This window comes from Schistocerca gregaria, chromosome 6 (assembly GCF_023897955.1).
Source record: "Schistocerca gregaria isolate iqSchGreg1 chromosome 6, iqSchGreg1.2, whole genome shotgun sequence".
NCBI classification, from domain to species: Eukaryota; Metazoa; Arthropoda; class Insecta; order Orthoptera; family Acrididae; genus Schistocerca; species Schistocerca gregaria.
The window spans coordinates 245,402,260-245,539,154 of NC_064925.1; the positions used below are offsets into that span (position 1 = coordinate 245,402,260).

Here is a 136,895-nt window from a genome sequence, read left to right on the forward strand (position 1 = left end):
CCGGGTGATCAAAAAGTCAATATAAATTTGAAAACTGAATAAATCAGAGAATAATGTAGATAGGGTGGTAGAAATTGACACACGAGCTTGGAATGGCATGGGGTTTTATTAGAAAAAGAGTATTGCTAGAAGCGTGAAAGATCTCTTGTGCGCATCGTTTGGTGATGATCGTGTGCTCAGCCGCCACTTTCATCATGCTTGGCCTCCCAGGTCCATGCGATTATTGGCTTTGGGGTTTACCTGAAGTCGCAAGTGTGTCATGATCCATCGACATCTCTAGGGATGTTGAAGGACAACATCCGACGCCAATGCCTCACCATAACTCCGGACATGCTTTAAAGTGCTGTCCACAACATTTGATAGACATGTAATTGATAACAGTAAGATGCTCTCAACAGTTCAAGTTCTTGCGGAGGTAGTTAGAACCCCATAGCACATTGTGAACATTAAAATCTACCAACAGGAGGGATGGCTCGGAGAGAGAAACAATGGTATTTTGTGTTGAGGCTGAAAGTATGAAGCACAGGGCTGTCAGAAGCTTTAAAATGTCTCTTTGGAGAGACATACACGTTTGCCTTTCCTCGGCTAGAAGAGTAGTTCCCACTTGCGTGTCCTGAACCCATTGCTGTTGCACTCCAGTATGGGAGTCATCTAAGGAACGAGGTTGCCCTCTGTCTTATCCCCATCATTCCTCGAAGCTGTGTAATTTGTTGCAACAGTGGGAGGGTTCCTTGAGGGAATTGCTGGTCCCCTACGACAGACACCGTTGTCTGAATAGTCATCATCTGATATGTTAGAACGACCAATATTGCTTGGTCTGATGATTTTGGACCAGATCTTTGGGATCTGAGAATCTAGGTACCTTGTTTGGATTTTAGGGATGTTATTGTGACTGTTTATCTAGACCAGGTTTTTCTTTCTCTGTCATGTGATTTTCCTCAGCAATGTACTTCTGCCACTATTGTTTCTGATACATGTGAACTTGGTTTAGTCTATGAAACAGATATGAAGCTACATTAACTGTTGCAGTCTGTTCAACTTTCTTCAGCTGTCATTGACTGGGCACCAGTACCAGTCTGCTTCACTGTTGAAGCACATGTCTTTGTGAATGTAGGTGACTGGATGGCCTTAAATGCCTTTTCACATTGCGTAGGATGTGTTTGGTGAAATGATTTCCTGTATCTTTCCCTCATCTAAGAAGACCAGGCATTCTGTGGTCCATGCAGGATGTTGCTGCAAGCAACTCACATACACAGGAGGATTTTTACAGTGAGTATTACTTTTGTAAGCTGCTCAACCACATCTGATATATGTTCCCTGCAAATTGATTCCCATGATGGTGTGCCCAAAATGGGGCACAGCACAGGGTTAGGTACATAATGCCCAACCTTCCGGTGGTTGAAACATACTGCAACATACTCTGGTAGCTCTGGATAATTAAACAGCAGGATAAAGGCTACAGTATTTTGTAGCTCACCGTTTACTCCGCTCAGAATGTTTATGATTTCAGCCACACCTTTATTCCCCCATTTTTGTTCAGTTCTTCGTTGTCCAAATACATTATATCCCTGCAGCTGAATATCCCTTTACCGTTTAGGATTATACATAACACTTTAATTATGTCATACTGTATGAGCAATTTAGCATCTAACAACTCGCTTAATTTGACAGTTCTTGCTGTTCAATGTAGGGGAGTATCATTTAGCAACTTCTTAATTGATTTTAGTGATTCTGGAAGTCCCTCTTATGCTTTATTCATGCAGAAATGCAACAGTTTTACAGACGTTCGTTCCTCCCTCTTAACAACAATAAATACATTGTCTGCTACTGGACTGGTGACTTCTCTGGTGAACTAACTACACTACTTGTTGGCAGTTTTCTGCTTTTTCTGCCCCTACTACCCCTTTCTACCCTTGTCTTTCTTTCCCCCATTCGCCCCCATCCCTCCTCCCACTGGGTCAATTCTGCATTTTATGTCTTTTAAATGTAGTCTTCTCTTACACTTTCACTTTCTCCACCTTTTCAGAACTTCTACTTCCATTCACTGCTTAACATTCCTTTCTTATCAAACTGCAACACAAGGAACATTCACTTTCCCCCTACAATGAAGGAACATTCCAAGGCCAGACAAGCTGCAAGAAATACTTAACCAACTTCTTGTAACGTGTTACCTAAAATGTCTTAAAGTTATATATAAAGCAAAACAGGAACATGCAGAAAAGTCTGGAGTTTCTCATATTTCATGGGCACTATGCACATGTTGACAAATTTAAAGGTTGTAATAACACATGAGACTCGATGTACAGAAATACTATAATCAGTATCACAAAATATGATTTGTATTTTTATACAAAAGTTGTTAAACAGGAACAATATGATTTGCCTTTAGTGTGTATTTCCAAGGTAACGAATTATGACAAATTTATCTGCATGCTGCAAGTATGACTGATTTGCTTTCTAACTCAAGACAAGCACTAATTTTTTACTAAATTTTGTACAAATCATTTAATTGCATTTACAGGTACATACATACACTTGAGCAAAGAAATAATGTTATTTTACACATCTGCACATCAGAGAGGACTACCTTAAAAGAGTTCTCACTTATGTATGAGAGTAATGTTGACTGCCTGTCATACAGAGTTAAAAGTATCAGACCACAGACTTTGCACTCAAAAACTGGATATTTTTTTATCTTCGGTCCCAAAAAATATTTTACAGATATATACAAGTACATGAACACAACAATTTTTGTATGTTAGTGAAACATCTGTGAAAAGTAATGAACCCAATAGGCCCACAGTATAAAGGAGTGGCATAACACAATATTTTAAATGCATGAGGATTCAGTGGAAAAAAATATGGAATCATATGATAAATGTTGATTATCTGCGTTGTGAAAGAATAGTCGTATTCTATATTTCCCCAGCTCTATATCACAGAGTAGTATCAACTCAGTTTCATTATTTCTCTTCTTTACTACATTTTAAAGTATTGATTCTGCATTAACTCTCATGACCTGCCATATGATTTCTTAATTTGATCTGTGGTGCATTTTGTTGAGATTCATAAATGGTCTATATAAATTTTTAAATTAACAAGAACCAATCACAGAAAAACTGTATGGGTCAAATAATGCTTGCGGAAGCTATGAAACACAGCAAATCAAGAGAAACAGACAGATTTGTTGAATGTTCCAATTTTTTTATGGCATACCAAATTTTTCCAACTGGCACTAATATTTTACACTATAAATTTTCAGAATTGTGTGCAGGATGAAACCATTCCTTTAAGTGAAACAAGATATGTCCTGTCAGTTTTCTGCAAAGAACTATATGCCTTTGAACATGATCAGATTCTGAACAGTCTGGTTATTCTGATAACACACATTCAGTAAATCACCTTTGCAAGGCCATGGAAACGTCACTTCACTGTATTATTTTCCAGAGTGGCAGAATAATTACAAGATATCATTTGCAAGTACAAAACTGGCATATAACACATATTAATCCCTAATGGAATTGTGGCACTTTTCACTTAAACCCATATGTTACCTCCTGACAATTCATTTTTTGCTGTTTTACATTTTAAGATTTAGCACTTTCCTTATTAATAAACACAAAGTTTCAATATCTCCTGACATCTCAGAAGCTTGACACATAACAACATGCTTGACTCTCTTCAATGTTGAGCCAAAAAATAGTGAAGTTTCCTGAAGTGATGAATCTGCTGTGCTGTATTGAACAGTGCATTCCTGTGTTAACAGTGATCCAGGAGTGTGTATATCCAAGCAAAATGTTGCTGAATTTGTTTACAAACTTTTACCAGAGAAAGCTACAACATTACATTTGCTGTCATAGAAAATGTCCTACCATAGTAGAGGTAAGTTTTCTGAAACTTTCTTCTTTCACACACTGTCAAGAAATGGGTATTATAAATTTTATAACTCCTTTCACAAACTGTCATTCAAAAAACTGGCCTTCACAATCTAATTTATATGTGTCATCAAATTAATACTAGAAACATGCACTTAAGGAGTTATCATAAATAGATACTATTTCAATACTTAAAAATAAGTAGCAGCAATATGTCAAGTATAGACAAACTGAAATTAATGCGACATTGGAAGCATAAGTAGAGGGGGAAAAATCAGCTCTGCTGTGTAAAATACTTAGTTACAATTTTTTGTCAGTTTTGTCTCATGAGAGAACATAAAATCCAGATAACAGTGCATATGTATTACTGCATAAAAATAAATAGTGACAAATCATCTTACCTAGAATTTACATTCTAAAGTGCAGTTTGCTAGTTAATCATCACTAAAAATATGTATACAGGTCAGAAACTACTTAATCACACAAATATTTATAATTAAACGATATTCACATAAAACAAAGCACAAACAGTTTACAAAAGGACAATCAAACAACAAAAATTACAAAATAGGTAACCTGCATACATTTCAGGACCACTCAACAGATTTTCCGAGGGACAACACGTGTTATGAAACCGAGAGAACTTATTAGTCAATTCTCAAAAAATAATAAAATGCCACTTGGGCAGCATTTGGCTCTTTTTTTGTACTTAGATCCCAACTATCTGTCAGAAACTCACAGTTGCAAAATGTGTGTTCTTTATTAAATGAAAGATCGGTGGGCATTTATGTATTCTAACTGATCAATAAACAGCCATGCATGACATGATTTACAGTAATCAATATAAGGGGATGACTAGATCACTCTTTTTAGGTTTCTATACATGCAAAATGCCACTCAAGGACGAGTGGAGAAAAATTGGTCATTTGATTTTACAATGAAGTTCAAACTTAGCAATAATTAATTGTTAGTAATCCTTTGCCAATTATATGTTACTTCATATGGGATAGAAATTGTCATTTACTTGCATTAAAGATTCCTGATAGGACTTAGGAATACCATTATCAAAAAGGTTATGAAGAAGTGAAAATATCACTGAGAAACTGCTGTTTTGGTTCCGTGAAGATTTATTTCTGAACTACTTGTGATTATAGGTGGAGAAGAACATTATAGTTGGTGATGCTATAGCCCTTTAATGTACAAAGTACTTTAATAACTGTGCATCAGACATTTAGGTGAGTGAGTGAAAGAGTGTGAAAAAGTGTGTGTGTGTGTGTGTGTGTGTGTGTGTGTGTGTGAGAGAGAGAGAGAGAGAGAGAGAGAGAGAGAGAGAGAAGCCAGGGAAGTCATTTACATGTGTCATGAAGGCAAAGTGATCTGAAATTTGTTTCCCTTTCGTTTATGTGAATTTTACCCACCACCTACAGTATAGAATTTTTATTTACTACCACTGGATGATTAAAATATGAGCCTGAATCATTACGACTTTTACAACCATGAGCAACAACTTCAATTTAAATGTAAAAAGCAATATGCACATGGAACAAAAGGACAGCACCGAAAATAAATTACAAATGCCCATAAATGCTCATCGTATAAATGACAACATGTAGTGTAATTACAACCTACAACTGAAATGCACTGTAAAATTGCTTTCTATAAATAATGTCTACACAACTATAAACCCAAACATCAATCACAGGCATATATCACGAGCTAAAAATTAGCAAGCTGTGTTCCTATCAACACTGAAAAAATACTATAGAAAGTAACACCCTGATATTCTGTTACAAATAAAGATAATACTTTTGATAAATTAATATGGCAGAATATTTTCTACCCCATTCACCTTCCCAACAAATGCATGGGCACAGAGGACTCCACTGTTTCATTCTTGCAGTCGGCTTTAGAAGTTTTTACTTGAGCTGATGATTATGTCCATTGCCTACCTGCTCAATTACAATATTACATTACAGGTTATTATTTAAGGTATTCCCAGCACTGAAAATGTGTATTAGCAGAAATATATAATCTAATAAAATATGAAAACCTTTTTCTGCAAAGATGAGACCAAAATCCAGCTTGATTTTTATTATTAAAAAAACAACTTTGAAACTGAAGACAAAAATGCCATAACTAACAGCATGCAAAACAACTGCTGGAGTCAAGTGAAAAATATAAAGAGGATATTCTTCTGTTAAAGGAAGTAATGACTTCCTGAATCACAGAAATATCTCTCTGCTCCCTTTTTCCTCCATCAAATTAATTTCACGACTGACTCGTGTGCACAGTGTATCAGATTTGTATGTTTCATTGAACCTACATTATAAATTATTCAAATCTACATTGCAAACCCTTAGCCCGAAAACGAGATCTGTAAGGATAAAATATGTTTTACAAAATGTGAGAGATCAAATTTACTCTCTCTTTCCAGAAGTTTCTATCAATCAATCTTGTACACACAATTGGGATAGTAATGAAAATCTAGACAGTAATGTGCACACACACAATAAACTTGGTCTTTCTGCACTTGCTCAGCCTCAGCCACCTCTCAATTATAATCCAGTAAATTAACAAAAATTTATGTTTCCAAGTAAGCAATGGAGAATAACATGATCCTACAAAAATGTAAGATTTTTTGGTTCAGTTGACTTGTTTTACCATTTCATACCTTTCTTTGGCTAGCAATAAATTCTTTTTAAAAATGTTACTGGGCACCACAGCTACCTTATACAAAGATTCAAAAGCAACAAGTGTTGCAAAGTCAGTGGGTTACTGATGTGCCATCTATTCTCCAGTGAGGCAGCAAAGAAAACTCTCCATGGTAAATATTCCAATTTGGCTTCACATAATTATAGCTGAGAACCTTAACTAAAATCAACAAAACAAAAAGGTAAATGAAGCATTAATACAACTGTTTATTAATAACCTAACTGCAGCAAACTAATGATTCTGTTCATAAATAAGGAATGTACAAAAACTTTGATCTGTGGGTTTGTCACTGCGCCTACCACTTTGTCTTTACACTCTACAGATCCCCTTAAAATGCAGAAAAATAAGACTGCCGTATAAGTGGCTATGTATCAATTAAGCTATCATCCAGTTTACATATTTTTTAGAATATATGTGCTGGCAAGGCTGACACATGGTAGTGTCACACTTTTTAACAAATAATGAATGCATTGCAATGAAATTACTTTTGTTGTATGTCTCATGGCACCAACAACTCTGGTCTTGGCTCATATCTTAATCATCCTCCTGCTGTCATTGTAACCCTATTTTCAAAACAGTGAATTGCTAATTGCTTCACTGTGAAAATCTTTTTAAGCAAGAATTTCCCCATTTTCATCTCGGTTTCAATATATTTAACACGTGTTGTCGGCTAATAGTCATTGACTGTGCTGCTTTATCTGGAAACAGTTGATCCTGAAGTGCCTGCACATCTGGCGAACCTATGGAGAGAAAAATGGTGCAAATGAAGAAAATGCAGATAATTCATCAAATATTTTAAAATAAGATGATTTTTTTTAAAAAATCAGCTGTCATAGGTTTCCAAGACAGAATTAGACCAGGTCAGAAACAACATGAACAGAAGGACACAGCACATTGCTAAGTATGAGAATGAAAGAATATTCGGCAACAAAACTGATGCAAATTAATGCAATTCTCATATGACCAGAAGGAGGAGGAGGAGGAGGAGGAGGAGGAACAGGAGGAGAAATAAGATAAAGAAGAAGCAAAATAAAACTGACTTATTAATGAAGGATTGGTGTTATGCAGTTTGTGATACTTATTGAAAAATGTTACAATGACATAAAGGAAAAATCAACCCCTCCCCATACAGAGCACTTGCTCATATGCTAGAGATGGGCACTCTGCTCCTAAACTGATTCAAAGAGTCAGAGCTTTCTAAAGAGTGGATAATGGATAGTTCATCTGATTTCAAAATGCGTTTCTGGGGGTCGTAATGAGCAGAAAGAAAATTCTGCGCTAGGCTGCTGCAATGGCACCCCATGTTACGTCCTTACGGAAACATTTCCCAAGCTACAAAAAAATTTGTTACAGACCAGGCGCACATGTGTACTTGCAAATCTTATTAGTACATGAAGCTTTTCTCATCCATGAAAACAAAAACATTACGAAAGCTCCATTTTTCCCAATTTATTTGCTGTGGGCAGTATCCATTCAGCCATTTCAATAGCAATGCTAATTATGATGACATGAAAGTAAGCACAACACAACACCCAGTTTGTGAGCGTTCCTTCCCCCCCCCCCCCCCCCCCCCTCCCCCGCCTCTCCTGCGAATTGAACCTGGAAACCTTTGCTTCCAAATCCTCTGCACTGACCATGCAGCTAATGAGGCAAACAAAAGCCGAGCTCTTTAGAATGATACATTAATCCAGAAAACACTTCCAGCATGTTTCTGTTCTTGATTTCAAAAGAATGTTTCAAATTTCAAAAGAACAATAAATGTTTACATGCTTTTGAGTGAGTTGTTACTTCTTCTCCTTTGTCTTAGCATCACACTCAATGTGTTGACAGCGATCGTAAAAGCTGTGGTCTCCGGCCACCACATGGTCAGAGCATGTCACAAAGCAATCCAGGCACCATGTCCCTTCCAATACCTCAGTGCTCCCTACCCCTCTCACTTGCCATAGCCTGCCTCACTAGCTCACTGCTCTCTGCCACTCTCAGGGATCAGATTACAAGGGAGATCACTAGCTCACTGGTCTCCACCATTCTCAAGGATCAGAATGCAAACTAGATCACTGCACCCCCCACCAAGGCAACTAGCTCTTACAGATGAAATCGCATTGAGCAGACCACACTGCAACTTGAGACTTCACTCTGTTCTCTATGCTCTTGGCACAGTGAAACAGCTTGCAACTCACTTTAATGCAGCAGGTCTCCATTTGAGTTTGGATATTAATTCTTTGTGTCCTTATATGATTTGTTTTAATTTTCATCTTCTTGTGTTGTTGCTCTTCTGTTTTCCTGTTGTGTGAGTGTTGTTCTATGTCTGTTGCACTTAAAGCTGCTTTTGTTGGCATGTCGGTAGCCTTTATGTACCTTTTAATTGCTTTGGGTGGACAGGCTACTAAATGTAAAGGTCATTCTAACATACATGATACTCCATTTAGACAGGTTGTCTCAAGAGGAATGGTCAATATTTAGAGATATGACAGGAACAATCATCCGAAGCAAAAAATTAAGTATGGACATATGCCCTATTCCAAATGGTTTCTGAGACAAAACATATTTAAAATTACTTTCATATGTTTTTCTCGAATAACACGAAATCCGCGGCCTCTAGTGAAAACTTGTCGCAGTAAAAAATTAAACTACATTAAATTCCCTTTAGAAGGGTCTTATTAATTTCTTCTCATAGACTGTTAGGATGCGTGAAGAGAGTGAAAACTATGGGAACTGAGGTGTAGATAAGCCAGTTTGAGGTAGTTTTTTGACTTGATAGATCAGTGTCCTACATCAAATTATTCATCTCGAATCTGATTACACAACTATAGTACAACGTAAACAATGACAATGTAATGTATAATACAAAAAATAAGTAACAATGTACATTAAATATGTTCTATCCTGGAAATTTTTCAGAAAAGTACGTATGTCGTATGTCCACATGAAGTTTTTTTGCTTCAAATGACCGTTCCTGTCATATTCCTGAATATTGACCATTCATCCTGGAACAACCTATATATTATGTTTAATTTTTTATTTATACATTTAACCTGAACAGATTAATGTCCTCAGGAGCCTTCTTACAGCACATCAGAGTTTTATATGTACTTACAAAACTTATTAAAACCACAGGTACTTAAAAAATCATAATATTTTTAATATGATCTCTCTCCTCCCCCTCTCTGCATGTAGTAGGCATTTGCCTGTTATCCCTTCTTGGCTGAAATTGTTGATTTTTCTTGGGCTTCCTACATATCTCCTGCCCTCTGGGTAATAATTATCACCAATTTTGTTAATTTGTCGTCTTCCATTTTTTTTTTGAGATACACCTTCCAGTTGCTTCTGTCTTTTTTAATCTGTTCATTTAAGTTATTCACTCTCAGTTCTTTTCTGATGTCTAAATTCACTCTCCCCTACAACAGAACGTACCCACCTTCTCTTCTTAGCAATCAATCTCTAGTGCTTGTATTCCAATGGGAACAAGTGTTTCTACTGTGTTGTCCAGGAAAGAGCTTCAAGGTCTAGTGAGAAGTAGTTATTATGAGCAGTAGTCGATCAACAATACGCTTGAGTATTTGGACTGCAACACCATCCTCTACAGTAAATGCTAAGCTGAAGGATTTTTTGACAATGTTGTCACCTCAAGAAAGAACTTTTCCCAACTACTGTCATTTACCTCTGTGAAATAATCAGTAAGTCTATGTTTTGTTTACGGTTCAATGAAGATTATCGCTAAAGTAAAGTATTGATTTACTTCCTTGGTTAGGGCAATGGGATCAGCTGCAGCTTCTACTTTGCCTGCTCTTCTCTAGATCACACAAACTTTTCCATAGAAAATCTGGTCTTTATGTTTTAGATTAATGTATTGGCATGTCTTAGTTATCGTTTCTCTCAGTTTGATTTCTGCATGGAACCAATTTTATTTTCAAAGGCAGGAGGTCATTTTTGAGTCTGGTGTGCAGTGTCTCCAACATTCATGGACTGTTTTGGCTCTTCCGTTATTGAGGTGCAGGTTTTCTCTTCAGGTTTCTAATCTTTGGGGAGCATATTATTATGTAACAGAGTTAATTTGTAATGATGTTGTGAGCTGATATTCCAGGTACGGATTTCTTTGTTTGTGGATTTCGTGGCAAATGTATGTTTGGGGACATGGGTATAGGTTGCATTATGAGTAGATGCAAGCTGAAATACATTTGCATTTGAAGAAGAAACTACACACTTGAATTTCACAGTGAAGAGGCAGAATATTTATGTTAGTGTTCCTAGCATCATTTGTATTATCCTAAGTCAAATTGAATTTTGAAAGGTCAGTTCTGAAATGGGCTATCCCGCCTACTTTTGGAGGTCTGCAGAGGACACACATTAGGCAATTTTTTTAAGGGATTTTATTTTTAAGAACATAATAGAAAAACAGGAATGCACATAAGCTACTACAAACAGCATAATGAATGCATTATTGTGGCCAAGGTGGAAGGAGTATATAGAGTGTTTATACAAGGGCGATTTTCTTGAGGACAACACTATGGAAATGGAAGAGGGTGTAGATGAAAATTAAATGGGAGATACAATACTGCATGAAGAGTTTGACAGAGCACTGAAAGACCTAAGTCGAAACAAGGCCCCGGGAGTAGACAACATTCTGTTAGAACTACTGATAGCCTTGGGAGAGCCAGCCCTGACAAAACTCAACCATCTGGTGAGCAAGATGTACGAGACAGGCAAAATACCCTCAGACTTCAAGAATAATATAATAATTCCAGTCCCAGCTTCGGAGAAGATCAGTTTAGATTCCGTAGAAATGTTGGAACACGTGAGGCAATACTGACCCTACGGCTTATCTTAGAAAATAGATTAAGGAAAGGCAAACCTACATTTCTAGCATTTGTAGACTTAGAGAAAGCTTTTGACAATGTTGACTGGAATACTCTCTTTCAAATTCTGAGGGTGGCAGGGGTAAAATACAGTGAGCGAAAGGCTATTTACAATTTGTACAGAAACCAGATGGCAGTTATAAGAGTTGAAGGGCATGAAAGGGAAGCAGTGGTTAGGAAGGAAGTGAGACAGGAATATGGACTATCCCCAGTGTTATTCCATGAGTATATTGAGCAAGCAGTAAAGGAAACAAAAGAAAAATTCGGAGAAGGAATTAAAATCAATGGAGAAGAAATAAAAACTTTGAGGTTTGCCAATGACATTGTAATTCTGTCAGAGACAGCAAAGAACCTGGAAGAGCAGCTGAATGAAATGGACTGTGTCTTGAAAGGAGGATATACAATGAACATCAAAAAAGGCAAAACGAGGATAATGGAATGTAGTCGAATTAAGTCGGGTGATGCTGAGGGAATTAGATTAGGAAATGAGACACTTAAAGTAGTAAATGAGTTTTGCTACTTGGGGAGCAAAATAACTGATGATGGTCGAAGTAGAGAGGATATAAAATGTAGACTGGCAAAGGTAAGGAAAGCATTTCTGAGCAAGAGAAATTTGTTAATATTGAGAATAGATTTAAGTGTCAGGAAGTCTTTTCTGAAAGTATTTGTTTTGAGTGTAGCCATGTATGGACTATAAATAGTTTAGACAAAAAGAGAATGGAAGCTTTCAAAATGTGGTGCTACAAAAGAATGCTTAAGATTAGATGGGTAGATAACATAACTAATTCGGGGGGGGGGGGGGGGGGGTACTGACTAGAATTGGGGAGAAGAGAAATTTATGGCACAACTTGACTAGAAGAAGGGGTCGGTTGGCAGGACATATTGTGAGGCATCAAGGGATCACCAATTTAATATTGGAGGGCAGTGCGGAGGGTAAAAATCCTAGATGGGGACCAAGAGATGAATACACTAAACAGATTCAGAAGGATGTAGGTTGCAGTAGGTACTGGGAGATGAAGAAGCTTGCACACGATATAGAAGCATGGAGAGCTGCATCAAACCAGTCTCTGGACTGAAGGCCACAACAACATCATGTCTTGTTTGTCTTCATTAGCACTGGATGTGAGTAGCATGGTCAGTAATAAGTCAGAGTGTTTGTATGCCACTACTCGATCTCCTCATCTGTTACTTCTGTGATGTCTTAGGACAGAGGAGTCTACATTTGGGGAAGTGGAGAGCACGCTTGGCTTGAGCCAGGTGTCCAAGTTTGTTAGAAGAAAGACATGGATGTCCATATTCTGAAATATGTGGCAGAGTTCAACGAAACAAGTTGAAAGTGATGGCTATCTATGTTCTACAGTAAAAATACATACACCCTGGTAGAAATAATGGCTTTTAAAGCACAGACTTTAGAGTTTTCCAGCTTTTTTCCAGCCTTTACCTGTACCATTAGCCTGTCATCTCTTGAGCACATACTATGTAGCCCAAATTCGGATATCACATTATTCAAAATTTTTATCTTTCAGCAGAGAAATTCTCGCATATTGTCAGGCTTGTCTTTGTGAGTTTCTTAATCACTATAACTATTTCAGACCTTTTCACATGATACAAATTTTACGATTGTGGCTTTAGTTTTCGCAGATCATAACTTCCTACATACTACTCTATAACTTCTGATTACACAATGTACTGCATGTATATTTGTTCTCACTTTAAGCTTTTACAACAAAAAATGGCTATGTCAACACTGTAATGTAATCGACTGACGGAAATAAGGTGAAGAAATAAAGCAAAGAGTATGATACCTATAGTAAATAGTTGAAGTAATTTCATGACTGTATTATTTTGCAGAAAACATGGTTAATTTATTAATTTAATTATGAATATGTTATTTTGTAGGACTTATTTAAGATGTTAAATGCTGTTAAGAAGTGCAAACTTACATTGCAAATAGTGTAGTTTGGAACAAAAAGTTTGAATAGATATAATCTTTAACAAAAAGTATTTTCAATCCAGTGGAGTTTATTTAAACAGAAGAACACCCAGGCCATGCTTGATGTTGGAATGATCATTTTGCAGACAAAGAAAACAATGAAACCCCCTAGACAAACGAGATCTGCAATTATTGAGTGTGTAATCTTTCAGCAACTACTAACAAATTCTTGCTGAAATTGTGCTGGGACTGGACTTATTATTTCCATTAAAATAGCCTATTGAATGGAAACCAATAACATGTGGTGAGAGTGCTGTCCTACCACACTATACCGCGTACGGTTATATAAACAATTCTTCAGTTATTTAAGAAACCAGTAAGACAACAACCAGTACAACAGCAAATGTTTTAATTCTACAAGTGTACTTTTAGTGCAGCAGAACAATATATTATCGACATTGCTTTCACCTAGAAGAATTACCAGCGATGTTCGGTTTTGCCTAGAAGAATTAAGAGTGATGTTTGATACCATTTAAAAAAAATGGAAGATGCTGCTACTGGTTTCCGGCTCATAATCAGACCTGAAGAGACATCTAAAATCGAAGCAGCCTATGGTTCCTGTGGAACAATGTGGGTCAGGTAGCCGATCAAGATCACCATCAATCAATGCAGAAATTTGAGAAATAATTTCTCGTGAATTGTCAACACCAATGTTTGCTTCCACCTTGGGTGAAGGTGTCCTCGCATCAAGGCAAACTGAGTCTGAAGCACTATCTAGCCCATCAGTGTCGTCAGGTTCTGGACCAAGTCCTGATTTATCTCCTTTGTGGTGCTCTCACCTTCAACTGCTTCTCAATTACAACAACCAACAAGCAATTTTTTTAATATTATGAAGTTGTTTACATTAAGTAAATTAGATGCACAGCTTTTAAAAATGATTTGCAGTAAAATTTAAAAAAAATTTCAGCGAGCGAAAAGGCAGTCTGTCATACGCCTGATGTGTGGGTGAGTATAAGTAAAATTAGTTGAAGAAGAGTAAACTAAAGTGCTTCTAGAGTGCTCACAATTTGAAGGCAGACAGATTGCATAAAACATAACAAACTGGGTAAAGTCTGTTATCCCAAATACAATATCAACTTTAAAAAAGGAAGGAGAGAAGGAGAGAAAGAGAGAGAGAGAGAGAGAGAGAGAGAGAGAGAGAGAGAGAGAGAGAGAGAGAGACCAGCTTCAATTAGAACGAGATGTCCCAACCAGATGGGACTACTTACGAAATGTTGAAAGGATTTACTTTAAATAAAGATCCCCTATTTCTTACCTCTCTATTTTAAGTGGAAAATTGACCACCTTAAACTTAAAAGATACAGACTGGGATATAATGCAACAGGCTTTACAGATTCTGAAAGTTTTTGATGAGGTAAACGAAGGGGTGGCTTCACAGAAAACAGTCTCACTTTCCATAATGAAAATCTTGCCAAGATTAAGGGAATGGCAACTAAAACGCTTTAAAGACAAATGTAAAGAATATCCTCAGGAAACAAAGTCACTAGTGGATAATTTGCTTAAAGGGTTATCAGAGTGGTTGGTGTTATTTCCATCAGTGAAATAATTAGTCACGCAACATTACTAAACCCCCAATTCAAAGGCAAGGATTTTCGGTTGACAAAACATTTTAGGACTGCTACGTATGAAGGCTGTTGCAGAAATGAAAGCATTAGTTGTTCAATAAGAAAAAAAAAAGCTCATGTCTCGACGTTACCTTCGTTAAACATGAGACTTCTTCAGTCTGGTATGAGTTCAATTAAACTATTAGTGAACTTCTAGCAAGTCACATTGGAGGGATATTTACCTAGAAACAGCGATCCCTTAAACTGGCGGGGAAAAAAAATTGCTGTGGCCAGCACCATCTATATCAATTGGTTCTAAAAGTACTATGTATCACCACAACATCAGTGGTATGTGAACGAATATTTTCAAAAGCAGGACAAAGTGACTCACTTCAACTAAAATGGGTCAAATTTTATTCATAAATGACAATATTTATTAATTTTTCTTTTATGGGAACATATATGAAATACTGACTGTAAATGATGACTGCAAATACACTTCAATCACAGTTTTTATAATTCTTATAGTGTGTTTTTTCCAATAGAAATATCAAAATATAGTAATAATGTCTTCGTTCCCAAAATTTTTCAACTTGATAAAAAATATTTAGGATATTGTTGTAATATTTATAATTTTTCAGTAGACGAAATTTAAAACTTTTGTATCTGAAAATTACTACGGACATAACACGAAACTATTGCTTTTCTTAATATTTTCTATCAAAATAAGGGCTACTCAGATAAATATACAGGTTTAGTGACCTGAATTAAAAAGGCAGTGCACCTTCGTTCTAATTTTTTTGTGAATGAATGGTGAGTGGTGAGTCATGAAAAAGAACTAGTTCATTCCAGTGGGTGACCAGTTCTGATTCAAAAAGAACTGTTTTGCCCATCTCTATCATATGCACATAGGTGCGACGCATGCATACTGTCACCCACACTCTTCCACGTGCGCGTCTCCCTGTGCATGTGGCCTTGTACTTTAAACATCTGATACATAATAATCCCACTGTATTAAGAATGTTGTACAGCACCTCACTGTGATATTCCAGGTCAAAGAGCAGCTCAATTGCTTCTATGCAAGTGTAACCATCAGCCAACAAGAGCCTCTGTGAATGTTCTTGGTTCTCAAATCCAGCATGTGCTTCTACTGCCGTCTGCACTGTAATTTCTCCTAATCTCTTTCTCTTGTATATCTTGAAGCCTCCAAAATCCCACTGTTTTCATCTAAAGCATCTTCATTTTTTGTCAGGTATCCTTTTCCTATTTTTTGGTTCTCCCATTTCATAATCACCCCCTTCCATCTCCCCCCCCCCCCTCCCCCTCTTGTTTAACAGAAGTTCTAATTCATTCATTCTCTTTTTTCCTTTGTTTAGATTTGTTATTCCTGCATTAGTATTTTATTAATTTATCAGTAATCCAAAAATTATTTGCTTGTCTATTTTGTTTCATCACTAATCATAAAAATACTTTGCTCCCCTGCCAAAGAAGGAAGTCAATAAAGGCTTTTGGTTTTCTTAATCATTGTTTCTTTCTCTAACTGGAGGGTGGGTATAAATGAAGAGCTATAAAATCTGATGTGGCAAATATTTTATGAAAGAAATTTAATAATTGTGAAAATATAATTATTAACTTCAAAAAGCAGTACCTAGGGTATAATTTATGGTTAATCCTGAGCTCTGTATACACTGATCAGTGAGAACATTATGGTCACCTACCTAATAGCTGGTATGTCCCCCTTAGGCATGGATAACAGCAGCAACACCTAGTGGGATCGAAGCAATAGGTCTTAGTAGGCCCATGGAGGGAGTTGGCACCGCTATCTGGACACACAAGTCACGTAATTGCCGTAAATTCCAGGAATGGTGGCCATGAGCTCTGATCCCATGTTCAATCACATCCCAAATGTGTTCAACCGAGTTCAGATCTGACGAGTTGGGGGACCAGCACATCACTTTGAACTCACCACTGTTTTCTTTGAACCACTCCATCTCACAGTGCAATATCTTGTTGAAAAACGCCACTACCTTCAGCAAACATGATCGTCATGAAGGGGTCTATGTAGTCTGCAACCAGTGTCGGTTATTCCTTGGCCATTGTGGTGCCTTGCACGAGCTCCACTGGACCTATGGATGCCCAGATGAGTGTTCCCTGGAGCATAATGAAGCCATCGCCAACTTGTCTCCAACCCACAGGACACTTGTCAAGGCGCTGTTCACCTGACAGATTCACGCGCTCACAGCAGCATAATGATGAATGTATTGGGATTCATTAGACTGTGCAATGCTCTGCCACTGCGCAAACATCCAGTGCTGATGGTCATGTGCCTATTTCAGTCATAGTCACTGATGTCAAGGTGTTAACACTAGCACATGCATGGATCGTCAGCTGCAGAGGCCCATCGTTCGGAATGTTTTGCGCAGTGAGTGTTCAGACAGACTTATACTCTACCCAGCATTGAAGTCTAATGTTAGTTCTGCCACAGTTTGCTGTCTGTCCTGTTTTACCCGTCTGCCCCGCCTACTACATCTGACACCTGTAATGGGGGTAGCTGCCCAATTCCCAAACGCCTGGACATGGTTTCACTTCAGTTTTGCCATGTATTGAAGACACTCACCATAGAACTCCTCGAAAACCCGAGACCTGCACATTCCGAAATGCTCTTGCCGAACTTCCGGGCCATCACAATCCGCCCCTGGTCACATTAGAAAGATTGCGCACCTTCCCAATTCTACACACAGAAAATACTCTCACTGATACTACAAGCACTGTGATTGTGTCTGACAGGCAGTCATTCCTCACCAGGTGATCCTGCTATCGCTTGGACAGGTTTATATCAATAGTAGGCATATTGTCATAATTTTTTGGCTAATCAATGTACTTCACGTCAGTAGCGATCTTGCAGATAAAACACAACTATTAACAAATTCCACACAGACATATAAGTTTTTCATTCTTCCCATATTCTATCTCTAAATAGGAAGAAACATTAATGTATGTCAAAATATCAATGTGGCACTGAGAACCACCAGGGCCCAAAGCACAAACAAGACGTTTGAACAAAAATAAATGTTTGTGAAAGCAAAGTTTACAGGCAAACTGCCAGTCTTTTAGGTTCGACTTAAGTGTTGACATCCTATATAAATATTTAAGGCTTTATTATTAAGGTTAATTTACAAAACTTTCACATATAGGGCAGTGATGATAGTGTATTTCTGGTAGCTGTACAGTTTGCTATTAAAGTGAAAACAGAATCAAAACATGAGGAACACATGCTGGATGTTGTACATTCATTACTATGACTTATTCCAAAAATTCATTGTCCTCATTATCATTTTCATAATGCACATTCCTTGGCCTGAGGTTTAGATAACACCATCTGTCCACTTCAGGCATCAAATCTAGTAGTACTGTTTAGTCTCTGTGTTTCACAGTTCATATTTGCCTTCCACCTTTGTATTTGGGCACTATATGTTACAAGGCATTTACAAACTGCGGGGAAATGACAAACTGTGTCTCCCTCAATGTCAAATGTAGAAAATGTTTGCCTCCAAAGACACCAGTGAAGAATGTTACTAAAAACAGCAACTTTTAGTTTGGTAGTGATGTCGGTAGTGATTATAAAGGTTCTGAAATCCGCAGTGTCCGTTTTACATACTATAATAGGTTTAGCTAGCCTTGGTTTCTGTATAACTTGACACCACTCTACCTCTGATTACAAAGTACTACTTCATAGGTGATGTAGATGCGTAACTTATGTTGATATCCCCAGATAACAACCGAGCAGCACACAGCAACAAAATTGTGTGTTGTGCCCATGTGGAAGTGAATATAACAGAAATCAGTGAGACAGCTCTTCATGAATGTTCACATATACAATGTGGGCCTACAGAACACACAAAGCTAGTCCACCATAAAATCAATATACAGGGGGTTATGGGTATAAGTGCACATATTTTCATTGATGACTGAGGACAGTGTACTGAACAACATTACATCAGTATTTATGGTATTTGCAAAATAATAGTTATACCTACTAGAAGTATTATGTTTTAAGGTTGGTTAGTACCTCGAAGAGCATGTGGCAAGAGAAAGCCATTAATGCTTATTTTCCCATGAGCAGCATGTCAGTTCTTGGTGTACGCTTGGCCGCATAACAGTTAGTCTATACTGACAGGTGTAGTGTACTCTGTGGTACAGTTACAACTGTGCAGAAAACATCAGGTATCAAACTATATGATGTGTCTGGGGGAAGACTGTTAAACACAGAGAAAATACAACTAACACACTGATGTTGGTACATATTAACGTACCAATAATCACAACATCAGCACTTACACCCCTAACACCTTCTACAACACGAGCATACAGTCATGCTATTCAATACTGACAACTGTGTGCTTTAGGCCCCTATGGTTCTCAACACCTGAAATACGTCCTGCCATACATTTTACAGAGAGTTGCAGAATATGAAGAATTTCCCTTGTTTGAAGACAGAATACACTGTTAATGTGAGTTGGTGCTAATACTCTGTGTCCCCATCTGTTAGATTACACTAAAACAAAAATGACACTGATTCAAAGGTCAGTTTTGACTGCGCAGCATTTCAGTATTGTGCTATGTGGTTTTCGCTTTGTTAGGAAAAGTGTAGTATTATTTTTCTTTGGGGTGGGGAAATTTGTGGTGAGAGAAAAGTGAAATTGGGTAAAATTTATAGGGTCCCTTTACCATTAACAGCAGTACTTTATTAATTCAATGAATTTAAATGTAGTCCAACATCTGTTTTTGAAGAAGATTGCCCATGATGCCTAGCAGATGTGGTTACTGAAGAAATCATTGACTGAGTCGATGACATGAGTAGCACTGATTGTTTAAGTATGAATTAGCAGAGACCACTGGCATGATGACAGAGAAGCAAAGGGTCTGTAGTCATAGACTTCTTCCAAAAAGGAAATAACAGTCACTGGGCAAAACTGCAGTGAGATACTGGACACTTAATAAGAAACTGAAGGCAACAATGAAAAAGAAAGTGCTTTGACACCTCAACAAAATATTCAACAGTTTCCCCACAAAAGTATCCAGCATTTTTTTCTAAGAGTTGTCATGGCAAGATTGCATGAATTGCTGCTGCATCCCCTGTATTCATCTGAAAGGGGTCTCTCATTTCTTCTTCTTCCAAAACACAAACAAATTGTTCACAGATAAAAATTCTGCACAAAAAAGAATGTGTGTGCAAGAGCTCAGATAATTTGAAAATTCCCATTCTTTGGAGTTGTTAAAAATGGTGGGGATGTTCAGAATCCTAAAGGGGAATTACATTAAAAATGAATAAATTGACCTTGGGAATAACAGAGGTATATTGATGATTACAATGGGTATTTATTGAACCTCTGTCATAGATGTATAAGTAGACATGTTATTCCATGAAGTACGGATGTTTTACTTGCTTTAATGTGACTAACTACTGATCTTAATCTTCCAGTTTCTATTATAACACTACAGAAGAAGTGTACCTAATGTCAAGCAGAAGCACTTCAGTTTTTTTCCTAGCCAAAAGGTAACGAATCAAAACATGTACAAGAACGGCAGGTTGTACTTGTTTACAGGACAAGTAATGAGTTAAGCTAAAGCCTAACAAAAACACTATTCACAAATTATAATGACAAACCACAATGTACATGGACAGAAGCTAATCTTACTACATGACTATTTGGAACTCCCTGCCAACTCCATAGTCTTCCAAAGTATTCTTCAAATTCTACTCACCACACAGGTTCCGTAATGGATATGTGCACATGTAGCAAGCACGGTGAGAGAGTACACCAAACCTAGTTCTACATTCAATGGAACAGGCAGCACCAAAGTCAGTGCTACGACTGCTGATGCCGGCAGCAATAGCCAGTTGAATATTTCACATCTTGTTGAGGACATCTGAGCTACAATCAGCCGACACTGAAAGAACATCAAATTATCTGTATTATGTATTACAAGAAAAAAAGCAATGTACCAATATACACATTTCAAATTTAAGCTAAGACCAAATTCTGAATAATGTCACAGAATAACTGCACATAAATCAGTATTTTCAAATTTGTAAGAAACAGCAATTAACAACAAGTCTTGTGGGAATTCCCATAATAAAGTTCAAGAATACAGTTAGAAACTGTCAATCAAATTTATTGTAAAATTTACACATTTCTCATTGCACATTGCAAAAATCTTTGAAACACTACTTTTACACACAGTAATATAATATCACAGTTGGTGTTGTGGTGTAAACCATGTGTAGCAACTGGAAGGTGAAGTTTGTTGTTAGCTGGTTTGACGGTTGCCATTTATGCTGATAGGCAGTTGGTCTGTTTTAAACGTACAGAACACAACACAGTACTTGCAACCCACTTGGTATGTATGATGTGGCTGCTTTCACTTTTAGCTACTGTATTGATCAGATACATGATGTGTTTGACATGACTGCTGAGGGGTGCTGTGTGCAAGTCTTACATGACAGGTGGAATATTCTACCTGGAACAGATTATGAGCAGAGCTGCATACAAGTAGACTAGGAGATTGGACGGATTGAATGCATAATGGAATAATTATTATTATTTCTTTCTTATCTCAGACGTTATGTCTGGTCAAAAGTAGAAAGTGACGCAGACCTTGATCAAGTGTGACTTCCTTTTTAACTGTAGGGTATATGTTATATTGCATTTAGGAACTTTCTGGTAATTGAACATATATCAATAATTACGGATTACGGATTTCTGTAGTTGTATATATAAGTTTGGATGTAACTGTATTGCATTGATGTACTGGTGGATATTGTGTGGTATGACTCCTGTAGCTGATAGTATAATTGGTATAATGTCAACTTTATCCAGATGCCACATATCCTTGATTTCCTCAGCCAGTTGGATGTATTTTTCAATTTTTTCTCCTGTTTTCTTTTGTATATTTGTTGTATTGAGTATGGATATTTCGATTAGTTGTGTTAATTTCTTCTTTTTATGGTGAGTATGATGTCAGGTTTGTTATGTGATGTTGTTTTATATGTTATAATGGTTCTGTTCCAGTATAATTTGTATTCATCATTCTCCAGTACATTTTGTGGTGCATACTTGTATGTGGGAACGTGTTGTTTTATAAGTTTATGTTGTAAAGCAAGCTGTTGATGTATTATTTTTGCTACATTGTCATGTCTTCTGGGGTATTCTGTATTTGCTAGTATTGTACATCCGCTTGTGAAATGATCTACGGTTTCTATTTGTTGTTTGCAAAGTCTGCATTTATCAGTTGTGGTATTGGGATCTTTCATAATATGCTTGCTGTAATATCTGGTGTTTATTGTTTGATCCTGTATTGCAATCATGAATCCTTCTGTCTCACTGTATATATTGCCTTTTCTTAGCCATGTGTTGGATGCGTCTTGATCGATGTGTGGCTGTGTTAGATGATACGGGTGCTTGCCATGTAGTGTTTTCTTCTTCCAATTTACTTTCTTCGTATCTGTTGATGTTATGTGATCTAAAGGGTTGTAGAAGTGGTTATGAAATTGCAGTGGTGTAGCCGATGTATTTATATGAGTGATTGCTTTGTGTATTTTGCTAGTTTCTGCTCGTTCTAGAAAGAATTTTCTTAAATTGTCTACCTGTCCATAATGTAGGTTTTTTATGTCGATAAATTCCCTTCCTCCTTCCTTTCTGCTTAATGTGAATCTTTCTGTTGCTGAATGATGTGATGTATTCTATATTTGTGGCATTGTGATCGTGTAAGTGTATTGAGTGCTTCTAGGTCTGTGTTACCCCATTTCACTACTCCAAATGAGTAGGTCAATATTGGTATAGCATAAGTATTTATAGCTTTTGTTTTGTTTCTTGCTGTCAATTCTGTTTTCAGTATTTTTTTAGTCTTTGTCTATATTTTTCTTTTTGTTCTCCTTTAATATTTGTATTATCTATTCCTATTTTTTGTCTGTATCCTAGATATTTATAGGCATCTGTTTTTTCCATCACTTCTATGCAGTCGCTGTGGTTATCCAATATGTTATCTTCTTGTTTAGTGTGTTTTCCCTTGACTATGCTATTTTTCTTACATTTGTCTGTTCCAAAAGCCATATTTATATCATTGCTGAATACTTCTGTTATCTTTAGTAATTGGTTGAGTTGTTGATTTGTTGCTGCAAGTAGTTTTAGATCATCCATGTATAGCAAATGTGTGATTTTGTGTGGGTATGTTCCAGTAATATTGTATCCATAATTTGTATTATGTAGTTGGATAGTGGGTTCAGAGCAAGGCAGAACCAGAAAGGACTTACTGAGTCTCCTTGGTATATTCCACACTTAATCTGTATTGGCTGTGATGTGATATTATTTGAATTTGTTTGGATATTAAGTGTGGTTTTCCAATTTTTCATTACTATGTTTAGGAACTGTATCAATTTAGGATCTACTTTGTATATTTCCAATATTTGTAGTAACCATGAGTGGGGTACACTATCAAAAGCTTTTCGGTAATCAATGTATGCGTAGTGTAGCGCCCTTTGTTTAGTTTTAGCTTGATATGTTACCTCTGCATCTATTATCAGTTGCTCTTTACATCATCGTGCTCCTTTGCAACAATCTTTTTGTTCTTCATTTATAATTTTGTTCTGTGTTGTATGTGTCATTAATTTCTGTGTAATGACTGAAGTTAATATTTTGTATATTGTTGGTAGGCATGTTATGGGGCGGTATTTAGTTGGGTTTGCTGTGCCTGCTTGATCTTTAGGTTTCAGATAAGTTATTCCATGTGTAAGTGTATCAGGGAATGTGTATGGGTCTGCAATGTAACTTTTAAATAATGTGTTGAGGTGAACTTCTTTAGCCAGAAATTTGCTATTATATCTTTTCCACGGGCTTTCCAATTTTGAGTTGAATTAATTGCTTTGGTGACTTCATGTTGCAAAATTATCATTTCAGGCATCTGTGGTGTCATCTTGTATGTGTCTGTTTCTGCTTCTATCCACCGTGCATGCCTGTTTGTTGTACCGGGTTTCACCATATGTTGCTCCAGAAGTGGTCCATGTCTGTTATGTTTGATGGATTGTCTATTTTAATGTGTGTGTTATCTATTGCCTGGTAAAATTTCTTTTGGTTTGTGTTGAATGTTTGGTTTTGTTTCTTTCTATTTTCACTTTTTTTGTATCTTCTAAGTCGTTTGGCCAATGTTTGTAATTTCTGCTTCTTTTCATCTAATTGCTCTATCGCTTCTTGTTGTGAGATTTTACCTAACCTTTTTCGTTTTTTGTCTGATATTTCTTTTCTTATAAATTGTGTTAGCTGTCCAATGTCTTTTTTCAGTTTTTCTATTCTGATATGTAGCCTGTGTTGCCATGCTGGTTTTGTGGGTTTCTTCTGTGTGTTGGTTGGTTCTGATCTCTGCCTAGTGTGTATATTTAGTGTAGTGAGTGCTCCTATATAAACCAGTAGTTGTAACTCTTCCATAGTTGTGTTTTCATTTATTTTGTTGTGTATGATTGTGTTGATGGTTTTTATTGTTGTTTCGACTTGTGGGTTATTTGGCGGTCTGTGCAAGAATGGTCTAATGTCTGTATTTGCGTCTTTGTATTCTATATATGTCAGCTGAAATTTTTCTTCTATATCTAACATGTGTGTCACTTCGTGTTCTATTTGTACTTGTTCTGGTGGCAGTCTTAAGATTTCGTTTTCCTCTGATTGTTTAATTGATGCGTTTTGTTCTTTGTTTGTTTGCTCTGAGATGTGTGAGTCCATTACTGTATTTTCTTCTTCTTCTGGTTGCACATTATTTTGTTCCATTATTTGTTGTACTTGTTGTTTGATGTTTTCTAATTCTGACTGAGGTATCCTGTTATTTTTGATTATTACACGGATCTGATCAGCTAGTCGTTGTTCTGTTAAAAATTTTAATTCTGGGTATCTGGTAATAAATGTTGTGTATACTTGTGATCTTTATCCAGTTGTGTTGGTTCCTAGGTTTGTTGCTTGGTAATAACAGAAGATGAGGTGTCGATTAACTTCTTCTGACCATCTCATCCTCTGTCTTTGTTTTCCTTCTAGGGTGGTTGCAGGAAGCATATCCTGCAAAACACCTCTATTTGGATTGAAATCATTTTCCAGTTGGCTAGCAGTGTCATTACCATTGTGGGTGGGCATAGGGTTCAAGCGTCGTCCCCGACCATGACAGCGCTTGTCCGAGGCTTCATTAGTTGTGTCCTGAACCAACTAATCACACTAAAAGGGGGTTAGCCCTATTAGTGGTTTGTTCTTTTTGTCGCCTTTTACGACTGGCAGAACGTATCGGAGGCCTATTCTTTTCCCGGGCCTCCACGGGGATTATTATTATTATTATTATTATTATTATTATTATTATTATTATTATTATTAACCAACATTTTTAAATAAAATCTGTGACTCAGCATCTCCACTATATAGTGAGCAGCAACTTTTCTTTTCACAATTTTGTTATTTTTAAATAAAAGTATCGTGAGGACCCATACACCATGCACCCATAATCAAGCTGAATTTGCACGAATGGTCTGTAAAACTGGAACAGACACTTATCAATCTGTTCCCCACGAATTGTTTGAGACATTTTAAAATACTCAGTGCTTTATGGTCTATTTTTTCACATCCATAATGTGGAGCAACCATGTAAGTTTTTAGTCAATTTTGAGGCCCAGAAACCTCACCCTGTCTTTAAAATTGAGAACAGCATAACCCATCTGCAACTCCCAAAAGTTGCAAACAGAATGTGATTGGTTGAAAAAGAATGCACACAGACTTCTCGGTGAAGAAATTAAAATTCTTTTCCTCTGCCCATGCTCCCAACCATCGAATGGCTGCCAGTTGCAACTTGCAAGTCGTCGTTATATGGCTCAAAGAGGAACAAAGGACAGTAGGTCATCAACAGAGAACGCTGGGAGGATAATATGCTTCCTAGTCATATTGTAGACAATCACAATGTCAAAAAATATGCCCATTAAGTGGTGTTGGCAAAGGAAGTCTGTTGCACAGCCACTTCCAGGAGGGCTAAGCTTAAAATGATTAAGAACCAGCCTGGATTCTATGAGCCAGACAAGGCAGCAGGCGACCAAGCAGTTGACCATCTGGTCCTTTCATGCAGCTAGTGAGGGGAACACTGTGATAATTACTTGGATATGTGCAGTCTTTCCCAAGTTTTAAAAGCTGAATTAAAATTGTCTCTCGCCATGAATCGGGAAAGTATTCTGCTGCCTAAATGAGTTTAAAAAGGCAATGAGGAATTACTTAGCTCCATCTCGTAACGTGCCATGACATACTATAATGGACCCATCATCATCATATAACGAGTCACAAGCTGCAGAATGTGGACTCCAGCTCCCATGTGGAGAAAGGGCAGTTTTATTCTTCATCTTTTGTGGAACTGAAGTCCCAACTCCCCTCTCAACAGCCACTCTGTAGTGTCACAAAAAGCTGAAACCTGACTGGCGGTGGTGGTAAGTACGGAAAACTAGGCCACCACAGTCTGATCAATTTCACATGGGTTGGTCTGGAGACTTCCAATCCCCAGTACAGCAGCCACTGGATACCTCTCTCCTCATGCAAAAATCCTCCCATGTGTCTACAGTACAACTTCGTTGTTAGAAGACCTATTTGTGGTTATCAGGAACTGTTGCCATACCTTTTACTGTCTCTAATAATTCGGCGACATTTCACATTTCATTCTCACTATCCAAAAGGCTACAAGATTCCACATTAAGTTAGTTATAAAGTTCCCAGTCTGCACTACTGGGCACCCATCATGGTGGCTTTCTTTTGGGTACCACTCCTCCTGCCAGGAGAAACCACATCAGGAAGGGATCACTTGGGTGCACGTCATTGACTATTTCCCTTTGGGTGGAGTGAGCGAGAGCCAAAGAGCATACAGAAATATCGACAGCCACAAATGATACTGTTGCAGTGCTACAGCACATGCTCTGCCCTACATTCAAGAAACACGCAGATGAGGGCATGAGAAGGCTCTCAATTGCTCTATCCCTGGGGCATGTGGTTGCAGAACCCCGAAGCACATTATGTGCATTAAAATCACCACAGAGCAGCTAGGGGCAGGAGAATTGAGCACGGAGGTTGCAGAGAGCCTCTTCATCTAGCTCATGTGGTTACAGGTACAGGGAAGATGTGGCCAACCTATAATGTATGAACTCTGATACAGCGACTTCTTGGAAGCTGGTTGTGAGGGAGAGAAAGGAGGAGTAGTAGGTGCTGTTTACAAAAATACCCACTCCTCCTTTTGCTCTCTCTGCAATAAAGTTGTCCTTTTTGTGGAGAATGTAGCCATGTAGCTCAGGAGCATAGGATAATTTAAAATGACTGTCCAGAAGACATAAACACATTCGTCTGCACTGAGCTAATAAATGTAGTTCCTCCACATGTCCTGAACCCCTTCAAGTTCCAATGAAGTATGGAAGTCATCTTTAAGATGACAATTTGCTCTTTTCCTCTGTCTTTTCTCTGTGGTGGGAAGACTGTAACAGTTAGGTGCGGGTTACTTGAGGGACTCCCTCCGGCAGATGCTACATCCATATCATCAACAGTATAGTCATCATCTGATCCATCAAATAGGGCCAAGGACACGTGGTCTGACGGCTCTGGACCTTATCGTTTTGGCCTGATGATTTTTGTTTCCTGCTTGGATTTTGGGAAGTTATTATGTTACTCCTTCTAATGCAAACTTCTGCTGCCACATCAAAACTCCTTTACAATGTAGCCATTGTGCACCACACTGTCGATAGCAGATTCTCAAAGTAGTTTCACAACTTGTTTACTTGGGTAGCTTTCAGCACCACGATTAGGAGTGTACCATCATGCAGCCTCTTGATAAATTTATGTTGCAACGCAAGTCCACTTAAAGCTTTACAGAGAGAATTTCCAAACAAACCTGCTACATGTTTAACAACAATAAATATGTTATTTATCACAGGATGAGGTTCATTACTACCGTATATACTCGAATAATCCGCGCATGTTTTTTCCCGAATTTTAGGATGAAAAACTGGGGTGTACAGATTACTCGAAACATTGTTGGTACTGCTCCGCCTCCAACAATACATCCCATTACACTATTGTATTGGTGTGGCCTCAGTCTGTGATGCATGAGTAGCATGTTAGGAGTGAACTATTACTCAGCATTACTCAGCAGAAAGAGTGAACATTCTTCGAATCTTAAGTGTAATTATACTGTTCCCTTGCCATGATAACACTCCATTATGACACTTAATACTCTGTGCCAATTACTCAGGTTGCACTGGACTGAAAATAGTGGAGTATTCTACTTAGTATCCAGCTTTTAGTCACTCTGACTTATTAAAACTCTCTCTCTATTGGTACACAATACTGGCATAGCTTCATCTAATGTCATTTGCACTTTTGACACCTATGGCAAATGGAAGCCAATGGCTGCCAGTATTCTCTATACAATGTTAGGCTCAGCAGTTTTACATGATTTAAGCAATGATAGAAGCTTTTGAAAATAAACTAATAAACTCACACATATATTAGAGAAAATGGTCCCAGTGACTAAATATACACTGCGTGGGTCAGTGTTAATAATGTCACCTGGCGATTTTAACACCCACAGCGTGCACAGTGTTAGGAAATAAAGAACAGGCACTAAAGGGCGAACAGCTTCAGTAAATGGTCTCATCTTTCCTGTTCCATCTCTGTACGACCTGTAACCACCAAATATTATTATTACTAAAAACAAAAACTAATTCTCTCTCTCTCTCTCTCTCTCTCTCTCTCTCTCTCTCTCTCTCACTCACACACACACACACACACACACACACACACACACACACACACACACATTAAATTACATTTTATTTATGGTACCAATTAGATTTAGTTTCTAATTTCTATACCTTTCCTGGTCATAATATATTAATTTTTAATTACAATTATTATCAATGAGTAATTACCATTACTCATTAATATATGAGAGCATTTTTACCATATGTATGTATGTCACTTTCTTTTTTACATTGTTTCCCAAAGGTATGACATTAATTGAATTCTCCTAGAACAACAATATTGAAATAAAACACTTGTCTTGATACACTAAACATTTTTTTCTTTTTTTTACTTTATTTATCTATTAACTGGCTTTTGGCATTTTGTGCCATCCCCAGACATCGAACATCTGACATGTTACCAACTATACACAATTAGATGTGCTGGACTGGAGTAGGCCCTATGTAGATACTAATACAATCTTTAACACAAAAGTGTGTGCAATTTTACAACACCACATAACTGTAAGTCTCAAATACCTACCTTCAGTATAACTTTGGTGAAAGGCCAAAAACTACCTTAGTTACTACATTATTCCAAGACACTTACAAATATACTGTGCACAAGTTCAGCTGTTTGTACCATTTCTTTTCTAGCTTTTGCACTATAAAAACAAACAAGGACCTGTTACCACAAAGTAAATATGTAAAATTTAGTTGATACACATATACAGGGTCTCTCTCCTAAGGTGTATTTTCTCAGGTGTTTCAGCAATTTTGTTTTTGCAATGTGTAACTAAACTAAACCCAAACAGATACTGCTCACCATGTCTTTCATACAATGCCCACACTCATAGGAAAGTATTGTTTTTTCCCCTTTACAAATGAAATGATTTGTAAATCAGAATTTTACATATTCAGTCAATAGTGTGGTCTCAAATTAGTCTAGTGCGATATCCGTTTTATTGCTCTGTATTAACAGGTACAGTAAAACACAAAGAATAATTAGTACTCTGGCAGTGACAGCTCCACCCTGGTTCAGACTGACTGTCAATGCCAAGCAGCAGTGCTGTTGATCAGTTGCTCCTCGAGTAACAGTTATTTTGTGTGTTTTAATGTCATGTAAATTCATACTGATAAAACAAATACCGCACTTGACTAATTTGGGGCCACTTTATCAAATGGGCACATAAAAATCCGCTTTAAAAGAAATTTTGTTTATAATGGGAAACAAATCAATGTTTTCTGTTGACATTGGGTGTCATATAAAAGCGTGTCATATAAAAGCCATGATGAGCTGTATTTGTTTGAGCTGCCTCCAGCTATACGTTGCAAAAACTAATTTACAAATATCTGCGGAAACACCAGTAAAAATTTGCCTAACAGCTCTTGTGAGAAACATACACTACAACCCAAGGATTTTTTTAAATTTATTTGTTATTAAATTTATAGATCAGAATTGAGTAAAAAAGCATTTTCTTTCAAATGAAGCACAGTTATCTGACTGGCATATGGAAAACTATTTATTTTCACCCATAGGCACATATTGTTACAAACACAGATTCACACCCAGAAAAAAAATTGAAGCATCTTAAATAAATTTTCTGATAAGAAGCACTGTAATGATTGCAACTTCCACACAACTATTACACCAGCTATTATATTTGGTCATACACTCCTGGTTCTAGTTTGTAGTGGACAGCAATCATGCATAAAAGTGTAAAAATAAAAAAGCATTGCAACAATTTCTATTTCATCACTTTAAAATCAACCACTATTAACAGATGTGATAACAAGGAGCATAGATAACACCTAACAATAAATATTCAGATTTCCAACTGTCTCAGAATCTCTCAACATGGAAATTACACTCTAAATTCTGTGATCACACCTAGAGGACCATACGAGGCCGACCGGCTGCCGTGTCATCCTCTGCCATATGGCGTCACTCGGATGTAGCATGGAGAGGCATGGATCAGCACACTGCTCTACTGGCCATTATTGGCTTTCCAGACCTTGGAGCCACTATTTATTATTTAAGTAGCTTCTCAGTTGATATCATGTGGCTGAGTGGAACCTGTTCCAGTTCTCCCACTAAAGAAAAATCATTGGTAATACCAGGAATTGAACCCACGTCCTCCAATGGCACTCAGATGCACTGATCTTTTAGACACAATAGAGACATTTAAAATATTTAAACAAAACTGTACTCCAATATTTGTAACAGCTCTATTACATGCAAAGGCCTAAGAGACTGTGCCAAACAATGAAAGAAATGATGGATCTCAACCCTCAGGGCCAATGAATTCACGAATTAAAGCTAACAGAAACATCTGAAAGAAGAAAATGCATCGAGTGGAAGAGGGAGTGATCTGAGTGTGGCAAGTGCTGTCTCAACACATAACATGCAATGATATGGAGTAAGATGAAATGAAATTTCTCTTTTACTTATCTAGCTACACTAAACTCTTGAGTACCCTGTCCACTTAATCTGACATATTTAATTAATATCACAATAATACTTCTCTGTGATAAAATGAGGATCAACTTATTGTACATACTATACTTTTCAAAGATTTAGAAAGTTGGTGCCAGCTACAATGCCATATGGCCTTTCTAATTGTTATGCATCTCTGGTGTTTCTAGTGCACCTAGAATCACAGTTACATGGTACATACAGTATTGTTAACATCAAATAAATTACCAGAACCACTCTTCAACAAATGTTGCTCGGTAGCCCTCTTTCAGTGCTCACAAACAACAATGAACATGCACAGGACAAGCTATTTTGGCAAGTCTGTGTTCTTTGTTCCTTCAGTTCCACATCAGATTTCCAAAGTGTGTGCCTTGTTAAACTATTGTTTTATATGGTTCTTTGTGTTTTAATCAAACAATACGAAAATACTTGTAGTGACTATAGATCAGAAACTACATGCTGTAATGTAACTGGATTCTGGAGTAGCAGCAAAAACTACTGTTTTGGACCTAAGGGTAGGAAAAACTACTGTTAGACACTGGAAGAAAAATTGAGCAGAAATTGAAAAACAGTGAGCTTACCAAGCTAGTGGACGTGGAATAAAAGTAAGGAAGAGAATGTTGAAAGTTACATGAACATTTAAGAGGAATGGGTCTGCTTGATACTGGGCCAGTATTGCAAGAAAAAGTATTGCAATTTCAGTGGCAAACAGAAGGAGAAAATTGAGAATTTAGTGTCAATCACAGACGGTTGGATTAGTGAAAAAAATGATTTGGTATTCGCCAGATTACCATAAGTGGAGAGGCTTTATCTGCTGACATAGAGGCTGTGCCATTGTTTAAAGACTATGGTTTGAAGTTAAGTGATGATGAGGGAATTTATGGTAAACAGTTGTATGAGCACAACTGCAATGAGAGTGTTTTAAATTACAAGATGCTCCTTACAAAACAAGTCCTTCAAAAACAGTAGCTGTGGCATCTCGATACAAGAAACATAAGGAACGAGTTAGCATATTGGCTTGCAGTAATGCAACTGGCAACTGTAATTTTACATTAATACAGAAATCACAGAAACTAAGACCTTTTAAGAACCTGAAAAATCGAGAATCACTGCCCCTTCATTACTCTCATTAAAAAAAAAAAAACCATCGATAAATGCTTCCAAAATGAATTTGTGCCAGCTGTAGAGAAATATTTATTGGCTTAAGCATGGGGCAATATTCTGAACATATCGCTTGCAAGGTCTTGCAATATTCTTTTCGACAATGAAGTTGGACATTTTAATTTTGAATCGATGTGTGAAATCATAGTCAAACATGAAAATCATGATATCGTTTCACTATTCACAAATGTAATCAAGCTGTGAGGATGTAGATGCAGAGGACATCACAGAATTGATGGCGAATGACAAAGCTGATCAACAAACTGATGAAGATACTGTGTAAATGGTGATGCAGGGGATGGGGAGTAATACGAAATCAGTAGACAAACTTAGATGATGAGAAAAATCTCAGGCTCATCTCTCATTTGGAAGGGTTTAAGATGACTGAAGCAGTACTACAGTACATTAATGAGCAGGAAGAAGAAACGTCAGCTGATATCATCTGTTTGTGCAAGAGGAGGGATGTTGCAGTACAGAAGAGGGCTAAAGGATGGATCCAGTCATCTACCAAATACTATCGAATAAATATCAAATCAAAACAAAATACTATCAAATCATCAATCTATCAAAACTGTAAGTTTCAACCTTTTTCTGAGGGCTGGCTTTTCACCCATTTAATCATATTTTACAATACAGATCGCTTTATGTTTTTTGTAATAATTTTTGTAGGGTGCAGTGTTTACATGAACACTTATAATGAGCATGTAATAGAAAATTCAGGATGGAATAATGACAAATTATGAACAGGATAGACTGCTACTCACCATATAGTGGAAATGTCAAGTTGCAGACAGGCACAACAAAAAGACTGCTAAACAAGTTAGCTTTCAGCCATAAAGCTTTCTTCTAAATTAACACACACACACACACACACACACACACACACACACACACACACACACACACACAAATGCAACTCCCACTCACATGACCCATCTCTGGCTGCCGAGGCCAGACTGTGAGCAATTTTGCATGATGGGAGTAGTAGTCTGGGTGGTGGGGATAAGGAGAAAGCTGAGGGCCACAAAGTGTTGTTTATGGGAGCATGCAGAGATGAGGTGGAGAGAGGGTAGGGCAGCCATGTGCAGTGAGGAAGTTAGTTGGAGGGAGGTGGAGGGGAGTGAGGGGGATGGAGGGAAGTAAAAAGGCTGGGTGCATTGGTGAAATAGAAGGCAGTGCTGTGGGAAAAGGGAATGGGATACACAGGTAAGGGCAATGACTAACGAAGGTTGAGACCAGGAGTGTTATGGGAACGTTGGATATATTGCAGGGACAGTTCCCACCTGCACATTACAGAAAAGCTGTTGTTGGTGGTAAGGATCCAGATGGTTTGGTCCGAGAAGCAGTCATTGCAATGAAGAACGACGTGCTGGCCAGCATGTTCATCAAGTGGGTGGTCCAACTGTTTTTTGGCCACAGTTTGTCACAGGCCATTCAAGTGGATAGACAGCTTGTTGGTTGCCATCCTGACATAGAACACAGCACAGTGGTTGCTGCTTAGCTTGTAGATCAGATGACTGCCTTCACAGGTATCTTTGCCTTTGATTGGACAGGTGACGCTTCTGATCTGACTGAAGTACGTGGTGATGGGTGGATATACAGGACATGTCTTGCATCTAGATCTACAAGGATTTGGGCTATCAGGCAAGAGGTTCGGATTAGGGGTTGTGTGGGGATGGAAAAGGATACTGCGTAGGTTCAATGTGTGGTGGAGTACTAGGTAGGAGGGATGGGAAGGATAGTGGGTAGGAAATTTTTCATTTCATGGCATGATGAGAGGAACTAGAAACGTTGGCAAGGAATGTGATTTAGACGCTCCAGTCCTGGCTGGTACTAAGTCACAAGGGGACTGCTCCCCTGTGGCCAGATAATGGGAGGTGGGGGAGGGTGACTGAAGAGGTAAGTCACATGAGATCTGTTTCTGTACAAGGATGGGAGAGTAATTATGATCTTTGAAGGCCTCAGTGCGACCCTTGGTATATTTCTAGAGGGACTGCTTGTCACTATAGCTGCGATGGCCACGGGCTGGCTAGGCTGTATGGAAGATACTTCTTAGTATGGAATGGGTGGCAGCTGTAGCAAGTGGATAATGGTTGGTAGGTTTGATATGGATGGAGATACTGATGTAGCCATCTTTGAGGTGGAGGTCAACACTGAGGACCAGATGAAGCGAATGAAGGAGAAGGTGTTGAGGTTCTAGAGGACTGTGGTAGTGTGTCCTCACCCACAATCTAGATCACAAAGATGTGATCTGTGAATCTGAACCAGGTGATCAGTTTGGGATTCTGGGTGGTTAGGAAGGATTCCTCTAGATGACCCATAAATGAGTTGGCATATGATGGTGCTATGCAGGTATCCATTTCTCTACCCGGGATTTGTTTGCAGGTTATGACTTCAAAGGCCCCTGCTCCCAACCCCTTGCCCCATGGCTCAATCCCTGTAATACTCCTAGATGCAAGACCTGTCCCATACATGTTCACTCCACCACTATCTACTCCAGTCAAGTCACAAGCATCAACTATTCCACCAAATGTAGGACTACCTGTGAAAACAGTTATGTGGTCTACAAAATAAGCTGCTGTGTTCTAGATGACCCATAAATAGGTTGGCATATGACGGTGCTGTGTTCTACGTGGGGAAGACAACCAACAAGCTGTTTGTCTGCACAAATGACCACTGATAAACAGTGGCCGAGAAACAGCTGCACCACCCACCTGCTGAGCATACTGACCAACATGTCGTTCCTCATTTCAATGACTGCTTCTCAGCCTATGCCATCTGGAATCTTTCTACCAACACCAGCTTCTCTGAGCTGCGTCTGAGAACTCTCCCTACAATACATTCTATATTCACATAACCCTCCTGGCCTCAACCTGCGTTAGTCGTTGCCCTTACCCACCTATCCCATTCCCTATTCCCATTCCAGCACTACACAGCCTTCTATTTCACCAACTCAACTAGTCTTTTTACTTCTCTCCTCCTCCCCTGCCCTCCGTCTAGCTTTCCGACTGCACCTAGCTGCTCTATCCTCTCTCCACCTCGTCCCTGTATGCCTCCACAAGCGACACTTTACTGTCCCCCACAGTTATCCTGCTATCCATCCCCATCCCAGCATCCTCCTCATCCCACTGCAGCCTCAGCAGCCATAGACTGGTCATGTGCATGAGAGTTGCATTTGCGTGAGTGAGTGAGTGTGTGTGTGTGTGTGTGTGTGTGTGTGTGTGTGTGTGTGTGTGTGTGTGTGGAGATGGGGGGGGGGGGGCTGTTTTGCCTAATCCAGAAGAAGGCATTTTGGCTGAAAGCTTGCTTGTTTAACAGTCTCTTTGTTGTGACGGTCTCCGATTCAACATTTCCACTATATGGTGAGTAGCAATCTATCCTTTTCATAATATTGTCATTTTTACTAGAATACATTATGTAAGAAATCAGAAAATCTTAATAAAATTGAGTTTTTGTATAAAAGAGGATGTTTTGAATGGTACAGTTGGAGTTGGAAGATAAAATTTACACAACTCCGGCCTATCTGGCTCCTTTGTTATCCAGCTTGATCTCCCGCCATAGTAGACTAGATAGTCGAGAGTCTACTATACTTGACAAAACAGTTTACAAATGGAATGAAATACTGATGACAGGACAGTTCACCACAGAGTGGCAAGAAGTCGACAGGTACAACAAAGTAAAATAATTACTGTTGTGCAGTCAAATATTTGATCAATTTTAGAAGAGGGAACTAAAATTTGAAAGTTCAGCAGTAACCACATATTTTTGTGTGACCTTCTGTATTATAATTTCATCTATTGGGAAAGTGGTGGTCTGTCCCTTCCAGTGCTTGAGGCTACAGTTTCGTGTCATGCCTGTTTGACTAATTGATTAATTGTGTTCTTCTAGGTGTTCTGCTGAGTTGCTGGTGTTTTCTTTTACATGTGAGGAAATGCGAACATCACATTCACAGCTCCACTGATTGAAAGGACAATTCACCACAAAGTTATGAGAGGCCACCACTTAAAATACAGTAAAGTGATTATTGTTGTGCTGTCAAATATCTGTTCCAGTTTAGAAAAGGGAACTAATTAAGAAAATTACACATTCTCACAAAAATAAAAGCTCATATGGCTTTGATGGTGTTTATGATAGAGTACCATACTAAAGATTTGTTCCATATAATAAGCCTGGTCTTCAGATGTGTAATGTATCACTGACTCAAGACGTTTCTCCGGAGAGATTGAAATATGCTGGTGTCAAACCCCTCTTTAGGAAAGATGATAAGAGAGATGTTAATAACTACTGACCTGTTTCTCACTGCTGACACATTTTTCAAAATTTTTGAGAAGGTGTTGTACATGGAATAGTATCTAACCTTAACAACAATCATATCCTCAGCAAATCAAAGTTTGGATTCCACAAGAGTTGCTCTACTGAGAATGCCATTTATGTTTTCACTCACCATATGTTACAAGCATCAAACAGTGAAAGAGTGCCAGTTGTTATTTTGTACGACGTACCTAAAACATTTTACTCTGTGTATCACTGTATGCTTCTACATAAATGGAAGTGTTATGGGATCGATGATGGAAACAACCAATGCATGATGCCATATCTAACCAAAAGAACACAGAAAGCCGTACATAATAATTCAACCAATATTGTGTAGCAACATAATTCTGACTGGGGAGGAATCACTAGTACTGCAGTTGATCCAAGCATTCATAAAGAAGCAGAAGAAATGGCAAACAATGTTCTTAAAATTATCATTGGTTGGTTTTCTGTGAATTGTCTCACCCTCAGTTGCTGCCAAGCACTGTCTTGAATATAATCATGAAATGAAATACAATAAGACCAATATTGTGGTACGAACACTAAGTTTCTGAGACACCACAATTAAGGAGTCTATCAACATAAATACATCAGAAAACTTAATAAACTGGGATAAGGGTCTCAATTTAAATGAGGCTTAATGTTTGGCATCCAATTTATTGTAGTTTTGCCAGCTATCACATTTACCAGAATTGAAAAATGCTGAGAGGATTTGTGTTTCATGGAGTTTCAATGCAGCTCCTGAAACACAAAAGAGCATCACAGTGTGCAGTGGGCATCAAGAATTAAACTCAATGAAAATAATCAATTTATGAAAATATAATGTAATTGGGGAGATAAAAAAATCTATGCACCAAGTGGCAGCAGGAGAACACACATATAAAGGTATTAATGCTTGCAAGCTTTTTATAGCCAGTGGCTCCTTTTTCTGGTAGAGGGGTTGAAGGGAAAGGAAGAGGTGTGAAGGAAAAGGACTGGTGTGGTTTAGGAAAATGGATAGAGTCTGAAAAAGTTGTCCAGCAACCTGGGTCAGGGGAAGACTTTCTGAAGGGATGGGAAGGAAAGAATAATTGTTGGAGACCGCATCGGACGAGATTTGTAAACCTGAGAGCTTAAAGGTGGAAGAGAGAGTAACATGCAAGACAGATATTACTGCCAAAATATCATGCACAAGTTAATAAGAGTGCAAAGTTAAGTGCATTGTATGTTATAGAGATGGGAGTGGGCACCAAAAAATAGACAGGTCAAAAAATGAAAGATATAAAAAACTAAGAGAGAGAAGAAAGGAATAGTTATTGTGGACATGTTTTGGCAGTAATACCTGTCTTAAGTGTTCCCCAAACATCCACCTTCCTATTATGTTTTCAAATCTGCCCAGTGTGGTCCCCAACAGTCAGGCTTCCTCCTGATCCCGTGTGGTAAATATCCTGTGACCTGGGATTCTGGGTGACTTTTCCGAACTCTACCCCATTTCCTAAACCTCATCACAGTCCTTTTTCTTCACCCCTCTTCCTTCCCTTTTTGCTAGAAGAAGGAGTCACTGGGTTTGAAAGCTTCCAAACTGTAAAAGTTTTGTGTGTGTGTGTGTGTGTGTGTGTGTGTGTGTGTGTGTGTGTGTGTGTGTGTGTGTGTGTGTGTTCTCCTGCCACCATTTGTTGAGTAAATGTTTTTTATCTATTTAATTACATTATATTTTCAAGAATGAAACTCAGCTATAAACAGCAGTGCGGAACACAGTCTGGTTGGAGTCCAGACAGTGAGTACACCCAACAGCATAACTGACAGTACATGATGACTGTGGCTGAGTTGGTCGTTGAAATATTGTGCAATGAAACAACTTAGCAGAACATCTAGAAGTACACAATTAATCAATCATGTCAATAAAACCTTAGATATCACTTGACTAATTAACTTTGTACAATATTTCAATAGTTTATCTAATTAAAGTTGGAATGTAGACTATCATTCAGAGAACTTAACGAACATGACTATCTCAGTTCTTAAAATATTTTGCTGATTAACACATTAAGTGTTCACCTTGAGTTTGGATATATGTGTTCAAACAATCTAACTGGGGAAAAATCTTAAAAACTACATCTCAATTGTTACCTAATGGGACTGATTTATAGTGAGATCCAAAAAACTATGTTAATGACTATCCTATCAGCGAAGTGGAGCAATGTAAAATCGAAACCATCGTGGTGGTTTCTCCACACTTATCTAACAGAGGGTGTTTAAAGCCTCTCAACTCCTTATTTATTTATTTTTTCCAGAAGAGTCCCCCACCCCACTGTGAGCCAGAAGAGTGTTAGATTTTAACAACCAAAGAAGACCATTTAAAGCTTCTTAAAAAATTTTAAATACTGGGATCTATATGAAGTTAACCACTACTTGCTGAACAGAACATGCACATACAGTAGACAGACACAATAAATTACTTGCCGAGCTTTTAGATAAAATTCTTATTTAGGGGGTTAAAACTAGAGTCCATAATAGTAATTTTAGTTTTAAATGATATAGCCCAGTGCACAAAAGGAACTGATTCAAATTGACACTGGCCATGAAAGCAGAAGTCTTTGCACTTTTATCAGAAGTAGAAGCTTCTTGGAGTCTCTCCTTGTAGCCTCATACCCTATTTTCTCCATAGATGTCAATAGTTCTCTTTTTTGTGTCAGCTGTTCAACTTTTCTCCTATTCAGGGAATAGTGATATTTATAGTCCATCCATGGTTTACCATAGCACCATTTTTAATTTCTTTTACTCCTCAATTCTGACCTACTGAATGGTTCCAATATTACAAGGTAAAAGCCTACATATTTCCCTTCTGAGTGGGGATTTTCAGGGACACTGGATAAACATGAGAGGAGGAGAACTGATGGCTGAAAGGGCAAGAAAGAGTAACCCCCCCCCCCCCCCCCCCCATTCCCAAATCACCCCCAAAAAGGAAACACTTGTCTGTCTGTTTCCTCATTATCATAGTCTCATTATAGTCTTCATTTGACAGAAATCTGCAGACTTCATAATATGCCAGACAACCTTGGCAACCATACAAACTTGTAGCAAATTAGCAGCTGTGTGAATCAAGCAATGTATTGCCAGTGACATGCATCTGTATGGTAATGGCTGCTTCTTCATGATGTTATTTGGATGGTGGCTACAGTCAACAAACTGTGACAACAGTATACATTTAGTCAGAGGCCACGGTAAAGACATATTATTTGCAGTTACAGAAGTAAATAATTGGGGTGGAACAACAGATGTTGTCATGGTGCATACATGGATAGAAATAGAATTAAACATGAAATGAAAAAAGAGTGGCTCTCTGATTTCAGAAAATAAAGCTCCTTAAAATGCCAAAACACAGACTGAAAGACAGAAACTCAAAGCACAGATTACTAACAGACAGGTTTCAGAGATTAGAAAAAAAATTAAAAATGGCATTTCTCATTAACTAGAATAAGTTGAAATTTACTTACTTGTAGACATTCCACAGACAAACAGGAAAATTTGAAACAAGAGCAGAAATGTAGAATGTCAGTTCAAAAGTCTGACCGGCTGAGATGTTATAAGGGAGATTGAAGTTCCATAGCTCATGGCCAAATATAGAAGTTATCATAAAAATTACAATAGCTACCTGAAAGAAAAAGAAAAACAAAACTCTTTACTTTGAAACTGTAATAGTAGAGCAATATTTGTCTTGTTATGTTGGCAACATGCAATTTTCAAGTTTCTACAAATGAGGTCTTTCACTACTAAAATGTGAATGCAAAAACATATTTCACATCTATTAGATAGCACTTACAACTCAAAAATATTAAAACTGGAATACTTTTCACTATATTCAGCATTAAAAATAAACAAGGCAACTGCTTTTGTAAGCAAATGTTGTAAGGTATCTACTAAGTATGAAAGCCATATGAAACATAGCATAAAATCCAATTATGCTGCATACAAACTATCAGTGTAGAGCTTGCAACACACAAACATCCACAACATACCTTATTTAGAAGCCTGAGTTGTGTAGGATGTTGTACCTGTCATACTGAATGGGCCAGTTGAAATAAATGTGATATAAAATAAGACATAGAAAAGAAAGTAAAGCAGTACATGAAATGAGATGAGAAACAATAATTAAAGTGGTTTTGGAGAACAGCCTGCAAAAAGATTATAGGATGGAGACATGTTTCTACTGGCACCCAAGCAACAATGTTAAGAAACGCATGCAGCAGTACTGGTGTTAACAGATAAGATCAGCAGAATAGAAACATGAAAAAGAAATTTTCAAATTAACTGTGTACTGCTAGGTGTACAGCTGAGTTACATTTCCATTTCTTCATAATATACTGACGACAGATCCAGTCATCATCTTCCAGTGCTGTGAGTTGTAATATTGAGTGTATTAACTGTGCACATAGTGTGGTAGGAGTCCAGGCAGTGAGTACACATAATAGCACAACTTGTAGCACCTACAGAAGACAACTGGGGTGGTTATCAAAACATTGTGCAAAAATGGAAACAATGACTCAGCTGCACACCTGGAAGTACAACATTAATCAGTCACACCGAGAAAACCAGAGGGAACACTAATTCACAAATCGTTGGGAGCACAACTTAAATACCACATAATTTTTCTAGAATTCTCCCTTCTTTGACACAAAATGCAATAATTGTGTGGCATTGCTGGCCAAGAAACCTCATCTGATGAAAGTCTTTCTATTTGGCATCACTTTGGTGACTTGCATATCTTTATGATGAAGGTGAGACGAAAGAATTAGGATAACACAAACCTCCAGTCCCCTTGCAAAGAAAATCTCCGACCCAGCTGAGAATTGAACCTGGAACCACAATATGCAGGCAGTGACACAAATCACAAGACTGTGAGTTGTGGATTTCTTTAGCACAGATGAGTCAACACTCTCAACATCCTATCTCACAGCTATCACTACCTCATCGCTGAAAATAACTGTTTCCTTTGCATAACTAAAGGCAGCCTCATCAATATTTCACTTTTAATTGGTTCTAGTATTGTGATTGTAGAATGCGGTATGCAGATGGACTAGTATCATCTAAGTGCTCATACATTCCATCACAAAGCATAAAATATGAGGGTAATTCAAAAAAATTGTCCATAAAATTATCCTAACTTATTACAACAACACAAAATTAACAATGAAATCTTTTTCAAAATAGTCAACATTCTATTCACTGCACTTGCTTCATCATTGTACAAGTTTTCAAATACCCCCCCAAAAAAGTTTCTCAACTGAGGAATATGCCACATATGCATCACTTCGTTCATCTTTTTACTGGAGGTGAATTGCAGACCTATTAAACCATCTTTAAGTGGACCAGTGAAACAGAAATCTGATTAGGCAAATTCAGGATACTACAACACCTCAAAAAGTGTGCTCCTTAGGGTCTGAACAGTATGGGCAGCTATATATTGATGCACATTGTCACAGGGGGAAAAAATAGATAAATTGCAGTTTGACAATAAATCTTTGAAACTGTTTTCAACTGAAAGCTTCAATTCATAGCAAATCGTTTTACAATAACAATGACTGTTTACTATTGATCCTTTTCCCAGGTAATGGTGCAGAATTGGACATTGTCTCCCAAAATACTGTGAGCATCAATTTTCTTGCAGAGATTGAATCTCCAATTTCTTTTTGGCTAGATGTTTGGGTTGTTCCTATTCCACACTCTGGTGTTCTCTCTACTGCTCAAAGTGATATACCCATGTTTTATCTTCACTGAATATCCTCTGTTCCTGTAACCCCCCTGGCCTCAACCTTCCTTAGTCCCTGTCCATCAACCTATCCCCTTCCCAACTCCCAATCCAGTACTACACAGCCTTCTATTCCAACAGTGCACCCACTACTCTTTTGCACTCCTCTACTTCTCCCCCCCTCCCCCCCAAAAAAAACCCTCCCAAAAGTCCCACAATCATCACTACAACTTACCCCATCACTACCCTCCTATCCCCCCTCATCCCCGGCCAAGACCCCTCCTACTCCTCGGCCCCACCAACCACAGAGTGCTTTCCCATCAGGTGCAGTTGCTGTACACAGCCCAGCGTCAGCTGCCAGAGACAGTGGTTATGGTGTGTGTGTGTGTGTGTGTGTGTGTGTGTGTGTGTGTGTGTGTGTGTTCTACATTGAAAGAAGGTCTTGTGGCTGAAAGCTCACATGCACAGCAGTCTTTTCTCTTGTGCCTGTCTGAAACTCAGTGTCTCCTCTACATGATGAGTAGCACTCTACCCTTAGAAATGGATATCAGCTTTAAAACAGTTATGGTCTACTATCAATTAGGACAGTAATCCAGAACAGGTGACGCAATAAAATAGAAGAAAGGATGGACAAGGAAGTTCATTATTTTCATTATTTTGGTCAAGATTTAAAATAAACATAATTTAGTGCAACTGTGGGCTGTTTTTCATTTGAGACGACAAGAAAATTATTTTTTAGGAACTTTTAGCTCATGCAGAGTGAATGCCTTAGGACTAGATAGTTACTCTTTTAACCAAAATAAATATTTGTTTCACTCAAACAAATTCATCTACAAGTCATCTTTATACTTTTGACAAAATTAATTGCAAACTGTTCGCTTCTTGTTGATTACATAAGTTCATGACAAGCTTGTTTCGACATATGTGCCTTTATCAAGTGTTCCTGTTTGGTTTTGTTTTGCTTTACGGCGCAAAAAACAACTGGGGTCATACGCACACAAGTTGAAATATAGAGCACGAAGACACAGAGGAGTTAAAAAATGACTACACGTCAGTCCCAAGTGACATAAGAGCAGACAGCTAAAAACAGGAACATGGAGAAAGTGCTAAAAAACACACCATACAGAAAAGGAGGTCCAAAAGTAAAAATTAAATGGCCTATGCCATATTGCTTTGTCAGATAAAAAGTAAAACGCGATCAACAGCCTGCGCATTTGCTAAAATGGCTGATAACATTCACAGCAAACCCAAGTGGAAACATAAACAGTTAAAAAATGGGCGTTCCATCAGGAAGTGGTGGACAGTTAAAACTTGGGCGCAATGTGTACAAAGTGGTGGAGCAGTGCCACTTATTAAATGATGATGGCTAAAAAGGCAGTGCCCAATATGCAGTCTTCTCAGCAGGAAGGTCAAGAGGAGGTCATCCAAGCCGCTGGGAGAGGCTTAATAAGCCGGAGCTTATTCCATTGAGAGGAGGACTATTGTTGATGCCAAAGGGACATCACCACCTGACAGACAGCAACACAGAGATCATCAGAGGGAATATAGGAACTAGCAGGCTGAGGTACTGTAGTGCTTCAAGAATTTCGGGGTAAATTCTAAAAACACTTGGCCCTCCAACGTCTCGAACAATGGAACGAGGATGAGAGAGCCTTTTTACTGTGCCACACATATCTGTGTGTGTGCAGGAGGGACAGCTGCCACGAGAAGCCAGGAGCTGCGTCAGACAAGCTGCTCCGACAATTGGTTAACAGCAGTGCCTTGGAACTTATATCAAACAGTTAAAGAGTGTTTGTATAATGTTCCGTGGTTTGTAGTGTCCTGAGTATTGTTACAGAGACAGATGGGGCGTGTCTTGTATAGAGATTCTTACTTCACATCTTGGCTCTGCATGAGGCAGCACATATGTAATTGTATGGGTGTTTTGTTGATTCTGACATTTATCTTGGAACCAGTTGGCTTGCTGGAGCTTGTAGAGAATAATTGTTGCTTTGGGGATGAGAGTTGAAAATATATTGTTGTTGAACTGAAAATATTTTACGAGTACATGATTTAATTCAAGAATAGAAAGTTGGTTAATATTATTCCCTTTAACCTGCTACAGTCTTCAGAGAAGAATTAAACATTGAGAGCAACGTAGCTGATGACCCAAAGAAGAGGATCAGCTGCACGCACAATGTAGGAGTCAACTGGAAGAGACATGTGAGTTGTGCAACCCAACACAGCACTGTCTTGTCGTCCAAGAAATTAGGAAGCGAATGAAGGCCAAAGTTAACAAGGGCCGCTTCATGAAGCCAAGGTCGTGAAGGGCTCACACACACCAGGAAAGTTGCAGGTAGTGTAAAGTTAAGCGACCGTAGCAAGTACCAAAAGCGGATACCAGGGGGTAACAGAGAAGAGGGACATTGCCCCATACTGGTGATCAAAGGAACCATCAAAAGAGGAGGCACAGAATGGGTGGCCACGCATGGCAAATGGCATGCATACCTGCGGAGGAGAAAGTCACGGCAGTAGAGAGTTTCCTATCGAGCATGATCCCCATGAATTTTGTTGTTTCAACGAACGGATGGGCAACAGGCCCAAGATGTAAACATGGTGGGAGAAACTGCATCACCAGAAATTCGTGCAGATGGTTTTGTCAGTGGAAAAGCGAAAGCCATTGTCGATGCTACAGGAATAAAGGCAATAAAGACATCGCTGAAGATGCCACTCAGTGAGATAAGTCCATGGAGAACAGCAATAGATGGCAAAATCGTCACGAAAAATGGAGCCAGAGATGCCATCAGAAGACAGGCCATTATAGGGTTAATGGCGATAGCAAAGAGGATGATGCTCAGGACGAAATCTTGAGGCACACATGTGAATGTAGGCTCTCCCATTGTATACTGCTGATGAAATCTTCTCGGGCTTCCATCCGGGTAGCTGCATCGAAAAACCGTAATGTTTCAACGAGTGTCATTCTCATCTCTTCTGGCGAAGATCTTCTCGGGCTTCCATCCAGGTAGCTGCATCGAAAACCCGCGACATTTCGAAGAGCGCCATTCTCATCATCTTCGCCAGAAGAGGTGAGAATGACACTCATTGAAACGTTGAGGATTTCCGATGCAGCTGCCTGGATGGAAGCCCGAGAAGATTTCATCACCTGAGGCACACAGTTTTCCTGGATAAAGGTGTCCGACAAAGCAGAACCCACATGAACCTTGAAAACTCGATCTTTTAAAAATTACTGAAGGGAACAGGGCAGGCAGCCACGGAAGCGCCACATATAAAGAGCACGAAGGATACCAGTTCTCCAGCAGATGTTGTAGGACTTCTCCAAATTGGAAAACACAGTCACAGTCTGGGATTTCTGCTGAAGACCATTCATGACACGGGTGAACAATGTGATAAGATGGTCAACTGCAGAACACTGAGCTCAAAATCCACACTGTGCATTCATCAGTAAATTGCGAGACTGGGGCCACCATACCAGCCGGGCATGAATCATACGTTCCATCACCTTGCAAACGTAGGTGGTGAGAGAGATGGGGCAGTAGCCAGAAGGATGGTTTTTGTCCTTACTGGGCTTAAGTATGGGTATGATGGTGGCTTCACGCCAATGTCCGGGAAATGTGCCCTCTGCCCAGATGTGGTTGTACGTGTTAAGCAGAAAGTGCTTGCCCACAAGAGAAAGGTGCTGCAACATCTGAATTTGGACGGAGTCTGGCCCTGGGGCGGAGGATTGGGATGAAGTGAGAGCATGATCAATAGTGTTCTCTTGCACAATACAAAAGTTTCCTGTTGACATTACATTTATATATCCCCTGATTCTATATGTATGTAATAGAATATGAGATTTCATCTTGTATTATACTTTCATCTAGATGGAATGACGTCTATGAATCATCTTCAAATGTAAGTTCTTTTATGTACTATGTTGTTAACATAGGTTATCTATTTACTTTCTGTACATAATAGTGAAATTTTTTTTTTTTTTTTTTAACACGCGATCTAGTGTTTTTTTTTTTTTTTTTTTTTTTTTTTTTTTTTGACAGCCAGAAAATGACAGATAGTTCCAATGATGATTTATGTTCACAAATAAATTATGTAACTGTGGGCGCAGCAGAAAAGGAGTTATTCATCTACAAGTCTTCCCATTAAAACAATTATCTCACTTTTTTTCATCACATCAACAGTCATCAAGGCCTGACATGAACAATGTGAGAAAACAATTGTCACCAATTTTATTAACTGCAATTTAGAGCCTTATTCTCTAAATATCTCAAAGACAATTAACAGAGGAAAGACTATCTCACATTATGCTATGAACTCTTGCAACCAAATGCAGGCTTTTGGGAACAACAGACAAAACAATGGGGAAATGTTGATAACAAAATCCTGAGAAATTAATAAATTACTGTTATAAAAAAAATTGCTCTGAGCACTATGGGACTTAACATCTGTGGTCATCAGTCCCCTAGAATTTAGAACTACTTAAACCTAATTAACCTAAGGACATCACACACATCCGTGCCCGAGGCAGGATTCGAACCTGTGACCGTAGCAGTCGTGCAGTTCTGGACTGAGCGCTTACTGTTACAATGAAGACAAAGTAAATACCAGTGATCGATGAGAAAAAAAACAGAGGAGATAAGACTGCATGTAGAAATAACTGCTGGCATATGGCACCGCTTATGGTGTAAACTTGTTTTCCAATGAGCATTGACTGGTACAAACATGAAACAGTAGTCCTCCTGACTGTTTCTGAACGATCCTCTGGCAGGACAAAGTAAAATATTTGGAACAAAATATACCATATGCTCAACCACCACAAAACTGGCCAACTGCAATGAGCTAGTGACATCAACAGCTGACTGTAAAGGACTGGAAATGTTGATATGGCTCAAACTGCTTCACATTTCTGCCAGTTTGGGAACAATATGAAACAAGATGCATCAAAGACTCAGACTACATGCAATGCGTGGTCTATGTTGAAAGTGGCTCTATGAGGCTGTTATATACATGACAAAAGGGTCCTGTCTGTGGTAGTGACATTAACTTACCATATTTACTCGAATCTAAGACGCACTCAAATCTAAGCCGCACCTGAAAAATGAGACTCGAAATCAAGGAAAAAAAAATTTCCCAAATCTAAGTCGCACCTGAAATTTGAGACTTGAAATTCAAGGGGAGAGAAAAGTTTTAGGCTGGACCTCCAAATCGAAACAAAGTTGGTCCATTGTAATATGAGACAATTTAGGTCGAATGAATGACGATACAGCTACAGTAGTTTGGTTCGAGTCGTAAGCTTAGCAGTTAAGCTTTACCAGGTAGCCATTGCTATGCGTCAGGTGCTCCGTCTGTATTTATACGAGTACCCTTCCTTTTTCACGTGCTTTGTCTGGTTTGAATTGATTGCTTATTTTTCTTTGATCTGATAAGCGCCGTTTTCTTTGTTGTAGGTGTTTACGTCACTCTAAGCTGAAAATGCATTACTGTAGTGTGCCATGCATTGTTTGTCGCATTCTGATAGTGTGCTTACGACCTGTCACCGCTCGCTGCGTGGCTTGCTTTTGTACACACTACTGCCGCATACATTTAAAAAACAAAAGAGAGGAATCGTCTCATTAGCGAAACAATGGTAAGAGACTGCTATTGGTATTTGTTGTTGCTTACACTGCTGCTTTCTTCGATAATGATCAACAAGAACCAAATAATAGACTGTATATGATAGAAGATGTTCTGAATGAGAATTTAGTAAAAATTTTTCTCCATTTGAAAATCTTTGCAGACACCTCTTTACTTCATTACATTCTGCACAGAAATTAGAGCCATCTTAGATTTAAAAATCTAGTCAATTGCCGTGCTTCATTTCTGACTGTACCACTACTAGGCATAAGAATAATACGAATATAAACATGACATGATCAGTATATTCTTCTGCATTTGGTGTTGTCTCACTCTAGTTTCATAGTTTATTAGGCAGACAGGATTTAAATGAGATAGCAGCAAACACGGAACAATACATGGCAAAATGCTTATATTCTTATTATTCTTATGGTGAAGAGAATACTGCATGTGATTCACAATACGTAAAAGTTCCTATTAGCAACCATCTCTTTTCACAGGTAGGAAAAAATTCAGAACATCGAGTTGGCCATATTGACAAACATCCCAAACAGTCTTGCCAGTCGGATTTTCGTAGTACACTGAAATGCTGCTACATTCGAAGATGAACAGTACGGAATTTGTATTTACTTCGTTGGATAATGTATGAAAACGCAGTGGTCGAAACTCGGGGCAGAGAAAAAAGCTCATCTTCCACCCTTTCTTTTCTTTTTTTTTTTTTTTTTTAACTGACGCAGAAGTTTTGGCACCAGTATTTATCTTTGTGCCTGCAAAGCATGCCTGTGCAGTGCTATGTATATTCGACAGCAGAACTTAGTTGTGGCGGCACCTACCAACATTTTTCAGAACTTCCGCTTACTTTGCACTCGATTCTAAGCCGCAGGCAGTTTTTTGGATTACAAAAACTGGAAAAAAAGTGCAGCTTAGATTCGAGTAAATAAGGTAAATCATTAGCTCCTCGTATTAAGGTGTTTGATAATGTTCTGCCCTCTGTTCCACAACTTGTTTTACATACAATCTATCAAGCTGTATAGTTACTGTGTTGTATGGGGAACTTCCTGGAGCCACTATTCACCTTGACTAGCCTATGAAGCCTACAGATTTGATCTCAAGAAATGATGTATGTAACAATGTGGAAGAAACATATAAGCATCACAGATGACATGTTCATAACCTGGCTGAAATGTGTATTTTGTTTCTCTTCAAAATGGTTGACAATCTGCTACATTCATTCTTAACTACTCCGTGCAACACTGAGTTGGTGGTGCTACAAATTTTCAGTGAGTACTTGACAAAAGCAACAACTTTTTTGATGGAATGTATGTTGAGCAAATGCATGAAAATAGATATCGTCAGAAGTGTTCAAGACATTATATGTAATTTAACAGTTATTTACAAGTGTTAAATGTGAACTAGTGTCAAAATAGTTATTGTCAGCAAATACCAATGCAGTTACGGCCCTCCATAACAATTTAATACATTACTATAAAGCAGAAAATAGAAGTACCTTCGGTTGGAGCAAAAGAACAAACAAATACAAAACTGACAATTCTTTCTAAATTGTGTCCACTGTAACTTAACACTTTTAGTGGAGCTGCTGGAAGGACAAGGAAGCGTTACCTTCCTGTCTCAAGGAAAAGAAGCAGTTCAGAGGGAACAAGCCTTTCTCATAACATACATTTATGTCTCACACATCTCTGAAAGCAAAAATAATGCATGGAGCTAATGATCTAATTTCCATACAACTAAAATAAAATGGAATTGGTTTTTATAGTCAAGTTCAATAGTGCTGCAAATTGCGTAAAAGTGAAATGAAACACAGCATTAAAATTTGATTACTAATAAAACAAAGCAACACTGTTTGATAACTAAGGGGGGAGTAACTGTCAAACAGTCAATACTGACTTGAACTCTTTAGACTTCTTCAGATTCCTGTCCTCAAGCACCTCCCACTGGGCGTGTCAAGATACAATGCACACATGGTAAAGTAAGGAATAAAAAAGAGATGAACGCAGACAACATACAAAATGACTAGAAACAGTAAAGATAGTAACATCGCTTTTTCTTATTACATAAAGTAACAATTTTTTGTTGTTAACACATCTCTTAATCTGTCTTTGTTGTTACTTCATACATTCAAGATTGACTGTCTTGTCTTAAATGAATAGTTACCAGCATAGAAGCATCATATCCCCATGGAAGGAACAGAACTCCAGTGTTGTACTTCTCCCAGTGCGAAAGATGAAAATTTACGAAGACATTCCATAGACAATAATACATTCGTAGTGTAGAAATGCTGTACGTTGTGCGACCAAAAATTGAGTACATGCATGTTGGTATGAGAACTGCACTCCAAGAATCAAGACCGTGGTCAAACAGTTCTCCAAGTGGTCCACTTGTTTGAGTGCGTCGTGCTTGCTTGCCATCAATTCCATCTGTATTTTTAATATGAAACAATGTCACAATGAAAATTACATTACATCACTTTAATATTAACTAAAAAACACACAAATTAAAGATCCAGCATAACATACATTTCTTCAATCCCCTTCAACATTAAGAAACTGTAACTACTGTGGCCCATTAACATTATATTGGATGGTGTCACAATATTTATGAATTTCGGCATTATCACTTCAAAAGAAAAGTCTCGAACAGCAGAACCATATAGATGCATCATCTACTGGAAAACTAAGTGCTGATGGCTACTTCAGGTAACACTACAATTCTTTGTAACGTTCAGTAAGCCATAACAAAAGATAATTACAATAGCAACATCTCGAACCACTGGAAAGTAGAAATAATACAAATAAATGAACAAATATTCCCTGAAACATAGTAGAACAGAGTCAACAGAAATTGAAGAGGTGGCTTAATAGCACGAAAAGCACATATTATGAGCCAATCATAAAGGTTGCTCCAATAATCAAGTTGAGTTGAGATGACTTATGTATAGACTTTTATGAGTAAGGGTCTATCTGCCCCCAAAGAAATATTTCTAATGTAACATATTAAGTTTATGTATGAAGTGTGGCATCCAGGACTGTTTCCTATCCAGCAGAAAGTCAAAGACATGGGCACAGTTAAAAACCATGTAACTGTTGGTGATTCAGGTATAACTTGGGGTTGGGGTGAACAGACTTGAATTGGCTAAAGTGATTAACATGAGATTTCAATGCTGAAATACTGCCCCCATCATTTTAGCCCCCTTCTGAATTCTATGTAAAGTTGTTTGGTGATGATGTTTAGGGGACCAGTGTGATATATATGTATACAGAGGTCACGATCATTGACATTCAGTACTGATGGTACATTAGGTCCTGTGTGCAATGGCAAAAAAAGCAGTACTTACACACACACACACACACACACACACACACACACACACACACACACACACACACACACACACTCTGCCCCCATGATAATCCAATGTAAGTTCAAATAGATTGCTAAGGGATGATCCTTTAACATGAAAGAGCCCATGATATAAGAATTTTTAAAGACAGGCATATCGCCTTGGAAGCTTCATTCATGTAGTGTATGGGCATGAGATTTTCTAAGACCAGAGATAATGTAACAAGGTGTTGACATTCTGATGGTAGATTCTACTTCAAGAATGTGATTACGAGTAGAACTGGCCTATCTGAATCCATTCTGAACTGGAGACTTCCAAGGTCTAGGTTCCAGCCACCAGGAAAATCCCTCATTAACCACCCATCCCAGTATTACGCACAGTGTCACCATTAAGCTAATTAGCCAAAGGTGGTGGAATATCTGGTAATATAATGAGCCTGGTCCAAGGGAAGTAGTAACTATACACTGTCCTCATGCACTGCTAAATTCACAATCAGTAAAAGAGGTATTTTAAATTTGAAGGTTCTGAGTGAGGAAGAAAGGTATTACATTCCATTGATGACTGAGGACATATGAATACTGGTGAATAGCCACTTAATGATGGTATTTAAGTACAAAACATCATTAAAATTCAGTGACAAGTCAGCTTGTTTCATGGACCCAGCATTGCAAGTCTCCAGTAATTTGAAAACCTTGGGTCGACAAGATGATGGGGTAATAGTTGCCACTGAGTGGTTGGGGCGAGGCTGGAGCTACAAAGCATAATACTACAAGCACAGCAAGCGCCATGTACAGCACAAAAATGTGTTTGCAGGCCATCATTCTATAGATAAGTCACTTGTTCACAGTGGAGACTTACTAACAATTTACCTTACTGTCTGTTTTTGTGCTATCTCTCAAAATATTATGAGTGTTAAACACTACCCAAGAAGAAGAGTGGAGGTAGTTGTTGCTTTCACTTCTTAAGAATCTGGTATTGCAAGTGGAAGATATATATTATACATACTAAAGATCAAACAATATATTATTGTTACATTCCATTCTTCATAATATTGTTACATTGTAAAAATGGTAGTTAAGTGGACTCTTAACAGCTATTACTTCGAAATCAACATTTAGTGACACCTGTTCACTACAGGTTGAGAGTTGAAACATTATGCAAACATCACCTGACACACATTTTACATTTCTGTGATAAAAATAATTTTACTTGTTCAAACCTTGATTTATGGGCTTATTTAAAGGCACAGCAAAGAGAAATGTGTGGGCTTTATATTCTTTTGGATGGAGGCACAGGACAGTAGATATTATGTAACTATAATGGATCACCCTGTAAGTGCAAATTGTATAAACAATTTTTGCATCTATCTCAACAACATCAATCATCAGTTTGTTTGACAGAAATCTGTATTAGTGGCAATAATTGTAATACTTTTTCACTGGACAGGAAAGGCAAAGGCGAAATACTGGTATTACCAACTGTCATCCATCCTAGAGCAGGCATGGGCAACATCTGGTGACCCGCAGGTCTGATTCACAAATTTACTTCAGCTCGCGTGTCACTCCATCACTGATGCGACAGCTGTGCTCATAGTACATGAAGGCAAACTTCTATCATAATGCACCAATATGAATGGCACTCCTTTTGCGACATAACATGCCAACAAATTATGCCTCATAACATGTGTTTTTGGAAGTACATTCAATTTATGTTTACCCCACCTTCTGGTGTTTAAATTTGTTTATGCATTCTTTCCTTATGACATTTTACAACAGCTGTCGCAAAAAATACAGTTAAAAAATTCTGCAGCACTTTGCTCTCCCCCTCTGACAAATTTCTTCCATGGGCTGGACTGAAAAGAAGGAAGGAGAAGGAAGGAAGGAAGATTGGTTTTAACGTCTCATCGACCTTGAGGTCATTAGGGATAGAGCACAAGCTCAGATTGTGTCAAGTATCAGGAAGGAAATCGGCCGTGCCATTTCAAAGGAACCATCCCAGCATTTTCTTGGAGCAATTTAGGGAAATCACGGAAAAACTAAGTCTGGATGACCAGATGTGGGTTTGAACCATCATCCTCCCAAATGCAAGACCCTTATGCTAATCACTGTGCCACCTCGCTTGGTGGACAGCACTGAAAAACAACTGTGTGCCAGATCTGGCCTGTGAGCCATCTACTGCCCATCTCTGTTCTACAGAATATGTCTGAAATTATAAATTCATACTGGTTACAAATCATCTGATCTTAGCCCACATGTGCTTTAATATTTGGGTTGCTTTCTTTGCATTTGTGTGTTAAGCTTATATTTTTACTGCTGTGCCAAGTACTGAATAAATGATGCAAACAATAACGCAATACAAAAACCTGATACATTATGGAAGTAGCAGTGATATGTAAACATCACAGACTATGTTCATTGCAAAATTCAGCTGCTTACATTGAGGAAAAAAAATACCAAAATTCAAAAGCCACCCACATGATTTAGTTGACTTATGGTAGCAAATGTATTAAAAAGAAGTCATTTTATCTGAGCATCAGCATGACTGTCTCTTATTGCATACTTGCCGTTCGAACATATTTATTGCTGTCTCGAGAAACATGAGCATCAAACATGGGTACTACTTGTACTGTTCTCTGTCCTAACTTATAATTCCTTTGTATTAAATTGTGATCAGTTGTTTTATCCAATGAAAATGACACTACTCTATTGTTTCCAAACAATCATATGAAATTTGAATATTTGTCCAATATTTATACTTCTTGTTATAACAACACGGTAACTAAAAAGTAAATAACCAACCTTATCTCAAAGTGTTTCACAACGATAGTGTAAAATGATAAAAACAACAAACTGCATGCCATAAAGTTTATGTTACATTAGTTCATCTAAATCTTGAATTTTCACCCTGCATACATTTATCAATTTTCCTTTTATTTATATTTTTTACTCCCTTACATAATTTACATCTGTCTATGAATATTATTTCATAAAAAATAAAGAACATAAACTCAACAATGAAAATAATGTTATCTTACCCAAAGTATAGGCTAAAAAAATGTTAATGGCTGCAGCTGCCCAAAGCCATCTTGGTATGGGAGCAACTTCTGGGTGATCATCACTTGACGCATAAAATTCATAGTCGTAATAAGAAAACAGAATGAAATTAAATACAGTAAACAAGAAACCAGCAAATGTCAGAACATTCGGGGCAATCCATTTTGGGCAAAACTGAAACAGAAAGACCATTACCCAATTACTTTCACTTACTTTGGAGGTGGAAAATAAAAAAATAAAAAATAACTAAGTCATAAATTTGAAAAATAAAAAGAAAGAATATATTTATAATGTGTGTTTATAATTGTACAATGAGCAACAATACTATTAAATTTCCTAAACAGTTTCAACATTGTTCAAATCTCTTATTGTTAAAAGAATTTTAACCTCTGCAGCTGCATTGTGTGTTTCATTTCTGTCATAGCCTTTCCCGTCATTTCATTCCCCATCCAACCAGTCTGAATTATTTACCACTGCCAACACTGTTTTTGTATTTAATTAAAGTTATTCTTTAGTTTGATATCAACTTTACAAAATTTTTCCACTAACTAGCAATTATTCAATCTACCGCCAATTTTCAACATTCTTCCGTATCTGCACATCTTAATAGCTTTTGTTGTCTTCTGCTTATCCTCCATGTTTCACTTTAGTACAAGATAGATTCCATACATATATCTTCAGAAAGGACTGCTTCACACTTAAATTTGTATTTGATGTTTACAAATTTCTCTTTTCCAGAAACATTCTTCTTGCTGTTGCCAGCCTGCATTTTAAATCCTCTGTACCTTGGTCATTGTGTCATTTTGCGGCCCAAATAGTAAAACTCATCATCTACTTTTGGTTTATCTAATTGTTAGTAGGAACTTTGCTATACATTTTAAATCAGAGTGGAAAATAAGCCTTTTGAATATACTAGTCCGCATGAATACGGATGGATGAGAATCCAAAAATGAAGCACTTACATACTAAAGGGGCCACATGTTATGTTTATTTCCATTTCAGAGACAAAGGACAATGGAAAAACGGCAGTAGAGCGAGATTTTGTAGGACACGATGCATATGAGCACTATGGAGATTTTATACAGGGGAAAATAATGTTATTTCCAAAGACGAAATTCTTCACACAAAACCAGATGAATTGCTTCTGCATAACACTGAGAAAATGAATCAAGAAGTCTTCCACAGAGAAATAGGGACAGAGACTCTCCTAAAGACTCGGAACATAGAAATGATGAAGGTAGAAATGAAGAAGGCTTTCACAAATCACTCCACTCGAGACTAAAACCCCATCATCACAGTTGGTAAACTGTCAAAGATAAGGAGGATCCTGAAGGTTACAAAAGAGTACAAATAATTAAATACAATATCAGGTGGAAACAGACTATGGAGAATAAAATGAAGCTATAAGAAGATAATAATGTCTACATACTGCTAAGTAAGAGAAGGCTAGCAAGCAGCAAAATCTAGATGCTAACCATGGTGGTGCAATAACTGAAATAAAGAACTCAATAGTTTCTAGTGAGGTTATTATGGATTCTCAATATAAAATAATTTGTGTAAAGGTAAGCACTGAAGGTGGGTCAAACACATTAATTTCATGCTTTTACAGACAACATGCCTCAGAAGCTACTGTAGCAGAACACTTACGAGAAAACTCTGTGAATAACGCACGTAAATTTATCATCCTGCTACTGTAATAAGAGGAGATTTCAACTTTCCATCTATAGAAAGGGAGTCATACAATTCATATGAGTGACAAACTATGATTTGTTAGAGATTTTTCTGAATGTTGCTCTGAAAGTTATTTAGAGCAGTTAGAAGAATTGACTTATGACAACAACCTCTTCGATTTTTTCATGTTTAACAGACTCAAGCTTTTTAAGTCAGTTGCTGTCAAAGAAGGAATCAGTGACCATAAGGCTGTTATGGCATCACCGATTACAGTTGTTAAAATGTATATTAAGAAAGGCACTCAGATTGAGTGGTTAATTTCTGACATCCGTCTCTGGGTACAAAGATATGTATCACAAATGGATAAAATTCAAAAGCACTATACAATAGACTTCAAATTTGTATGAGGAAAGCAAGATTGTGAGGGATGGGTAAGACATAACATGTTTCAACAGTAGTGAATTAATGTCTTGTTAACAAACAAGAGTTTAATGAAGAAAAAAATGGGAGGAAGAACAATTACACGAGAAGTATCAATAAATCCTGTATAGTTATGCTCTAACAAAAAGTCAGTAAAATAATTTACTGAGTCACTCAGAGACTATTCTGACACCCAATTGGAAGATATCACACAGAAAACCAAAATACGGAATTTGGTCTTCCAAGATTGAAAGACTGTAATGTATGGTTCTCTCACTCATCCATACAATCACAACACAAATGTCAAAATGATTTTGAGATTTTTCTGAATGTTGCTCTGAAAGTTATTTAGAGCAGTTAGAAGAATTGACTTATGACACCAACCTCTTCGATTTTTTCATGTTTAACAGACTCAAGCTTTTTAAGTCAGTTGCTGTCAAGGAAGGAATCAACTAAAATTGTTTAAGGCAATCAGGTGCTACCTGAACATAAAACAACACATTCTAGCAGCATTTTAGTGCAGATTGCAGGAGAAATGAATGAATTTAAGTAGCTGGAAAAAGGTGCATGGCGTTCCCAGTATCTAAAAAGATCATTGGAACAGTGCATCAATCTGTTTTAGCTTTGGAACATATTTTATGCTAATTAATTGTGATATTTCTGAAGAATGGAAACGACTTGTGTTGGAATCAGCATGGCTTCTGCAAATCCAAATCATGTAAAACTCTATCAATTCAGTTTGTCCACAAGGCCCCCAAAAGGGCAGCAGATATAAAGGAACCCATGTTGATAATGAGTTTTTTGAATTCTGGAAGGCATTCAACACAGTTTGACCCAGCAGTTTTTTGATCAAAATACGAGTTAACAGAATAGCAGGGATCGAGCTCAGAACTTACTAGCAGGTAGAATATGACAAGTCATTCTTCAATGGTACAAAATCTTTAGATATAAAAGTAATTTCCAGAGCTCCAAGCAAGTCTGGCTATTTGTGGATGATGCTGGTGTAAATGGGAAAGTTGCAATGGCAGATAACTGTGGCAAACTGCATGAAGACCTGTCACTTGATGTGGGGACTAGTAATTAACACACAGAACAGATAAAAGAAACGTATTGTGCATAAGTAGGTAGAAAGTTTCATTATTGTTCAACTACAACAGCTGGCAACCAATCATGGAAAACATCCAGCAATAACATTCTGCAGTATGCCAAAGTAGAAAAAGTACATAGAATTAGCTGCAAGAAAAGCAGATGCCAGAGTGAGATTAAGAAGTATAATTCAAAGGAAATACAATTAATCTCTGAAAGATGTATCGAAGTATCATATAAACTCCTTGGATGTACGATTCTGAGAACTGCTAATTAGTCTTGGACCCTTACCGGGTTGAACTGACAAGTGTTTTAGAGAAGCTACAAATAAGAATAAGAAATTTCACCAAGGGTATGTTTAATAAACATGAGAGATGAAGCTTATCTAACTACAGTGGCAGGCACTACAAGGCAGATGGTCTATGTCACACAGAAATACACTGTTAAAATTACAAGAGCCTATGTTCAAAGAAGAGTCAGGCAATATACTATTTCCCCTTGTGATAATGACATGGGAAAAATCGGAGACATATAGACTCGTATGGTCACTTCATAGCAGTCATTTTTCCCATTTATCATTCACAATTGCAACACAGAAGCTGGTAAATCACGCTGGTACTAGACATACCTTCTTCCACACAGCAAAATGTGACTTGCAGAGTACAGATGTAGAACTTGGCTTTAGCTAAGCATGTTCTGATGATGGTACAGTAAATGCAAACATATGCAATGAAATTATTGCAAGTTTCAATACTCAAGAATGCACACCTGTTCGAACACCAAAACTAAAGGAAACAGAAGTTGAAGGTACTGAGAAAAGTTATTTCCACTTTCGCCAAGTACGAGGAGGAATGAGATGAAGACCTTAAAAAAGTAATTAAAAATCACCATTTCACGCTGAAAGTCTGTAGTCCTGTTACCAATGATTTACAGACAAGCAAAACGGGGCCACAACACCAGCTCAAAATAACTACCCCACTTGCGAATGCACCAAGGAAGAATAGCATACTCTCATATGTTTCCTGAGCAGTGAAGGTATAAAACCTTTTGAAATGCATGGTGGTTCATATGCGAGTGGAGTAGAAAGTTTAGAAACGACGTGAGTTCTGCGACAGATGCTCAGTGCCGTGCCATGCATATAGTGTGGTGACACCAGAGTCTATTGCACCAGTTGAGACCACTGTGATGGAAAATTGCCATGTGGTGGTGGACGAAATAGCCGCAAATCTGAATGTTAGTCATGGCTCAGCATATCACATCATTCATGAAGTCCCTAAGTTTCACAAAGAATCTGCAAGATAGGTGCCATGGCAGCTCACTTCAGAACAAAAAGAGCAATGCGTTGACACCTGCAGAGAACTTTTTGTTGTGATTTAAAGCAGGAAGTGATGGCTTCTTCATGAGAATCATTATGGAAGATGAAACTTGGGTAAACTACTATGAACCGAAAATGAATAGAGCAAGTGAGGAATGGTGCCACTTCTCATCACTAAAACCCAAGAAGTTACAGTGCAGCCATCTGCAGGGAAGGTCCTGTGGACTCTCTTTTGGGATGGATGACACACTGTCTTGAAACACTACACGACAAGGGAAACATTATCACCAGTGTGTCATATTCCAATATGTTAAAAAAATCAGATTCACCCTGCAATAAGAACCAAGCAATGTGGACTTACAACTACAGCTGTCATTTTGTAACATGAGAATGCTTGGCCTCATACAGTCTGTGCAACACTTGCATGAGCTGCACTCTGTCCCATCTGCCATACTCACCAGACCTCACAACAGGTGATTCCCAAATGTTTGGACTATTCGAAGAGGTGATAGGAGGAAAGAAATTTTGTCCCGATGATGAGATGTAGAAGGCAGTGCACAAGTGGCTGCGCACACAAACGAAATGATTTCCTTTTCTTTTTTTCCAAAGAAATCTGTGCACTTTCTTGTGCTAGAGGAAATGTGTTGAATGATGGGAAGACTATGTCAAAAAATGATACACTTGGGTTCCACTTTTGTTCATTAAAAAGTATTTAACTTTTTCATTTGACTCCCCATAGTAATTGGCGTACTTATGTATCCAATGACTGAAAAAGAGTCCTAATAGTGCATATAAATATAAGTTTCCTTTCAAGATCACTTCATTCTGTTGCCTTACAATAGATGTGAAACAAATATTCTGACAGACTCCTGGTACAACTGATCTGGCCAATGTTTATAGTCTAAGCAGGACCAACAAAATACTTAAGAGCTATAATGATGCAGAAACTGGTGCATGTAACATGACTGTTCACCCTACAACAGGTGGTGTCATCACTCTCATTGGTAGAGCTCTTTTGCAGGTAACTATAAGGCAAGTTACCATTGTCAAGTCTAACATTAGGGACAGCACACATTTCCAAATAATGACATAAAGGTCATGTGACTGAGGGGATCACTGAAACAGAAGTTATTCAGATTAAATCAAGCTACACTGAGATTGACACAAAATCTTCTATTTCAACATAACAATAAACATATTCAAATTAATTATTTCTTCATTCAAGAAAAGATAATAGAAAGACAGCTAGGTGTTCCACACATTTCAACACAGGATCAATTATATGACATCTTTAAAAAAAAAAAAAAAAAAAAAAAAAAAAAAAAAAAAAAAAAAAAAAAAACCTCTGACAAGACCGTAATCATCGTTCTATGTAATGAACTGGAATTTTTGAATCTCCCAGTGTACTGAACAGTTAATGATGTTCAGGAGTGAAGTTTTCTACCTAGCACAATATTTAAATCCAGGAATCTGCCACATAACTTCAGGTGAGCCATAAAAGGCTGACATCAACTACCCAGGTCATAAAATTTATTTGCATGTTGTATGCATATGTGCATGGATTATGAATGCAACTGCAAAACTGACCACATTGCCAGTGGGCAGTGCCCTTTATGTTTATTATTTTCTATCCACTTTATTTTACAGCAAAACAGAGCAAATTTGCACATTACATAATCTTGTTTTTGACTGCATTATACCTTAAAATAACCATTGTCATTCTGGACAGTTTCAGTTCACGACTGAATTAGGCCGGTATGATGACAGAATAAAATGTGTCTTCATGTTTCTTCAGCTTTCACATGTATCTTTCCTTGCCTTATAATTCTAATACTTATAAATGTTATTGTAAAGTTATTGAAAAAGGTAGGTATTTTTGGCTTATAGGAGACCACTCCCCAAAAAGCAAAAGTGTTCAGTTGTCAATAGACACGCACAAAAGGGAGAAAACTTGCTAGCTTTCAGAGTTATCCTTCGGAGGAAGATAACTGGTTTGTCAACTAGATATGTGGGAACGAGGGGTGGCAGGAATATGGGCTCAGTATGTAATTTACTATTGAAGGGGTCATTGGGGAGCATTCCTAGCTGACGAACTGACTGTCTCCCTCCAAGCCTCTCGCCATTCAGCCCACTCTCTCACTGCTGCCTCCTCCTCCTCTCTCTACCCCCCCCCCCCCCCAACACTAATCTCACCACAACTGATGTACCTGTCGAAATACAGCTTAGTCCAGTCAAAACTATGTAGGGGTATAGGAATGTGTGCATGTAAGCAAGCAAGTGTGCACGAGTGTGTGTATTTTCTGTGTAATTTTATTCTGGCTCGTGGAGGGATAAACAGTTGACAACTCAATGCTTTTGCTTTTCAGTGAGAGATCTCCTTTGATCCAACAGTAATTCTAATACTCATGTTTCATTTCTTAAAAAATAAATGAGTGTTGTGATTCTACACAATTAAAGAAGTGAGATGAGGTCTCCTACAGTGTATGGTAAAAACTTCTCTCACCTTTGCAACAGTGTGGAAGATAAGTGATTACTGTTTTCTTTGATGTATGATTGTAGGGGCTGTTGAGGAGCATTCCTAGCTGGCAAACTGGCTGCCTCCCTCCAATTTGATTGCATATTGTGCAAAAATTTTTAAATTTCCAATGCTTTGAATTCAGATATCATAATGCCTCTACTAAACTAGAATAAGGGGAAAAATTCATGTCATTACCGCCCATTAAGAATGCCATCAACATACTAAATGTTGATGGGACCACAGCTTTATACACATGGTCATAGCATACTACATCAACAAATCATGATTTGCTTTACCCAGCTCCACCGCTGTGCTGTGCGGATCACTGAACACCGGTCGGATACACTGTTGTTCCACATCAGTGCACTGTGATGTTCGTGGATTTAAATGAGCGGTGCGATTCTGTCACATTATCTACCATGGACTGCTTATGAACTGGAGGTACAGAATTTTGTACAACATTCAGTGGCAGGTGAAGTGAAAGCACAACTCTCATTATTTAGAAAAACAAAATCTGATGCAGTACTCCCTCTCTATCTTTAATATATTTTTATGTTGTCTAACTTTCATTTTTCACTATTCTTTTTGGTATTGTATTATTGTTGTTAACTGTTTCTTTACCCCAGTTGAAAGAAACTTATGTTCTTAGCATCTGCCTAAAGTGGCAACTGAGTGGCTATGGCAATGAAGAACAATAGCTGACAGACTATGTATCTGGAAACTATGAATTAGTGTTGTTCTTTTGGGCACAAAATAAAAGTAGAAAAGAGAATGAGGCATAATAAATTGTAAATGTATGAAAACAATACATAACTAACAAGAGAGAAGTTACAAGTTGCATATATCAATATGTTTCTTAAACTTCCTGCTTGCGTGAGAACAAAATTTCAAAACCCATGATGTTGACTTTGCTCTTTATTTGCTACTCACTATTCACTCAGTTTTAAAGAAAATTTTCAGTATGCACATGTAAAAGTGAATTATTTCGATTTTTAAAATTTGAAACAACATAACAAACATTTTGAAAAAGGTCAAATAATTTTACCTCTACAACACGATTCCAGAATGGATGCATCACATAGATACTCAGTGGGCTTGTATCCAAAGCACTGTACTGCAAACAAAAAGAATAAACATTAATTACCTCAAATGTAACAGACATATTGTCAGTAAAAATTTCATGCTTTCCCTAAAATCTTACAAGAACTTTTTTCCCCAAAAGAAACAATATATTTTAAACATGTGGATGTGTATCAAACTAGCAAACAATATATATGTGTCAAAAACAAACCTTTCACTCTACTGAAGAGTAACAGCTTGTCAACACATTGAAATTTTTCCTATAATAAAAATAATGGACCGAGTACAGTGCAGGCACTGTAACGTGGCAGTTGGCAGGGAGCATAAACATATGGCAACTTGGACCACCCAAGGGCAGAAGAGTAGTGCTGGGAACAAGCCCCGCCTCTCTCTCACAGGTCAAGCATACAAACACCCGTGTTTTGTACTTCTGCCAAAGCAGAGCTGATAGACTGTCATAAGGGGCACTAATTGTGTTTGGTGTTCTGAGAGTTACACTGAAACCCCCTGATGGACCAGGCTTAGTTTCTTCACTCACTTGAAAGGAAGACAAGAAAACAACAATCAATGCATAACACAAAGCAAAGTGGAATACACAAAGCATTCAGTAATGGCTACAGCGCAGGTTTTCTTGTCGAGGCTGGCAATGTCTTGAAACATATGAGTTCAGGCCTGTCCACTACTGGTGTCTTATCCAACAATCATCATAGCAGTAGTAGTAGTAGTAGTAGTAGTAGTTGGGGAGAAAAAACTGCTACATTACAGTTTCCACATAATGGTGGCAGACTGTGTGTGTGTGTGTGTGTGTGTGTGTGTGTGTGTGTGTGTGTGTGTGTGTGTTTTTAAAAAAAAGGGGGGGGGGGGGGTTGGAATGTGAAACAAAGACTCAGATTTAGGAGGACTGACGTTCCAGCCTTCATTTGGTCATCCAGTCATCCAGATTTAGGTTTTCCATGGTTTCCCAACAACATTTACGGCAATTGTTATGATGGTTGTTTTGAAAACAATAGTACCAATGAACTAATGCTCATCATCAAGGGGATGTTAAACTTTCTTAATCTTTCTTCTTTTGAGTCAGATTGTTAGTGAATTAAAACAGCTGTGTTATTGATGCCATAAGATTAATGTTTTGAGTTTAGGGCTTGGTTCTCACCCACTCTTAAATTGTGGGAAATGGTCTGTATCCTGTCATTTCATATGCTTACTTTGCTCACTCAATTAATCATGATTATGTTAATTTTCAGCTTCAATACTTTTTTACCATTTATCTTGTTTCCTGTTTTATAATTTAGCAAATGTAGTTTAAATTCTCTCACATTACAGTTGATAATGCAATTATATTATTTAAATGTTATAACTGAAGAAACATATAACACTGGTGTCATATTCTATGGCATTTACTATATAAAATAATAAAAACTGTAGAATATTGCACCAGTGTTGTGTGTTTCTTCAATCATAATGTATAAAATATTCTACCAAGAACCAATGAAATAGCCAATTATGTTACTTAAATTTGTTTTTTTATCTTGAAAAGGTTTTTACAGTCGTACATCAGAGAACAATCTAGCAAACATTCTATTCCTGATAATTACTTTTTAACAGTGTTATGGAACAGATACTTATTCTCACCAAAGAGTGCTGAGTCGCAGATACGCACAACAAAAAATTGTCAGAAAATGAGCGTTTGCCAACAAGACCTTTGTCAAACCCCCCCCCCCCCCCCCCCCCCACACACACACACATACAATTTGTGGCAACTGAAGTCAGTGACTCTAGCATCTCCACTACACGGTGAGTGGAAACTACTGTCACATTTCATCCTGGATTTTCCATTGTTTGATTTTTCTGAGGTTTATTATGAGTTTTTTTTTTTTATTTGTTGCTGACACTTACTCCTTGGGACAGCAAGAATTGAAAGCTTAGTCATGTCAACCTGTTGCTAAAATTTGAAACGGTTTACTTTCATTTAACAATCTATTATGTTCTAAGATATTTGGTGATCATTGTATTTTATTCTGTGCTATCATGTGCAGTGTAAATAAATGTGATCCTTCAAACAACAAATGATGCAAGAATTGTGAACCCACCTTTCCATTGATTCTTTTCCTACCCCAATCTTTATCTTGAGGTTTCAATGGTAGCAGGGTATCGCTCTTATTGGGTAAAAAGGTGGAAGGAAGAGCTGTCTACTCCTTTAGCATCATTTGTCCTTTGGAACTTGAAATTTCCATACTAAACTCTTTCAACTGCTTCAAAGAGCCATATTTGGGCATGGAACACAGAAGTTGTTTGAACATATCATACCTCAAACATGAGCACCCCGAATGTGAACTACGAGGTGGCATCATGGAGCTAGCAGCCAGGTTACGTGCAGCATTGGATAACCCTCTTCACATTTTCCCTGATACCACTGGCGGGGTAGGGGCCGCTCTTTCTACTGCTACCCTAGCTGTGGATGAAATGTCTCATAACATTCAATTTTTGGAAGTTAACAGCCCACTCGAAGCCAACTGTGCAGGGTTCAGGTGCAGTTGTTTCACTGGAATATTCGCCTTGCTGGTTTAAACAATCTTTAGCTTAGTGGATCGGCCAAAGGAGACTATTAAGCAATTGCTTGTTCAAGTGGAAGATTTACATGTTAGTACTGGTTCATTGGATTTGGATAATGAAGTGGGTAATGTGGAAGAGGGCACTTCAGCCAGTAATCAGTCACAAGGTTTAGGACTGGTTGATACCCAAGGCTTCGGTAGGTTGGTTTCTGATTCATTTGCTGCTGTCTTTTCACAACTTTAAGATCATTTATTGGGCAACCTTAAATTTGGTTGCACATATAGTTATCTTGATGATGTCGATGTTTATAGTCACTCTTTTGATGAAAACCTTTCTCATGTTGTGTAGGTTTTGCTGAGGCTTCATTCTGCAGGGCTAACAGTTAAGGCATCAAAAGTTACTCTCGCTAAGCAGCAGATTTCTTTCTTGGGTTGCCTGGTTTCCAGGGACAGTATTACAATTGATCAAGAGTGTACTTCAGATATGAGGAAATTTCCTCCCCCGAAGAATAATTAAGGGGTGGCCAGATTCATTGATATGGACAACCATTTTAGAAAGTTGATTATTAATTATACTTAGCTTGCTGCCCCTTAATAACCTTCATAAAAATTGGGAAAATTTTGTTTGTGGAGAGAGTAAGCAATCTGCCTTTGAATCATCAGAACTGCCCTCAGTAACCCTCTGGTACTGGCTAATCAGGATTTTGGGAAGAGGTTCAGAGTGATGCTTCAAATACCAGAGTTGGCATTGTACTTTTGCAGGATGACTCAGGTGAAGGGCACCCTCTAGCTTTAGCCTCAATGAGGTTAGTAAGCCTTTAACTGAAATATTCGCTTTATGAATGTCGGGTATTGGCTGTCTTATATGCTCTAGAGAAATTAAATTTTATCTCGGGCACAGAAGCACAACGATTTTGATTTGGAGGCCCACAACCACACCTTGAGTTAGTTTTCGGCACATCATAGGAAAACTGGAAGGATTGCTAAGTGGGCCATTCACATATCTGCCTTTTGTTTCCAAGTCCATCATATTAAAGGCTCCAATAATCATGTTGCTAATGTGTTTAGTTGCATATTTGATGAAGGAGCTCGGGAATGTGAAGGGTGTTTTGTACTGGCCAGTTCTCCTGTTTACAATGTCTTAACTGAGACTCCCCAGCTCTTTACTGATATCAAGGTTAAACAAGATCAGGATCCTTGTTTTGGGCTATTAGGAAGCATCTGTTGGCTGGGGAGGTGGTTCCCAGAGGTTTGTTGATAAAAGGTATACTGTATCATGGACTGGTAAATTAGCTCAAATTAAAATTTGTTTAACTATAGAATGTGTGCCTTCCATCTTTCATTATTTTCATGGTTCAGGGTTGGTTGGCCACTTTGGCCATTATAAGACACTTGCTAAGGTGTGCTGCCACCTCATGGCCTTCATTATATACAGATATTTGTTATTTAGTCAGTGAGTGAGAACTGTGTAAAATCGGTAAATCTAACACCAACTCATGCAAGGGGATCTTACAATCTGAATGTGAACAAGGCCCAATGGATAAATTATTTATTATGTGGATCCCCTTCCCATGCTAAAGTGGGAAATCATTATATATCGGTTGTTGCAGATGGTTTTTTCCGACTGGTTGATTGCCAGCAGAGAAGTCACGGCTCATTTAACTATTTACTATGTAACTAAAGTTTTTCATGGTTTGGACCACTCTAGGCTCTTGATAGCAACAATGCACTGGCCTTTGTCCCTGGCAAGTTTAAACAGTTTTGGTTTAGTAATGTTATTAAGCATATTACTATCATCCCTATTACCCTCAGCCTTTCTTCTCTGAGAGAGTTAATACGAATTTAAAGACTCCTTTGATCACTTATCATGCCAAGGCTCGAACCAAATGGAATATTTCTCTCCAATGGATTAATTTTGCCTTTAATTCTGCACAGCTTGATGCCTGCATGGCAGTTCCGGTGCCCTTAATTCCCCTCTGGCTGTTTTGTGGACCAGTAAAGACCTTTGCATGAGTGTATTACTCCTGACATTATTAAGCAGAACTTGGATAAGGTCAGGAATAATATAGAGTTAGCCCATGGCAATCAGGGGAGATTTTATAATCAAGAAAGAGACAATCCTTAGGAGCCTGCATGGGGGGATAAGGTTTTCATCCAAAATTTTAATGCTGGTGGTGGATAGCATAATGGTATCATAAGGAAACTTGCCCCTCAATTTATAGAGCCTTGTTCTATTCTCAGGGAGTCCTGTTAATTTGTTTGTTTGTAATCATGCCAAGGGACAATTCTTTAAGGTCCACGTCAGTCAAGTGAAGCGGGCTAATTAGTTCCCCTTTGGTCTTCCATTTCAGGGGGAGGGGGGAGGGCTGTTCCTTATCAAAATACAGTGATGGAAAAAAATTGCAATGCCAGAAAGTATTTAATGCAGAGTAATGAAATTTCAGGAATTTGTCTGAGCAACATATTTTGGTGATTAACATTGCAAGCCCATAGGTTCATCTATGTGAGAGGTAAGTCACTGGAAATTTGAAAAACTGGTACCATAACAACAGGTGCAATCACCAGAATATTGAATGCAAGCATGAAAATATGCATGCATTGTGTTGCACAGGTATCGGATGTCAGTTTGTGGGATGGAGTTCCATGCATGTCACACCTGATCATTCAATACAGGGATGCTTAATGCTGTTTATGGATGGCGCTGTCCAATGATGTCTCATACACGTTCAACTGGAGACAGATCTAATGGTTAAGCAGGCCAACTCAACATGTCAATGCTCTGTTGAGCATGTTGGGTTACAACAGCAGTATGTGGGCAGGGAACATGTTATCTTGCTGAAAACACCTCCTGAAATACTGATCATGAATGGCAGCATAACAGGTTGAACCACCAGAATGACAGAATTTTGCAGTCAGGGTACATGAGATAACCACAAGAGTGTTCCTGCTATCATACAAAAAATGGTTCAAATGGCTCTGAGCACTATGGGACTTAACTTCTGAGGTCATCAGTCCCCTAGAACTTAGAACTACTTAAACCTAACTAACCTAAGGACATCACACACATCCATGCCCGAGGCTGGATTCGAACCTGCGACCGTAGGGGTCGCACCGCTTCCAAGACCATAACTCCAGGTTAGGTTCAATGTGTGTAGCACATATACAGGCTCTCAAATCGCTATCTAACTAACACACAGCCATCACTGGCACCACCTTTCAACAGAAAACACAACAGACCTCCAACTTGCACTCCAATAAACTCTCACTTGTCACCACTGAAGTCGCAAACAGAGGTGGTTTGGGGTCAGTGTTGCTTCAGGGTGTCAGGCTTGGAGCTGTCCTTGAGGTATCTGATTTGTATCAATTTGTTGAGTCACTGTGGTGCCATCCGCTGCTCAAACTGCTGCTGTTGATGCAATATGATGCACCAGAGTGATACACCAAACACGATGGTCTTCTCTCTTGGCAGTGCCACATGACCATCCAGGGGCCATTCTTTTTGCGACTGTACATTCGTATGATCACCACTGTCAGTAATCATGTCCAATGGCTACATTCCTGACACGTCTTTCTGCAGTATCGGAGAAGGAGCACCCAGGTTTCCACAGCCCTATTACATAAACTCATTCAAACTCAGTGAGTTATTGATAATGGCATCTTTGTCACTTTAAAGGCATTCTTGACTAACATTAACTCACTACGTCTAAACACAAAGGTAACTAATGCACACAACCGTTATAGAGTGTATTTACAGCAAACCTGATTTATATCCTCATAGTGGTGCTGCTAGTGCCACTCTTATGTGACTAACATGAAATTTGAATAGACATCTTTCAGAAGTAGGAACACATCTACCAAATTTTTTGTCACCCAACTCCTTCTCGGTGTTGCGACTTTTCTTTCCTGTCAAGGTATATTTATTTTGAAGTTCTCTACCTCCTGTATTAACTTGAATGAATAGTTTCACAAAACCCAGTATTTAGGAAGAACAGGTGTATAAAAAATTCATAACAAATGCACGAGTCCTTGTCAGTTCCCAATATATTTTTTTCATGATGTGCACAAGTTATTTCACCAACATCCCATTCTACCTTTATTTCACTAGTGTCTAGATCTACTATGACCCGACAAGTCACAACACCTCTGCAACTGCTTCATACGTGGCTACGGAGTCATCTTGAATTCTGCAGTAGTGTTGCTTAAAGTAAAGTAGGTGTTTCCAATAGCAGTGTCCCACTTCAAAGGTTCTTGCTATGCCATACAAAGCGTTCTGAATACATAAAGGTAACAACTTCTTCAACGTGGTTTCTCTCTTCCAAAATTAAAGCAACAAGTGGAAATTCTGCTAGGGTGTGTTTATTTTGCCATGAAACAGTATAAACAGGCGATAGTAAAGCAGAAATAATGTAGAGAGTGCAGGACATAAACATCTACTATATGCATAACAGTAGACAAAAAAGTTCTTCGTCTTTTCCGACTTAACAGATTTGCACACACATTCCGACAGGTGGTTAACATGCTCAGCACGGGGTGTGACCAGCTCTGGCAGCAAAACAGGCCCAACAATGTCAGGCCATGCTGTGAATGATGTCATCAGTCTCAAGTTGAGGCACTAACGCCCATTCTTCCTGCAGAGCTGCTCGCAAGTCTTGTAGAGTGATTACAGGATGTTGACGTGATTCAGCCTGTCTCCCTAGTGCTTCCCAGACATGCTCTATGGGATTCAAATCAGGAGAGTGAGCAGGCCACACCATGCGTGCAACATCCTCTGTTTCCAAGAAAAAATCAGCCACCCATTCTGTACAAGTTTGAGTATTATCGTCCATCAATACGAAGTCTGGGTCCACAACACCTCTCAACAACCGCACATGTGGTCCTAACATCTAGTCACAATATCTGACAGCAGATAAACCTTGCCAGTTCACCCATACAATTTCACGAAGAGGTATCTGAGTGGTCCATGTAATCTGTACCCACATGCGTATCCGTACCCACAGACTCGATATCTGTCTCTTTCCACAATGTTTGGGTCCCAAAATCATGTTCCTTCCAGATGCAATGCTTGGAGAATCAATGTTCACACCAAATCAGGACTCATCTGTGAAAAAGACATTGGCCCACTGTTCGACGGCAGGTGGCATGTTGATGACTCCACTCTAAATGTTCCCTTATGTGAAAATGCACCAGAGGTACACATACAGCAGGTCTTCAACAATGAAGGCCACTCATCCAAAGCCTTCTGTTACTGTTTGCCTCGATACAACACACCCAGTAGATTGCGCGAGGTAAGATGTCAGTTGTCATTCAGCACCAAGGCGGCACCGTCGTGCGCTTAGAGTCAAATAACACTCCTCACTTTCTGATATTACACACAGTCAGCCTTGTCCTAGTGCTCAGTGTACTCTTTCGATCTCTCTAAATTGTCGCCACATCCGAGAAACAACAGAATGATTCCCATTAAGCCATTCGGACACAGCAGTTTGTGTCTGTTCCGTTTCCATTCTTCTTGTGGCCCTCCAGCACAGACAGCATGGCAAGCATCTTAATGCCATACCGCCACATGTTGTTGTTGTTGTTGTTGTTGTTGTTGTCTTCAGTCCTGAGACTGGTTTGATGCAGCTCTCCATGCTACTCTATCCTGTGCAAGCTGCTTCTTCTCCAGTACCTACTGCAACCTACATCCTTCTGAATCTGCTTAGTGTATTCATCTCTTGGTCTCCATCTATGATTTTTACCCTCCACGCTGCCCTCCAATACTAAATTGGTGACCCCTTAATGCCTCAGAACATGTCCTACCAACCGATCCCTTCTTCTGGTCAAGTTGTGCCACAAACTTCTCTTCTCCCCAATCCTATTCAATACTTCCTCATTAGTTATGTGATCTACCCATCTAATCATCAGCATTCTTCTGTAGCACCACATTTCGAAAGCTTCTATTCTCTTCTTGTCCAAACTAGTTATCGTCCATGTTTCACTTCCATACAAGGCTACACTCCATACAAATACTTTCAGAAACGACTTCCTGACACTTACATCTATACTCGATCTTAACAAATTTCTCTTCTTCAGAAACGCTTTCCTTGCCATTGCCAGTCTACATTTTATATCCTCTCTACTTCGGCCATCATCAGTTATTTTGCTCCCCAAATAGCAAAACTCCTTTACTACTTTAAGTGTCTCATTTCCTAATCTAATTCTCTCAGCATCACCCGACTTAATTCGACTACATTCCATTATCCTCATTTTGCTTTTGTTGATGTCCATCTCATATCCTACTTTCAAGACACTTCCATTCCTTTCAGCTGATCTTCCAGGTCCTTGGCTGTTTCTGACAGAATTACAATATCATCGGCAAACCTCAAAGTTTGTATTTCTTCTCTCTCGAATTTAATTCCTGCTTCAAATTTTTTTTTCTTTACTGCTTGCTCAATATATAGATTGAATAACATCGGGGATAAGCTACAACCCTGTCTTACTCACTTTTCAATCACTGCTTCCTTTTCATGCCCCTCGCCTCTTATAACTGCCATCTGGTTTCTGTAAAAATTGCAAATAGCGTTTCGCTTGCTTTTACTCCTGCCACCTTCAAAATCTGAAAGAATGTATTCCAGTCGACATTATCAAAAGCTTTCTCTGGCTCTCCCAAGGCCATCAGTAGTTCCAATGGAATGTTGTCTACTCCGGGGGGCCTTGTTTCGACTCATGTCTTTCACTGCTCTGTCAAACTCTTCATGCAGTGTCGTATCTCCCATTTCATCTTCATCTACATCCTCTTCCATTTCCAAAATATTGTCCTCAAGTACATTGTCCTTGTATAGACCCTCTATATACTCCCTCCACCTTTCTGCTTTCCCTTCTTTGCTTAGAAATGGGTTTCCATCTGAGCCCTTGATGTTCATACAAGTGGTTCTCTTATCTCCAAAGGTCTCTTTAATTTTCCTGTAGGCAGTCTCTATCTTACCCCTAGTGAGATAAGCCTCTACATCCTTACATTTGTCCTCTAGCCATCCCTGCTCAGCCATTTTGCACTTCCTGTCGATCTCATTTTTGAGACGTTTGTGTTCCTTTTTGGCTGCTTCATTTACTGCATTTTTATATTTTCTCCTTTCATCAATTAAATTCAATATTTCTTCTGTTACCCAAGGATTTCTACTAGCCCTCATCTTTTTACCTACTTGATCCTCTGCTGCCTTCACTACTTCATCACTCAAAGCTACCCATTCTTCTTCTACTGTATTTCTTTCCCCCATTCCTGTCAATTGTTCCCTTATGCTCTCCCTCAAACTCTGTACAATCTCTGCTTTAGTCAGTTTATTCAGGTCCCATCTCCTTTATTTCCAACCTTTTTGCACTTTATTCAGTTTTAATCTAAAGGTCATAAGCAATAGACTGTGGTCAGAGTCCACATATGCCCCTGGAAATGTCTTACAATTTAAAACCTGTTTCCTAAATCTCTGTCTTACCATTATATAATCTATCTGATACCTTTTAGTATCTCCCGGGTTCTTCCATGTATACAACCTTCTTTCATGGTTCTTAAGCCAAGTGTTAGCTATGATTAAGTTGTGCTCTGTGCAAAATTCTACCAGGCGGCTTCCTCTTTCATTTCTTAGCCCCAATCCATATTCACCTACTACGTTTCCTTCTCTCCCTTTTCCTACACTCGAATTCCAGTCACCCGTGACTATTAAATTTTCGTCTCCCTTCACTCTCCGAATAATTTCTTTTATTTGATCAGACATTTCTTCAATTTCTTCGTCATCTGCAGATCTAGTTGGCATATAAACTTGTACTACGGTAGTAGGTGTGGGCTTCATATCTATCTTGGCCACAATAATGCGTTCACTATGCTGTTTATAGTAGCTTACCCGCATTCCTATCTTCCTATTCCTACTCCTGCATTACCCCTATTTGATTTTGTGTTTATAGCCCTGTAGTCACCTGACCAGAAGTCTTGTTCCTCCTGCCACCGAACTTCACTAATTCCCACTATATCTAACTTTAACCTATCCATTTCCCTTTTAAAATTTTCTAACCTACCTGCCCGATTAAGGGATCTGACATTCCATGCTCCTGACAATGACATCCCCCTGAGTAGTCCCCGCCCGGAGATCCGAATGGGGGACTATTTTACCTCCGGAATATTTTACCCTAGAGGACGCCATCATCATTTAATCATACAGTAAAGCCGCTTGCCCTCGGGAAAAATTACGGCCATAGTTTCCCCTTGCTTTCAGCCTTTTGCAGTACCAGTACAGCAAGGCCGTTTTGGTTATTGTTACATGGCCAGACCAGTCAATCATCCAGACTGTTGCCCTCGCTACTACTGAAAAGGCTGCTGCCCCTCTTCAGGAACCACACGTTTCTCTGGACTCTCAACAGATACCCTCCGTTGTGTTTGTACCTACGGTACAGCTATCTGTATCGCTGAGGCACGCAAGCCTCCCCACCAACGGCAAGGTCCATGGTTCCTGGGGGGGGGGGGGGGGGGGGGCACATCTGTGACTCTATCCACAGTGATTCAGGGTGTGGGACTATCCAGAACAATAAAGGCCACTCTGATAAAGCCTTCTGTTGCCATTTGCCACGATACAACACAAGAGCTCTTTGACAGGTGCCCTGACATCATTGATGGAGTGGTTGTCCATTGACCAGAATGCCGCCTTCTGTGCAGGACATGATTGTACAGATAGCTGTTGACAGTTTCTATGATTATACTGTGATTTAAACATAAGATAGGTAAATAATGGTTTGTTGCTTTAATTCTGGACACAGTGTACTTGAAAGCTCATTCTGGTAATTGATCTGTGTTCCGACATCTACTCGCTCAGGAGGACTGGACTTAAAACTGCATCCTTCATCCACGCTTGCAATCCCAGAAATTAGATCGAGACCCCCATTTGCTGCGAGTTCCACTATATTGCCACACTGAAGTTACTGTAGAGCTTAAGATTACAACAAATTTGCAGCACTGACCAGATCACTGTTCAGAAACCCCAAATTTGTCAAACCTGTACAAGGCCAAATCTGGCTGAGTTCCCTGAAGATCTTGGCATATGACATGGCTGTGGAGACAAGTATAACTTCTTAAACGCCAGAGGCATGTCAAGAATCAACCCCCCCCCCCCCCCCACCAAATATCAAATAAATGATTTTCTCATATTACACATGTTCTGCCTAGTTTCAGTTGACATTTCATGAAACTGTACTCTTGAATATGAGCAACACAGTATCCTTTATGGAGTGTTCATTGAAGTCTGTGCAATCAATGAAGTTTTAGAATAATTAGCATGCTGCAATTCAGTCTTATAATGAGTTACATCAACGTAGAGACAGTCCCACACTCCTCCATGATCAAATGTCTCGGATGCAGATGTGGCCCAGCTTGACATGATTATCACAATTCGGCAGAGCCAACCAGAGTGCTTTTGCTATATGACACAAAGATTACCGATATCTCAGTTTCGCATTGCCATTGGGAGTATACTTTTAGGTATCTAGTGAGAGATGAGAAAAGAGGTGATGTATTACCAGGGTCAAGTCATTGGAAGTTACTTATGGTTTCCTTTACTTTTTACCACCACAGCTTCAAGATTATTTTACTTGTCTGGAGTTAAAATTATGTTGATGTACTGATCTGTACAGTAAACTAAAGTCTTGGTTGGGTTGAAAGGTGACAATTTGATTGTAAACTGACAAGGCCAATGAATTTGATATGACAAGAACCTATTGACTGCAGTGAAATCTGTGGGGACAGACTGATCTGTAGCATAGTCTGAGGTCCTTGTTATTTTGAAAAGTGAGTTCTGATGCGAGTTGGTGAAGCCAATGAATGTGGTGCTATGATAAGAAGCTTGACTGCATTTACCAAATAGTTCAAGTGTTAGATCAGAATACAGTAATTAGCACCATCATTTCAGCTATGTATTGTGGGTTACAAATTTGTTTACATTGTTAGTGTGATCACCTTGTTACCTTCTGTTATCGCTTCCTTTTTAACTACAAGTTTGATATTTATACTGGCACAAAATTTGATACAGTTTCTTCCACTCATTGCTAAAACACAATTTGATAGGCAACCTTCCCATCACTCTCTTGGCAAAATTTGCAAAGTTCTTGTCTTGAAAATAAGATAATAGGAATGCAGTTAAGATATTACGAACAGCATAGTGAACACATTATCATAGCCAAGATAGACACAAAGCAATCAACCATCAAAGTATTACTAGTTTATATGTTTATTAGCTCCACAAATAGTGAAGAGACTGAAAGAATGTAACATGAGATGAAAGAAATTACTATGATAGTTAATGGACAGGAAAATTTAGTCATTATGGGTGACTGGAATTCATTAGTAGGAAAAGGAAGATAAGGAAAACATAATAGCACAGTATGGAATGGGGAGAGGGATGGAAGGAGAGCCTGTCTACTAGAATTTTGCACAGAGCATGAATTAATCATTGTTGACATTTGGTTTAAGAATCATGAAAGGAGGTTACAGATTGATTATATAATGGTGAGACAGACATTTCAGAATGAGCTAATAAACTGTAAGACATATCCACAGGCAAATGTAGCCCTCAACTTAATTTACTGGTTATGAAATGTAGATTAAAACTGAAGAAATTGCAAAAAGTAGGCAATTAAGGAGATGGGATTGAAACAAACCTAAGGTTGTTGAGTGTTTCCGAGGAAGCATTAGACAACAACTGACTGCAACAGGGGAAAGGAATACTATAGAAGATGAATAGGTAACTTTGAGAGGTGAAATAGTGAAAGCAGCAGAGGATCAAACATGTAAAAAGACAAGGCATAGTAAAATCCTTGGATAGCACAGGAGATATAAAATGTATTTAATTGATCAAAGGACAAAATATAAAGGTGCAGCAAATGTATCTGGAAAAGGGGAATACAATGTCTAAAAACTTAGGTTGACAGAAAGTGCAAAATGGCTAAGCAGTAATGGTCCGAGAACAAATTCCTGGCTATACAAAGTGTACTAGGAGGAATGTCAATCTTCAGGAATATGAAAGGAATGATCATTCAAAGCAAAAGAGTAGTAAACATGTGCTCCAGAATGCACACCTCGAGAGCTATGAACACTACTACATCACTGATACTGTAAAACAAATCTCTGAAAATGCAGGCAAAATATGAAAATATTGTGTAATAAGCAGGGCTCTAAAATGCATAATTTAACAACTATGAGCAGTTGCTCACTAAAAGAGATGTGTTTCATGGCATCGATGATGAACAAGGGCTCATAGGTCTTAAGATCTGCACTTCTGAGTTCGTGTTTATTGGACTTTTTCCTTGCTTTTGTCCATACTACCTCACATCAAAATTTGGAAAACAAAGCACTTGCAGTAGAAGAGATTTGTTTCACATTATTGAAGATGCTCATAGCTGTTAAGGTATGTGGTACCCAGGAATATATAGACGGAATGTTACGAGCTCTATGGAAAAACATTACTATGAAAAGAAGGGAAAATTGGAAGTGGAAGGAATATACAGAGGGGCTATAAAAGGAAAATGAACTTTAAGGCAATACTATAGATAGAAAAGAGGAAGTAGATGAAGATGAGATGGAAGATACGATACTGCGAGAAGAATTTGACAGAGCACTGAAACACCAAAGTGGAAACACGACCCCTAGAGTATATGAAACTCCTTCAGAACTATGGACAGCCTTCAGAGAGCCAGGCATGACAAAATTATTCCATCTGCTATGTGAGATGTACAAGACAAGCAAAATACCCTCAGACTTCAAGGAGATTGTAATAACTCCAATTCCAAGGAAAAGTAGGTGTTAATCAGTTTGGAGCCAGTAGGCTATGCGACTTCAGGACCCAACCCAATTGGTGACTTACTATAAGTTCTAACGGCTTACAAAGAACGTTGGTGAGGCTGATGGGCCAATAGCTATCGACATCAAGTAGGTTTTTACCGGGTTTGAGCACTGGAATGATGGTGTTCTCCCGCCACTGAAATGGAAAGATACCATAGTACTAGATCCGGTTGACTGTGGATCTGATCAGACACAGGAGCTTTGTCAGGGCAGTGCGCAAGGACACTGAGGAGCTCCCACTCTGTAAATGGGGCATTATAGGGATCACTGTAACGTTCGGTGAACGAGAGGGGTTTCCTTCCCATTCGCCTTTTGAGGGTGCGAAATGCTGGGGGACAATTCTTTGATGAGGAGGCTCGAACATAGTGCTCAGAAAAGTGCTCAGCAATTGTGTTTGCATCGGTAGATAACACGTCATTGATGTTAATGCCAGTAACACCTGTCGAGGTCTGGTACCCACAAATACATCTGATCTTTGTCCAGACTTGCGAAGGTGACTGATGGAACCCAATGGTCAAGACGTACCTCTCCCAACATGCCTGTTTCCTTCTTTTTATAAGCTGGCTAAAGCGGGCACGGAACCATTTAAAAGCTATGTTGCTGTGGATCTCGTCGACGCTCATTAATGGCCTCAGCGATTTTTGGCTGGTACTGACTTTCGCCGGGGCACAATAAAGAACAAGGGATCGTGTTTTCTGCTGCAGAAATGATCATTCTAGTGACCTGCTCAACTACTATATTGATGGCACCGTGTCGGGGAGATTCAACGGTGACAGCAGAGGAGAAGGCTATCCAGTCTGCCTTGTTTGAAGCCAATCTCGGTAGACGTCAGTGGGGGGATGGTGCTGGGGGAGTGACGGGAAGATGGGAAAGTGATCACTTCTACACAAGTCATTGTGGGCTCTCCAGTGGATGGATGGAGGAAGTCCTGGGCTGCAGAGGGATAAATCAATGGCTGATTAAGTGCCACGTGCCACACTGAAATGTGTGTGTGTGGGGGGGGGGGGGGGGGGGGCAGTATTTAAGAGGCAGAGGTTGACTTGAGACAGGAAAGTTACGGCATCTCGACCTCTGCCTGTAAGCACAGTGCCACAACATAAGGGGTTATGGGTGTTAAAATCTCCCAAAAGTAGGAAAGGTTTAGGGAGTTGATGAATCAGTGCAGCCAATGCATTCACGGGTACTGCACCATCTGGAGGAAGATATATGTTGGAAACAATTTCCTGTGTCGTCCTTATCCTGACAGCCACAGCTTCAAGAGAGGTCTGAACGGGAACAGGTTCACTGCATACTGAGTTCAGGACACAAGACACAAACTCCACCTGACACACTATTATAGTCACTACAATTCTTCTAATATCCCATATAGCTGTGAAAGGCAGGGGAATTGCATTGCTGGGAACCGGGTCTCCTGGACGCCAATACAGAAAGCAGGTGTAGAGCTTAACAGTTGCCATAGCTCAGCCAGGTGGTGGAAAAAACCTCAGCAATTCCACTGGAGGATGACATTATCGTGAGACTGGGAAGGCATGGAGCATGCAAGGAGGCTGGTTATGCCTCAGGGTCACCTGCTCCCACCGACATTATTTGTATCCATTCCTACTGTGGGTGAAGCATCAGTGAGATCCACGTCCTCAGGGGATGCTGAGATCTCCACCTCATCCGCAGGTGCATGATTGGTAGGGAGTGGTGGTGTTGGGGCCACTGGAGGGCCCCTTTTCTTAGCAGACTTCTTTGTGTGCTTGCCCTCTCACTTCTCTTTAGCGGCTTGCGGGGAGGACTTCTCTGAAGTAGCTTCAGGCATGGAGGAAGACTGTGAAGCTTTCATTAAGCAGCTTCTGGTACCTTCAGCCACTAGCGAGTGGTCGTTGTGGCATTAGTGGAGACCTTGGGAGAGAGGTCCCAAGGGACCATTTCCACACGAGAGGAGCTGGATCCCGAAGTAGGTACTTTGGGAGCAACGGAAGATTTTCCTGCTACCACCAAGGCTGCAGATGTATTATGGAGGCTCGGAGGGCCCACTGTTTCTTGTTTCTGGCACAGAGTGAGATATGACTGGTACTTGTGATGGCGATGGTAATGTAGCTGCAGCATATGTGGATGACAACTGAATGGGGTGTAATTGTTCAAATTTACAATTAGCCTTTGGTAAGTCAACTGGTCCATGGTCTTGTACTCCATGATTTTCCGCTCCTTTTGGAGTACTGTGCAGTCTGGCGAGCACGGGGAATGGTTCTCTCTGCAGTTGATACAAATGGGAGGAGGCGCACAGGGAGTATCTGGATGCAGTGAACATCCGCAGTCTCGACATATGGCATTGGAAGTGCAGTGGCAAAACATGTGCCTGAATTTCCAGCACTTAAAGTACCACATGGGGGGGGGGGGGGGGGGGGAGAGATAATTGGTTGAACGTCACAGCGGTAAACCATCACCTTGACCTTTTCAGGCAATGAATCACCCTCAAACGCCAAGATGAAGGCTCCGGTAGCAACCTTGTTGTCTTTGGGTCCCCTGTAAACATGCCGGATGAAATGAACACCCTGCTGTTCCCGATTGGCGCAGAGATTGTCATCAGACTGCAAGGGAAGATTGCGATGGAAAATAATCCCCTGGACCATGCAGAGTCTTTTATGGGGAATGATGGAAACGGGAATATCACCCAACTGGTCACAAGCGAGTAACGCCCAGGATTGGACTGAGCATGCTGTCTGAATCAAGACTGCACCGTTCTCACCTTGGACAGCACTGTCACTTCCCCAAACTTATCCTCAAGATGTTCAACAAAAAATTGAGACTTCATAGGTAGAACGGAGTCCCTGTCCATTCTGCTACAGACTAAATACTGAAGCGAATATGGCTCTCTTCTTCCCATAGCACTACTTTCCCTCCCAAGGTGTAGCGAGGGACGGAAATGATTTAGGGTGTTATCTCTTATGATTTAGTCCATTTCATAGTGGGTCATCCGCCCTGATGCCACCCACTCTGATCAGGGGCTCTCCCCATGGATGCCACCCAGCCACAGCAAAGGCCACCTGGCATGATGGCCATTTTCCGGGAGTCCTGATACCTCAGGAAGACAGCAGCTACTCCTTAGCATATGTGAATAGCTTACAGCTCAGGCATCAGCAACGTGATCTTTGTGTTGTACGGGGGCTACCACCAAATGGGTACATGATGTCCGCACCACAATGGTCTGGCTACCATGCTGGATATTGGGCGCAGAGAAATTCAATACTGTCATGGGGGCAAAAGAGGACAGGAGACAACGGAAGAAGATGACATACCCCGGAAAGTGTCCTCACCCAAATAGTTGAACAGCAAGTGGAGATGCAAAGCCATGACAAGAGGTTCAAGAGATCGAACTAAAGGGCACTATGGATAGCTCATGCACCACATAAGATGTCCTTTCCCATATGGCCCGCAAGTCTGTAGAATTTGGAAAGTGGCAGGTCAAACCATAAAATGGGACCTGAACTTATAGGGTCAAAAAGTGAGAGACTCCTTTCAGTCACCTCTTACGACAGGCAGGGATACCTCGGGCCCATTCTAACCCCCGGATCTTCAGGGAGACTGAAAGAGGATTTAATACTAACATCAATATATCCAAAACAAAGGTAACTGAATGTAATTGAATTTAATCAGGCCATGCTGAGAGCATTAGATTAAGAAAAAGAGACACTAAAAATAGTACATGCTATTTTGACAGCCAAATAACTGATGATGGTTGAAATAGAGAGGATATAAAATAAAGGCTAGATATATCAAGGAAAACATTTCAGAAAATTAGGAATTTGTTAACATCTAACATACATTTGAGTGTTAGGAAGTCTTTTCTAATGGCATCTGCCTGGAGAGTTGCCTTGAAGTGAAACATGGATGATAAGCAGTTCACACAAGAACAGAACAGGAGCTATATGGGAATGCAAGCTTCCTCAACAAATTTTGGTCATTAAGTCTTCTCGAATTATCAGGTGAGTCAAGGCGTCATTCTGCAACAAAGTTTCAACAAGTTGCCTACTCATCATCTTCAGGCAAAGTGTCAGGTTTATGTCTAGTTCATATCTTCATAGATGCTAGACCACAGCTCCTTGCTTTGTCTGCATTGGTTGTGCCAATAGCACACCTCAGGAAGATATATTGTGGATGGTGGTGGAGGGAATCGCAGATCGTGGCGGAAGGAATCGCAGACAGTGGTGAAGGGGACTCCCGGGATGCTGCAGGGTCCTGACGTCGCGTCCTGGTGCTGCCTGTCTATTACATCTGCTGCCTTTGCTGCTTTCCCATCAGAGGAGTTAAAAAAGACTACACCTGAAGCCTAATCGGTGGAAGGAAAGATAGCTAAAAACAGGGACTTGGAGAAAGGTACATAGAATACGCCATACAGAAACAGAGGTCCTAACTAAAGATTAGATGTCCTTCGACATGCTGCTACAATGAATGAAAGTAAAATGCAGTCGACAGGCCACGCATCATTTGCTAAAAGGACCAATAACACAGATGGGAAACATAAATGAGAACATAAGTCTTTAAAAAAAAAGGGCATTCTCTCAGGAACTGGCGAACCATCAGAGGTTGAGGGAAATGAGCACGTAGTGGAGCGGGAGCACCATTTAAGAAATGCCAATGGCTAAAAAGACAGTGCCTAATACACAACCTAGCTAAAATGATCTCACAGCAAGAGGGCCCGAGGAGAGATCATCCAAGCCGATGGGAGAGAGTTAAGTCCCCGGAGCTTGTTCCCATGAAGAGAGGACAAGTGCTGATGCCAAAGTGGCAGCACCTGCTGACAGATGGCAACAAGAGATCATCGGAGGGAATGGAAGAACAAGCGGGCTGAGGTACAAGGACTGCAGCCTTGGCAGCAGCGTCAGTGGCCTCGTTTCCCATCAGACTGATGTGGCCAGGAACCCACATAAACACCATATCAAAAAACATTGGTGCCAATGAAGAAGGCACATCTCTCATCATGGTCAGTCTGAGAGCCATCAGTGTACAAAATGGTATTATCATGAAGTTCCGTGCGAAGGTCGTGAAACTGAAGGTGCCAGAGTGAGGTTGGAGTAGTATCTTTGGGAAGCAAATGAAGGCCAAGACGAAAGTGGGCTGCAGCACAAAGCCAAGGTGGTGAAGGGTTCACACACATCGGGACAGTGACAGGTAACATGAAGGCAAGCTGCCAGAGTAAGTGCCGAAAATGAGTTCCAGGAGGTAACAGAAGAGGGACGTGCCCAATACTGGCAATCAAAGTAGTCATTGAAGAAGGAGGCATAGGATGGGTGGCCAGACATGGCAGACGAAACGGTACACATATATGCTGAGAAAAAAGTCACGGCTGTATTATTGCTGTAGTTTGGCATCTTCGGCACACAGACTCTCAAACTGGCTAGTGTAAAAGGTGCCAGTGGCCAAAGAGATGCCACAATGGTGGATAGAATTGAGACAGCATACAAGCGACGGACGTGCAGATGCATAAACAAAACATCCATAGTCCAATTTTGAACAGACAAAACACTGATAAAATGGAGAAAAGTGGTCCGATCCGTTCCCCATGAGATACCGCTGAGGACACGCAGGACACTGAGGGACTCTGTTCAGCGGGCATCCAGATAAGACGTGGGAGGACCAAGAAAGTTTCCTATCGAGCATCAGCCCCAGAAATTTCATAGTTTCTACAAACAGAAGAGCAACAGGGCTGAGATGTAAAGACAGTGGAAGAAACCAATTGCGCCACCAGAAATTCAAACAAATGGTTTTGCCAGTGGAATAGCACAAGCATTTGTTGATGCTACGTGAGTAAAGGCAATCGAGACATCGCTGAAGAAGACACTCAAGGAGACAAGTCCATGGAGAACTGCAATAGATCGCAAAATCATCAACAAAAAGGGAGACAGAGATGTCCGGCAGGAGACCGGTCATTATAGGGTTAACGGCGATAGCAAAGAGGATGACACTCAGGACAAAACCCTGAGGCACACCGTTTTCCTGGATAAAGGTGTCTGGGGCGTGATGGCTTGAAAGCTCATATGTAGAGAGCATGGAAGATGCCAGTCCTCCAGCAAGTGCCGTAGGCTTTATCCAAATCAAAAAACGCAGCCACAGTCTGGTGTTTCTGCACAAAACCATTCATGACATGGTGACAAGATGGTCAACCACAGATTGGCATGCTCGAAATTCTCACTCTGCAGTGGTTACTAAATTGTGAGACTTGAGGCCCCATACAAGCCATGCATGGATCATACGTTCCATCGCCTTACAAACATAGTTAGTAAGAGAAATGAAGTTCTTCCTAGACTTGGGTATGAGTATGACTGGCTTCATGTTAATATCTGGGGAATATGCCCTATACCCAGATGTGACTGTGCTTATGAAGGAGAAAGTGCTTGCCCGCAAGAGAAAGGTTCTGCAACATCTGAATGTGAACACTGTTTGGCCCTGGGGCAGAGAATCGGGATGAAGTGAGAGCATGATCTAGCTCCCTCATAGTAAAAGTGGCATTGTAGCACTCAAGATTCTGAAAAGAGAATGGTATCCTCCACTCATTTCTAACATAGGAAGGCAGTGTGATAGTGGGTGGAGCTCGAAATCTCCACAAAATAGCTGCCCAAGGTGTTTGAGATAACAGTAGGGTTCACTATGTCATCATCTTCTACTGTCACGCCGGAAATTGGGGAATGGACCTTGGACCTAGGCAGCTGTTGGAGGGTGGCCCGCACGACGGAAGAGGGAGTGGAACTGTAAAAAGGACTAGTAAAGGAAATATAGGTAGCTTTCATGATATCCCGAAGAATGTGATGTGCATGCAACTGTTTGTAACGTATGCAGTTTGCCATTATAGGACTATGGTTACACAATCGGAGAGCATGTCTCCATGCACACCATAGTCCACCAAGGGACCTGGACATGGAATGGTAAAGAGGAAGTGCGAGGAATGGAACACTCTGCAGCAGTACAAGTAACATTTTTAAGATATTCTACAAAGTCATTTCAACTGAGGAAACACTGTTTGTCATAGGTCGCCAGGGAGGAGGAAGGTCTCCCGTCGGACTTAGATAGCTGCAATTTGGGAGTGCACATAGGTGGCCTAAGAATCAGCAATTGTACGGCACACGGGAAATGGTCGCTCGAGTATGTGTCAGAGAGAAAAGACCACTTGAGATAATGGGCAAGTTGGGCAGTGCAGAAGGATAGGTCCAAATGGGAACAAGTGTGAGTGGAGTCTGAAAGTAACGTGGGTGCTCACGTGTTAAGGCAGATGAGGTCACCTATCTGGCAGGTCCTGGGTGAGCCCTAAAGGAGATGGTGCGCATTAAAAGTCACCGAGCAGCAGAAAGGAGTGAGGGAGTTGCCCAATAAGCTGCAGGAATTTTGCCCTGATGCCACCAAATGATGGAGGTATGTAAACGATACAAAGGGAAAAGTTCAAGTGAGGAAGGAAAATGTCGACTGCAACAGCTTGGAGCCACAGAGACGAGTTCATTATGGACACCAGCATGGATGAGCAGCACGACTCCTCCATGAGATGGAATGCCATCCTTGGAGGGGGGGCGGGGCTAAGCAGACTGGGGAAAAAAAAAAAAAAAAAGAAAATGCAACAGACCGTGACCGTAAGTCTCCTTTGTTGGATCGAAGGCCGCAAGGGTCCCATCGGAGTAGAGCCAAGATGAGGAAAAAATGAAGGGGTGTCACCTCAGTGGCTGCCCAGTGTGAGTCTCTGAAGATTCTGGTGCTAATGAGCACATAGGCTGGAGGATCCTGCTCAATGAGGTCTACAGAGGTGTCAGGATTATCCTTCTGTCAGTCTCCAGAGTCCAGGGCAGGAAAAAGGTTGGTGGTGCACACCAGTAACACAGAGGTTGCTGGACGAGGGTATCAAAAGGCGACGCCGTCGAAGAGGATCTCTGAGTCAGTGAAGGAGAATACCATTTGCCTTTGACTTCTTGCACCCTTTCTGGTTGGCAGAGAAAGATTCAAATATTTGTTGGCTGGAGGGACGTAGGAAGTCTTTGTGGGAGTGTTCCTCTGTCCTTTCCAATCCGCCAGTTGTGCAGCATGTGACTTCGCTCAGTGAGGTGAAAATTTGGTAGCTTGTTGTATAGCTGGAGGAGGAGACGGGGATGCTACCATGACACTGGATGATTTAACAACTGTGATGCTAAACTTGAGTTCACATGTCTGTGTGGCCCTGTCCTTCGTGGAGCGAGATGTAGCAGGAACAGCACTGTAGGTGCCACACGGTAGAACGCAGGGTTTCTGTCTGGCCAACAACTTGTGAGTGCCCAGGTAGGGCACATTTACCTTCACATAGATCTCCTGGACAGGCCGCTCATCAAGATACACAGGAGAATCTCGGGAGGTGGCAGTATGGTTGCCATCACAGTTGACAGAGAAGGAAAGAGTAGGCAGACAATCGCCCTCGTAAGCATCCCTACCACAGGTCTCCAAAACCAAAGTGCAATTTCGTAAATGATGAAATTGTGTCACCACCTTCCTGAATAATAAACATATTTACCGTGGCAAGGGACTAACCATCTTCAGTATGCGAAACAACAAGGAACTGTGGTGCAGCTGGGAGGGTCTTTGAATCATTAGCCTCATTCCGTTTACGTTCAGTAGACGTTGACAGTGAAAAAGACAATTGGCTCATTGTGAGAAAATCCCCCATGATTGCAGCACCTCTGATAGTGCGCTCCTTCCAGCTGGGGAAATCTCACTCTCAGTGGGGGGCGCACCCACCTTACGTGACTGTTCACACCTCAGGTCACTCCTCCCGAACACCTGGCAGAGGGACCAATTGGCAATTTAGGAAGGTAGTAGCTCAGGCAATCGCCCCTCCCTGGACCTGGCCTTTACCAGGAGGAATTTGCGAACTCTACCTGTCAACCAGGGGCTGGGACTTACACTTTACCCTGTCACCTGTTACACATCAGACGTGTGGGCTGGCCTTCAGAAGCACACAGGGAGGAAGAAGAAAAAGAGGAACCTCAAATGCCGAAGATAAAAAAAGAGACAGACAGTGGAGAGATTGTTCTGATATATGCGACTGATCGAACAACATCCCAGACATGTTTCCCAAGGGAGGGGAAAAAGAATAGCAAGAGGGCAGACATACAGCATGGAAGGGGAAAGATGCTGCAAAGGCCGGGACCCTGAGGTAGCCAAGCACGAACCCACCAAAGAGCGGCAAGCCCCCTGGGGGCATGCAACATCCCATGCAGGGCTAAGCTGGAAACTGCTATCCCGGTTGACAAGATCATCATGGACCCATATTTCCACTGCCTTTTTGATAGTAGAGTCCTACAACTCTTTTGTATGGCACGACACCTCTGTCTGTCCAAAATCAAACATATGAACTTAGTTGAGCCCGTGATATGCTTCTGTTCTTTTGGATATGTCTGACATGACATATCATCTTCATATAGATAAGGCTTACCGGCCAATGATTTTCTTCAGTGCGGATGCACGCACATTGCCCGAAATCTTACGGGAATCAGTGGTCTGACTGCTGTGAGTAATTAGTATAGTGGGCAGGGGCACTACAAATGTAGTGTGTGGACAGCAAGTTGGGAATGTGGGTCTTACGGGGAGCAGGTGTCAGAGATAAGTTCCTGCAGTCGCACTATCCTCTGTGTCCTCGATGGCTCAGACGGATAGAGCGACTACCATGTAAGCAAGAGATCCCGGGTTTGAATCCAAGTTGGGGCACACATTTTTTAACTGTCCCCATTAATATTTATCAATGCCTGTCGGCAGCTAAAGGTCTGGATTTCATTGAAATTCATTTTAAGATATTGGTATGTAAATATGGTGATTAAATTGCAACAGAAACAGCAAATGGACCAAGGTGTTATTCATGGACAAATCTAAGTCTGAGGTATTTGAAAGTCACTGTTGAACACCTGTTCATAAACTTCGAGAAGAATGTATGAAGTCAGTGAGTTACACTAACGGTGAAGCATTGTGGAAGGTCGATCATGGTGTGGGGATGTTTTGTGGGTGAGAAAGTCAGTTATCTAGTGAGAATTCAAAGAATGAAGGATACTGATCAACACTGCAGCTCCATCTGGCAAGAGAGTTATTGGTTGTGGGTTTGTTGTGCAGCAGTCTGGTTCTAGATTGTGCAGAGAGTATGTCAACAGAAAAGAGAGGTGTTGGGAACTGAAGAATATGATTTGGTCAAGTCAGTCACCTGACTTAAATACCATTGAACTCTTATGGGATGAATTTGACTGGAGGTCAGAAAACTGAGGTCATCTAAAGTTGAAGATCTACGGAACATTTTACAGATTTGTTGGACTGCATCATTTGCAAAAATATTACAAAATCTTATCTCGAAAATGTCAGGAGTTTCTGTATCAGCTCTGAGGGCAAACAGCGGATGCTTTGAAGAGGCTAAAATCTAAACCATATTGTACTGTATTCAGTGATAGAGAGAGAAATGATTTATTTTGTTGGTCCATTTAATTTGTAGGTTACACTGAAATGAAGTGTATAGTTTGTAACATAGTGACTGAAAACTTTTAACCAGTAGTGTAAGCTGATGTGGATAGGTAGCACTAACAATCCTGAGCACCTCCAGTGGAAACTTATGTGAATGGTCTACCTCTGTTTACTGGAATAATTCTAGAACAGAATAGCTTATCCATAAAGAAGATCACATACAGAATACTTGTATGGCATGTTCTTGAGTACTGCTCCAGTGTTTGGAATCCCCACCTGGTCATATTAAGGGAAAAATGGGATGAAGATTAGGATTTAGTGTCCTATCAAATTGACATCATTAGAGACGCAGCACAAGCTTGGATTGTTTCAACTACAGGGAAGAAAATCAGTTGTGCCTTTTCAAAGAAACCATCACAGGTTTTGCCATGAACAATTTAGCGAAATCACAGAAAACCTAAATCAGAGTGGCCAGATGTGGATTTGAACTATTGTCATCCTGAATGCGAGTGCAGTGCATTAACCAGTGCACCATCTAGTTCAGTCATATTAAGAGAAGATATTGAAGCAATTCAGGTATGTGCTGATACATTACTGGTAGATTTGACCAACAGGCAAATATTAGGGCTATAGAAATGATCCATAAACTCACATGGAAACTCAAGTAAGGAATAATACATTCTTTTCACAACACACTATTGTGAAAGTTTAGAAACCAGCATTTAAAACAGTCTGAACAACAATTCAACTTAGGGCTCATACAGAAGCATATAAAGAATTGTTCTTTCCTCACTTGATTTGAAAGTGGTACAAGTAAAGGAATTTCTAGCAGCAATACAAGGCATCCTCAACCATGTAGCATATGGTGGCTTGTGGAGTATGTATGTAGATGTAGAGATGAGTTTCATCTACCACACACTGTTAGACAACTTGTGAAATATAAATGTGCATAGAAGCAGCCATCAACAATCATATGAAATGGTAAAGCAACTTCATTGCGTGAGCCAAGGATGCAGCATAGCATACATTATTAACCAATGTGGTGTTACCGCATATTGAAACAATGCACAGTGAGAATGTGAACAACAGTATGAATACATAATGATAATGCCAGAACTGAGACAGTTTGATTTTGTATTAGCAGTATAGGTAAGACTCCTATCGCAGCAGATTGCATAATGCAACAGCATGTATTGACAGTTGTTTACTTCTGCTTGCTGTCAGCATACACAACATATCTATGAAAAAAAAATGTGTTAGTGAATGAAAGAGTTCCTGGACTGAAGCATTTTAAGTTGCATACTATAATATAGAATTTAATAACCAATCTGCGGCACACACTTCCCACATAGCAGTTAAATGCGAGTCATTTCAATTTGGCAGTTGGGTGAGGGTGAGCATACATTTCATAAACATGTAACAGTGCAGCGCTCATCTACCGCACTTAAAATATGACTTTTGCAACTCTGTAAAGACGTCAAGATCGGTACGAATAAAATATTAGCTTCAGACCAGCAAGAATTATCTTGAGGGCAGAACGTTTACATTTACAGTGACACATTAACGTATGATAGTGTTAACTGTGGTTGACAGTTTAATTATTAGGGGGAAGGGGGGAGAGCTAGCGGGATGGGCAAAAATAAGGCAATATTTCCATTTACTGATTGAAGATAGGAATGTCTCTTTAGGGAAGGTAGCACCTCCCTAAGTGTACATAAACATATACTGAACAGGATATTAATTCTCTCGTATCTACAACGTGTCAGAGTTTGAGACTCACCTTGTATGTCTCGAATCCTTGCAAATGCTCTTGTGTTAAATACTGCATATCCATTTTTATACATTTCATTGTGATTCATACGCGTATGAGCAGTAACACTTAAATTTTTCAACGTAAACAAACCGGCAAATTTATTTTGCTATCGGAACTTCCGCCTGGCTGTCATCCTTTTCTTCAAGAAAACGTAATGCTTTGTCACCTTAACCCAATTACGCTAATTCATGTTTTCATGTGCTCTCCTATACACATAAAAGAAAAAAACACCCTTCCCGCACTACTGCTCAAAGCACTTCAAAGGCGTAGCAAAACCTATGACGTAGCAGACGCCACATTCTTATCGAATTGTTAATCGTTACAAGTGAACGTGAAATATCTCAGAATTGCTTTTCGAATAGGCCATTAACAGGACACATTACTGTTTTTACACTATCATCGCACAAGGCGGAAATTACATATCATCATTTGCAGAGTTGCACTTCAATCTCTGACACGTCAACAGCAGACAAGAGTGTTATGTACACAACAGCGGGAAGAGGAGACAGTTCGTAATGGGTGGTGAGACAGCAGAGAGTGTTCGGACTATTGACAAATACTCGATATTGTTACCAACGTACAATGAGCGGGAGAATTTACCAATTATTATCTGGTTGATTGTGCGGTTTATGGATAAAAGGTGAGACTTAATATAGCGGGCATTATTCTTGGAAACGCATCAGAGTGCGCCACGTACACCGACTCAGGAACATTGGCGTACAAATCATTTCGAATGCCTAGATATTATCTAAGAAAGTATTATACCGTGAAACATTTTACGTTCCAGAAATTAGTTACTGCTCTTTTCTAAAGACTTACGTCCAGTGTGAGGCTTTGGATAGAATACACAAACCGCATTCACTGAAAATGAATGTCTTGTAATGACTTTCAGCCTGTACATTTATAACTTGACTTGTCCAATGTCTTATGCGTAAGCTGCTATGTAGACAACAGGACCAATAAAAAATACAATACAATCACTCGCTCACTAGTGGGGTGAGAAAGAGGGGTGTGAATTCTATAGGAATGAAACAGTTTTACTCACATTTGAGGGTTATGATTTTGCAACCCTCTCATAGCAATAATGTTGGACTCTGGAGTGTGTTCTTTGTCCTCTGTCTTGAGGCTATATCCACAGTTCTTTTTGTTCAGTAAGGCATCCGTCTTATCCTGTGTGGCATGGAAATGCATGTAATGGAGATATAGCTCTCAGTGTAAGCTACAGAATGTCATTTGAAAATGCTGAGGCTTGATTTACCAGCAGTTTGATAGTTTTGTACTTGCATGCTCTCTTATTGATATGAACGTTTACAACTTATGTTATTAAAGTAGTCTGGAAATTTCAAATCTCAAATGTCATTGTATGTCGCTTTACTGTTTTTATTTTTTATTCCCTTAATCGGGCAGGTAGGTTAGAAAATTTAAAAAGGGAAATGGATAGGTTACAGTTAGATATAGTGGGAATTAGTGAAGTTCGGTGGCAGGAGGAACAAGACTTCTGGTCAGGTGACTACAGGGTTATAAACACAAAATCAAATAGGGGTAATGCAGGAGTAGGTTTAATAATGAATAGGAAAATAGGAATGCGGGTAAGCTACTACAAACAGCATAATGAACGCATTATTGTGGCCAAGATAGATACGAAGCCCACACCTACTACAGTAGTACAAGTTTATATGCCAACTAGCTCTGCAGATGATGAAGAAATTGAAGAAATGTACGATGAAATAAAAGAAATTATTCAGATAGTGAAGGGAGACGAAAATTTAATAGTAATGGGTGACTGGAATTCGAGTGTAGGAAAAGGGAGAGAAGGAAACATAGTAGGTGAATATGGATTGGGGCTAAGAAATGAAAGAGGAAGCCGCCTAGTAGAATTTTGCACAGAGCACAACTTAATCATAGCTAACACTTGGTTTAAGAATCATGAAAGAAGGTTGTATACGTGGAAGAACCCTGGAGATACTAAAAGGTATCAGATAGATTATATAATGGTAAGACAGAGATTTAGGAACCAGGTTTTAAGTTGTAAGACATTTCCAGGGGCAGATGTGGACTCTGACCACAATCTATTGGTTATGACCTGTAGATTAAAACTGAAGAAACTGCAAAAATGTGGGAAATTAAGGAGATGGGACCTGGATAAACTGAAAGAACCAGAGGTTGTAGAGAGTTTCAGGGAGAGCATAAGGGAACAATTGACAGGAATGGAGGAAAGAAAAACAGTAGAAGAAGAATGGGGAGCTCTGAGGGATGTAGTAGTGAAGGCAGCAGAGGATAAAGTAGGTACAAAGACGAGGGCTGCTAGAAATCCTTGGGTAACAGAAGAAATATTGAATCTAATTGATGAAAGGAGAAAATATAAAAATGCAGTAAATGAAGCAGGCAAAAAGGAATACAAACGTCTCAAAAATGAGATCGACAGGAAGTGCAAAATGGCTAAACAGGGATGGCTAGAGGACAAATGTAAGGATGTAGAAGCTTATCTCACTAGGGGTAAGATAGATACTGCCTACAGGAAAATTAAAGAGACCTTTGGAGAGAAGAGAACCACGTGTATGAATATCAAGAGCTCAGATGGCAGCCCAGTTCTAAGCAAAGAAGGGAAGGCAGAAAGGTGGAAGGAGTATATAGAAGGTTTATACAAGGGCGATGTACTTGAGGACAATATTATGGAAATAGAAGAGGATGTAGATGAAGACGAAATGGGAGATACGATACTGCGTGAAGAGTTTGACAGAGCACTGAAAGACCTGAGTCGAAACAAGGCCCCCGGAGTAGACAACATTCCGTTAGAACTACTGACGGCCTTGGGAGAGCCAGTCATGACAAAACTCTACCAGCTGGTGAACAAGATGTATGAGACAGGCGAAATACCCTCAGACTTCAAGAAGAATATAATAATTCCAATCCCAAAGAAAGCAGGTGCTGACAGATGTGAAAATTACCGAACTATCAGTTTAATAAGCCACGGCTGCAAAATACTAACGCGAATTCTTTACAGACGAATGGAAAAACTGGTAGATGCAGACCTCGGGGAGGATCAGTTTGGATTCCGTCGAAATGTTGGAACACGTGAGGCAATACTGACCTTACGACTTATCTTAGAAGAAAGATTAAGAAAAGGCAAACCTACGTTTCTAGCATTTGTAGACTTAGAGAAAGCTTTTGACAATGTTGACTGGAATACTCTTTTTCAAATTCTAAAGGTGGCAGGGGTAAAATACAGGGAGCGAAAGGCTATTTATAATTTGTACAGAAACCAGATGGCAGTAATAAGAGTCGAGGGGCATGAAAGGGAAGCAGTGGTTGGGAAAGGAGTGAGACAGGGTTGTAGCCTCTCCCCGATGTTATTCAATCTGTATATTGAGCAAGCAGTAAAGGAAATAAAAGAAAAATTTGGAGTAGGTATTAAAATTCAAGGAGACGAAGTAAAAACTTTGAGGTTCGCCGATGACATTGTAATTCTGTCAGAGACGGCAAAGGACTTGGAAGAGCAGTTGAACGGAATGGACAGTGTCTTGAAAGGAGGATATAAGATGAACATTAACAAAAGCAAAACGAGGATAATGGAATGTAGTCAAATTAAATCGGGTGATGCTGAGGGAATTAGATTAGGAAATGAGACACTTAAAGTAGTAAAGGAGTTTTGCTATTTAGGAAGTAAAATAACTGATGATGGTCGAAGTAGAGAGGATATAAAATGTAGACTGGCAATGGCAAGGAAAGCGTTTCTGAAGAAGAGAAATTTGTTAACATCGAATATAGATTTATGTATCAGGAAGTCGTTTCTGAAAGTATTTGTTTGGAGTGTAGCCATGTATGGAAGTGAAACATGGACGATAACTAGTCTGGACAAGAAGAGAATAGAAGCTTTCGAAATGTGGTGCTACAGAAGAATACTGAAGATAAGGTGGATAGATCACGTAACTAATGAGGAGGTATTGAATAGGATTGGGGAGAAGAGAAGTTTGTGGCACAACTTGACTAGAAGAAGGGATCGGTTGGTAGGACATGTTTTGAGGCATCAAGGGATCACAAATTTAGCATTGGAGGGCAGCGTGGAGGGTAAAAATCGTAGAGGGAGACCGAGAGATGAGTACACTAAGCAGATTCAGAAGGATGTAGGTTGCAGTAGGTACTGGGAGATGAAGCAGCTTGCACAGGATAGAGTAGCATGGAGAGCTGCATCAAACCAGTCTCAGGACTGAAGACAACAACAACAACATTTTTTATTCATTTATTTATTTTTTATTTTTTTGATATTATGATTAGACATTGTTATGCTCTTCACTGAGAAGCCCGGTTTGATGCTATGCTCCCTGCTAGTTTATTATGTGCAAGTCTCTTTGTATCTTTGTGATGATTGCAACCTATAAACTGCATATACTGTTTACATTATCCAAGCATCTCACTTTCAGTTTTTCCACCCATACTTAGCTCCATTACCAAATTCACTATTCCTTAATTGTTCAGACAAGTCCTGTTGATTAATCCCTTCTTTTAGCCACATTGTGCCATAAATTTCTCTTCTTGCCAATTTATTTCAGTACCTCGTCATCAGTTATTTAATCTATGCATCTAATCTTCAGCTATACAACTGTAGCCCAAATGTCATAAGCATCTGTTCTCTTCTTGTCTGTACCCTGTGTCACCCATAGTATAAATCTACTTCTTAACACTTAAATTTACATTAGATATAAAAATAATTATCTTTTACGGAAACACTTTTGTTATTATAGTCAGTCTTCATTTTATATGCCCTCTGCTTAGGTCCATGTCTATTAAACTGTCCAGTCACATTAATGTGACCACCTATCAAAATCCTGAATAACAACCTTTTGCAGTGTGGACAACTGCAAAACTTGCAGGAAGAGTCAAGGAGGTTCTGGAAGGTACCAACAGGGATTTTGAGCCATGCTGATTTCAGTTGAGGCCAGATGTGTTAGGTTTCTTGGTTGAAAACCTGTGGCATGAACAGCCCAATCAAAGTGGTCCCCCAGATTCTTGATTAGGTTTAAATCTTTTGTTTTGACGTCTTCCTTTAATCTGACCTGGTGCTCAAGCAGTGCTCAAGAACAGGTCACAGTAGCCCCCTGTATGTGGTCCTTTACGGGTGAACCACACTTACCTAAAATTCTCTCAATAAACTGAAGTCGACCATGCACCTTCCCTATAAAACACACTACCCATAAACACACCACCAGAGAGAACCACCGACCGCAACAGTATGCCACCTATAAACACACCACACACGCAAACTAAACCAAAAACATCACCTAACACACCACCGATCACATCAAAACGACGCCTACAAACACGCCACTCTCACAAACTAAATTCCGCGCCGTCATGGCGTCACACACCACAACAGCATTATGTCACGGGTCAAAGCCGATGGTGGGATCGGACACTTCGGTTGACATGTCCGTTCTTTGCCCTTCCTATATACAGGAGTCACCTGTGCTTTTTTCCAGTGGCTTGGGACTTGGGGCCAGACGAGATCCACAATAAGTGCAAGAGGCCAACATAGGTGTAGACACAGAAGGATAGATGCATGCTTGTGTTCATCTATTGTGACATACAGAATGACGAGATCGCCCAGGGAACGCCACAAAAAACATTCCATAATGTCCCTGCTCTAGTCTGGACCCTTCAGATGATTGTTCCATGGTGTTCGCATTCGGACTTTTCATGCTGTATAGGCCAACATCCTGATGAAGGCATAAAAAGTGATTAATCTGAAAAGGTTAGTTTGCGGTATTGACTCACAAATTCCAGTCTTGTGTGTTAATGCAATCTGGTAAGTGTCCCAGGCTGCTGAGCAATACTCGAGAATCAGCTGAACGTGTGTTTTGTAAGCCACTTCTTTCGTTGATAAATTACATTTCTTTAAGATTTTTCCTGTGGATGATTACAGCTAGGTACTTTATGGTAATTTCCAGCAGTCTGTCACCAGTAGTGTATCTGTGCAGTAGTGAATTTCTTCTTCTCTGTATGTGCAACATGTTATGTTTATTTATGTTCAGGGGTCAACTGCCACTTACTGCTCCATTGGTCAGTTCTTAGCAGTCCACTAGTCTTCTGGCGTTCCTACCATTTAATAGACAATAGCATCACCTGCGAATGTCCAGGGGGGGCAGTCCTGAAATTACCTTTACATCTTTCAGTTTTATTCCATTGTTGGCCAGCATCAACCGGCTTCCTGAAGTCAAGGATCAAGAAACACGGCATCAACTCCCCAGGGGGCTTGCGCTTCTTTCGTGAGTTCACGCATGGCACACATGGGACCTCGAGCTATTGCAGTCCATTCTTCCGACCCGGGCTGCGTTTCCTTCACCGTCCCCCTCCCTCACCATCTGCAGGAACAAATCTGACAGCCCGCCTCTGAATTGCTTCTATGTCCTCCCTCAATCCGACCTGATAGAGATCCCAAACGCTCGAGCAGTACTCAAGAAAAGGTCGTATTAGGGTTTTATAAGTGTTCTCCTTTACAGATGAACCACATCTTCCCAAAATTCTACCAATGAACCGAAGATGACTATCCGCCTTCCCCACAACTGCCATTACATGCTTGTCCCACTTCATATCGCTCTGCAGTGTTATGCCCAAATATTTAATCGACATGTCTGTGTCAAGCGCAACACTAGTAATGGAGTATTCAAACATTACAGGATTCTTTTTCCTATTCATCTGCATTAATTTACATTTATCTATATTTAGAGTTAGCTGCCATTCTTTACACCAATCACAAATCCTGTCCAAGTCATCTTGTATCCTCCTACAGTCACTCGATGATGACACCTTCCAGTACACCACAGCATCGTCAGCAAACAACTGCACTTTGTTATCCACCCTATCCAAAAGATCATTTATGTAGGTAGAAAACAAAGTGGACGTACCATGCTTCCCTGGGGCACTCCAGATGATACACTCACCTCCAATGAGCACTCACCATCGAGGACAGCATACTGGGCTCTATTACTTAAGAAGTCTTGGAACCACTCACATATTTGGGAACCAATCCCATATGCTCGTACCTTAGTTAGGAGTCTGCAGTGGGGCACCGAGTCAAACGCTTTCCGGAAGTCAAGGAGTATGGCATCCATCTGATACCCTTCATCCATGGTTCGCAAGATATCATGTGAAAAAAGGGCGAGGTGTGTTTCGCAGGAGCAATGCTTTCTAAAGCCATGCTGATGCATGGGCAGCAACTTCTCTGTCTCAAGGAAATTCATTATATTCAAACTGAGAATATGTTCGAGAATCGTGCAACAAACCAGTGTTAAGGATATTAGTCTGTAATTTTGAGGATCCGTCCTTCTACCCTTCTTACATACAGGCGTCACCTGCACTTTTTCCAAGTCGCTCGGGACTTTGCGCTGGACAAGAGATTTGCGATAAATGCAAGCAGTAGTGTACTCTCTGTAAAACTAAATTGGAATCCCATCAGGACCTGGCGATTTATTTATTTTCAACCCATCCAGCTGCTTCACAACCCCAGGGACGTCTATCACTATGTCCTTCATACGGGAATCTGTACAAGACTCAAACGGCGGTATGTTTGTACGATCCTCCTGCATGAAAAAATGCTAAATTTAAAATTTCAGCTTTCGTTTTGCTGTCTTCCGTTGCCAGGCCAGACTGATCAGTGAGTGACTGGATGGAAGCCATCGACCCGCTTACCAATTTTACGTAAGACCAGAATTTTCTTGGGTTTTCAGCAAGACCTTTTGCTAAGGTTTGACTGTGGTAATGGTTGTATGCTTCATGCATCGCTCTTTTCACAGCAGCACGAATATCTACTAACTTTTGCCTGTCCTCATTCTCCTGATCTTTCTTGTACCATGAGTGCAACTGTCTTTGATTCCTGAGCAACTAGGTTATCCACTTTGTTCCCTGTATTCCTTGCGATTTTGCTCCTCTTGCCTGTTAATTGATCCTTTTTGCCATTTTTGATTCACCCTTGAGGTTTGACCTCTACTTATAAATTTTTGTCTTTTGTGTGAGCCATTTGGAGAACAACTCCCTCCCTAGCATTTATGGTGTGGATTCCTCTCCCTCATTCCTTCTCCTTGTCCATCCCTGCTAGGTCACCAGCAAGTGTAGCCAGTCTGTGTGGTGGGGCTGTTATGTACCCATCTGGCTGAGGCCTTAAACACTTTCCCTGCTACCTGCTCTTACTAGGATGGATGGGGACACACTCACTGCCTCAAAGCCATTGTTTTCTATGGAGAATATTGAGAACATGTTTGACGAAGTGGAACCCCTCAGTAAGATGTGGTTGGGTTTCTTGTTGATCAAAGCTGCTTCTTCTGCCCAATCTGCAGCCCTCCATGCTTTTAATCGCCTTGGCGACATCCTAATATCAATTACCCCTTACTAGTTTCTGAATAAGGTCCAGGGAGTGATTTTTCACAGGGACCTGATTCTGCAAATTGATGAGGAACTCTGTGCTAATCTGGAGCGATGTAGCCACTTACTCCATGAGGGAAGCCCCTGTTGTCGTTCCCCCCCCCCCCCCCCCTCCCCCCATGCGGGTCCCAGAACCTTTATTTGATGGTCCCCTGTAGGGTTTGACATCCATTTTTCAAAATTTTCCCAAAGAGCGAGCCAATTGGGGAAGGGTGTCTTACATGGTGCATCGTGTCCATTGTACTTTGAGATCTTTAGCCCACTTTCTCTTCGTCGCACTGCGGTCCAGCCCATTCTCCATCTCTTGGGCGAGGACGCCTTTCTGTATGCATTTTCCACCATGCACTATGCAGTGTCACTTTTTGCACTGACAATGACCATGGGCTTCTTAGCACTGTAGCCAGTCCATTGTGGTCTGACCACCATGTACCCTGTTGGTTGTAGCCCCCTGACAACACAGGGATCGCTCTGCTGATGCCTGCACTGTTAACGCCCCATGTATGCCAAGGAGTAGATGCCCGTCATCCTGGGGCATCGGGACTCCCAGCAATGGCCATCCTGCCAGGTGGCGTTTGCTGTGGCTGGGTAGCACCCGTGGGGAGGGCCCCTGGTCGGAGTGGGTGGCATCATGGCAATGAACCAAGGAAGAGAGAACGAAACTAGATATGTGAGTCAATATAAGGGGGAGCAGAGAGTCCAAACACTGCTTAAGGATGAGCACGGAGCAATCACAATATGACCAGTGTGAGGGACAACATAGACTAAACATGTGGAAAACAGAGCACAGTGTGAGGTGGAGGCAAAGTCCGAGGTAATTCATGTCTATGTAAAACTTCCAGGCCAGGCATATTGCCACTGGGTCAGTGGCTCCGTCCATACCAGGCTTTGTCCTTGCCCCCAAAGTCAGTGTTCTGCACTATCCCATTGCAGTACCCATACCAGCTCATCTGAGGCCACATAGGACCAAAAATCGACAGGTGTGTACTGCGACATCTGCCACATAACCAGAGAGGCTGTGAGATTTCCTAGCAGTGGGTCTACCATCAAAGCAGACAACAGAGATGCAGCAGGCTCTGCTAGAGGGTAAACAAATGTGGAGCTTGGGGTAAAGTTTGGTCTTCCAGCATCAGCGGAAGCGAGGCCTCATCCACTGACGAGTTGGGGAGGAGGGCACCAGTTCAAATTCTGTGGTCACCATATCAATAGTTGCTAGCATGTTCCACAGTTGAAGGTAGGATTGCAGAGGGCTTGCTGCCACAGATGGGAGTTTCCCACCAGAACAACGCTGCAACCGAGTCTGTCCTCCAGCTTTCTTGGAGACGACAGTGACAAGGATCCAAAATGTTACAGGTACAACTGATTGGAATGATGGGTCAGTTGCCCCCAGCCGAGATCCTCCATAAACAAATGTCAATGTTTGTGGCCTGCCACAACACCCAGTAGCCACCCATGCTGCCGGAATAAAGACAGACCGAAATGGCAGCCCTGCAAGAGAAACTCATCAGGCTGCAGGAGTCTGGGGCATCAAACTCACGATGTGAACAGATTCAAAAGATCCCCACAGTTTGCACCCGTACAAATTTTCTCCTAGACTGCACCTGTTGCAGCGCAAGAAAACTAGACAGATTATCATCACAGCGTGAAGCAACACAGACTTCTTCTTTTGGGCTTTGAATGTTCACACAAATAGCTCCAACTCCAAGTTAGAAGCCAATCAAGAGGATGGCAGCTGTGCACGGGCTAGAGAATGAACTTGGCATAACAACAAAACATGCTCAAAAAGGACTGGAGCTCCTTCAAGTTCTTGGTCACCAACAGATTGACTGTGACTTTGACATGCTCATCCATAGGAACAAGGCATCTCTGCTAAGCACCTCAGTTTTCCAATTTTGTAACTGTGGTCAAACATCTGCAGATTTCTTAAATCCTCCTCTTGGGTGGAGCCTATGACTCAGATGTCATGGAGGCAGTTTATGCAACATGGAGAATCCTGATTAAACTGCTCCCATATGCTGATAAATTCTTGGTGCAGAAAAAATTCCAGAGAGCAAGTGATAAACTGGTAGAGGCCTTACAGAGCACTGAGCACTAAAAAAGCTCCTAGAAATTGCATTCAACAGCAACTGCAAGCATCCATGCCACAAGTCAACACCTGAAAAATATTGGCCTGCTGACAACTTTGCCAACTCATCCGGCCATGGAATCAGGTATGAGGCACATTGCGCATGACTATCTTTTTAAAATCACAAAGCTTCATGGTGCTGTCTGGCTTCTGAATCACTGGCCCATTGGCTTGACGAAATTGGAGAAAGGATGCCAAGGTCCTTCCAACACTACGTCTTGGCTTTGACCTTGTCATCTATGGTAGTGGGAGTAGGGTGAGTGTGGGAAAATATAAGTATTGCTGATGGCTTAAGGGAGATGTGGGCCTTGAAATCTTCTGCCCGACGCCCAGGTTATTATTAGATAGTGGGTCATATAACTAGTAAAAATTCAAGGTCTTAAAAGGGGACTTGAGCCACTAAATGTATTTTATCAACTATCTGGAAACCAAAAACAGAGAAGCTGTTTAACCGAAAAATATTGTGCACCAACGGTGAATTAACCACTAACAATGTAAGTTGATATTCCTCATTCTTATAACTTCCAGAGACAGAGAATTGCCCCCTGAAAGGAATAAACTGCATACTATATTACACAACTTGACACAGTGGCCATTGCAACACAGGGCAGCCCAAGAGTCTGTACATATTTAAGTTAATTAGCTGTCACTTGTGTGTCTGCATGAAACTTGGTCAGCTGCCCATCCACTACGAACGATGCAGAATATGCTTGCGGGGCATTGGAGATAGTCTCATCTCTGAGTCGAGGGAAAGCACTGGAGACTCTGACAAACAGCCTGTGGCTGTCACAAACTTATGCCAAATGACCTACCTTGCAACATAATCCACGCCACATGTAAGCACAGACAATCCTGTCAAATATGTACCAAATGATAACCGGGTCAAAACTGCTGACTTCCCTATTGAGTGGAAACAAGTGTGGAAGGAGAGTGATGCTGAAGATTCAAAAAATGCTGTGAATGAAGATTATGATGCTGTGACCGACTCAAAACCACCAAGCCCAACGCGTGCGAAGACGGGCAGCACAGTGATGAACTGCGCTCAAATCATCAATGGTGCAATGATGTCAACACACAACAGCTCAGTGGATGGCAAGACTGCCTGGCTCACTCCCTAGGGCACCAAGTGCTGTTTACGACCCACATTTAACTTTTCCACATGCCAATTGTCTGACAGTGTGTCCTTTGCCACTGCTTTAAGCTCTTGTGATTATACAGTCTTAGCTATTTCTGCTAAAGAAGTGTTGGACAGTGTCAAGTCCTTAGTTTGCCCCTGGGTACTGAGACTGCATAAAAGTAGTACATTGGGGACACTCAGACTTGTGTGAACACTCTTGTAGGTCAGTGATCCACACTGCATATGACTGCCAGGGGTGCTTGTGGTGCTGGTAAAAGTGTAACCGTGCTGTCATCATGTGGGTTTGATGACCAAATACTGCACGAGCACGTGACATAGATTCTCAAAGTGAAATTTCTCAGGCTTGGTAAAGGCTGCACCTTTTATTGCTGCTCCTGGAGGTATGTGTTTTTGCCAGTATTGCAGAGATGCTGGGCCTAAGCTGGCATAAAATTAACATGATGGAAAAGAAAAGCATCACATGCATTAGAATGTCCTACATTGCCACTTTTGTTTCTGTACAGTCACTGCAACACTGTGAACGATCAGTCTGCACAAAATATTACTATACTAGCCGACAGTGGTTTGACTAAAAGCCTGGGGGGCCAAATCAGTATAAAGAGGAAATAAAACTCAACTTGAATCCATCTACAGGAGAGCATAATGTTCAAACCCAGCATAGAGATGAGGATGCAGCAGACACAATGTGATCAGCATGAGCAACAAAGTAGCTTAAACACATAGGAAATGGGGCACAGAGTTAGATGAAGGCCAGGCCTGAGATGGTTTGTGTCCACCTAAGAACTGCCGGGCTCAGCCGGGCCTATTGCTGCCAGCAGCAAAACACCTGGATCAGTGGCTCGGCCCATGTAATGTTTTGCACACACCTCCTCGTCTGTAACTGCGTTCTGCACTGTTCTGCTGTGATACCCATGCCAGCTTGGCTGCATCCATCTTGATATCTACTGGCAGAAATAGTAAAATGCTCAACTCCACCCAGTTTATTTCACATTCAGAATGTGTAATAACCTCACTAGGTATTGCCAAATTCTAAATTCTGTACTGCAAAAAATATGCCACCACTATAGACAGATAGCCTGTCCTTGTGATGTATATCCCAATCTGTGTTAACAATTTTATTGCTGTTCACTTCTGTTTTCAACCAACGTTCTGCACCTAATACTATCTGGGCATTATTAATGTGGCTGATCGATCTTCAGTTTTGGCAGGCAGTGCGTCATTGATCCCCACTGCTGTAGTATCCACTTCCTGCTTGTATTGCATGCCTGACTTATTGAGGAGGTGCCCTACAATTCTCCACCCAATAGCAGATGTCAAGAAATTTCCATCCAAGATTGTCACAGAATCATCTGAACCTCTGGTTTAGACCAGCCACTCTGCTCCAAATCAGAAGACTGCAGACGACTCTGTGTCTGATGCTATGAATAGTGAGTTGCACTTGTGCCCTCTATGCAATGCGATGCCTTCGCCAAATCATCCAGCCAAGGAGGCCTCATAACCCAAGACTTAGGCATCATTCGTGCCAATGTATGCCTGGATTTGCTATGGGTTGCACCCAGTGCATTAAATAGCTGCCTGTAGGCCCCCTCCGCATCTCAAATAAGATTGCCCTCTCTGAATCCTGACAAATATACTGAGTGCACACACATTCTTAACTGACCTGCCTGCTATTTCCCTGAGGAACTCCACTACTCTCTAACATTGGAGCTACCAGTGATTAGCATGCTCAGCCTGTAGACTTGTCTGGACTGGATAGGAAAATTGGGCTCTGGCCCAACAGGAGAGGCATCCTGTGCTGGCTCAGCTATGTTACTAACACTGGATAGCATTACATACCTGTTTCTAAACCATATTGGGGCAGCCTTGTGGCAAGTTTCTCCCCGGGGGGATCTCCACTCTTTGGTGAGTTCCTGTTTGGCTACGATGGGGCCTCAGCCTCTGCAGCACATGTTCCCTTTCTGTGCTGCACGTCTATCCTTCTTCTGTTGTTTTCTACTCCCTTGAGGAATATTTCTAGGATAGTTTCAGGAATTTATTCTGAGTTTCAATAGCTCAGGAACAGTCTGTCTTTGTTTCCATCTCCCCCCTTTCCTCCATTTTGCTGTTTGAGGTTTCTCTTTTGTTTTTTCTTCCTCCCTGTGCACCCTTAAAGGTCAGCCCACACGTTTCACATGTAGCAGGTGACTGGGTAATGCATAATCTCAGTCCCGGGTCGAAAGGTAGGGTTCGCCTGTACCCCCTAGTACACACCAGGCCCAGGGAGGGGTGATTGCCTGAGCTGTTACCTCCCCAATTACCGATTGGTCCCTCTGCCAGGAGTTCAGGAGGTGCAATTTGAGGTGTGAACAATCACCTAAGTTGGGTGAGCCACTCTCTGAGGGAGCCTCGAGTTGGAAGGAGTGGGCCACGGGAGACACTGGCAATCATGGGAAATTTTTTTACAGCGAGCCAATTACCATCTCAGTCTTATATATACAGAATGAGGCTAAATATTCAGAATGTCTCGAAGCTGCGCCTTGGTTCCTCATAGTATCACGTACCAAAAAGATAAGTCCTCTGCTTCAGGTAATCCCTTCATTATTCAGAAAGGTGTTGATGCAATTGCAGGCCCTGTGAAATCATGCTCTTGCTTATGTGATGGGGCTTTGCTTCTGGAGACCAATTGTGATTCTGAAACACAACAACTGCTTACAGCTTCACTCCTCCACAGCTATCCTGTTCATGTCGAGGCCCATCACATGCTGAATTCTTCATGTGGTGTTGTTTACACTTGGCAGCTTGATCATCTGACCGAGGGAGAAATCCAAACTTATCTCTCTGATTAGGGTGCCAGTGCAGTCCATATGGTAATGAAAAAGGCTTATGCCAACTCAGTGCCTACACACACTCATTTTGTCACATTTGGTTCAGTAGTGCTTCTAACGAAGATTAAGATGGTGTAAGAAGTCATCACAGTCCGACCATACAGTCAAAAGCCAATGCATTGCTGCCAGTGTCAGCATTATAACCACACTCACATGTCCTGTTAAAACCTGGCCAAATGTGTTACTTGTGGTTAGAAACGATCATGAGGGCAATTGCCTACCTCCTCCTCGCTTCTGTATTACTTGTATTGGCAACCATTCTACCTCATCTCATGAATGTCTCATTTATCTCGATGACTGGGTCATCCAGGAGATTCAGGTGAAGGAAAAATTACTCTACCCTGTTGCTCTCAAGTTGTTGGCTAGTCGAAAGCCCTGCATTTCATCATCCGGCACTTATAATACTGTTCTTGCTATGCCTCATTCTATGAAGAAATTGGCCTTGCAGACTTACAACTTCCAGTTCAGTACTGCAGTTGTGAAATTGCCCAGCGTTATGGTAGCATTCCCATCTCCGTCACCTGCAGCTGTGTCAGAAGCCATCAAATCTTCAGCCCCAGTGGTAAAATCATCTGCTACATAACCATCAGGCTGGAAGGGACAGAAGGAATACTCCCACAAAAACTTTCTACATCCCTCCAGCCAACAAACATCTGAATCTTCGTCTGCCAACCATAAAGGCTCTAAGAAATCGAACAAAGCAAATGGTCTTCTTCCCCAACTCAGAGATCCTCTTCAGTGTGTCGTCATGTGATACCCTCACCTAGCAGACCTCCATTTCGTTGGTGTGCAACGCTTACCATTTTTGTACACTAGAATCCACAGGCCAACATAGGGAGAATGCTGTAGACGTCACGGAACAGGATTGTCCAGCCGGTGCACCTCATAGCAGTGAGTCTTCAAAGATTGGCACTCAGCGGTTGCCGATGTGACTACCCTTCATTTGTTACCCCCTCCCCATTTCCCGTTACAACTCTTCTCCAAGGGAACTTTTGCAGCATTAGATTTAACAAGGAGGAATTGTGACTGCTCTTTTAATTACAGCATCCACTTGTTTCTGTGTCCAATAACCGAAATTGCATCCTCGCTATCAATTACACCTTCCGCGTTTCCTTTTGGTTCACTTTGACCTTCCCTCTGGGGATGGCATTCCATCTCATGTGGGAGTCATGCTGCTCATCCAGGACAACGTCCATAGCCGAACCATCTCATTGAACACCTGGCTGCAAGCTGTTGCAGTTCGCATTGTCCTTCCACATTTCACCATTTCTCTTTGTAACGACTGCATCCCTCCATCATTCAGCTGCTTCGGGTCTTTAACACTGACCCTCCCCATTGGGGTTCTTTGAGAACCTGTCAGAGAGGTTCCCTTTCTCAATCAGCTCAACCTCATCTGTCTTAATATGGAGCACTCATGTTCCTTTCAGACTCCGTGTGCACCTATTCTCATTTGGACCTTTCAGTCTGCACTGTCCAGCTTGCCTGCCATCTAGAGTGGTTAGTTCTTTCTGACAAATACTTGAGCGACCATTTTCGTTGCGTTGTCTGTTTGCTGACTCCTGCCTCACCTGTGCGTAAACCCAGTTGGCAGGTTTCTAAGGCCGACTGGAGGCTTTACTTCTCCTTGACAACCTTCGATGAACAACATTTCCCCAGTTGTGATGACCAGGTAGAGTATCCCATAAACATTAACCTTAACACTGCAGAATGTTCCATATCTCGCACTTCATCTTTACTGCGCTGTGATCAGGTCCCCTGAAGGACTGATGCATGCCACAACGCAGTTTGTGTGAGGAGACATATAGTATGAGGTTTCAACTGACATTCTACGATGGTGAACTATATTTGTTATAAATAGTTGCATGTACAGTGTCATCACTCTCTTCAGGACAGCAAAAGAGCTAGTGGGATTTCATGTATTAGTTCTTTTAACAGTTTCACACTTTCTTCCATTGTGTGGGGCAACCTGCTTTGGCTCTCTGGGACCAAGGTCCATTCACTGATATGTAGCCTGACCACAGCAGATGATGGCCTTGTGGACCCTATTGCTGTCACCACATCTTGGGCCACTATTTTTTGGAGAGTTCGAGCTCCACCCACTACTGTCCCCCCTACATCCCTCAGAAATGAGTGGAGGAGGCTTGGATGCAATCCTTCTCCTCTCAGAATCATGAATGCTACAATGCCACCTTTACTATGAGGGAGATAGGCCATGCTGTCACTTCATACTGATCTTCTGCCCCAGGGCTGGACAATGTCCACATTCAGATGTTGCAGCACTTTTCTGTTGCGTGCAATCACTTTCTCCTTCATACATACAATTACGTTTAGGCAGATGGCACTTCTCCCAGATGCTGGTATGAAACCACTGTCATACCCACACCTAAGCCTGGTAAGTACAGACACCTTCCTTCTAGCTACCACCACATTTCTTACACAAGCTTTGTTTGCAGGGTGATGAAATATGTGATTCATGGTTGGTTGATATGGTGGCTCGAACCTTCCGACCTACTAACCACTGCGCAATGTAGATTTCAAGTGTGCCGTTCTGCATTTGACCATCTCTTCACTTCATCAACCCATGTCGTGAATGGTTTTCTGTGAAATACCAGGCTGTGGACATATTTTTTGATTTGGAGAAACCCTGTGACACCTGCTGGAGGACTTTTGTCCTCCACTCTCTCTACAGGTGGTGCTTGCTTCCAAGGCTACCTGTCCCATTTCCTTCATGAATTTTTAAAAGACAGTTTTCAAGGTAAGTGTGGGTTCAGTCTTATCGGACACCATTATCTAGGAGAACGAGGTGCCTCAAGGCATCCAGAACACTGCTCGATTTTTACAGCAGAGCTCTTTGCCCTCTATCAGGTGACCTAATACATTCAGCGACACATGCTTTTTAATTGTGTCATATGCTCTGATTCTTTTAGTGCCCTTCAGAGCCTGTGTGTGTTGTACATAGTCAATCCCTTATGCAACAAGTCCAAGAAAGCTTCCACTTGCTCACTGTTGAGGGAGCAACTGTGACGTTCCAGTGGGTTCCTGGTCACGTTGGTCTGATGGGTTAATGATGCTGCTGCCAAGGCTGCAGTCCTCCTACCTCAGTCTGCTAGCTCTTCCATTCTTTTAAATGAGCTCTGTGTTGCTGTCTGTCACAGATGGTGTCATTTTCGCATCACCTCTGGTCTTCTCTTCATGGGAACAAGCTCCAGGGAATTAAACCTCTCGCAGCAGCTTGACCAACATCTTCTTGGCCCACTTGTCATGAAGAGATCATTTCAGATAGGGTGCATAGTTATCTTTGAACAATCACCATTTGAAACTTCCTAGCAGATTAAAACTGTGTGCCGGACCGAGACTCGAACTCGGGACTTTTGCCTTTCGCGGGCAAGTGCTCTACCAACTGAGCTACCCAAGCACGACTCACGCCCCGTCCTCACAGCTTTACTTCTGCCAGTACCTCGTCTCCTACCTTCCAAACTTTACAGAAGCTCTCCTCTACCAGGAAGTTTCATATCAGCGCACACTCCGCTGCAGAGTGAAAATCTCATTCTTGAAACATCCTCCAGGCTGTGGCTAAGCCATGTCTCCGCAATATCCTTTCTTTCATAAGTGCTAGTTTTGCAAGGTTCGCAGGAGAGCTTCTGTAAAGTTTTGGGGATAGGAGATGAGGTACTGGCAGAAGTAAAGCTGTGAGGATGGGGCCTTACTCGTGCTTGGGTAGTTCAGTTGGTAGAGCACTTACCCACAAAGGCAGAGGTCCCGAGTTGGAGTCTCAGTCCGGCACACAGTTTAATCTGCCAGGAAGTTTCATATCAACACACACTCTGCTGCAGAGTGAAAATCTTATTCCTGATCCCCATTTGTTAAGCGGTGATCCCCCACCACTTTGTGCTCGTTGTTGACAATTTGCGATTTCCTGACCGAATGCCCTTTTTTTAAGCGCATGTTTTCCAGTGTATGTTTGTCGGCTGAGTTGTCGACCATTTAAGTAAATGATGCACAGGCTACCAACTGCGTTTTACTTTTTATCCATCATACCAATTTGGCAAAGAACATTTGATCTTTGGTTCATGACCTCCACTCTCCTTGTGGCGTATTTTGTGGACCTTTCTCCAAGGGCAAGCCCTTGTTTTCAGCTCTCTTTCCTTCCATCAGTTGGGCTTAACATGTATTCACTTTTATCTTCTTTTACTTATTCATTTTCTAAGGTTTTGACATGAGCACTTATGGCCTCAGTTGCTTCTGCATCCTAAAAAAATTGGGGTAGGTTTCCACTTTTGCCCTCTACCGAGAGTCATGCAAATCTATCACTGTCTGGCATTTGCTCTCAAGTGAAGACAAACCCATCAGATGTTGTGTATTGGAAGAGGAAGTGACAGCAGGGTTCTCAGGGGGTTCCAGTTGCACCAAAGGTGTCCCTGTTTTCACAATGTGCGCTTCAATGTCATTGCAGCTTTGATCAGGAGCCTGACGCCTGTCGACTGTGTCAATGCACCTCCAGCTGTTTACACCTGGCAGCAATTTCTCCTTGTGTATGCACACCACAAGCACAGTCCCTATCTAGTTCATACGGTGTAAGAAAGTGCCTGAAACTCAACAAAATACAGACAAAGCAATCAACTAATTGAGAAATACATGACTTCAGCAAGATAAGAAATTACCTGACTGGAGAGCTACTGAAGTTGTGATGTGCACAAAATGTAAAAATTTAAAGAATGAAATAAAATTCTTAGGTAAATTCTCTCTGCATCACATGATTTGGTCCCCCTCTGGGTCCGGGGGTTAGATTAGGCCCGAGGTATTCCTGCCAGTCATAAGAGCCAACTAAAAGGAGTCTCACAAGTTTCGGCCTTTATGTGATGCTCCCCCATCGGATTGGACCTCCCTCTTTCTAATTTTCCTGAAGGGCGAGCCAATTGGTGAAAGGTGTCTTACATGGTGCATCGTGTCCATTGTGCATTGAGATCTTTAGCCCACTTTCTCATCGTCACATTGCAGTCCCGCTCATTCTCCATCTCTTGGATAAGGACACCTTCCTGGGTGCGTTTTCCACCATGAACTATACAGTGTCACTTTCTGTGCTGACGATGACCATGGACCTCATATCCAGTACGGCAGCCAGTTTGTTGTGGTGGGGCCGCCATGTACACGGTGGGTTGTAGCCTCCCAGACAAACAGGGATCGCACTGCTGATGCCTGTGTTGTTAACTCGCCATGTATGCCATGGAGTAGATGTCCATCTCCCTGGAGCATTGGGACTCCTGGAAATAGCCATCCTGCCAGGTGGCCATTGCTGAGGTGGGGTGGTGCCTGTGGGGAGGGCCCCTGGTCATATTGGGTGGTAATCAGGCTGGATGACATGCGATGAAGTGTAGTATGTCATCTCTTGCTGGTGGTCCGCCGCCAGCAGTCTCTAAGTGGGCCAAGTCTAACCTCAGTGCTAAGATAAACGATCCCAAATCATCCCATGGAGTGGCCACGGTGGGGAATGAACACCAGACTAATGATGACAGTGAAGCTTATTCGCCCAGTACCTCGTATGTACGAGAGTTAATCGGGAATCTTGAACGTCCATGAGGCTGCAATTTTTTGCGGAGCATTTGGAGGACAAGTTTAGGGAGATGGAGGTCTTGTTCAAAATGCGCTCTGGGTCAGTCTTGATAAAAACATCTTCTGCCCACTCTTGGGCATTACTCACTTGAGACAAGTTGGGGGATGTTTGTGTTACTATCACACCCCATAAGAGCTTAAATATGGTCCAGGGTATTATATTCCACATAGACCTTCTTTTGCAATCTGAAGACGAGCTGTGTGCCAATTTAGAGAGGCAAGGTGTTCATTTCATCCAGTGCGTCTATTGGAGTCCAAGGGATAATCAGTTTGCCACTGGTGTGTTCATCTTGATCTTTGAGGGTGACACAATATCAGAGAAGGTCAAGTTGATGGTCTACCACTGTGACATTGAGCCATATATCCTTTCACCGATATGGAGCTTTAAGCGCTGGAGGTTCGGCCATATGTTTTCCCATTGTACTTCCATTGCCACATGTCGAGATTGTGGACGTCCATCAATTCCCAATACTCCATGTGCACCGCCTGCCATCTGTGTCAGCTGCAGAGAGCATCATTCATCTTGCTCGCCAGATTGCAGGATTTTACTGAAAGAGAGGAAAGTCATGGATTTAAGATCCTGAACTGACCTGCACTAAGTCTAAGAGGAAATTTGAGCGCCTACATCCTGTGGCCATGACCACCTCTTACACTGCTGCTACGAGAACAATTGTCACCCCATCAGTTCCTTGCATTCCTGTCGCAGTTCAGAACCAGAAGACTGCACCTGTCCCCTTAATGGGGGGGGGGGGGGGGGGGGGCACTTCACTTCTGGTTGCTCCTGTACCACCTATTTCGGGAGCAACCCCCAACCATTGGGGATATTAGTCCCCGCTGCTGAGCCGGAGGAATGTAAGTCTTTTTTGGCTCTTCTCAGTAGGGAGGGGGCCTTTGGTTCACTCCCTTCCCAGGTTTCTGCTAGTCGGAAAGATGACACATGCCAGTGGCTGAAGAGCACAAAAGCAGATGGTCCTAGGGCTTCATACTCATCCTCAGTCTCGGAGATTGAATCAGTGAAGTCCTCCCAGCCAGGGAAACCCAAGGAGCAGTGAGAGAAATCCAAGAAGGTCCCCAAGACCAAGGGAATTGTGGTGGCACCCACACCACTGCTAACTACAAGCTCTGCGTCTGCGGCTGAGGTGGAGATTCTGGCATCTACTGAAGACCTAGATCTCGCTGGACCCTCGGACACAATGGATATAGACTGCTCAGGCAAAAAGTCGGTGGCAGCAGGTGACCCTGAGGTGTAACCTGCCTTATTGAATTTTCCAAGCTTTCCCAGTCTCACAATGACGTCATCCTCCAGTGGAATTACGAGAGTTTATTCCACTGCCTGGTTGAGCAACAGCAACTGTTAAGCTTTACACCTGCTTTTTGCATTGCCGTCCAGGAAACCTGGTTCCCAGCAATGCAAACTCCTGCCCTTCATGTCTATAAGGGATACTATAAGATTTTAACACCCATAACCCCTTATGGTGTGGCATCATGCTTACAGGCTGAGGCAGAGATGTCGAAACTTTACTGTCTCGGTTCGACCTCTGCCTCTTGAATACTGGGGAAAACACATCTCAGTGTGGCTCATGGTAGTTACTCAGCCATTGATTCATCAATTTGCGGCCCAGGACTTCTCCAATCTATCCACTGGAGAGCACATGATGACCTGTGAGGTAGTGACCGCTTCCCCATCTTCCTGTCACTGCCCCGACATCAGGTCCACGGACACCTGCCCAGGTGTGCTAAAACCAAGGCGGACTGGGAAATTTTGACCTCTGCTGTCACCGTTGAATCTCCCCCACAGAAGAACATCGATGTGATGGTTGATCAGGTGACTACAACAATTGTTTCTGTGGGGAAAAAAACACAATCCCTCGCTCTGTAGGGTGCTCCCGGCGAAAGGCAGTCCCTTGGTGGTTGCTGGAAGTTGCTGAAGCAATTAAGGAGCGTCGGCGAGCTCTACAGTGGCATAAGTGGCACCCTTCCCTGGAGCACCTCATAGCCTTTAAGCGGCTCCACACTAGTGTCCACCAACTTATCAAACGACAGAAGCAGGAGTGTTGGGAGAGAGATGTCTTGACCATTGGGTGCCATACATCACCTTCCCAAGTCTGGGCGAAGATGAAACGTGTTTTCGGGTACCAAACCCAAAAAGGTGTTCCCAGTGTTAACATAAATGGCATGTTATTTATTGATGCAAATGCAATAGCTGAGCACTTTGCTCGAACCTCGGCATTGAGAATTACCTCCCAGCCTTTTGCACTCTCAAACAGCGGCTAGAAGGGAAAGTCCTCTCATTCACTGCATGCCACACTGAATCATATAACGCCCCATTTACAGAGTGGGAGCTCCTTAGTGCGTGTGCACATTGCCCCGACACTGCTCTTGGGGCATATAGGATCCACAGTCAGATGATTAAACACCTCTCATCTGACTACAAGCGACATCTCCTTTACCAGATCTGGTGCAGTGGCGGAAGAGCACCACCATTCTGGTGCTCGAACCCAGTAAAAACCTGCTTGATGTGGATAGCTAACAGCCCATCAGCCTCACCAACATTCTTTGTAAGGAATGTATGGTGTGTCAGCGGTTAGGTTGGGTTGTGGAGTGGAGTGGCCTACTGGATCCATGTCAGGGCAGCTTCCGCTAGGGTCGCTCTACCACTGATAGTCTTATGTCCCTACAGTCTGCCATCTGAACAGCCTTTCCCCGACGTCAACACCTGGTTGCCATCTTTTTTTATTTACGTAAAGTGTATAACACCACCTGGCAGCATTATATGAGTGGGGTCACCGAGGCCCACTCCTGATTTTAATCATTCATCATTTCATCATTCAGCAAGAGACCATCCCAGTGTGGTTGTAGTATCTGGTTATGATGGCTTATATGTTTGTTGAATATAGTGCTGTAAATGAATTGAGATGAAAATTTAAGTTAAGTGACTGACTAACTTCTGTACTCTCAGATGTCGCAGGAGCACATTACACATTACAATCATTCTTAGGAGAGAGTAATTTTTATAATAAAATTTAATAGCTTCAATGGTTATGTTGACTAAGGGATGAGCATGTGAGAAAAGGCTGTCAGTGTGCAATTGGCTGCCAGGGGGCTTCACTGCACTCATCCCTCATACTTAACCTACATAATAAAAGGTACATCTATCATCAACCTGAAGGTTTGAACACTACAGTGCTTTACTAGGTGTGGTCTTATTGGAGGTGGTACACTGTTGCCATCCTCTGCCTTTTGAAATGACTTGGTGTATTTCACACTATCAAACATTAACAGATTTGAAAGAAAGAAATGATGAGTGATTGATAAAAATCCTTGGACTTACCAGAGATCCATAATCTGGCACTTTACCCCTGAGCCACCAAGATGCACCACTCCTACTTAATCACCACAAATTGTTTTAGATCCTTTTAAGCATTTTTCTCACACATATATCTTATCAGCCTCATGTCTTAGACTTCTTAATTGTAATAAAGGCTGTGTGTGTGTGTGTGTGTGTGTGTGTGTGTGTGTGTGTGTGTGTGTGTGTGTGTGTGTGTGTGTGTGTGTGTGTAGTTTTTATAATACATACACATACATATGTGTGGTGAGGGGGGGGGGGGGGGGGGGGAGCTAGCAAGAGAAAGCGTTTTTTGCTCAGGCATGGGCGACCTATACTGAACCATGGGCCTGATTAACATACTTGATTAAGCTTGCAGGCTGCCTTCTCCCCTGACACGACAGCAGCACTCCTAGGGCATAAAATCAAAACTATAGTATCCATGGCCATAATGTTTGTGGGAAATGTACTGATATGAATAGCACCCTTTCTTCAACACCCCACACCAACAAATTATGCCCCAAAACACATCTTTTGAGAGTGCATTCAATGTTCACTCACTCCATCTTTTCATGTTTACATTTATTTTTTCATTGTAAACATTGTTTCCTTACATACAACTTGTTTTACAATAGCTGTCTTAAAAATTTTTGTTCCAAAATTCTGCAACAACATTAATAAAGAAACAATATTCATGACACGTAAATAAATATAAACATTTGAAGACAGGATATCAGGTATCTAGAAATGTCGTAGAAGAACATATGCTTATAAAAGCAACTGGCCTCAGCTGATTCATTATAAATTGCCCTCAGTTTCAAGAGTTGTAGTGTTCTAATACACCCACAATGGACCAGAATTATTTATTAATGTTCGATTAATGTTCGTACGCGAGTGGATAGAAACACAAAATATGGGAATGAGATATGCAGTTTGAGTCAACCAGCTATTAGAAGTAACTTAACAATTTTTGTCTACAGGCAGCTCATTTGAGTGTTTGAAATTTAGTGTGTTAGTATCCAAAAATCATCATTAGCAAAATTAGCAATTTTTAAAATATTTCTCCAAAAAAGCTTATTATGACTGATGGGATGGGCATGCATTATTTTTTTTAATACTAAATAAGTTAAATGGGAGCACCTCACTCTTTCCTCCTTGAATTTATTGTGCAGGCCATATTGAAACCAATCACAGGCCAGTTGCCTACCCATAGTTTAGCCCCTTAATTTGATACTCCATTCCTTTGTTTAGCTTAATAGCATGTGCCAACTTGTTTTACAGTTTTACAGTATATTGTGCGTATAATACATTAAACATTATGTACTCTGCAGAAACATTAAATTGTTGTACATTGCATGCATTTATTTTATTTTATCAACAAAAAATCTCATTACAGTGGGTATCCATACGAAATTATAGTTATTGATGATGGAAGTCCAGATGGAACTTTAGATGTTGCCAAAAAGCTTCAGGAGATTTATGGCAGTGAGAAAGTGGTGTTGAGACCACGGGAGAAGAAACTTGGTCTGGGAACAGCATACATACATGGAATTAAGCATGCAACTGGAAGCTTCATAGTGATAATGGATGCAGACCTTTCGCACCATGTGAGTGGCAAAGTTATTCATTACATTTATAAGAATTTATGTTAAATATTAATCTTGTTATTTATAATATATTATTGTTGGTTGCAGCCCAAATTTATACCCCAGTTCATAGAAAAACAAAAATTAGGGAATTATGATCTCGTATCAGGAACTCGTTATGCTGGATCCGGAGGAGTCTATGGATGGGACTTTAAACGGAAGCTTGTGAGCCGTACAGCTAATTTTCTGACACAGCTACTGTTAAGACCAGGAGCATCTGATCTTACAGGAAGTTTCAGGTACATGCAGTGATTGTCCTGTCATTGTATAAAGTATGTTCTTACTGTTAGCAGAGGCAATATGAGTGACCCTGCTGTCCATCCTCTTAACAAGATAGAAAAAAAGATAAAGACAAAGATAGCTGAGCCAGGAATTAGAAAAAATAATTTTGTTTACTGGGTAAAGTAGCTCTGGATAAAGTGAAATTGGTCTCATGAACACATTCTCTGAATATTTGGGAAAGGCAACAATAAAATGGAAGCATTGAGTCATCAACAGGAGCACAGAAAATATGAAAACCTTGCTAGCTATTGAAGGAATTCTTTGAGTTTTACACACACACACACACACACACTAATATATATAGAGGGAAACATTCCACGTGGGAAAAATATATCTAAAAACAAAGATGATGTGACTTACCAAACGATAGTGCTGGCATGTTGATACACACACAAACATACACACAAAATTCAAGCTTTCGCAACCAATGATTGCTTCATCAGGAAAGAGGGAAGGAGAGGGAAAGACGAAAGGATGTGGGTTTTAAAGGAGAGGGTAAGGAGTCATTCCAATCCCAGGAGCGGAAAGACTTACCTTAGGTGGGAAAAAAAAAAGGACAGGTATACACGCACGCGTGTACACACACACACACACACACACGCACACACACAGACACACACACACACACACACACACACACACACACACACACACACACACACAAGCAGACAGTTTTCCATTTCTGAATCTTGCCCATCTTTGTACAACTTTGTCAAAATCTGGCTTAATATTTATTCGGCCTTTTTTTTCGGACAATTCTTCATTATAGATAGAGAACAGAAAAATTCGCATTTTGTGACAAATGCAGAATGTAAATGTGACTTCTGCCTCAAAATGCGAAATTACTTAATACATGCTGTTTCATAGTGGATTATATCCATATCAGCTATTTATCAGACATAGTTTGCAATAGCTTTATTTTTTGCTTACAATATCAAAAATACAGGCAGTTACTGGCACTAATACAACATCTGGTAAAGCCCACTTTGGAAAGATAATATGTGCAAAATACTTGCAAAATAAAATGGATGAACGCAACAATGTATCAGTGTGCTAAATGATCTGGTACAATGCCAGTTCTGAGTGGTTGAATGGTCTGTTTAAGATACACTACGCGTACGTAGTACTTAGCCATGGGACCTAGCATTTTATAAGAAAGACATGTATACGTTTGTTGGTTAGCTAAAGCTCAAAACATAGTATAATGCGGGCATTTTAAACTGGTACATTAAGTGGCGGATGTTTTGAACTGTAGTTGCCTCGAGTAGTGGCTAATCCTGGTACATCACAGATTTTGATTACGACCCTTACAACACCAGAAGAGATCGACGATCCCTTTGACAATGTCAGTAACGCTGTAGGATACTGCCCAGCGAAATGGTGACAGAATTTGTTTCCCTACACAACTCCCTCCCCTGTGGTGAGCAAAATTCTCGTCTGTTTACGCCCGTGGCCCTTAGCGACAATAGCCTACAGCGCCTGCCCTCTGTGCCATAGCAATTGAAAAACAAAATCTCTAACCTTTTTTGATGGTGCCGAAATTCTTGTCCTGATGTTAAAATCGAGTTGTACACTCGGCTCTACTACTACGCTAAGTGCCATGTCAGTTCTATCTGTAGCTTGGTCAAACATGGTTCAAAGGTCTATAAACGCTCACAAAAAGTCGAAATTAGTAGTCTGCAGACTTTTTTATCTTCAGATTGGACGGGAAAAGACACATAATGTCCATAAAAAAATAATATCGATGAGGCATTCGCTTAATAGGCGGGAAAATGCTTCTGTTTTTCAGCAGTTGACAATCATTTTTGAAAGCTTAAATACAGCCAGACAAAGAAAACAAAGGCCATTTCGGAAGAAAAAGGTGTTGAAGTTTTTAGAAAAGCAAACATTCCAGTCAAGAAGTTGCCAATCAACACTTTTTTAAGTCAACTTCAACGAACAAATAGTTTGTTTGCCTTCACTCATGTAGCATGACAACCATTTAAATTTGTGCAACTAATTTTTTACAAGGAAAATAGATGTTAATTTTGACATCTATGAAAAGTCTGAGGTCATTGTTTACATTATCTGTAAGGGCCGCCCCCCCCCCCCCCCCCCACATATTTCTGTGGGACACAGTTAAAGTTACTTCTACATCTGTCAATGACACTCTATCCCAGATAACAAATCAGAAATCTTCAATCCAATCACAAATTCTGTATGATACCTCATGTAAATGGACTTTAAATAGCAGTGAAGGTGTAGTGCTGAGTCAGTATGTACTGCATCTCTGTTACTCCTTTGATCCATGGGTTTCAGGATGTCATTTGAGAAAGCATGTTGGGTTTCACATGACTGTTTTTGGAGCTAATGCTGGTTAACATGGAGGAGGAAATTATGTTTGAGATAAGCCATCACATAGATTTTTGTTGGAGGGAGTTATGGGATTTTATGATTACAAGAGGGGCTAATTCAGCTACAAATTCTTTATAGAAACTGAAAGAGATTTATTGGGTTATAATGAATAGTTTATATTTTCAAATAACATCAAAAATGATCTGGCTGACTGTAAAGAAGACATTGCAAGGTGACAAATATCAGCAGGATCGACAATTGCTAGTAAAGTTGAACTAAGCTTTGTTTTGATCACCATCTTGATTCTAATGCACATTGTTGATTACAATAAACAGCATTTTGTTGCAGCAACATAATTCTGTCTTTACAAATACACAGTTAGTATTCTCAGCTGGAATATCTTGGAAATTTGAGCTTTCAGCTTAGTCAGTGTCGTTTTGTAGTGTGCTGAATTGACAGTTTCTGTAGGTTCCAGGACGTCCAAAAGAACCACAGCCAAAACTTAACACATCAAATTGTCCTGTGTTGCTAGAGAGCAACCCCCCCCCCCCCCCCCCCCCAAAAAAAAAAAAGTTTCAAAATGTATGCGTTATAATAATGTCCTTTAAAATGTGCATTATAAACATTATCACTTTCTGAAATGTATTTCAAATACAGTTGCTGTATATATAAATACTCTTAAATTGTGCAAGATTTTTGTTCAAAAAGAAATTTTAAGTATACTGTCTTTTTAGGTGCATCTTTCAGAGAACTCTATTAAGTCTTTTTTTCATATTTGCAGACTGTACAAGAAGAATGTTTTGGAGAAACTGGTGGAATCGTGTGTGTCCAAAGGTTATGTTTTCCAAATGGAAATGGTAATAAGGGCTAGACAACTCGGATATAGTATCGGAGAAGTAAGTCTACCTTTAAAACATAAGATGACTGCTGAATATAGTGTTAGAAATGCACTAACTGGAAAGGTGGTGGACTGTGTAAATAGTTAAAGAATTAAAAATGTTCTTTGGGTTGTATTGTTATTGGATGGTGCATAAAGGAAAACAATGTGGTTTATGTAATATTGTCAAGATGAAATCGTGGCATCAAATACTGTGAAAACTTCACTAAAACTCCATGCCCAAGAAGCAATATTAATTTTGTTGCGTTCGTCTAACCCCATGCAAGTGGCGAAGATGCTAACTTGGAGAATACATGTTAAAATTAACACCTATACACTCCAATTAAAAGTACTTTGTGATTGACATTTCAGCAAGCAGAGGGACAGGGATCAGCCACCATTCAATTATTGTTCTTCCTTGAGTGCTACGTGCTTGTTTTGTTGGTACTTGCAGCACCTTGTGAAGTGTGGGTGGCTGCATGCCACCAACTTGGGCACCCCCCAAAATGCAATCAGAAAGTAATTTTAGAGTTCTCATAAACTTAGTAGCATCATCACTTTTTATGTAAATGCAGTATTAACAGTTTGGAAAACAGTTATTTGAATTTTTCCAAATGATGCATTGAGTTTATTGCAGCTTATCTTGAAATGAATTTATTGTGTCAGCAGTATCTGTCTCTACATAAATCTGCATTCATAGATATTTTTTGTATTTAAGTGGGAAAAAGTTTCCACTGCTGACTCAGTTGATTCATTTTTAATTCCTTATGTGTGGATTAATGGTAAGACCCTATGAAGCTACAAGGCTCATTCTGAAAGTAATGCCTCCTATTTTTATTCGTGGAAATTACAGAAGATACATAAATCACAACAGCACAGCTAAATAGAGCAATATTTCAGCTACAGACACTGTCATTTTTTCAGAATCACCACCATTTGTTACACACTTTTGCCAACAATGAACCTGAGCCTGCATGCCACGCATGTAAAAATCGGAAGCAGCTGAGACTAACAACTTCCTTACATTTTTAATAACAGCATCCTAATCTTGAAAAATATTCTCCACATAGCCCATCTTTCAGAGGCCCAAAGCAATGGAAGTCTGAAGGGGTTGAATCGGGACTGTATGGTGGATGTGGTAAGACAGTCCAGCTGAATTTTTCAACAAGCTGTTTGGTTGCAAAACTGGTGTGGGGCCTGGCGTTACGTTGCAGGTGAAAGTTGGTCTTTTTCTCTGACCTTACCCTGGAAATTTGGGCTCTCAGCTTAGTCAGTGTCGTTTTGTAATGTGCTGAAGTGACAGTTTCTCCAGGTTCCAGGACATCCAAAAGAAGCAAACCCTGGCTATCCCAGAATACTGTGCACATCACTTTGTCTGCAGGTCGCTGTACCTTGAATTCCTTCTTTGATGAAGAATTCGCGTGTCACCATTCCATGTACTGTCTTTTGGATTCTGACTTGTAGTGGTGACACCATGTCTCATCTCTGGTGTTAATGCTATTCAGAAAATTGTCACCTTCAGCTTCATATTGGCCCAGCAGGTGCCGACAAATTTCCACTCGTTGAGTTTTTTGTTCTTCTGTAAGCATCCGCAGGACCCACCTTGTACAGACTTAGCGATAACTGAGATATTCCAACATTATGAGTTGATTAAGACGCTCTTCATTGCAAGGATGACAGCTGTGCACGGTCGACTGGACCGTGGCTTGTCGCGCATTCCCTTTTCACCACCTTGAAAATACCGTACCCATCACCTCACATTGTTCCCATTTATTTTATAGTCCCAATATGCCTTTAGCAAGTGTCAGTGGATTTCACTTGGCGCAATTTCTTCAGCAGTGAGAAATTCAATCACACATCACTGTTTCATACGTGCGTCCATATAGGACTCCATTTAGGAATGCTCCTCTGCTGGCACCAACTACCACAGAACGAAGGAATCTTTTGCAAATGAAAGAGGAAGGTTCAAGCATTAGCACTGAACCAGTTACACCTGGCACGTACATCCAAAGTGCCTACAAAAAATAGGTGGCATAACATTTGGAACAACCCTCATACGTATGTCTTAATTAGAACAAAAAATCTAAGGTAGTGAAAATGTGAAGCAGAGATGAAATATTTAAGGACTGGTATTTCTCATCATAATTCAATTTCTTTTCTTTACTTACAGGTGCCTATCTCCTTTGTTGACAGAGTGTATGGAGAATCAAAACTTGGTGGTTCTGAAATATTTCAGTTTGCAAAATCTCTCCTGTACTTATTTGCTACTACATAATAAAATGTTGTTGCTTTAAATAAAATAAGTGCTATTCAGTTTATTTGCAGGAAATATAATGTCCTAATTGTATCATGAAATTAGATGATGGTTAGAAAGAAAAGTATCAATTTCTCTACTTTTGTTAGAGAGAGAGAGAGAGAGAGAGAGGGGGGGGGGGGGGGGGGAAATTATGAATGTGGTGTTGAAATTTATTAACTAATGCAGCTGTACTGATAATGAGACACAACTATGAACGGCAGAAGAGATTGCAGCAATGTGGAAGTAAATTGAAATTGAAATAAGGAGGTATAACAAAAATAGAAACTTTTTACAAGTGAGTCCTGAGGAAATTGAGCTATTGTTTTGCCATTTCTTGGCTAGTCATCATCATCATCTACCTCCTAGCAGAAGTATCCTCCTTTACACAAAGGAACATTTCAGCAATCACAATTTTTATGACTTTTTGTAATTATAAACTAAAAAATGTGACATGGTAATCAAAAAATATTTCTGATTGTTTCAAATAACATGATTTAATTTCTGTCACCAGTGTCCCTGTGCTTTGGCTTTATAGTTACACTAATTCTTCATCCCTTTGTATGCAACAGCATGTATTTGGCCTTTAGACAGTTCTAAATGCTGCACATGTTAATTAATGAGAGATACATTAGAACAAAGACCAAAAGGTACATGACTAGCAAAGTGCTGTCAGTCCTACAAAGGTTAACTGCTTACAAAACACTAATGTAACCCGTCCTTGAATATTGTTAAAGTGTGTAGGGTCCATATTTGAAGGTCTACAAAGAACAGCAGAATGAATGGTCACAAACTTGTTTGACTCATGGGGGAGTGTCATGGAAATGCTGAAAAATCAGATGTGGCAGGGCTCAAAGATAAATATCAACTATTCCATGAAACACTGCTTACAAAGTTTCGAGGACCTTCATTAAGAGAGAGTCTAGGAATATACTGGAGACACTACATGTCATTCTTGTTCAGATCACAGAGACAAGATTGCAGTATGCACAGAGACGTTTAAATAGGATTCTGCCTGTGCTCCATATATCATGGAACAGGAAGAAAGCTTAATATATGGTAAATGGAAAGCACCCTCCGCCATGCACATGGCAATGGTTTGTGGAAAATTGATAAACTGATTGAGCTTTTTCTTATATGCAATAATGTAGTACGTAGATTTCAGGGGAGCTTGTTCCAGAGGTGAAGAGAATCAGTTGTTGAGGCATTTTTGTTTTATGGATGGGTACAGCTATGACACATATGATGAGATGAAAGGTACTTAATTTTGTTATGCAAGATGATGAGTGGTGTTTGTACTGAGAAGTTGATGAAGTAGACACAGGGAATGATGGTCACGTAACTTTTATCACTGCAGTCACGTTAACTGGGAGTGTGAGGCACTCTTATTGTGTTAGATTACACATTCCAAAATTTCTGCAGAACAGAGAAGGCAGAGCTCTTGTTGTATGTGGCAACTGTATCTTATGTGGATTTGAGGTTCTCCTTCAAATTACATTCAAATTTTGCTCCATTTCCTGATAGTTTATTTCAGTACCAGCAAAAAGAACCGGGGACAACTGTTTCCGACAGTAAGATCAATTAATTTTTGCTGATGTTTTGGACTTTCTCATGAAGGGTGGGCGACTGGCCCAAGAGCAAACTCTTGGAATATCAACAGTATTAGAAAAAGGATACGCTGCTACTTGCCATAAATATGACACATTAGTTACAGACAGGCAAACAAAGAGAGTGTTATGCATTTAGCTTTCAGCCAAAGCATTCTTCAGAAAAGAATACACATACACACATAGCCACTAATCCGGCAGCTCAGACCGGAATGCCACAAATGAAAAATGTTCAAAACTAGAAAGTAATTTATTGTTTTGGAAAGAAATGTTGTATTATACATGTTAATACAGGAAATCTAATTTATATAACACATATCGCTGTGTAGTGCATGCATACAGAATTTATATAAATTTAATATTGCTGCAAGCTGTGCATTATCCACCTTAAGCCATCAGCACGCAGACCACACTGTCGAACATCAACGTTGAGTGTGCAGAGTTCAACGTGCTGCTGAACGCTCAGAAACGATGCGACTTGTGCATACAGTATGTGGGCCCCAATGTGGTATACGTGATCGCAACACAGTCCAGCTGCAGTTCTGGGATGTTTCTAGTTTGTAAATCACACTGTTTACTCAACGGGCATGCATAAAATTCCCACATTAGCTCTATTAAAACCTTGCAGGGTTCGCAGGACAGCTCTTGTGAAGTTTGGAAGGTAGGAGACGAGGTACTGGCAGAATTGAAGCTGTGAGGACGGGTTGTGAGTCATGCTTGGGTAGCTCAGTTGGTAGAGCACTAGCCTGTCTACATCTACATCTACATCCGTACTCCGCAAGCCACCTGACGGTGTGTGGCGGAGGGTACCCTGAGTACCTCTATCGGTTCTCCCTTCTATTCCAGTCTCGTATTGTACGTGGAAAGGAGGATTGTCGGTATGCTTCTGTGTGGGCTCTAATCTCGCTGATTTTATCCTCATGGTCTCTTCGCGAGATATACGTAGGAGGGAGCAATATACTGCTTGACTCTTCGGTGAAGGTATGTTCTCGAAACTTCAACAAAAGCCCGTACCGAGCTACTGAGCGTCTCTCCTGCAGAGTCTTCCACTGGAGTTTATCTATCATCTCCGTAACGCTTTCGCAATTACTAAATGATCCTGTAACGAAGCGCGCTGCTCTCCATTGGATCTTCTCTATCTCTTCTATCAACCCTACCTGGTGCGGATCCCACACTGCTGAGCAGTATTCAAGCATTGGGCGAACAAGCGTACTGTAACCTACTTCCTTTGTGGTCGGATTGCATTTCCTTAGGATTCTTCCAATGAATCTGAGTCTGGCATCTGCTTTACCGACGATCAACTTTATATGATCATTCCATTTTAAATCACTCCTAATGCGTACTCCCAGATAATTTATGGAATTAACTGCTTCCAGTTGCTGACCTGCTATTTTGTAGCTAAATGATAAGGGACCTACCTTTCTATGTATTCGCATCACATTACACTTCGCTACATTGAGATTCAATTGCCATTCCGTGCACCATGCGTCAATTCGCTGCAGATCCTCCTGCATTTCAGTACAATTTTCCATTGTTGCAACCTCTCGATACACCACAGCATCATCTGCAAAAAGCCTCAGTGAACTTCCGATGTCATCCACCAGGTCATTTATGTATATTGTGAATAGCAACGGTCCTATGACACTCCCCTGCGGCACACCTGAAATCACTCTTACTTCGGAAGACTTCTCTCCATTGAGAATGACGTGCTGCGTTCTGTTATCTAGGAACTCCTCAATCCAATCACACAATTGATCTGATAGTCCGTATGCTCTTACTTTGTTCATTAAACGACAATGGGGAACTGTGTCAAACGCCTTGCGGAAGTCAAGAAACACGGCATCTACCTGTGAACCCGTGTCTAAGGCCCTCTGAGTCTCGTGGACGAACAGCGCGAGCTGGGTTTCACACGATCGTCTTTTTCGAAACCCATGCTGATTCCTACAGAGTAGATTTCTAGTCTCCAGAAAAGACATTATACTCGAACATAATACGTGTTCCAAAATTCTACAACTGATCGACGTTAGAGATATAGGTCTATAGTTCTGCACATCTGTTCGACGTCCCTTCTTGAGAACGGGGATGACCTGTGCCCTTTTCCAATCCTTTGGAACGCTTCGCTCTTCTAGAGACCTACGGTACACCGCTGCAAGAAGGGGGGCAAGTTCCTTCGCGTACTCTGTGTAAAATCGAACTGGTATCCCATCAGGACCAGCGGCCTTTCCTCTTTTGAGCGATTTTAATTGTTTCTCTATCCCTCTGTCGTCTACTTCGATATCTACCATTTTGTCAACTGTGCGACAATCTAGAGAAGGAAGCACAGTGCAGTCTTCCTCTGTGAAACAGCTTTGGAAGAAGACATTTAGTAATTCGGCCTTTAGTCTGTCATCCTCTGTTTCAGTACCATTTTGGTCACAGAGTGTCTGGACATTTTGTTTTGATCCACCTACCGCTTTGACATAGGACCAAAATTTCTTAGGATTTTCTGCCAAGTCAGTACATAGAACGTTACTTTCGAATTCATTGAAAGCCTCTCGCATAGCCCTCCTCACACTACATTTCGCTTCGCGTAATTTTTGTTTGTCTGCAAGGCTTTGGCTATGTTTATGTTTGCTGTGAAGTTCCCTTTGCTTCCGCAGCAGTTTTCTAACTCTGTTGTTGTACCACGGTGGCTCTTTTCCATCTCTTACGATCTTGCTTGGCACATACTCATCTAACGCATATTGTACCATGGTTTTGAACTTTGTCCACTGATCCTCAACACTATCTGCACTTGAGACAAAACTTTTGTGTTGAGCCGTCAGGTACTCTGTAATCTGCTTTTTGTCACTTTTGCTAAACAGAAAAATCTTCCTACCTTTTTTAATATTTCTATTTACGGCTGAAATCATCGACGCAGTAACCGCTTTATGATCGCTGATTCCCTGTTCTGCATTAACTGATTCAAATAGTTCGGGTCTGTTTGTCACCAGAAGGTCTAATATATTATCGCCACGAGTCGGTTTTCTGTTTAACTGCTCAAGGTAGTTTTCAGATAAAGCACTTAAAAATATTTCACTGGATTCTTTGTCCCTGCCACCCGTTATGAACGTTTGAGTCTCCCAGTCTATATCCGGCAAATTAAAATCTCCACCCAGAACTATAACATGGTGGGGAAATCTACTCGAAATATTTTCCAAATTATTCTTCAGGTGCTGAGCCACAACAGCTGCTGAGCCCGGGGGCCTATAGAGACATCCAATTACCATGTCTGAGCCTGCTTTAACCGTGACCTTCACCCAAATCATTTCACAATTCGAATCTCCGTCAATTTCCTTCGATACTATTGCACTTCTTATCGCTATAAACACGCCTCCCCCTTCACTGTCCAGCCTATCTCTGCGGTATACATTCCAATCAGAGTTTAGGATTTCATTACTGTTTACGTCTGGTTTCAGCCAACTTTCTGTTCCTAGTACTATATGGGCGTTGTGACCGTTTATTAATGAGAGCAGTTCTGGGACCTTTCTATAGACGCTTCTGCAGTTTACTATTAGCACATTAATATTGTTATTCCTTGTTGCATTTTGCCTACTCCTGCCTTGCCGCGTCTCAGGAGGCGTCTTGTCGGGCCTAGGGAGGGAATTCTCTAACCTAAAAAAACCCCATGTGCACTCCACACGTACTCCGCTACCCTCGTAGCCGCTTCCGGCGTGTAGTGCACGCCTGACCTATTCAGGGGGACCCTACATTTCTCCACCCGATAGCGGAGGTCGAGAAATTTGCACCCCAGCTCTCCGCAGAATCGTCTGAGCCTCTGGTTTAAGCCTTCCACTCGGCTCCAAACCAGAGGACCGCGATCGGTTCTCGGAACGATACTACAAATAGTTAGCTCTGATTCCACCCCGCGAGCGAGGCTTTCCACCTTCACCAACTCCGCCAACCGCCTGTACGAACTGAGGATGACCTCTGAACCCAGACGGCAAGAGTCATTGGTGCCGACATGAGCAACAATTTGCAGTCGGGTGCACCCAGTGCTCTCTATCGCCGCCGGTAGGGCCTCCTCCACATCTCGGATGAGACCCCCCGGCAAGCAGACAGAGTGAACACTGGCCTTCTTCCCCGACCTTTCCGCTATTTCCCTAAGGGGCTCCATCACCCGCCTAACGTTGGAGCTCCCAATAACTAATAAACCCCTCCCCCCGTGTGCCTGCTCGGACCTTGCTGAAGGAGCAGCCACATGTCCACTCACAGGCAGAGCGGGCGATGCCACACGGCCAGCCTCCACATTGACCCTCCGCCTCGTGCGCCGCGAACGCCGCTGAACCCGCCACTCCCCTTGGGGAGAGGGTGGCCCAACCGCGCCCGGTACCCGCGAAGATGTCTCGACAGCAGGGACAGTGGGTGAAGCATCTAACACCTGGGGTGCACCATGCGACGCACCAGACTCCCCACTGCCGCTACACTCCGAGGCAGCAGCCTGAAGACGGCTGACCGCGGCCATCAACACGCTCAGCTGTTCGCGAAGAGTGGCCAGCTCCTCCTGCGTCCGTACACAGCAGCCACACATCCTAGCCATCCTAAGAAATCAATTTACTATAGAGTGTTAATCAGCTTTTAACTAGACTGCTAATTCACTAAAGGCGGTTGATTATTGACTAAACTGTGATTGCTAACCACTTCTTGTAGAAACAAGGAAAATAGCACTACCTGTCTCTGGACGGTATTGAAAACAAACACTAGCACTACGAGCACTATGGCTGACTAAAGGGACTCTCTGACTGCATTCGAAACACACACGAGATCTATGGAACACTTAATAGCACTCTACTATTAAAGCTTCCTAAAAGCAAAAACACGCAGAAGAACAAGTGACAAGTAAGAAAAATACAGATAATACTTAAATTAAGGTAGCTCGCTGCACAGCAGACGTGAAGCAGACGGCGGTTAGGGCGACACAGTCCGGCACACAGTTTTAATGTCTCAGGAAGTTTCATTTTTTCTTGTTTTGGTCCATACTAACACTTACCAAAATATGGGAAGCAAAGAGCATGGAGTGGAAGAGATTTGTTTCACAATATTGAAAATCAAGAATATCTCATAGCTCTTAAGGAATGCATTTTAGAGCCCAAGTTTACTTGAAATTTGTGCCATCCTTTTTGATACACCCTGTATACTCGCATTAAACTAATAATAAGTGAGTTTAAACTAATAATAAAGCACCAGAACCTATTGAATACGCGAATGTTAGGAAAAATACATTTAGACTTGCAAGACGCGAACCATCATTATTTCATGTATCTAGGGTAGAATCGTCAACATTACTCACTATGCTATAGTGACAACAACTCATTTATGGCAAATTCTAACATATTGACACTTGCTAAATGCTTTAATCGTTGCTCTGTTACTAATTGAATTTTAATTATAACAAATTATGCCAAGAACAATGTGTTTTTGGTGGATCCTCGGTGTGTCACTACCTTCAAATTACATACTCTCATAATACGCAAGTTACAATAATTCTTCTGCCAGTCTTTCTTTATTTTATTACAACGAATCACACAGTTAACAATGGGTTTTCGAGTGGTTCTCAACTTGCTGATGCTCAGACACGGCATTATATATATAAAATAGAAAGAAACTTCCACATGGGAAAAATATATTAAAAACAAAGATTCCAAGACTTACCAAGCGGGAAAGCGCCGGCAGACAGGCACATGAACACACAAACACACACACAGAATTGCTAGCTTTCGCAACCGATGGTTGCTTCTTCAGGAAGGAGAGGGAAAGACGAAAGGATGTGGGTTTTAAGGGAGAGGGTAAGGAGTCATTCCAATCCCGGGAGCGGAAAGACTTCCCTTAGGGGAAAAAAAGGACAGATGTACACGCACACACACACACACACACACACACACACACACACACACACACACACACATCCATCCGCACATACACAGACACAAGCATGACTCTGTGCAGGCCAGTCCATAACAGCATAACAGAGATGTTATTGTCTTGTAACCACTTCGCCACAGGCCATGCATTGTGATCAGTATCATTAATTCCCACTTTTAGTAAGACATTCGAAAGCATTATCCTTTCTCAGCTAAGTGCCTTTTTCACAAAACATAAACTGCTTGTAGATTCGCAGCAAGGCTTCATGAAAGAGCTAAGTACAACCACAGCAGTTACACAGTTCATCCATGAAGTTTACTGTTTGTTGGACCAGAAGATGCAGACTGCAGGTATATTTTTGGACCTGACAAGAGCATCTGATACGGTAAACCATAGGGTACTTCTTAAAAACCTAAAATCTTATGATATTGGGGATTAAGCCATGAATCTTCTAACCACATACCTGCTGAATTCTAAGTAAAGCACTAAATTGTCATACAAACTAGATAATAAAATCATGAACTCCCAGTCCACCAGTGAACCTGTATTACAAGGTGTACCACAGGGCTCAATCCTTGGACCATTTCTCTTCCTTAGTTATATGAATGACATTGCACAACCCATTAACTCCCATATTGTAAGCTATGCAGATGACACGTCAATCTTATTCTATGTGAGTGAATCTAATGGGCTAGAATCTCTTGCTACGAGCGATGTAACAGAAGTAACAAAATACTTCAATGATCAGGTGAATGTCACCAACGCTCAACTACTGACATTTAAAACAGGCAGCTCTCACCCCAACAATACGGATATGGTGTGTAATATCTCTGCAACAGAAAATGGTAACTGTAAATTCCTGGGTGTGTATGTTGATGAAAATTTGTGCTGGACATACCACATTGATTTCGTATGCGGAAAATTCAGTAGTGCCTATATCTCCTCAGCCAGCTCGCAAACATAGTTCCTAGCCAAGCACTGAAATTACTATATTATGAAACACTTTACCCCTTTCTCAATTACGGAATTGAATTGTGGGGCTATGCAGCTGATGTACATTTAAAAAGAATACTACTACTACTACTACTACTACTACAGAAAAGAGCAATAAGACATATACATGGGATGGGACATAGAGATTCATGTCGTGAAGTGTTTGTGCAGCACAAATATCTGACAATATATTCTCTGTACACCTTCAAAATAGTTGTAATTTTTTATAAGTCAACCAACAGAAGCTATCAATGGCAGTGATGTACATGATCACAACATTAGAACAACGTGTAACTATTTCCGCAACAGAACAACGTTAAAAATATATCAGTGGTTTGATTTGATATAACAAGCTACCAAACTCTCTAAGAACGTCCACGGGAAATGTTTTTAAAACAAAATTAAAATCTTTTCTAAAAGAAAAATGTTTATATTCTTTCAATTAATTTTAAGATAGTGATTGTAACATGTGGCATTAGTATATCAGTTGTAATGTGATAAACGTAAAAAATAGGTATAAGAAGCAACAGCTACAGAATATAGTGTATTTTATAAGTGTAAACATAACCATAGTATTGAGTCTGACGTTTGCAAAATTACGATGGCTCCACGCAAAGAAAATGTAAATAAATAAATAAATAAACAGGTTCTCTATCATGTTGAAAGATGCAACTGCCATCCCCAAATTGCTCTTCAACGGTGGGAAACAAGAATGTGCCTAAAAAACATCAATGTTGGCCTGCGCTGTGATAGCACGACACAAAATAAGAAGGGCTGCAAGCCTCCTCCATGAAAAACATGACCACACCATAGCACCACCGCCTCTGAATTTTGCTTTGGCACAGCATACGCTGGCAGATGATGTTCACCGGGCACTCGACATACCCACACTCTGCCATTGAGTTGCCACATTGTGCACTGTGATTCATCAGTCCACACAACATTTGTCCACTGTTCAATCGTCTTGTGTTTATGCTCCTTACACCAAGCGAGGCGTTGTTTGGCATTTACCGGCGTCATGTCTGGCTTATGAGGAGCCACTCGACCATGAAATCAAAGTTTTCTCACCTCCCGCCAAACTGTCATAGTACTTGCAGTGGACCCTGATGCAGTTTGGAATTGCTGTGTGATGGTCTGGATAGATGTCTGGCTATTACACATTATGATCCTCTTTAACTGTCGGCGGTCTCTGTCAATCAACAGACGAGGTCGGCCTGTACGCTTTTGTGCCATACGTGTTCCTTCATATTTCCACTTCACTATCACATCAGAAACAGAGGACCTAGGAAACTTTAGGAGTATGGAAATCTCGTGTACAGACATATGACACAAGTGACACCCAATCACCTGACCACATTCAAAGTCAGTCAGTTCCACAGAGCACCACATTCTGCTGTCTCACGATGTCTAATGATTACTGAGGTCGCTGATATGAAACGTGTTTTTGAGGGTGTCCGGATACTTTTGATCCCATAGTGAATGTTAAATGCTACAGGACTTACGTTAACCTCTTACCTTTGGAGAATGGTGGAGTCGCCACATTTATCAGAAACTGATTTTTTCAAGAATATTGATACTAATACTTTTCTCTCAGACCTCAGCACTCAGAAGCTTGTGCAACAGTAGCAGTATTTCTTACTAAATCCTTTATAATAGCAAGCATATACAGAGAATCAACAGAATCTTATAATCTCACCACAAAAAATTGGAAGGTCTGTTTTATTAACCTCCTGAGTAAAGGAGAGTAATAAATCACTCAAAAAAGTGAGTAGTTTAGGAGATTGCTGAAAGACATGGCTTGGATAGATGTTTATAATACATCTGACTCAAATGGAAAATACAAAGCGTTCATTAATAATGTTACTTCCTCATTTGAAAATTTTTCTCTCCTAAAGGTAACTCAAATCATACATAAGTCTAAAAATAAATCATTTGGGACAAAAAGGAAACTGTATTTAATATCTAGGAACTGTTCTGATGTTAGCATTGTAATGCATTACAAGAAATTCTGAAAAATATTGACGCCAGTAATCCAGAAATCTGAGCAGCTTTATTTATTATGAAAAAAAGATAATTAAATCAGGCAACAACATAAAAAACTATATGGGATATAGAATAGACAGACAAGTGAGGCCAGAAAGGAAAAGGAACAGATAGCTTTAAAAATAAATGAGACGTTGGTAATAAGTGCATGTAGTGCCGCAAACCTCTTAAACAAGTACTTTATTTCGGTTACTGACTGCTAGGTGCTATCAGATCGTGTAAACAGTGCAAATAAATATACAAGACTAGTCTTTACAAGTAACTTCAATAAAATGGAAGTGACACTCACTTCTCTCAAAGAAGTAGCATTCAATATAAAATCCTCAAAATCAAATATTCTACTGGTTATGATAATATAGGAGCAAAGTTAATCAAAGAGTGTTCATACGAGTTGAGTTCTATCTTAAGTTATTTGTGTAATCAATCTCTTATCAGCAGAACATTTACAGACTGGTTAAAATATGCTAAAGTTAAGCTTCTTTACAAAAAGGGTGATAAAAATTACTCTCGAACTATTTACCAACTTCACCTTTGCTGGCTTTTTCAAAAATATTTGAATAGGTTGTCTGCAAGCACCTTCTTAAGCATGTGACTGCAAATAATATATTGTCCAAGTCACAGACTGGGTTCCATAAGGGTTCCGAGATAGAGAATGCTATAGACGCTTACAGTGTGATTGTACTTAATTCATTTGATAACTAATTAGAGGCTACTGGCATTTTTGTGACCTGCCAAAAGCCTCTGGCTGTGTGAATTACAGTACTGTCTTAAGGAATTCAGAATACAAGGGTAATCCCAAAAGTAAGGTCTTCTATTTTTTTATAGGTACACAACTCTGTTTGCGTCACAGTTGGTCACACTGTTATGAAGAGTGCTTCATGCGCTGTGTGTAAACATGTGCATGCTGCGCTGAGGCACTCAGTCTTGGCTTGCCAGCTGTTGAGAATGGAGGTCCCACTGGATGTTACCGCCAAATGCAAATTGTGCGTGGTTATTCGGTTTTTGAACGCAAAGGGCACTGCGCCAATTGAAATCCATTGCGAATTGACGGAAGTCTATGGTGAGTCACGCATGAATGTCAAAAATGTTCGTAAGTGGTGTGGAGGGTTTGCAACTGGTTGAACCGAAATTCACGACGATCAAAGGAGTGGGAGACCCTCAGTTTCTGAGGAGACAATGTTGAAGGTTGAGCAAAGCATGTGTGAAGATCGGCGGATCACCCTGGATGATCTCTCCACATTGGTTCCTGAGGTTCCCAAAGCACCACTTACAGAATTTTAATGGAAACATTGAACTACCAGAAGATGTGCCCAAGATGCGTGCTATGCATGCTGATTGAGAACCACATGTGGCAAAGAGTTGATGCTTCTTGCACATTTCTTCATCACCTTGCAGCTGAACAGGACAACTTTCTGGACACAACTGTCATGGGTGACGAAACCTGGGCATACCACTTTACATCTGAGACCAAGCAATAATCACGCCCATGGCGGCATCCTTCTTCATCAAAGCCGCAGAAATTCAAACAAACACAGTCTGCCGATAAAGTGATGACAACCGTTTTTTTTGGGATGGGAAAGGGGTATTGTTGGTCAACGTTATGCCCACTGGGACCACAATTAGTGCTGAAAGGACTGTGAGACTCTGAAAAAACTCAAATGGGTAATTCAGAACCGGAGAAGAGCAAGGGCGTACACATTCTCCAAGACAACGCTCACCCACATATTGCTCGGCAAACCGTTGCTCTCCTGCAGCAGTTTCAGTGGAACATAATTACCCACCCACCCAACTACCCACCCTATAGTCCTGACCTGGAGTCCAGTGACTATCACCTGTTCTCTAGGTTAAAGGAACATTTGGCCAGAAAGTGATTCTTTTCCAACGATGAGGTGAAATAAGAGGTTCAGAACTTTCTGAACAGCATGGCAGCGAGCTGGTACGACATGGGCATACAAAAACTGCCACAGCGTCTACAAAAATGCATCAACCGAAATGGTGATTATGTTAAAAAATAGCTAAATGTTCAAGCTGTAAACTGATGCAAACCATTGTAGAAATAAACTGGTCTATGTACTTATAGGAGACCTTACTTTTTGTATTACCCTCGTATAATGGTCTTATCTGCAGCACTGCACAATGGTTTGGGTCTTACATCTCACAAACACCAAACAAAGGGTGTCATTGCAAAATACCTGCAGAGTAATGAATCAGTCTTCATATGATTGGGAACCAATTACATGTGGCGTTCCTCAGGGTTTTATCTTAGGTCCATTGCTTTTTCTTTTGTACATAATCTGCTACATTGCCAGATGCTAAATTTGTTTTGTTTGCAGCTGATACAAACATTGCAGTAAGTAACAAATCAAGAAATGTGATTAGAAATGGCTTCTAATCAAATTTTGCTGACATTTATAAATGGTTTAAAGCTTATTCACTGTCATTAAACTGTGAAAAGACCCACTATATGCAGTTCAGAACCTGTAAGAGATTCATTTCCAGCATGTATAACATATGAAGACGTGCATATCGAAGAGGTTGACAGCATTAAATTTCTGGGATTACAACTCGATAATAAATTCAGTTCGGTAGGCGTAACACAGAACTGCTGAAGCGCCTAAACAAGTCTGTATTTGCAATGTGAATGATATCAGATGTAGGAGATATACAAAACACAAAAACTTAAATACTTTGCTTACTTTCATTGTGTTATGTCGTATGAGGTCATACTTGGGATAACTCGACCAACCAAACAAAAGTTTGTAGAGTGCAAAGGTGTGTAATAAGACACTTTTGTGTTGTTAATTCAAGAACATCATGTAGATGGCTGTTCAAGAAACTGAGTATTGTGACCACTGCTTCTCAGTACGTTTATTCCTTAATGAAATTTGTTGCAAATAATATGCCTCTTTTACCACCAATAGATCAATACATAGTGATAATACTAGGAATAAGAACAATCTACATAAAGATCTAAAATCACTTATCTCAGCCCAAAAAGGGGTCCAATATTCAGGAACATACATTTTCAATAAATTTTCATCAACCATTAAAAACTTGTTTTCAGATAAAGGACAGTTAAAACAGAGTTTCTAATACTTTTTGAAAGACAACTTCCCCTACTCTAAAGATGAATACTTAACACGGACTTTTAGAACAGGTAAGATTAGGTATTTTTTGTATGATAAATTTATTAAAAAAGTGCATAAATTTATGTTTCAATCTGACAGTGTATTAATTCTGTAAATATTAGCAGTTCCAGTCTACTGTAATGTATTCACAAATTTTGACAATCTCCTGACCAATGATTAGGGAAGTGAGCATTATATTCAAATGTTCTATGTTTATTATGTTATACTTTCTGACATGTTCCATATCCATGAGGATCATTTTTTTTGGTCTATGGAACAAAAACTGAATCTAATCTAATCTCTCTGATCTAAACATAGCTCAGAATTGGACGACACTGTAATATTAACTCACTTTGTCTGGTGTGTTGTTGTTGTAGTCTTCAGTCCTGAGACTGGTTTGATGCAGCTCTCCATGCTACTCTATCCTGTGCAAGCTTCTTCAACTGCCAGTACTTGCTGCAACCTACATCCTTCTGAATCTGCGTAGTGTAGTCATCTCTTGGTCTCCCTCTACGATTTTTACCCTCCACGCTGCCCTCCAATACTAAATTGGTGATCCCTTGATGCCTCAGAACATATCCTACCAACCGATCCCTTCTTCTGGTCAAGTTGTGCCACAAACTTCACTTCTCCCCAATCCTATTCAATACTTCCTCATTAGTTATGTGATCTACCCATCTAATCTTCAGCATTCTTCTGTAGCACCACATTTCGAAAGCTTCTATTCTCTTCTTGTCCAAACTAATTATTGTCCTTGTTTCACTTCCATACATGGCTACACTCCATACAAATACTTTCAGAAACGACTTCCTGACCATTAAATCTATACTCGATGTTAACAAATTTCTCTTCTTCCGAAACGCTTTCCTTGCCATTGCCAGTCTACATTTTATATCCTCTCTACTTCGACCATCAGTTATTTTACTCCCTAAATAGCAAAACTCCTTTACTACTTTAAGTGTCTCATTTCCTAATGTAATTCCCTCAGCATCACCCGATTTAATTCGACTACATTCCATTATTCTCGTTTTGCTTTTGTTGATGTTCATCTTATATCCTCCTTTCAAGACACTGTCCATCCCGTTCAACTGCTCTTCCAAGTCCTTTGCTGTCTCTGACAGAATTACAATGTCATTGGCGAACCTCAAAGTTTTTATTTCTTCTCCGTGAATTTTAATGCCTACTCCAAATTTTTCTTTTGTTTCCTTTACTGCTTGCTCAATATACAGATTGAATAACATCGGGGAGAGGCTTCAACTCCGTCTCACTCCCTTCCCAACCACTGCTTCCCTTTCATGTCCCTCGACTCTTATAACTGCCATCTGGTTTCTGTACAAATTGTAAATAGCCTTACGCTCCCTGTATTTTACCCCTGCTACCTTTAGAATTTGAAAGAGAGTATTCCAGTCAACATTGTCAAAAGCTTTCTCTAAGTCTACAAATGCTAGAAACATAGGTTTGCCTTTTCTTAATCTTTCTTCTAAGATAAGTCGTAAGGTTAGTATTGCCTCACGTGTTCCAACATTTCTGCGGAATCCAAACTGATCTTCCGCAAGGTCCGCTTCTACCAGTTTTTCCATTCGTCTGTAAAGAATTCGTGTTAGTATTTTGCAGCTGTGAATTATTAAACTGATAGTTCGGTAATTTTCACATCTGTCAACACCTGCTTTCTTTGGGATTGGCATTATTATATTCTTCTTGAAGTCTGAGGGTATTTCGCCTGTCTCATAAATCTTGCTCACCAGATGGTAGAGTTTTGTCATGACTGGCTCTCCCAAGGCCGTCAGTAGTTCTAATGGAATGTTGTCTACTCCCGGGGCCTTGTTTCGACTCAGGTCTTTCAGTGCTCTGTCAAACTCTTCCCGCAGTATTGTATCTCCCATTTCATCTTCATCTGCATCCTCTTCCATTTCCAGTACATCGCCCTTGTATAAAGCTTCTATATACTCCTTCCACCTTTCCGCCTTCCCTTCTTTGCTTAGAACTGGATTTCCATCTGAGCTCTTGATATTCATTCAATTGGCTCTAGTTTCTCCAAAGGTCTCTTTAACTTTCCTGTAGGCAGTATCTATCTTACCCCTAGTGAGATAAGCCTCTACATCCTTACATTTGTCCTCTAGCCATCCCTGCTTAGCCATTTTGCACTTCCTGTCGAACTCATTTTTGAGACGTTTGTATTCCTTTTTGCCTGCTTCATTTACTGCATTTTTATATTTTCTCCTTTCATCAATTAAATTCAATATTTCTTCTGTTACCCACGGATTTCTATTAGCCCTCGTCTTTTTACCTACTTTATCTTCTGCTCCCTTCACTACTTCATCCCTCAGAGCTACCCATTCTTCTTCTACTGTATTTCTTTCCTCCATTCCTGTCAATTGTTCCCTTATGCTCTCCCTCAAACTCTCTACAACCTCTGGTTCTTTCAGTTTATCCAGGTCCCATCCTCTTTATTTCCAACCTTTTTGCAGTTTATTCAGTTTTAATCTAAAGGTCATAACCAATAGATTGTGGTCAGAGTCCACATCTGCCCCTGGAAATGTTTTACAATTTAAAACCTGATTCCTAAATCTCTGTCTTACCATTATATAATCTATCTGATACCTTTTAGTATCTCCAGGATTCTTCCATGTATACAACCTTCTTTTATGATTCTTTAACCAAGTATTAGCTATGATTAAGTTATGCTCTGTGCAAAATTCTACCAGACGGCTTCCTCTTTCATTTCTTCCCCCCAATCCATATTCACCTACTATGTTTCCTTCTCTCCCTTTTCCTACTGACGAATTCCAGTCACCCATGACTATTAAATTTTCGTCTCCCTTCACTACCTGAATAATTTCTTTTATCTCATCATAGATTTCCTCAATTTCATCATCATCTGCAGAGCTAGTTGGCATATAAACTTGTACTACTGTAGTGGGCGTGGGCTTTGTGTCTATCTTGGCCACAATAATGCGTTCACTATGCTGTTTGTAGTAGCTTACCCACACTCCTATTTTTTTTATTCATTATTAAACCTACTCCTGCATTACCCCTATTTGATTTTGTATTTATAACCCTGAATTCACCTGACCAAAAGTCTTGTTCCTCCTGCCACCGAACTTCACTAATTCCCACTATATCTAACTTTAACCT

General features: G+C 40.4%; 2 protein-coding genes across 2 annotated transcripts; one reads left to right on the plus strand and one right to left on the minus strand.

The window, feature by feature from the left end:
- Positions 1-2,295: 2,295 nt before the first annotated feature.
- On the minus strand, positions 2,296-89,474 carry LOC126277882 (ethanolaminephosphotransferase 1-like). Its single transcript, XM_049977413.1, has 8 exons — positions 89,171-89,474; positions 62,519-62,587; positions 54,445-54,637; positions 50,225-50,487; positions 40,194-40,351; positions 28,526-28,706; positions 20,747-20,932; positions 2,296-7,327 (listed from the first exon to the last, which is right to left on the minus strand). The coding sequence occupies exons 1-8, from the start codon at positions 89,237-89,239 to the stop codon at positions 7,265-7,267; spliced, it is 1,182 nt and encodes a 393-aa protein (XP_049833370.1). The 5' UTR covers positions 89,240-89,474; the 3' UTR covers positions 2,296-7,264.
- Positions 89,475-89,492: 18 nt separating this feature from the next.
- On the plus strand, positions 89,493-120,134 carry LOC126277883 (dolichol-phosphate mannosyltransferase subunit 1). Its single transcript, XM_049977415.1, has 5 exons — positions 89,493-89,843; positions 114,074-114,284; positions 114,372-114,562; positions 117,721-117,835; positions 119,987-120,134. The coding sequence occupies exons 1-5, from the start codon at positions 89,719-89,721 to the stop codon at positions 120,089-120,091; spliced, it is 747 nt and encodes a 248-aa protein (XP_049833372.1). The 5' UTR covers positions 89,493-89,718; the 3' UTR covers positions 120,092-120,134.
- Positions 120,135-136,895: the final 16,761 nt, after the last annotated feature.

Coding starts and splice junctions, on each gene's coding strand:
- LOC126277882 (XM_049977413.1), bottom strand. CDS start 89,239: ATGAAATGTATAAAAATGGATATGCAGTATTTAACACAAGAGCATTTG. Junction 40,352..50,224: donor GATATGATGCTTCTATGCTG/GTAACTATTCAT, acceptor TTTTTCTTTCAG/GTAGCTATTGTAATTTTTAT. Junction 7,328..20,746: donor TCCATTACGGAACCTGTGTG/GTGAGTAGAATT, acceptor TTCTCTCCATAG/GTTCGCCAGATGTGCAGGCA.
- LOC126277883 (XM_049977415.1), top strand. CDS start 89,719: ATGGGTGGTGAGACAGCAGAGAGTGTTCGGACTATTGACAAATACTCG. Junction 89,844..114,073: donor GTGCGGTTTATGGATAAAAG/GTGAGACTTAAT, acceptor ATCTCATTACAG/TGGGTATCCATACGAAATTA. Junction 114,285..114,371: donor ATGCAGACCTTTCGCACCAT/GTGAGTGGCAAA, acceptor TGTTGGTTGCAG/CCCAAATTTATACCCCAGTT.